This window comes from Biomphalaria glabrata, chromosome 14 (assembly GCF_947242115.1).
Source record: "Biomphalaria glabrata chromosome 14, xgBioGlab47.1, whole genome shotgun sequence".
NCBI classification, from domain to species: domain Eukaryota; kingdom Metazoa; phylum Mollusca; class Gastropoda; family Planorbidae; genus Biomphalaria; species Biomphalaria glabrata.
The window spans coordinates 17,739,167-17,847,732 of record NC_074724.1 but is presented as its reverse complement, the minus strand read 5'-3'; the positions used below and the strand labels follow the sequence as shown (position 1 = coordinate 17,847,732).

The 108,566-nt window shown below is 37.5% G+C and overlaps 5 protein-coding genes and 1 long non-coding RNA gene across 6 annotated transcripts; 3 read left to right on the top strand and 3 right to left on the bottom strand.

The window, feature by feature from the left end:
• Positions 1 to 12,852: 12,852 nt before the first annotated feature.
• Positions 12,853 to 23,360, top strand: LOC106052360 (uncharacterized). The gene is made up of 4 exons (XM_056009387.1): positions 12,853 to 13,163; positions 13,467 to 13,781; positions 17,695 to 17,814; positions 19,933 to 23,360. The coding sequence occupies exons 1-4, from the start codon at positions 13,109 to 13,111 to the stop codon at positions 20,415 to 20,417; spliced, it is 975 nt and encodes a 324-aa protein (XP_055865362.1). The 5' UTR covers positions 12,853 to 13,108; the 3' UTR covers positions 20,418 to 23,360.
• Positions 23,361 to 28,255: 4,895 nt separating this feature from the next.
• LOC106072789 (toll-like receptor 4) lies at positions 28,256 to 34,458 on the top strand. Its single transcript, XM_056011179.1, has 2 exons — positions 28,256 to 30,738; positions 33,660 to 34,458. The coding sequence occupies exons 1-2, from the start codon at positions 28,354 to 28,356 to the stop codon at positions 33,933 to 33,935; spliced, it is 2,661 nt and encodes an 886-aa protein (XP_055867154.1). The 5' UTR covers positions 28,256 to 28,353; the 3' UTR covers positions 33,936 to 34,458.
• LOC129922669 (piggyBac transposable element-derived protein 3-like) lies at positions 30,923 to 33,669 on the bottom strand. The gene is made up of 3 exons (XM_056009384.1): positions 33,473 to 33,669; positions 32,838 to 33,046; positions 30,923 to 32,735 (listed from the first exon to the last, which is right to left on the bottom strand). Coding segments are annotated over exons 1-3 (1,797 nt in total). The 5' UTR covers positions 33,475 to 33,669; the 3' UTR covers positions 30,923 to 31,149.
• A 4,574-nt stretch (positions 34,459 to 39,032) lies between the features above and the next one.
• LOC106072791 (toll-like receptor 4) lies at positions 39,033 to 42,688 on the bottom strand. The gene has a single exon (XM_013233233.2). It carries the CDS (start codon positions 41,722 to 41,724, stop codon positions 39,124 to 39,126), a length of 2,601 nt encoding a protein of 866 aa, XP_013088687.2. The 5' UTR covers positions 41,725 to 42,688; the 3' UTR covers positions 39,033 to 39,123.
• A 12,984-nt stretch (positions 42,689 to 55,672) lies between these two features.
• LOC129922671 (uncharacterized) lies at positions 55,673 to 59,879 on the top strand. The gene is made up of 2 exons (XR_008774576.1): positions 55,673 to 56,733; positions 58,631 to 59,879. It is a non-coding gene; the product is annotated as an uncharacterized LOC129922671 (long non-coding RNA).
• Positions 59,880 to 60,753: 874 nt separating this feature from the next.
• LOC129922670 (uncharacterized) lies at positions 60,754 to 71,382 on the bottom strand. The gene is made up of 7 exons (XM_056009385.1): positions 71,199 to 71,382; positions 70,067 to 70,267; positions 66,361 to 66,453; positions 65,864 to 66,184; positions 65,425 to 65,721; positions 62,388 to 62,657; positions 60,754 to 61,280 (listed from the first exon to the last, which is right to left on the bottom strand). Exons 3-7 carry the CDS (start codon positions 66,431 to 66,433, stop codon positions 61,168 to 61,170), a joined length of 1,074 nt encoding a protein of 357 aa, XP_055865360.1. The 5' UTR covers positions 66,434 to 66,453; positions 70,067 to 70,267; positions 71,199 to 71,382; the 3' UTR covers positions 60,754 to 61,167.
• Positions 71,383 to 108,566: the final 37,184 nt, after the last annotated feature.

Below are 108,566 nucleotides of genomic sequence, written 5' to 3'. Positions count from 1 at the left end.
ACCACCTTGTGTGGAATGCAAGTCACTCCTCCCCCCCCCTTTCTCCTACGTCTCTCTTTGATCTAGGAGATTACTCGAGTCCAAGCGCCTCTCGACGCTCCCATCTTAAGTCTAATTCACCCACATGTAAGATAATTCTTAGCCTAGGACATTTCCTGTTTCCGCCCACATTTTCCAGGCCTTTATATAAAGTGAATTAAATCAGGCCAGACTCTCTTTCATTTCTCATTCGAGCAGAGCTATCGAGTCTGGACTGCTTCATTTATTCTTTTACTAGAGGAATACCTGGTGGTAAGCCGAACTTAATCACAAGTTCCATCTTAATTACTTTTGTGCTATTTCCATTGGATATTATCATGTGCATTTTGCTTAGTTCATTTATATTTAATTAGTGCATTGTGTATTTCTCACTGGCGTAAGTAGAAAACATAAACATGTCCTATGTATATATTTATGTATTGCACTAATCTATTAATGCTACGTTGCTCAATTGATCGTTGATGCAACCATGTATATATTCGTACATCTTATTTTATTACCTTTATCTCGGTTGACCGCCTTGATAACTTTACTAGCGCACTAACACTGCGTCTAGAAAAGAGATATGAGTTATCTCCCCTGTATTAATTTATCTCCCCTGTAGTCATTTTACTCTAACGAGAGTTGCGCCCCTTGAACGGACACCCTCTCCATTCAAGAGCGCTCCATTGTTCTCGACCGACGGTCACATGTAAACAAACCGTCTCGGTCGCTGACCACCGCCCATTTCACCCCCCTGTCAAAAGACGCTAGCAGTGTGCTGGCGCCTGCTTGAACTGGTCGTAGTCTAGGGTGATTCAGGAGGCCCGACTGTTGACGCTGGAACTTTGGTGGCTTTAGCCTTGTCGCGATTTTGGTGTGATAACTAACATATATATAACTGAGATATGCAACTCAACACCGGAATGTAGTTAGAGACTATAACTCTAAACTGTAACTTTATTTTACACACAACACATAAACTTCCAAATGAAACGTTATATACAGGTACATCAACTACTAAAACTAAACTCAGATCTCTAATGACTATGTCTCTAATCATGAAGTCCTTCTGCTATAGTTTTCTCGTACCAGATTAGGAAACGAGCAAGAGCGGGAAATACAACCGTCCCCTCTACAAGACCCACGCCAACTACTCTCTCTTTTTCAGAGCAAAAAGAACCCTCCCACGTGGACTACACCGCAATACATTGGTTACGTCCCCTTGCATCATCAGTGACGCATCCTCAGTGGTTACGTCTACATGCACCATCAGTATCTGACCAGTGATGACCACTGCCCCTTTCCCCAGATTTCCCAGATCACCCCGCCCTCGTTGTAGCCTAGGTACTCTGGTCCCGTGACAACAAAATAAACATTAAAGCACAAAAAATATACCTATTTCCCCCTTCAAATAATAAACAAATCTATTTAAAATATATTAAAACATAAATAATGACATTAGATCTAAAATATAAATAACAGAAATCAACTTAAAACTTTACACAATAACTAAGGCCATGGTAGTGGACTGTGGTTGTTCTGCTACACACACACAAACGGTTTTGGGCTCACAGCGGTTTGTGACACCCCCCCCCTCGTTCTGTATCCACCTGTGTTGTTTATTTGAGATTATTATTTCCCCTTCTATGTACATTCTTATATTATTATTTCCCCTTTTATGTACATTTCTATATTGCTGTTATCTGCCATCTATTCTCCAAATCCCATTTGTCATCATCTCCCCTTTGTGCTCTAAAGCAATTTTACCAATCTGACGAATGCACCTCAGTCGAGGGCATCGATAAGATGCATGAGAGACATGTCCTAACTTGTCTTTATTTATCCGCAGCCTCCCTCAGGTGTCTGCCTATTTATTGGATCAACGATCTATTTACCTGCCTATTTATGTGCTGAGTGCTATTCAGCACTGCACTTTCATACTGAGATATACCCAACTATTTAATATCGAGAATCACCATCTTTGTGCTTAGTGCTATTCAGCACTGCACTAGCTCACTGACCTGCCTATGTATGTGCTTAGTGCTATTCAGCACTGCACTTGCCTACTGAGATCTACTCAACTCTACCACTTGGCGCTATCGGCATTGCCCGCCTATTCGACAGCCCACCTGTCAAGCTATTAGGTGCGACGTCCCTATAGACCCGGATCTGTGTGAGACGTCATAGCTAAGCCCACCCTCTGCAACTCACTGGACATATCCTGTCAACTACGCTGCCCACGGCAGATCTGCTCTGCCCGCAGTAACCTTGTGCCCACGGTAGCCGGCCACCCGCCCTACTGTGCCCACTACAGATATTAGAACTTGGGATTGAGACTCCACAAGAACTATATCGCCGGCGTCCCTCTATCCGCTAGAGCGCCACCTCCAGCTGCAGAACCTCAAGCCAGGACACAGCCAGCTGCGACATCAACAGGAAAACCAGCTAAGTCAGAAGACAAAGTGACATACTCTCTTATTAAATGCAAGAGTGATGATTAAATCTAGTATTATTTAGAGATAGATGCAAACCCTCCCCCTTTTTATTCTTATATGTATATTTATGTAAATAAATATTCTTCATTTTTAACTTTTGTATTTAGATTTCATTGCTTGTCTCGTTGCGTGTCTGCTTCAGATTCATTTGCTGAGAATAATCATCCCCTAGACATAAAACGCGCCAAACACACGTCACATTTCCCCATCTGTCACAGTGGGTTTCAAAATTTCAAAATCAAAACCCCCTGGTATGGGGTTTTAAACTTAAAATCCCCTGGTATGGGGTTTCAAACTCAAACCCCCTAAAAACCTCCTGGTAGGAGGTTTCCAACTCAAAACTTGAACCCCCAACCCCAACCCCTGGCTACGCCCATGATATATATGTCTTCGAGCCTTATTATATATATAATTAGGCTTATCTTCGAGTCCCAGGATAAATGAAGAATGCAGTATTTCCGGTGGCTACGTAGCCCCAGGTGTGGCCTACATGTTTTGACACAACCAGAGCAGGCATAACCATTGTCCAAAGGCAGTAGATTTAAATTTCCTTTTCGCCGTCTACATCTGTCTTCGGCAATGGATTTTCTTTTAGTCTCAAATATGATATCTATATTATAAAGTAGAATGTGAGGGGTATGTATGTATGTATGTATGTATGTATGGATGGATGGATGTTACTTATAGACATCAAAACCGCTTGACCAATCTTGATAAAACTAGGCAGGAATGTTCCTTGGGTACCAACTTAAACCTTAGTGTATGTATTGTAGCCCTAAAACTTAAGACACTCAAAAAAAAATAAAGTTGTCCGACTCTATTACAGCTATAGTATTTTATGGATCTAGGTCATGTCTACAATGTTGACATGAGAAAAGATAGAAAGGATTTAGACCTATATCTAATTTTAAGAAATACACTTTACGCACATAGTTTTTTACTTTGACACATGAAAATACAAAAGAAGATCCATTGATTTCATTATATAATTAAATTAACCTTCAATTTTGTGTTTCAAAAGCATTTTTTACATTAATTAGTTCCTTATATCTGTGATTACAGATTTCCTGACGAACATTCTTTCATTAGACAATTCCGTAATGAATCGCGTACTAAATATTAATTCGTTTAATTGTTTACTTTATAATCCCATCCCTAGATCTAAAACTCTAATTCAACTCTAAGATGATAAAACTTCTCTTCGAACAGATAATTTTATACTTTAACACATAAACATATTAATTAAAGTCCATTTATTTCATATTTTGATCAAATAAATATTCAAATTTGGTTTTCTAAAGCTACATTCACCCACGAATGCTGCGAAACCGAGTTGAGATAGGCCTAGATCTATAGGAAAGGCCCATCAGCGAAATGGCATATAAAGCGAACACCTCCCCGTAATTTTTATCCATTCTTATTTATTTCAAAAGTAACTGCAGAACTATTAAAATGGTATTACAAAGACTCCATTTTTCTACATTTCCCACATATTCACTTTCGTTTTTCCTCATAAAATAAAGCATAGCTGAAGGTCAAAGTTGACATGCATGGAAATTTCATTCTCAAAACGTTTCCGGATAAACGAGAATAGGTCCGAACTTAAGGCGATTTTAAAGTACCAATGGACATTGGCCGAAAAAAAATCGCCTATTATGCTTCTAAATAGATAAGGAAATAGTTAGCTAGAATAGCTAAGGCTATTCATTCCGTTGAAAAAAAAATATTATGGGATGTTCGCTCAAAATGACCTTTTTAACTGAAACCCTATTCAGCGAAACCCCTATTATAAGCTTAAAAAGCCATTAATAATAATTTAGTTACCGATTTAATCTGTTCTTCTTTTTGTCTTATCTATCGTTATTGTTTGTAAACTGAAATATTAAAATAATAGGCCTATTTTTAACCTTAACCCAATGTCTTCGATTTCGAAGATTAAGGATGAGTGCAGTAGCCTACATGTTTCACATGTCTACGCCCAGTTGTGACCAGCATATTTTCCCGCATTTTCTTTCCGTCTAAAATGTTTGACTCACACCTCTCTCTCCAACAGTCATATGCTGGCAGTTACTTTCCTCTATGCCAGTGAGGGTGAAATGACGCATCATTTGATCTTAACAGCGCTTAGGCCTATACGGTTTATACGGGGGGGGGGGGGGGGGGGAGGGGGACCTCTGTTTTGCCGTCCTCCTTTTTTTTAACTGGCTGGTTAACCTCTTGTTACTAATTAATGATATTAATATGTGTATAGATGTTTAAAAGAAGATCAGAATTCATTTTCACTGGGTTCCCCCACCATTCTGAGATTAGGATTTCAAAGAGTTTTCCAGGAGAAAATATTCGATTTCAGGAGCGGAAAAAAACGCTATCTATATATTTAGTAATAAATATAAGAATTACCATATAATATACATGTATAAAATTACAAGATCTCTCCTGAGCCTTTCGTCTCCATGTCCGAAACCCAAGTTGTAGATCTACCTCCCATACATCATCAATCCATCGCATTCGGGATCTGCCTTTGGGTCAATCAGCGAGCGGGGGGGGGGGGGGTCGAGTTGATGTTTATTAAATTAAGTGCACTGAACATGTGTTCTTAAAAAAATAGTCACAGTAACGAGAGTTTATGAAATGGGGAGTAAAATGACGTGGACTAGCCTATAGGGAGGAGGCGAAATAGAATTTTCTAGTTTCTTTCTTTCTCTAAAAGAAAAATATTTGATCGCAAGTTTCGTAGGCTATATAGACATCAGTTCCAAGCAGAGAAAGGAGATGTGGAGCACGAGAAAAGTGAAAACAAATTTAAGCCTAATGTCACAAGGAGGACAATAGTTATAATGTTTCATGGAAGAAGTTAGATGATAGAACTAATTGAAGCATAATTTACTATATTTTAACATGCTATTTCGCTATTTTTTACGGCCTTTCGCTCATTATGACTCCCGCGAAAATTGCGTTCGCTGATTAGGTCCGACCCCTACCGCAAGTTGACTTGAATTATAAATTTAATAGCTGATATGGAAAAAAGATTCAAATTTAGTTTTATCGCCCAATAGCTGAGGAGTCCGCAGATGTTTTCATTTTTTTAATAAGTTTAACCATTGCAGAGTTATAAATTCTAAACTAAAAACTGGCACAAAAGCGTTCGCCATTGGTCCTTTCCCATATATTCATTCATGAATCGCGTACTAAACATTATTTCGTTTAATTATTCACTTTACAATCCCATTCATTTAACAAAGCTATCGCTCTTTTCGTTTTTAATAGATAAGAATGTATCGACTTCGGGTAAACCCATTTTCGCAAAACTAATTTTATTTTCGTAGCGAAAGAGAAAAAACGTGAAAGGATCATTAGCTACGTTTAACATACATCTAAATCCAATCCACTAGATTATCCAAAAGCATTTTTTACATAAATTAGTTCCTGATATCTGTGACTACAGATTTCCTGTAGAACATTATTTCATTAGACATTACTTGCTAATGGTTACACATTAACACATCTCTCTACTGAGTCTATTCCTAGGCCTAGGTCTAAAACTTGAACTCTAAGATGATAAAACTTCTTTTCGCAAAGATAGTTTTATGCTTTAACACATAAACATACTAATTATTGTCCATTCATTTCATTTTTTAATCAAATTAGCATTAAAATTTGTTTTTCTAAAGCATTTTTAATACATTCGTTCGCTGTTCGCTAAATAAAGTTGCGTAGCCGTGTTGAGATAGGCCTATATTCATTCATGAAAAAAAGTTCACGCATGCGCAGCACAGAATGAACTCAATAGTCTATTAAAGCCAATTTTTAACTCTAGACTAGTGTAGATTTAGATCTATGTCTACCTCAAGATCTACTTTATACTCTATACACATGAACATACAAAATTTAGTCTATTCATCTCAAATTTTAATGAAATATATGTAGGCCTACAAGCAAATGTTTTAATTTAAAAAAAATGGATTTAAGCCTATTAGCTATTCTGATTTGATAGCTTCATTCACACTATTTTTACATTGACACATTCGCTTTACTTATTACATTATTATTTCGTTTAATTGTTTACAAAACACTCTCAGTGACTATATCGACAGTAATGCGCAAATAAAGACCCGCGGGTCGCGGGTAACATATTGTTACGTATTTCTGAATCTTCTGGCTAAATGTACTAGGCACACAAATAAAAGAAACACTGCAAAGAACTTGACGACTCAACTTTCAGCTTTAAATAACTTTATTGAATTATAACTATAACAATTCGTCACTGTAACAGGTAGCGTATACGTCTTACATCGACTGTATCGACTGTAACGGCTCAAGTCCACTCTCTTCTACTGTCTCGCACAGTAGAGAACAGTATCGACGACTGTACTGACCCTTTTCACATGAACATCTCTGGTTTATAAAGAGTCCCTAATCGCTTGTCTATTGTTGCAAAAACACTGCTAGTACCCTCTGGAACAACATGGGAGGAAACATCACATCCTGTTGTTGTTTATACATGTCGATTCCAGAGGATGCCTGCTGCAGTGTCATCTCGCCGAGGTCACACGTAGTGACCTCTAACTGTCACTGTTCATTTGTCACAATGCCCCCCCTTCGTAAATCTGTTCGTCCTCTGGAACAACACGTGAGGCACGTCCCATCCTGTCTTTGTTTACATGCATAGATTCCAGATAACACTCGGTGCTGTGTCATCTCGCCGGGGTCACACATAGTGACCTCTACCTGTCACTGTTCATTCGTAACACTGCCCCCTTCTTAGATCTGTTCGTCCCGAACAGATTCTATTTCACCACGGTACTGATGGAGTCGGTCAACGTGGACAACCTTCAGCTTGGACCGTGGACTTTTCTGTATCCGGTAGACCACGTCGTTTATTCTTTTTACGACACGGTATGGACCTTCCCAGTCTCTTTGGAGTTTCGGGGATCTGCCTTTTCGTCTCTGTGGGTTATAGAGCCACACTAGATCATTCTCATGGAACCCCGACGTATTGGCCCGTTTGTCATACCTCGTTTTCATCAGGTCACTGTTGGTCTTGATGTTTCTGCGGGCCAATACATGAGCATTCTCCAATCGTCTTCGGAGATTGGTGACATATTCAGTTGAAGACACTGGCGTATCTCTCGGAATCCCAAATAACAGGTCACATGGTAGACGAAGCTCACGACCAAATAACATCTTCGCTGGGGTATATCCTGTGGTGCTATGAACGGATCCTCTGTATGACATGAGGAACATGGGGATATGGCTGTCCCAGTCGTCTTGTCGGTCATCAGTAACCTTAGACAGATGTTGTTCTAGGGTTCTGTTGAATCGCTCCACCATCCCATCAGATTGCGGATGGAGAGCTGTCGTGTGAGTCTTTTCGATTCCAAGTGTCTTGCACATCTCCTGGAAAACTTTGGACTCGAAGTTCCTGCCCTGGTCAGAGTGCAACTCATTAGGTACACCAAAGCGACTGATCCAGTTATCCACGAGTGTTTCGGCCACTGTGATAGCTTCTTGATTTGGTATGGCATAAGCTTCTGGCCATTTGCTGAAATAGTCCATGACTACCAAGATGTATTTGTTTCCTTTCTTGGTTTCAGGAAATGGGCCTGCTACATCTATTGCGATCCTCTCGAATGGAACACCAACATTATACTGTTGCAAAAGACCCCTAGTTTTGCGTCGAGGGCCTTTTGCTGCCGCACATATGTCGCACCTTCGACACCATTCCTCTACATCCTCTCTATATCTGAACCAGTAAAACCGCTGACGAACCTTTTCCAGAGTCTTATTGACACCAAGATGAGATCCGCCAGCGCCATTATGCATCTCTTTCAGTACTTCAGCAACTCTCACCTTCGGTAACATCAGCTGAAGGCGATTGGATGTTCCATCAGCAGATTCCCAAACTCTTTTGATGACACCATTGACTAACGTCAGCGAGTCCCACTGAGCCCAGTACGCCTTGGTGGCTACCCCCTTCTCAGAGATGTCTTTCCAATCTGGCCGTTGTCCATCTTCTTTCCATAGAAGAATGGGAGCCAGATCTTCATCTTGCATTTAGTCCTCTCGAATCCTTTTATCACACCAGGGTCCGGAAACATCTACTCCGAGCCGAAGACAATTGACAGCTACCTCCTTTTCTTCAGCCCTCTTGCAGTGCTTACATTCTGCTTTGCAGGGTCGTCGAGACAGTGCATCAGCATTTTGGTGAATTTGCCCTTTTCGGTGCTTAGTTTCAAATTCATAGGTTTGAAGACGTTCGATCCACCTTGCCACCTGACCTTCAGGGCTCTTAAACGAAAGCAACCATTGCAGAGCTGCGTGATCTGACCTTAAGATAAATTTCTGCCCGTATAGGTACTTGTGGAAATGTTTTATTGCATCCACAGCAGCCAGCAATTCACGTCTCGTCACACAGTAGTTCCTTTCAGCTCTCGATAGGCTTCGACTGAAGTATGCGATGACTCGTTCAGTTTCGTCCACCTTTTGGGACAAGACTGCGCCTATTCCAGTGTTGCTTGCATCTGTGTCGAGTATGAATGTCTTCCCTGGAATGGGGTAGGCCAATACTGGTGATGAGGATAGTGTGTTTTTCAGCCTCTCGAAAGCTTCTTGACATTCAGATGTCCAAATAAATGGCCTCTTTTGCTCTGTCAATTGATGAAGGACCTTACAGATGTTTGAGAAATTTGGCACGAAACGTCGGTAGTATGTACAGAGTCCCAAGAAACTTCTCAGCTCATGGATATTACTTGGCGTAGGCCATCGTTTCACTGCCTCAACTTTGTCAGGGTCAGTGCTGACTCCGTCATTTGACACAATGTGACCAAGGTACTTAACGTTTTTCCTGAATAAGGAACACTTCTTTGGGCTGAGTCTCATTCCCGCACTTCTTATCCGTTGAAATACTTCCTTCAGATTTGCAAGGTGCTCTTCAAACGTTTTGCCAATGACAATAATGTCATCAAGGTAAACAAGGCATGTAGTCCAATGAAGTCCTCGTAAAACCCTCTCCATCAATCGTTCAAAGGTGGCTGGTGCGTTGCAGAGACCGAATGGCATCACAGTAAATTGCCAGAGGCCATTGCCAGCAGAGAAGGCTGTTTTCTCTCTATCATTGGGATGCATTTCAACTTGCCAATACCCACTCTTTAGGTCAAGAGTAGAAAATACCTGGGACCCTGCAAGCGTGTCCAAAGTATCGTCGATTCTAGGAAGTGGATAACTATCTTTATGTGTGACTTCATTCAGGGCTCTGTAATCTACACAAAATCGCATAGATCCATCCTTCTTCTTTACTAAGACAATAGGCGAACACCAAGGACTATTTGAGGGCTCAATGATTCCTTGCTGCGTCATGCCCTCTATCATGTCCATAGCTTCTTGTTGCTTTGCTAGCGGCAAGCGACGTGGTGGCTGTCGAATCGGTCTGGTGTTTCCAGTGTCTATTCGATGTTGTACCATGTTTGTCCGTCCGCAGTCTGTTTCATCAGATGGCAGAATATCTTCAAACTCAATGATCAACTGTTCCGCTTTGCTGAACTGCTCATCTGATAAATTCACTTTCATTTCTGTCAGGAGCTTGGTAATTTGTGGATTGAAAGGTTTGGTGGAATTAACGATCGTGATATCATTATTACAGTTTCTTATCAGGTCAAGAGTATTACATATTGCGATGGGGCTGTCTTTCTCTAGATGTCTCTCCTGTAGGCCGAGGTTCATGATTCTGACGGGCACCTTTTGATCTTTTCCGACAAGGACCAATGTTTTTCCTACTGCCATTCCGCTGTTGTCATTTTCAATGCCTTCCACTATCGCCGTCATCGTTGCAGTTTGACCATGCTCTAACTTTCCCCAGATAATTGCTTCAGACTGAGCTGGCAAACTTGTATCTTCTGTTAAAAGGATTCTTCTTATTTGACCATTCTCTTCATCTTCATCCCCGAGCAAGGGAATCTCAACATCACCACATTTCAAAGTACCACCTCCGATGTTCAGAGAGAATTCACATTTCTGCATAAAATCGAGCCCAATAATACAGTCATCCGTAATGTTAGCGATCAGAAATTCATGTATAAATGACTGATGCCCGAGCTCAAAGTTTATATTTGTCAGTCCATGTATAGGCATCATCTCTCCACTGGCCGTCTTCAAGGAGTAAGAGTTCACTCTCTTGATTTCGTTCTTTTTGACAATGTCTGGACGAATGACTGAACGTGAGGCACCAGTATCTAGAAGAAAACGGTAATTTCGAGATCCAATTCTACCATTGATGTACAGACTTTTATTCTTCCCTAACACAGCGACTGGAATTATAGTTGCAGGGGCTGTCATGTTCTTGATCGCCGATTTTTGCCCCATAAAACCGGCGAAAGTTAGTTTCCCTGGTAGACATGAGCACCTGACCTTGCATCTGCCTCCGGTCTGTGCTGATACTCTGTTTGTCGGGGAAATCTTCTCGTGCAGTTCCTTTGTAGATGGCCAGGTTCTCCACAATTCCAACAACGTACACTGGTTCTATTCTGTCCTTCTTGCTTCTTATTTGGTCTGCGTTCTTCTAGCACTTCAGTTACCCTTCTGAGAAGTTGTGTAAGATCTTCTTCTTGGACTTCCAGCATACGCCCATGATGGATATTCTTAGAGGCGTCTTTGGCGGCTTCATAGGAGAGGGCGTAGACCAGAGCTTCGCTGGATTTGCGCTTACCACTGATTCTTATTGCCTTCTTCAGTTCTGGATCTCGAATAGCATCAATGAATGCATCAGTGATAATGACGTCCAGAAAGTCTTGTGCTGCTGTTGGATATGCCAAATGAGCAAGACGTTCTATGTCCGCCTCTAGCTCTTGCAAGGTTTCACCGGAGCGTTGTTGTCGGGTTTTCAACTGAACTCTATAAACTTCTTGTAAATGTTCGTCTCCGTAACGGAGCTCCATAGCCTTAACAATGGCAGCGTAATCTTGTTGATTTGTTATTGACTGAAGCAGTTCTGCTGCCTTCCCTCTTAAAGCTAACACCAGAGCAGTCGCTTTCTCTTCTTCAGTGTTCCAGTTATTAACCTTGGCCGCTGCCTCAAACTGTCTTTTGTAAACAGTCCATGAGATGGATCCATCAAACACAGGCGGCTTTATCTTCCCAGAGATTTCGGGCACTAATGTTTTTGTTCTAGTACCCCGTTCCTTACTCAGTTGTTCTTGGACATGAGTCCTTATCTCTTCCATTTCTTTTTCCACAGTGTTGACTCTCTGGTCAATCTTCTCGTTCATAGAGCTCATCTGTTCATTTACGTTTTCATTCATGGCGTTTATTTTCTTGAGGCTCTCCTTCATTAAGTCCATCTGGCCCTGCATGTTACTCAGGATCTCTGTCATATCTGGGTTTAATTCAAATATGTATTCATCTGGATCTTGATCTTCCTCAATAAGGGCCTGTCTTAGGCGTTCTGTTAGTGTTTCTTTGTTACCATTGAGCTGCAGACCTCTCTCACGAAGTTCTTGCCTTAATTCTTTGACCAACAGCTGGTTAAGTAGTTTCCTCGAAGACATTTCAGCCAGAAAACATCCCACTTCTGACACCAATTGTTACGTATTTCTGAATCTTCTGGCTAAATGTACTAGGCACACAAATAAAAGAAACACTGCAAAGAACTTGACGACTCAACTTTCAGCTTTAAATAACTTTATTGAATTATAACTATAACAATTCGTCACTGTAACAGGTAGCGTATACGTCTTACATCGACTGTATCGACTGTAACGGCTCAAGTCCACTCTCTTCTACTGTCTCGCACAGTAGAGAACAGTATCGACGACTGTACTGACCCTTTTCACATGAACATCTCTGGTTTATAAAGAGTCCCTAATCGCTTGTCTATTGTTGCAAAAACACTGCTAGTACCCTCTGGAACAACATGGGAGGAAACATCACATCCTGTTGTTGTTTATACATGTCGATTCCAGAGGATGCCTGCTGCAGTGTCATCTCGCCGAGGTCACACGTAGTGACCTCTAACTGTCACTGTTCATTTGTCACAATGCCCCCCCTTCGTAAATCTGTTCGTCCTCTGGAACAACACGTGAGGCACGTCCCATCCTGTCTTTGTTTACATGCATAGATTCCAGATAACACTCGGTGCTGTGTCATCTCGCCGGGGTCACACATAGTGACCTCTACCTGTCACTGTTCATTCGTAACAATATGTCTAGTAAATTATAAAAATTTGAATCATGTCAATGTCTTTAATTTCTAATAAACTGACAATTGTTAAAAAGAAACAAATATAGAAAATATGTTTTGCAATAGTGAAGACCACTAGAGTTACGAAATGACGGAAACTAATGAGTCTAAATATAGAAATGGAAAGTCACAGAGTAGAACATTGTAAGAGCTGTGAAGGAATCATCCGTCAGTTTTCATTGGTCTCAGTGGTAGGACACTAACAGGCTGTAAAAACAAATGAATGACACACTTTCTTTTTTTTTGTTTTGTTTTTATTACGAGATTATAGAGACACAGTTTTCATTGCGTTTTTTTTTTAAATTAGTTCGCCAATAGTCCAAACAAAAACATTGGATGTCAGAAATAGTTTTTCTTTCATTATGTTGACAACATGGTGGATTAAAGTTGTGATATTGACAAAGTTTTACCTACTGGGTGAGTGAATAAACTTGTTGAGTTTTAGGTCTTTATATACAAACTTATGTTAATACAGTGATATCTACTGTAATGAACAACTGATTTAACTAAAATGAAGGCATTATTGTTATATATTTGCTAACATCATTTTGTTATATGGATAGAAACATTATTTTTTTTTTACTTATTTAACCTTTAGCCTCTTTTATTGGATTTTTTCATTTAAAATTTTTATTTTTATTTTCTGTGACTAATTAGCCTTCAATTAATTATAAACACTTACTTTTACATTAGTACTTTTACTTTTTTTTTTACTTTCAGCTGTCACCTCTGAGGTAATCGTCACCTGTCAGAATATAACTATTACATTTGTTGATTCAAAACTGACTAAAGACACCTCATGTTCTAGCTGCGTGACGACACAAGAGACTAGAGATTGTCTGTCTATGAGCGTGTACAGTCAGGAACAACTGATTATTAATGGAAGTGTGAATTGGACTTTCCTTGATATTGATGCTAGAAGTTCGTGTTCTGTTCACATTGCTGAAATAAGTCAACGGACATACTTCAAGACTTGTAACGTAACTTTCTATTCTAGAAGTGAAGTCAAAAGTTTCCTCTGTCAAGTCTCACAAAGTAGGTCAACATTTCCTTCTTTTAGTTTGTAATGTTTTTATTTCATTGGATTTTGTTTTTCTTTTTAAAGTACTCTTTTCTATACAAACGCTGGACAGAGGGGGGTTCACTTAAAGTTTGAAGGTATAATGACATCATCAAAGGTTGTGAGGATGCACGTATTCAAATTAAAAATTAGGAATACAAACTTGATAAAACAGAAACAAATGTGTGGCTAGATTAATGTGACGTTATCTGAATTTTTCACGAAAATTTTTTCTTTGCTATATTAAAACAAATAATTGCTGAGAAGATCAAAGCCATCACTGCAGCCTTAAATATAAACTTAACCATATTCATGTGTATAGGTATAATTAAAGTCATAATTATAATAATCAGCCATGTTTAAATATTTTATTTTGTGTCAAAGTGTAGCAATTGTCTTGTTTATTCAGACATTTATCCTATATATTGTAAAGATTAAAAACAACCTCATGTCTTCCAATATTTGTCACTTCATTGAAATAGAAATTTAAAAGTCTAAATACTCTCAAACTCAAAATGTGGTCTTACTATAACAAATATAGATGAAGAGTTGGTCGTTTGGTAAAAAAGGTTCCCCTTTGAGACCTCGCGATCTATAAGGCAGATGATGTAAAATTCATCCGTTTATGTGGCCCACGATTAACGAGGGTGTCATGTGGCCAGCACAACAACCAACGCCTTTACTTTTACCCGACTAATTTCAGGTACCCATTAGAGCTGGATGGACTCAGAGGCACCCAACGATTCAAACTTAAAATCCCACTCTTCACCAGGATTCGAACCCCCGGCTTAGAAGTCAAGCGCTTTAACTCTCAGCCACAGCGTCTCCCGGTCGTTGTGTACTTACTGAATACTTACTTGATGCTGTACATTTTGTACGCAAACTGTGCTCTCTCTTGAGCTTTATTTTTCTGAAAGAGATGAAGAGACAAGTGAATGTCTGAGTAGATAGTGTAATGTATTTAATAAAGGGTTGATCTTCCAGTACTGGAATGCCTAGATGAGCTTCCGAGCCTTAGTGACCTCAAAAAAGCAATTAACTGCATAAAAAATAGAAAATCTCCCGGGAGTGATGGTATCCCAGTGGAAGTAGTGAAAGTCAACGAATCACTCCTGCTCCCTGAACTCTATATTCTCCTCTGCCGCTGTTGGGAAACAGTTCATGTCCCACAAGACATGCGTGACGCAACTATAGTCACAATATACAAGAACAAAGGGGATCGGAGTAACTGCAACAACTACAGGGGTATCTCTCTCCTCAGTATAGTGGGCAAAATCTTTGCTAGAGTGGCACTATCCAGGCTGCAAGTGATAGCTTCTAGAGTCTACCCAGAGTCTCAGTGTGGATTCAGGAGTGGTAGATCCACTATAGACATGATATCTTCTTTACGACTAATGCAGGAGAAATTCAGAGAGAAAGACAGACCCCTTTATATTGTTTTTGTTGATCTGACTAAAGCTTTTGACATGGTCAGCAGAAGTGGCCTTTTCAAACTCCTGAGGAAAATAGGTTGCCCTCCCAAACTATTGAAGTTAATTGAGTGTTTTCACGAGGAAACTAAATGCACTGTCAAATTCAATGGAGCCCAATCAGCACCTTTTGAGGCTTGCAGTGGTGTCAAGCAGGGATGTGTGCTTGCACCTACTCTGTTTGGCATATTCTTCTCCTGTCTACTGCATTATGCGTACAGCGACATAAACGAAGGTGTGTTTCTTCATACAAGATCCTCTGGAAAACTATTTAATGTATCAAGGCTGCGGGCAAAAACCAAGGTTAGGGAGCTACTCGTCAGGGAACTCCTGTACGCACGCTGATGATGCAGCTATTGTGGCTGATTCTGATATTCAGCTACAGTCCCTGGTTGACAAACTATCTGCTGCTTGCCAGAAGTTCGGCTTAAACATCAGTCAAAGCAAGACTAAGATACTTGTCCAAAACACAAACACTGCACCTCAAGTAAGCATTAATGGCCAACCACTAGAAATTGTTGATCACTTTTGTTACCTTGGCTCCATCATATCCAACAACACTCTACTGGATAAAGACATTAACAACAGGATAGATAAGGCAATGGCCACCATGTCACGGTTGCAGAAATGAGTCCGGGACAACATATTGTTTACTAACAGTACTAAAGCCCTAGTCTACCGGACCTGTGTGTTGAGCACCTTGCTGTACGGAAGTGAAAACATGGTCAACCTACTCATGTCAGGAAAAAAAGCTGAATGTCTTCCACCTCTGATGCCTAAGGCTGATCTTTAAAATAAGGTGGCAAGATAAGATAACCAATGATCCGCTCTGTTATCAGCAGCAGATGCCTTGGCTGGTTTGGTCACGTTCGTAGAATGCCAGTAGGTCGACTTCCACAGGACATCCTGTATGGCGATCTAATAGAAGGCAGGAGAGCCGCTGGTCGCCCACTTTTACGTTATACGGATGTATGCAAACGCGACATGAAGCTCTTCAAAATTGACACTGGCAACTGGGAAGAGGTGGCACTGGACAGATCCACATGGAGAGACAGTATAAAGGAAGGGTCACAGATTGCAGATGTCATACACAACAGAAGTAGAAAGAAGGGTGAAAATGCAACGGCGCCTGATGATGCCCAACCTGCGATCGCAGCTGTGTATCAAAGATTGGCCTCTTTAGTCATACAAGGAGTTGCAAAGGGAAAAGATCGTCTCTCGAGACGTAAAAATGCCACAGAGAAAGGGTTGATCAAATATATTGGGAATTAAGATTGAACTACATTGAGTATCTTTGTGATGTTTCTTTAAAACCAACGAAAATCTTGACCAAAGAATTTATCAAGAGAAAGAGAAGGCAAAAAAAATTGAACAAGCAAAATAGTAACTCACATTTAAAAGATTAAATGAGGGAAAACTGTCATATCTTTCAATGCTGCAGGGTTTATCACCCTTTATTTTTCTATATAGATCACGGTAATTAATTAGCACCATTTTATTATCTAATTGTTATTTTTTATTTATTCATGTATTGCCTTCGATTATGAAGAATTGTGCTAAGTTTCAACTTGATACGAGTGGGAGATAAAAGTGTAAAATAATCCTCCCTGACAGACAGACAGAGTTAATATAAGCTTTGTAAAATTAAGCAAATATTTTGTCTCTCGTCTCAAAAACCTATCACTATAAGTTATCTAGATTCGGAGGGGGTCAATTTGCTCGAACGAATACAAACAAATAGACAATTATATTAAAAAAAAAAAGACTTATTTCAAATCGAGGCATGAGAGGTCCAGTGTTCGAATTAGGGTAAAAATATTGAGATTTTGAATTTTGGGATTTTCGTGTGCCCGCTGTGTCCTCCCAACTTTAATGGCTACCTAACATTGTGATGGCCACATGACATCCTTGTCAACAGTCAGACACAAAAAACAGATGATCGGAAGGTCTAAAAGTGGTGCGTTCTTTCTTCATTTCAAATCACTGTAATCCTAGTAAGTAAGTACAAGTAAAGTTCCCCTTTCAGACATTGTGGTCTATAGGGCAGATGATGTAAAGGTCATCTGTTTCTGTGGCCTACAGTTAACGAAGGTATCATGTGGCCAGCACAACGACCAACCGCCTTTACTTTTCCCCAGCTAACGTCAGGTACCCATTAGAGCTGGGTAGACTCAGAAGCTCCCAAAGATCCCGAAGTTAAAATTCCCAGTCTTCAAAAGGATTCGAACCTGGGACCTTCGATTTAGAAGCCAAGCGCCTCCACTAGCGAGAGGAATCAAATAAAAATTTCTTTATTCGATTATCTGTATCTTTTCTCAACCCATTATCATTTGAATAGTTTGTTAGTAAACAAGCAGCTGTTTTAATTAGTCAAGTGATTGCATGTTACCAAGCATAATTTCTCTTTGAATTATTTCAGTAGAATACAGACACAATAGAGAGAATGTGAGCAGGTTTCAAGTTTATATCAACACATCAGTTTGTGCCTTCAGTTTAGTCATCATCTTCTTTATTGTCTTGATACTAGCTAAGTGTTGCAGTAAGTACTCACTATCAATATTGTTATAAACCTAGTGGTGGCACAGATGGGGGTAGTGGTGTGAGTGTAGTCAGCTAACGCAAATCGCCCCAGGCCGGCGCTAGACGAGCGGTCAACCGTGACGAGTTACGACGGTCAGCCGAGTCGAGTGTCAACTACAGCACAGTTCAACGGTGTGGTTCTGTACGGAGCATTACGACGGTTCAGTGCGAGTACTGTCAAGTACAGTTGAGACGACTGGCGTCTTGATCTTGGTCTGCGATCGAGTCCGACACAACGAGCATAGTGTGTGAAGTCAGTCCTGAACTGTTGAACCCAGTGCAAGCCCGGAACGAGATGGAGAGGCCAGTGCAAGAGTTGATAAGGCGGTACGGTGTTATCGGAGAGATTTGTACATAGCACGTTTTGCCAATTGTACAGTATTGGCTGTTATTTATTCAACTATTGAAGTGTTACGTTACTTTGGAGCCCTGAATTGTCAAGTTCTTTAAGTCGGTGGTGTATGGTGCAGTTTGCAGAGAGCCTGGATAGTAAGATTCGTAACAATATTTTAAAAAAAACATTATTAATGCCTCCAATAAGTAATTAAAGCTATGGTAAAAATGTGTTACAAATCTACAACCTAAATATCAGTTTTGGGAGCTTTATTTTGTATCACAGAACAGATATATTTAAAGCCATAGGTTTGTACACAATAGGGCTGCTCATATAGTGTCACAATGTATCTTATGCTTAACGAGAACGTTAATCTATCTATCTATCTATCTATCTATCTATCTGTCTGTCATCCAGTCTTCTTCTCCCTCTGTACTGTTGTATAATGATCTTGTTCTGTTGGTTATACATTTAAACCAATGGATCGTTTTACATTTTCATTCAAAAGTCTTTAAGTATTTACACACTAAAAAATCTCTGAAATAATTAGGTCAGATATATACTTGTTAATTGTAAATTGTAAATTGCAAATATCTGATATAATTCTACACAGGGCCGCCTCAGGCCACTGCAACCTATGCAAAAGCTGTGGGCCTCGCGCTTTCATGTGCCCCGCGCTAATTCTATATGTAAATTATTAAATTATACCATTTAAACTTATAACATGATTGCTTTGACTTCTGATTTTCCAGGAGCTTCTGCAAATCTCCTGATATTGCAATATTTACGAAAAAGTCATTTATTATGGAAAACACCAATCCTATGCGCGATTAAAAAAAGGCATTATACAATACCCGTAGCTGTGTCATTCGGTAATCGAATTACTTGAGGTCAACAATTCACGAAGATAGATTGAACGATTTGGCGATTCTTGCTATTGGGTGTGATCTATATAGGAAACTGAATTCTGATGATATACAGTAGGCCTATGACTTCGCTAGGCAGGTAAAGTTAAGAGTAAAGAATGTATACAATGCAAAGACGAAATCATTTTCTAATAGAAACTCTTAATTTTACCTTATTATTCTTACCCTACACAGACTGGCCTAGCGAAAGCCGTTTCGCATAAGCCCCGCAATAGTTAGGGCAGGCCCTGACTCTACATTAAGTTAATACATTAACAAGTTTGTATATTGAAAAGTCAAAAGTTTTCTTGATTCAATTCGAACCAAGATGTATTTGTTGAAGTATCGACATTCAACATGAAATTCAAATTGTTCGTTTTACTTTGGGGACATCTAAAAAGCCTGATCACATTAGGGATTGATTCTAATTGATGTGCAAGAGAAGCAGCATAAAGTTTTGAAGAAAATAATAAAAAAAACATACACAAATCAGTTAAACTAAAACAGCTTCCATTCTAGAGCTTGCACTTTATAATTTAAATCTAACCTCTAAGTATAGTTGATTTCTGCAATCATAGAGGCTGTCGTCTCGTATTTTTTGCTCTTATCTCATGCCGTCCTGCAGGACATTTAAGTCAGGAGTTCATTCTCTGTGTATCTGAAGGAACGTCCGAGTCTCGTACAAGTCAATGTTCAATGAAATGTTTTGACTATGATTCAGGGCGAAAATATAAAATTGTGTTTGCTTGGTTTTGAACGATTAAACTATTCAACAACTTTCAAACCTTTTACAAAATGTTAACTATATGACGATATTTCCTTTACATTTTGATTTCAGACAATTGCTATAAGGCAGAGAAGAACGTGTCTGATTACGTCACAATGACAGATACTAAAGAAGAAGATGTCGAGCATGACGCTGCGGATACAGACACTTCTTGTGAGCTGAGAAACTGGGTCGTCATCTCTCCTTCAGAGACGGAAGGTGTACCTACCAATGTTTGTTATATCACTCCGGCTGACCTTGACATTTCAAGGCATCGTCTCAAACCGATTAGAAAATCCATTTTGTCAACAACCCAGAAACTGATGCAACCGTCGGCTTTAAAAAATCTCTTTCCAAAGAAAACGAATTCAGGTCCCCCAAAGCAAGAGTCTCTACCTCCTCCTCCGCCATGCCGAAAACTGTCATCAAACCCTCATTACGTGAACACAGACGACGGCTATATCAAAATGACATTACCGGCAAAGTCTGGTCAGATAGAGTCAAACAATAATGGCTATGTGTCAGCAACAAGTTCCTCAAGAAATATACATACATGAAGTCATTCAACGGAAGTCTTTCTTCCAAGTAAATAACTCCTAAACCAAGGGAGGTAATACAAGTTGTGTCTTCACTTTGAACAATATGTAACACTAAACGTAAAAAATAGATCGTAATGTCCAAGTAGTCGCTAGCATCCCTACCTAATGGACTCGAGTTTGAATCCCATTAAAAAGTTGGATTGAAAATGTGGACAATTTGTGGACATCCTGAGTCCACTTAGCTCTTTAACCGGCATGGAAACATAAGAGCCCTAGAGATGTCAAGATCTAAAAAGGAGTCTTTAACTTTGCTTACTTGTACTAAAAGAATTACGGTAAAACTACAATTTAATGGAACGTTGAATCTCTTGATTGCAATCATCGTTCTACAATGTTAAATAGGTTCAGAAGTCTTGAAGACCATAAACAATTGGTGTAAGCATTGAAGGATTTTCATAGATAGCAAAAGAAGCGGACGTCACAGACTTAACAAAAAGAGAGACAATTTTCGAAAGACGTTTTGTGAACCGAAACATTTTGTCCAAAAAAAAAGAAAATAGAAAATAGGCCAATGATGAGTCCGTGAGTTCAGTTTCCAAATTTTGCTGCTTTGTCAGAGTGTTTTAAATATAAACTAATGATCATAACACTTGATTATCTAATCTGTTGAAGACTTTATGTTGAGACAAACTCATTCAATTTGGATCTGATAAATGTTTTCGTCGCTTTAAGATGACTAAGTAGTTCATGGAGCAATGGTTTCCTGTGTGTCAGGAGGTGACTAAGACTTGAACTTTTGGTGTCATGAAACCAAGACAAAATAAAATGTAAAGTTGTGAAGACACAACCACCAAAAGAACGTGACGGACATTGAAACAGAAGTGTGTATTGAGAGTTTTAGATTGTTTCAAGATAAAACTTTTGATTTCAGTAAACAAAGAAAACAGATCTCCTTCTGAGACGAACTAAAGCAGACACGTGATTGTTTTATCAGGAAAATGATTTAGTGTTTGTGTTCCTTATATGTCTATGTAAGAGTTGGCGAGAAGTTTAAACACGCAAACATATACACCAAGAGAATAGAAAGACGAGATGAAATGACTTAAGTTACATAGATCTAGAGTTGTAGCAGGGTGTTACATAGATTTATAGCAGGGTGTTACGTGAAGCTGTGTCAGGGTGTTACATGAAGCTGTGTCAGGGTGTTACATGAAGCTGTGTCGGGGTGTTACGTGAAGCTGTGGAAGGGTGTTACATGAAGCTGTGGAAGGGTGTTACATGAAGCTGTGGAAGGGTGTTACATGAAGCCGTGTCAGGTTGTTACATGAAGCTGTGTCAGGGCGTCATGTGAAGCTGTGTCAGAGTGTCATGTGAAGCTGTGTCAGGATGTCATGTGAAGCTGTGTCAGGTTGTTACATGAAGCTGTGTCAGGGTGTTACATGCAGCTATGTCAGGTTGTTACATGACGCTGTGTCAAGGTGTTACATAAAGCTGTGTCAGGATGTCATGTGAAGCTGTGTCAGGGTGTCACGTGAAGCTGTGTCAGGGTGTTACATGAAGCTGTGTCAGTGTGTTACATGAAGCTGTGTCATGGTGTTACATAAAGCTGTGTCACGGTGTCACGTGAAGCTGTGTCAGGGTGTCACGTGAAGCTGTGTCAGGCTGTCACATGAAGCTGTGTCATGGTGTTACATAAAGCTGTGTCACGGTGTCACGTGAAGCTGTGTCAGGGTGTCACGTGAAGCTGTGTCAGGCTGTCACATGAAGCTGTGCCAGGGTGTTACATGAAGCTGTGTCAGGGTGTCACGTGAAGCTGTGTCAGGGTGTTTTATAAAGTTATATTATTGGATTATCGATTTCTGATATTGTAGAACTTAGTTTCCATGTCTCTAAATGTATCAGATAGTAAAACATCATTAGTGTCATGTTTATGTAACTTATTATCATGACTAGTTAAAAAGTAGTTCTTGTTTAGCTTCATCAATATTAACGAAATTTTTTTTGTTCTTTTGAACATGCAGGACCTTTCTTTGAATCGCAAATGTGAACCAATGCAGAGCTTTTAAATTTGTATAGAAGTGAAACTTGTTAGTCAAACCCCAAATATATTTGTAAGATTTTAGGCATATGCAGATACATTTTTGAAACCATGTCTAGTTATCTCTTTAGACACACGCTTACATACACACACACCTATGTACATTAAAGCTTGCTTTTTACTTACTTCCTGTTTCTGACTGACACTCCAACGAGATTTGAAAGCGTTCGAAACAGAAAGTGACTACTTTGACCACAAACTCAAAACATTCTTTATCTTTGTTTTAATTGTAGACCTATATTTTTCAACGTAATTATTCCAAAATAGTGCTTACACATCCTGTGCATAGTATCGACAGTAACAATCAATACCTTTTATGTACCTCCGTTATGCGTGGGGGGAGAGGGGGGGTTTTATGCCTCTTATTGGTTGTTCCGGCCTTATATCGCTTTGTTTGGTAGACATGAATATTTATTGATTCCAATATCTGCGAGTTTCAAAATGTCTACATTAATTTTAAAAAGTGCTCGAAGATCCTATGAATGTTTATTACATTTTAATTTACAAAAATTTTATAAATTCAAGTGTGAAATCTGGACTAGTTAGTACTAATACTAGTAGTAATAATGTTTGTGACCGAATTATGGCCCCTTCTCGAATCTACTGGCTCCTTAGAGGTGGATAGCCATGGAAACTCTAAAACATTGGGAAAGATGTAATTATAATATTCAGGGTTATTAAAAGGCTCTTTACCTCTATGTTTAATTGATCATCAGAGATACGAAGAGTCTGAGTTTTGAGTCACTTCATTAATAGAGTTAATGCCCTTCAACAATGGGATATTATTTGTATGTGTTCTATAATTGTTGGCTGTTGCGTTGTAAAAACAGGATGTGAGCTAATAAAATAAAAGTTCTATAATATACAGTCGTTTCTATTTATGTATTTATTAAACTACCATATTGTATTTCGATGTAGAAACAGAACTAACTCCCCTCCCACTCCATGAACTCTTGTATACAACCAAAACTGAGAGAGCAGAAACCTGGTGAATTGAGACAGCCCTTTCATCAATAACGGACTGGCGAGCTTTTCAAACTGGGAAGGACACTATTTTCTACTTCCATAACACACGCCTCTGTGTTTCAGCCATGTTTTATTTTCATATTGACCTAATTATAACTATTAATTTAATCCTGACCTTAAAGATCTCAGCTCAACATGGTACATATTCTCTGCATTTGCATCACAGAGTTTGCTAGAGGTCACAGTGACAAAAAACTTTCACGCTGTAGTCATGAACCGAGAAGTATGGCTGCCTGGTCGTGCGGTTTGCACGCTGGACTGTCGTTCGGACTTATCGATGGTCCCGGGTTCAAACCCTGCCCGCTCCCATCCCCCGCCGTCCTGCGGGAGGTTTGGACTAGGAAGTAATTATCTTCAACTCTGAAGGAACATCCGAAATAAGTAAAACATTTTACAAACAAAACATTTTTACAACAGTGTTTCTACAAGCTTTACAAAAGTTGTATTTTTACTCTGCACAAGAAACGAAATAAACTTTTCTTTAAATAGTCGTCTGTTACCACCCCAGGGCCAAGCTTCAACTGATCAAATATTTAGATTACATGCACTACAAGTCCGTCTGAATATAGAAGCAACAAAAACTTGTAAACTGAAAATTGTCTGAAAAAGAAAGTTCATTTTGAAATAATCAATGAATTAGAGTCAAGTATTCGTGATTGAACATGGCTTCAAGTATTATTGATTGAGCTTGGCTTCAAGTATTATTGATTGAACATGGCTGCAAGTAGTATTGATTGAGCTTGGCTTCAAGTAATATTGATTGAACATGGCTGCAAGTGCCTGCAAGTATTATCGATTGAACATGGCTGCAAGTATTATTGATTGAGCATGGTTGATTTATTGACAGTGTCAATTATCCTTACTTAATTGTACTGCTAACTTTTCTATTTTGCAGATATCAAGACTAGACCACAACTTGTTCTTTTGGCGGCTCGCCAATTATTTTTGTAAACATATATACACCTCTGAGAAACAGAACCTAGAGGTTCTTCATAAGTGAACACTATAGTAAGATCACGCGAAAGTATTAACATTTCACCTCAAGCCCACATTACAAAGTAATGAAGTCCGAAACAAAACAACAAGAGAACAATCGACTAGAGAATGTGAATGAAGGAAAAAAATGACAAGTAGCAAAAAGAAACAAAAAACAAATTTACAAAAACAGTTTGTTTGGAAACACAAACTCAAAATAGGCCCCCGAAGTGGTCCACCCAGGCAGGTAAAAAGGCAGGTTTAAATATTTTCAGAAAGAACATCAGGATGAAATTCTATCAAAAGGCAAATGACAGAGAAGAATGAAGAAAGATTGTTGACAGATCTTGTGTGGTCCAGCAGACCAAAGGATAGGCGAAAGTGAAGGAGAAGTTCAATGTGAACGTGGCCTAACTGATGTCATGTAATCGATCTAATTGTTTTATCAAGGGTCAATCTCTTATTCAAAGTCTCAAGAAAAAAACATTTCCTTTAAAAAAAATCCCTTTAGTGCAGTGTTTCATGTAGATTGCCCCGCGCAGCAGTTCATTGGATAATATGAAATACTAGTTATAAATTGTTGCTTTAGAATACGTTCCACTTGCTGAAAAAAAAGGTGTATTTTTATGAAAAAACTGCTAGCATAGTTGATTTTAAAAATTAGAGTTTTCGCTTTCAGAAAAGAAAAAAAGTAGCCGTTGCATCAAAACTTTGAATAGTCTAAAATATTATAATGTCTGATTTTCACAATCTTTTTTAGTTTACGAGATCTAAACGGGACGGACGGACGGCGGACACACAGACCACACAAAAGTAATAGCGTCTATTCGCCTTTCGGGGCCGCTAAAAAAAATGGAACTTGCAATTGATACTAGATCGCAATGTCGTGCCCCAGAGGTAAACTGATGAACTATAAAGACTTGGACATCACGCTGTTACCACTTAGGGCAGTGCAATGTTACCGATGAAATACATTACAGAAGTGAACTCCTAAGGAAAGGTTTTAGCGAGTGAGCCAGAGTTAGCTTTCATAGTCATCGAGTCGTTCAACGTCCATCCTTTATCCCTTTCTAAAGACTCAAAATAAAAATTGGATGTCACTTACGTTTTGGATTTGTCTTTTAGACTAAATGTTATCACCTAAAACTTCATTGCTTTTGATGTAGTGCAACAAAGGGAAATAATACGTTACATTGACCTATACAATAGTTTTACTGAACACTAATGGACATTTACACCCACAGAAAATTACCACATGCTAACTGATAAAGTTTATCTCATGTTGACATTTTATTTGTGTATATGTATTTCAAAGTTCCACTACATGAGTTCCAATGGTAAGCAATTTATTTTTATCAAAGAAAGTTGTTCTCCCCCCCCCCCCCATATTATGGGTTACCTAAGAAATCAATAAACTTGAGACCCTATTGATAAAACAACTCTAGATTTCATTCAACGTTACGTGAACAAGACCTTACAGAAGTCTGAAACCAGAATGTATTGTAATGTATTTGTAACACAAGTAATAACAGGCACGACAGACCGAAGGTAATGTGACAAGAATTTCAATTGATATTTTCTATATAATATAGTGACATAATGAATAGTTGAATGTTTTCTAAAGTATTACAAATGAAACGTTCTAAGTTGACATTTCAAAATTCTCTCTTTATTTATATGGGAGATTTTTTTAATACATGGAGTTAAAACTATAAATAGATAGCCTGTTAGTGCAACCGGTGTTCAAAATAGAGAAAGTATTGAGAATCTGTTAAAAAATGGATTTATATGATACATTTTGTGCCTTTTTTATCACTGCAGAACCAAATTTAGCACAAAATAATTTCAATACGATTACATTATAATAAATAAATTATTGCTTTTATATTTGCTGCTTTCATGTTTAAAACATGCTCAGAGCGCTATGGTCCAATCTCATTTGTCGCCCAGTGGGGGGAGGGGGTATCTGGGAGTAGGTTTTCCTTGTTGCCTTTAGGCGCTCAGTAAACACAACTCTGCTCGAGTCGGGTGTCGAACCTCGAGCCCCTCTCATAGGGAGCCAAGCCAAGCCAAGTTCAAGTGTACTTAGCCTCTTAACCACGCTTGCCACGAATGAAGAATAAGTATTGATGTTCAATTTAGAGTCTTGACATTCTTTGGTTCACTTTGAAAACTTACAAAAATGTCAATAAATGAATTTAAAATAATTTCTACTTTAGCCTACGAGTTCTAGGGGAAAATGTCATAAACATGAAACCCAATAATCTGTTCATGGTAACAACTTGAATGAAGAGATGATGAGAGAAAAAGAAGAGAAAGCGATGTGAAGAAAGTCAGTGGCGATATAATGGAATCAACAGAAAATTAAAAAAAGTTTGAGAGTGATGTTGAAATAAAAAGTTTAAATTAAACAATTTCAAGGACACCATGTTGAAAGATCGTTGTTGTAATTGAATGCTCACAAATATCTTTGTGCTCCATTGAAAAGAACTTTGGAATTGAAATATTCATCTCTAATAGTGCGCAAAGTTTATTATAGGGCCTATTATATTAGTTCGCTTATCAACGCTTCTATTTAAAAACACCAACATTGAGATAATGTTTTAGTCGCGGAAAATGGAAGTAATAACAAAGTCGCAAACAGTTCTGATGTGAACTTGTGTAACGTCCCAGTGTGTGTTAGAGATGTAACTAGCAATCAAGTGTCAACTAGAGGCAGGACCCAAGTTTGAAGAGCTTATAACTCCACGCAAGGAATGGTATGCTATCCCGGCCGTCCACCTGGTCATGACTTTTGATCAAACCCAGTGAGTGCAGTCTGTCCAGTGTGTGCAGTAATTTTAACTCTTTCTCTCCTATTTGACGATACTATTTATATAAACATTTTATTTGTGTCATATACAAATAGAATGCATTCCTCTTCAATTCTATACCAAAATAAAATATTTTCTGATAACAACACACAGGGACGTGAATTACAAATGAACATAATGAATAAATCCGTCGGATCATGGAAAATAATTATGGAGAGAAATAGTTTATCATCCTCAAACTCCATTTGGGTGAGGGCTTGAGAAGCTCAAACTCTCTCTTGCAAAAGCCCTGGACAGAAACCCTGCTGTCTTGCGTAGCGCATACATGTCTCTATACAGGTCAAGAATTTTTGGTTTCCCTGACCTGTTTAGACGGAGATCAGCAAGTCTGGGGCAGTCAAACAGTATATGAGGCACGGTTTCCTCTTCTTTCACGCAGCGGGGGCACCGTGAATTGAAATTTGGCCTGTCCTGCACTGTGCTATAATAGCTTGCTCAGGCCTGGACAGCCTCCACCACGGGGATGTGCGCCTCATGCGCTCCCAGACTCCACGGGCTTTTTGGGACTTGTCCCAGCACTCAAACCACTTTTCCATTTCTGTTTTTGAATTATAGCCAGGGCATGATGAAAACTTACAACCTGTTCGGTGGGTGGAATATGCTCTCAGTGGTGGGCCAATGAGTCTGCAATAGTGTTGCCAGCCACACCTATGCCTCACTCTACTTTCGTGGATTCAACCCATACGAGAGAGAGGCAAAGAGTTAAACTCGGTAGTCGTTTTCGATGTGCCCATTTACATCGTACAATTATTTCTCTAGACACTGCTAAGAGAAGGTCGGGAAAATACTATGATCACTCTTTTTTTACTTTGTTATTTAGACGAGGCGTGATTATTCTGCTATACCTCTCTATATAAATAGAATAAACTTATTGCAGTGCGGGTTGTGCCTAAATACTTTCCTATATCAACTGTTTGTCCTAGAAAAATCTCACAAATAAAGTTTCTTTTATTTTCTCTTGTTCACAGTTTTTTCCACAACAATGACATTATTAAAAGTATTCATTATTTTATTGAGTTTCACTTTGACCTGTTGCTTTCTAAGACACTGTACTGTGTTAGCACAAGGTCAGAAGAACAAGTCCCATACAGCCAAAAATCCTTGTGATGTCATGGACTATAGTGACGTCACGGGCATTGAGACAATAGTGAACTGTTCAATGCGATCTCTGCAATTTATTTCAAAGTCTTGGTTTCTCGAGAACACAAGTGAGCTAATGCTACAAAATAATCTGTTGACTTTTGTGCCTAATAGCACACTGAACAGTTTGTCTAAACTTAAACAATTAAGTCTCCAGGACAACTTGCTGTCTTACATACAGCCAAAAGCTTTTGAAGGTCTTGTCAGTTTACAATATCTCAATCTAGAGAACAATCGTTTGAACTTGTTCAGTTTACCTGTTGATGTCTTTAGTGATTTAATTAGTTTAACTGAGTTACGCATCATTCAACCGACTGAAAATGTTCAAAGAGTATACAACGTAAGCAATCATTCAAGACAGACAACTACAGCGAGTTTTCCGGACGGAATGTTTACAGCGTTAAACAACTTGACAAATCTTTCAGCAAGTGTATTTGGACAGGTCTTATATTTCAACAAAGATTTTATCGACCTTAAGAAACTAACGGGATTGGAAATAACCGGAAATGTGAAAATCATCAATGAATTCAGTTTTGAGAATATTAAAACAATTCAAAATTTATCTCTGTTTCAGTTTAATGATATAGCAAATATGAGTGACTTAGTTTTAGGATCATTTTCAAATCTTAGTTACGTGACGTACAATCTAATCCATACAGGTCTACACGCAGCCCTGGATACATTACGTCCTCTAGTTAATAGCAATGTTAGACTTATCAAATTTGAGCAAGTCCAGAAAGTCCCTGGCCTAAAATATGTCTCTCTTCTAACCAGAGACGGATTCCTTGATGTCACCAGCACGAGATATTTGAGGCAAATATGTGTAGAAGAACTGCAATTGAATCGCAATAGTATTTTTGTCATTGATTTTGGAACGTTTAGTGGTGAGACATTCAATCGATGTTTAAAATCTATATACTTAATTAATAATCCTTTAATTGGGACAATAATGGCTTTTACAGAAGGATTAACATTACATAATTTAAACAAATTTGTAATCACAGGATCATTTGTAAGGGAAAATGGATTAGATGATGGTGATTCTCAAATATCAAAGTATAGATTATATAGTTCATCAAAGAATGAGTTGGATATGAACAATAACTTGAGTACCTCTCTAGGAAACTTGGATAATGTCAAGGAAACTACTGTTCAGATTTCTAAGTCTATTGAATACGTCGATGTCTCGTCAGTCTTCGGAGAAAGTCACTTAAACAAACGAGTGACAATCCGTGGAGGTGAAAATGTAAAGTTTGTTCGTCTGGTTGATGACGGCATCAAATTTGTGGAGTTTCCAATTGAAGGTCTACCTAACATCCAGGTATTTGTACTTTCCTTCAATAAAATGTACATTTTAGAGCCAGACTTTTTCAACGCCTATCCAAGTCTTGTGACACTCAGGATTGACAGTTGTAGACTTGTCAGTTCTTTTGTGTCACAATACAGTGCCAGAATGTTTCGTAATTTGACTCGGTTACAAAACTTAGATTTGTCTTACAACTCCTTGGAGATTTTAGAACCAAAAACATTTGCAGTGAATCCTCTCCTTGTAACGTTAAATATTTCAGGAAATCGCTTCAAGCAAATTCCATTTGACTTAGTCTTAACACCCAAGCTGCAACTTCTGGACGTTAGAGAAAATGTGCTAACGTCAATATCTCAGGAAGACAGAAACTTGATAGAAGGACATAAGGAAAGACTTGGCAAGTTTCAACTACTTCTGGCAGGGAATATTTTCTCGTGTGGATGTGAGAATCTTCAGTTCCTGCAATGGCTACACTTCACTGATGTTGAATTGGACAATAACAAAAACTTCACGTGCATAAGTAGGACAGGGGTTCTAAGCTCTACACTGGCTTATCTTGACCATGCCGGACTGTGGCGGGAATGCTGGGGTCAGGTTTGCTTTAACGTTTCACTTGGGTTACTTTGTTTTACTCTAATCGGATTTGTTTTAGTCTTTGTTTGGTCCAGAAATAAAATACTGATACAGTCTCGACTTCTGCAAATATTCACAGGATTAAAGTTCAATACATTAGCGGATTATAAATATGGAGCATTTATTGGATATTCAGATATTGATTATCACTTTGCTTGTTTCCCACTCCGACAATATATTGAAAATGACCTTGGTCTGGTGACCTTTCTTCAGGACCGTGACCTTTCACCTTCACTTGCATATGCTGACGGCATAATGGAGGCCATCAACTCAAGTTGGCGAATAATTCTATTAACCCATTAACAGCCAAAACTTTATTATTGGTGTAAACATATTCATTTTAGTGTTTATCAATCTCTATTGGTCTAACTAAGACATTGCAAAAAAAATTTTTGAAAAATTCCACCTAGTATAGATTTTACAAGACGTACACTGCCAGTGTACATAGCAGGAAGTGGCCCCGTGAGGAATATTATATAACTTTTTTTTTTTTTTTTTTTTTTGCTATTTATATTTAAAGTAAATTATTTGTAACATTTAAAAACAAAAATTAATAAAAAAATATGTTCATTTAAAGTTAAATTTTAATTTTTATTAACAAAAATTATATGAAGATTCAGTAGAAAAAACATTTTTTTTTTTTTTTTTAGAAAGTACATTTTTGTACAAAGAAAACAATGAAACCAAAACCAGAATTATTTACATTGTATGGCCATGAAAAAGATTAAAACATTTAAAATGTAGCCCAACAGGGCACACTGAGCATCCTTTATTGCATGTCTTTTTGCAAATCGCACATCGTCTGGTTGTGCTGAGGTCAATTCTCATATGTTTGGCTTCCCACAACCTCATTTCCAATGGCACTCTTTTGCAAATTGTAGACTTTGAAGGAGTGGTGCTTCTACTTTTTTGGGTGTCCCACTGCAGAAACCAAGAGTTCACAACATGTCTTCTGAAAGCCAACAAGTCCAGAGGCTGTGATGTGAACAACTCAGACTGACGATAAAGTAGCCAAGCATTTTGTACACATAAATCGATTGGCCAGGCAAAAAAGGGCCACCACCACTTTTTGGTTCTGATAGAGATCCTGTATTTGGCTACATTTTGGTCAGCTCTATCAACTCCTCCCATATTTTGGTTGTAAAGTGAAATGATGTTTGGCTGTGTAACCTGAATAAATTTTTTTTCCTTTTTTGACCATCGCTGAACTGCTTTCAATGGCATGTCACCAGCAAAGTTGGAAGCAATAGAAACCACACTGTTGTCATTCCACTGTAAAATAATTAAATTGCTATGTTTATCAGATCTGTAGTCATAAAATCCTCTTTCTTTTTTCTTCATTTCAGTCCCAGGCAACAGTGGACATTGTTCAAGCCTGTTGGCTCTGATAGTGCCTGTAGCTCCAATTCCCTTTTCTGATAATCTGTCCATCAGTGCTAGAGTTGTGAAGTAATTATCAAAATATAGTCTGTAGGGTTTTGGAGGAAGGCAGGCTATAAGATTCAGCACAACGCCAGGGCCTAGCCCAAGTTCATGTCTATCGATTGTTGCTGAGGCACCAACATAAGGATCAAACTGAGCGACATAGCCTGATGGGGTGGCTAAACTCCATACTTTGTAGCCAAACCTTACAGGTTTATTTTTTATAAATTGCTTGGCAGAATGTCTGCCGAAATATGGTACCATGGTCTCATCGATGCTTAGATTTTGAACTGATGAGAAATTTCTTAAGCACCTTTCATTTATAAGATTTAAATATTGCCTCACTTTGCTTAGCTTGTCTGTTGAATCCAGATTGTTGTTGTCTGAAAGATGAATGTATCTCAAGAGTTCATTGAATCTGTTTCGGCTCATGGCATTATAAACTGCCTTAATACCACAATCCTCACTGCGTTCCCAGTACATCTCTCGTCTGGGAAAAATAGAATAGCCTGACAACAAAAGAGTAGCTATACAGGCTTTAATTTCGGAGGCACTCGTTGAAAACTGGTGTTTTCCTTTAATCTCTCTGGCATACTTTTCAGTATTCAAAACTATGAAATCTAACATTTCTGAGTCAAAGAACTGTTCAAAAAAATGCACGGGTGTGAGATAATCCACCTCATGTTCTTCGTTGGCTCTAACGCCATCACACCACGGCATTTGTTCAATTCCGTCCACCTGCGATTTAATCCATAGCCTCTTCTTTCTTTCGATTTTCCTTTTTCTACTTGCAGAAGTTTGAGGCATACTTGGTTCATCATTACCAATGATGTTATCTGCAGCTCCATCTTCAGATGTCGTACCTAAAAAAATATAATTAAAAAAATAATTAAATAAGTTATCAACATTAAACTATCAAATAAAAAAAAGAATGAAGTTGAAGTGCATATTTTAATTAAGCTTACTTTGTAAACCATGCAAGATAAACTCTGCCTGACTATTCAGTTGAGAAGGGCACAAGTTATCTGGCTGGCCACCATCCTCATCTCCACTGTCTTCGTCTGAATTTTGGCCATCGTCGGGAGGCATAATGAATACATCAGCAGAAATAAAATCAAGGTCCTCATCCTCAATCATGCTGATTACTTCATGAGCTGTAAAGGCTCTTTTAGACCTAAAAAAAATATTTTAAGTTAAAATTAATCATAATCATAATGTATGTAGTCTAGATCTAGACCACTAGATCTAGATCAATTATTGTAAATAAATATTATAAAATTGCAAAATAAATTGATTAAAACCTTCTAGGCATTAAGTAAAGAGCAAATAAATATATAAATATACAGATGTATACATTTATTTTTATCTAGATCTACATCTACATTTGTAATACTATGTTTGTTATTGAAGTGGTGGTCTGAATCGTACAGTGGCATATCCTGCTATGTACACTCACAGTGTACGTAACAAAAAAATTAATTAAAAAAAAAGTAAACGACAAATATTAAATCTATTATTTTTTTATGAAAATAGGATAGCAAATGTATATAAATAAAGTATCTTTATTTGTTTTATATCACAGAATTATGTAAATACTTACATTTTTAAGAAGGTAATTGTTTTTTTCAATTTTTTGCAATGTGGTCACTTTGAAAAGCGATAAAATAATAATAAATGGCTGCAAGAAGTAAAGAGCAGTTTAAAAATGTATAAAAATATGTACCTGAACAGAAACGAAACAAAAAGTTAAAAAAACTCTCTTCCTTAATTTAATATATTTTTTTTAGAAACGTACACTCCCAGTGTACAAAGTAGGATATGGGTTAATCAACGAAAACTTTGTTATCCAAAATGAATGGTTTTTATTTACCGTAAGGTCAGCTATCTATGCTATGAGTCCAGCTAATCCAAATCGAGTGGTCATTTTGGTAGACGCGAAGTCCATGCATCATCTACCTACGGAAATACTCAATTCAGTTCCTGAGGACAGCATCATACAGATCTCGAGATGGGAGATGGACTACAACCTAAGACAATCTTTAAAGACAAGATTAGTACAATAGACGTTGTGCATGGGTTCATTAGGTGATCTATTTATAGAACTCATTAACCAGTTATTGTCTTCACCCTCACCTCAGCACCGGTCAATATGGTGAAGTATTTGTGTGAACTATAAACGTATTTATACCACGTACACATGTCTCAACAAGAGAAATTATGCTGCATGTTTACATTGGCTGGTTATAGAGCAGTGATTCTCAAAACATTATCGGCCTGACCATGTCACTAGCGACGTCTGTCCAAGAACAAAAAAATACTCGAGTCAAAAGGAACCGAGACTTCGATGTTTCATTGTGCACTTTGGTCTGAAAGGACTAGATTGAACAGCGTCACGGCGGGAGATGATGGAACAGACTACATCGTAAACTTAATAAAACTTTATTTGTTCTGTCCTTAGAGTAAATCGAAAGTAAGGTCACATAATCCAGTTCACAGTTTTGAGGGAACTTTGAAGTTTATTGCCTCCCTTCAACTCCCCATTCCATTGAAAAATATTTTAGCATTTCGTAGAACAATGGAAAACATGGGAAACAGGTGCGCAATAGTATGAACCAGCCAGCATTAAAACCTATATGAATCTATCTATCTATCTATCTATCTTCTATCTATCTATCTATCTATCTATTTATCTATCTATCTCACGTGCATCTATCTATCTATCTATCTATCTATCTATCTATCTATCTATCTATCTATCTATCTATCTATCTGTCTATCTATCTATCTATCTATCTATCTATCTATCTCACGTGCATCTATCTATCTATCTATCTATCTATCTGTCTATCTATCTATCTATCTATCTATCTATCTATCTATCTATCTATCTATCTATCTATCTCACGTGCATCTATCTATCTATCTATCTATCTATCTATCTATCTATCTATCTATCTATCTATCTCACGTGCATCTATCTATCTATCTATCTATCTATCTATCTATCTATCTATCTATCTATCTATCTGTCTGTCTATCTATCTATCTATCTATCTATCTATCTATCTATCTATCTCACGTGCATCTATCTATTTATCTATCTATCTATCTCACGTGCATCTATCTATCTATCTATCTATATATCTATCTATCTCACGTGCATCTATCTATCTATCTATCTATCTATCTATCTATCTATCTATCTATCTATCTATCTGTCTATCTATCTATCTATCTATCTATCTATCTATCTATCTATCTATCTCACGTGCATCTATCTATCTATCTATCTATCTATCTATCTATCTATCTATCTATCTATCTATCTGTCTATCTATCTATCTATCTATCTATCTATCTATCTATCTATCTATCTATCTATCTCACGTGCATCTATCTATTTATCTATCTATCTATCTCACGTGCATCTATCTATCTATCTATCTATCTATCTATCTATCTATCTCACGTACATCTATCTATCTATCTATCTATCTATCTGTCTATCTATCTATCTATCTATCTATCTCACGTGCATCTATCTATCTATCTATCTATCTATCTATCTATCTATCTATCTATCTATCTATCTGTCTATCTATCAATCTGCCTATCTATCTATCTATCTATCTATCTATCTATCTATCTATCTATCTCACGTGCATCTATCTATCTATCTATCTATCTTTCTATTTATCTATCTATCTATCTATCTATCTGCCTATCTATCTATCTTCTATCTATCTATCTATCTGCCTATCTATAAAGCCCAAGAAAATAACAATTCTTATAGAGAGCATATGATCAATGTAAATAAAAAATTCTAGTGTGTTAACGCAGTCACTGACTTCTAGTCCAAACGAACTGATAAGCCGACAAGCATGAATATTGTTGACCATTGTACTCGAGCAACGAGAAAACAAGACAGGGGGGGGGGGGAGAGCGGCGAGATAAATGAGAGGCAGGGAAACACTTTATACATGTGTAGGTGTTTTTGGATGGAGACGTTAGAGAGATAGTTTGTACAGAGTTTTCAACATGTAGTTTTTTAACTTTTTAGCTTTATGATCAATATAAACATACGAAATATTAAAACACTGTGTGTGAATATTTGCATCTATATTGTTATTGTTACAGTGGTTACGCTGAAGTGATTAATTGTAGTCAAACTGAGTTTCAAATTGACTGAAGCAATAAAAATTATATTACCTTATGTAAGTATAAGCATTCAATAAAATGCCACATGGTACATCTAGAATTCCAGAGCTACCTGACATGTTTTGTTTATACACTACCTTTTTTCAGGTATGACAAGTTCTATGGACACATCAAGGGATTATTTTCAAATTTTTATTCAATACTCAACACTGCATTCAATGTTATATACATCACTTACAGACTTTCATGTGTATACACCACTTACAGACTTTCATGTATATACATCACTTACAGACTTTCATGTATATACATCACTTACAGACTTTCATGTATATACATCACTTACAGACTTTCATGTATATACATCACTTACAGACTTTCATGTATATACATCACTTACAGACTTTCATGTATATACACCACTTACAGACTTTCATGTATATACACAACTCACAGACTTTCATGTATATACACCACTGACAGACTTTCATGTATATACATAACTTACAGACTTTCATGTATATACATCACTTACAGACTTTCATGTATATACACCACTTACAGACTTTCATGTATATACATCACTTACAGACGTTCATGTATATACATCACTTACAGACTTTCATGTATATACATCACTTACAGACTTTCATGTATATACATCACTTACAGACTTTCATGTATATACATCACTTACAGACTTTCATGTATATACACCACTTACAGACTTTCATGTATATACATCACTTACAGACTTTCATGTATATACATCACTGACAGACTTTCATGTGTATACACCACTTACAGACTTTCATGTATATACATCACTTACAGACTTTCATGTATATACATCACTTACAGACTTTCATGTATATACATCACTTACAGACTTTCATGTATATACACCACTTACAGACTTTCATGTGTATACATCACTTTCAGACTTTCATGTATATACATCACTTACAGACTTTCATGTATATACATCACTTACAGACTTTCATGTATATACATCACTTTCAGACTTTCATGTATATACATCGCTTACAGACTTTCATGTATATACATCACTTACAGACTTTCATGTATATACATCACTTACAGACTTTCATGTATATACATCACTTACAGACTTTCATGTATATACATCACTGACAGACTTTCATGTATATACACCACTTACAGACTTTCATGTATATACATCACTTACAGACTTTCATGTATATACATCACTTACATACTTTCATGTATATACATCACTTACAGACTTTCATGTATATACATCACTTACAGACTTTCATGTGTATACACCACTTACAGACTTTCATGTGTATACATCACTTTCAGACTTTCATGTATATACATCACTTACAGACTTTCATGTATATACATCACTTACAGACTTTCATGTATATACATCACTTACAGACTTTCATGTATATACATCACTTACAGACTTTCATGTATATACATCACTTACAGACTTTCATGTATATACATCACTTACAGACTTTCATGTATATACATCACTTACAGACTTTCATGTATATACATCACTTACAGACTTTCATGTATATACATCACTTACAGACTTTCATGTGTATACACCACTTACAGACTTTCATGTGTATACATCACTTTCAGACTTTCATGTATATACATCACTTACAGACTTTCATGTATATACATCACTTACAGACTTTCATGTATATACATCACTTACAGACTTTCATGTGTATACATCACTGGCTTCTTGGTATATCCGGTGTAGAGTGCAATGGAAGGGTTGAAAAGTTTTAAGATTTTTTTAAATTGAATTTAATGCGTATTTTTTGAATAGCTCTATTCAACTTGTAACTTCGTGGACATTTTTTGGTGGGAATGACCTTCTGAGGGGGACCTTCCTGGGCACGGATCTAAAAAAAAACGTACCTAACAATTTTCCTAGAACTTTGACAGTTGATATCTTTGTGAAAAGAATTACTAGCTAGATGGTTACACAGGGAAAACTCTAGTTTGACTGTTGTAATTTTTTAAATTATAAAAAGAAATAAATTTTAGTTTGACTAGAAAACAAGAAAATATTCAGAAACATTTTGTGCACAGCCTTCGAAGATCTAAAGGCCTATCATTAGCATCTAATGAAATCTAGTAGAGTTATTCATTCGCTTAACTTAAATTTTTTCACCGGGAAGGGGGCAGAACTTTTTTTATCTCACCTTTATTAGTGATTAAGAGAAAAACCATAGATCTATAAATTGTCTAAAGGAAGTCTTGTGTGTGTGTTGTATTGAAATATTTTGTTCTTCTGTTTTTCTTGTTTATAACAGAATCAAATGCTATTAGCGCTGTTAGAGAAATGAACTAAAAACCACTAAATTAACAGTAACTCTGTGACTTCAGAAGTAGTAATAAAGAAGAGGTTGATGCATTCGTCATTTGACGTTATAGCAGCGAGATGTCGAGTTGAAGAACTACCAAATTGATGAAATGATGTAGATTTGTATTTCAAATAAATATTATTTCAAACCTAGTTCTATTTCTTTCCAAGTCACTATCTCGTGATTATCACATTGTGCATCACGTGACTACTTCTAAATAGAAATACATAGAGCTATGCAATTTGAAATGGGGAATGATTGTATTAGATTGGTGTTAATGTGTTACTGGAAGAGCAGATAACACTTTTAACAAAATAGATGAGCAATTTGTTGTACTAGCAGTACAAGGGGCACGTAATTCAAGTAGACTGAACATAAAGCTCCTGGAGACACAAGAAACAAATAAGGGGAATTTGAGTAGAGCATTTGGGTTTGTATTCAGTACCTGTTTTTTTGTGTGTGTATATTTATATTACAATTTTTAAAAATACAGGATTAGAGTACTTCAAATTGTAAGAAAAATCATACAAAATCAAAGACAAAAATATAATGATGTAGGATGTATCTTTATAAAAATATAAATATGTAGGATGTATATTTATAAAAATATACGGATGTAGGATGTATCTTTTATAATAAAAAAACCTAGACTTCATGCATTACAAAAAAAAAAAAATAATGAGAAACTATTAGATTTCCCCTAGTCAATAATTCATTCTTTTAACCTTGTTCTTAACCCTTGCTGTAGTTTGTAAGTCATCTTCCATTCAGTGACAACAAAAACATTATCTTCAGGCACTGAACTGAGTAACTCACTTGGTAGTCTAGGGAGGCAACATTCTTCGACCAGAATGACCACTCGGAGAGGATTGGCTGGACTAACAGAGAACACAGCTGACCGCACCATAAATAGAAACCAATCGTTGTTATTAACAAAACTTTTATTAACAACTAAAACAATTCTCCAGCTAGAATCCATGGCTGCCATTATTCCTTCAGCCATAGCAATGGAAGGTAATAGATCTCGATCACCAACAAAAGTACTTAGCTTGAGATCATCTTCAATAAACTTTCTTAAAGTCAAACAAGCGAATTGATAATCGAAGTCAGAATAGCCGATAAAAACACTATACTGATAATCCACTGGTCTCTTGAGTTTAAATTCCGTGAAGAGTTGAAGAACCCCAGAAATAATTAAGGTTTTATTTTTAGTCACCATAAATACAAATACAAATCCAATATTTACAAATGCAAACATTCCAAGTGCGATATTAAAATAAAACTGTCCCCAGCACTCTCTCCACAGCACTTCGATGTTCTTGTAGGCTGATGTAGAACTTAAAATCCCTTGGTTATTGATACATGTATAGTTTCTGTTCTCGTCCAGACGAACGTCTGTCAGGTGAAGCCATTGTAGAAACTGAATCTGTTCACAGCCACATGACAATACATTGCCAGAGATCAGAAGCTGAACTTCTCCCAGTCTGTGCTGTAACTCATCTAACAAGGCCATGTCTTTAGAACTTAGAGTATCTAATGAGTTCTGTCTCATATCTAGCTTGTTCAAGCCAAGTGTTTGACTTAAGTCAAATGGAATAGTTCTAAATCGATTAAAAGCAAGATTGAGTGACCTGAGATTGAGATTAGCAGAGAATGTATTGGGCAACAGAATGTCAATTGCATTGTACGACAGATCCAATTGTTTTAATTTCACAAGATTTCTAAAAAGGCTGTAACTATGTTGAGACATGAACTCACTGTCCAGTTCACAGTGGTCCAGTACAAGCACTTCTACTTCAGGGAAACTGTCAAAGAACTTTACAGGCAGCACGGACAATGTGTTAAAGGAAAGATAGACAGTTTTCACATGGCTAAGTCCTTCTAAGGAATACTGAACATTCTGTATAGCGCAGTCCATCAAACGAAGTTCTTGTACATTTTCCCCGCCATGAACTTCAATGGGAACATCCCAATTGATTTCACCAAACAAACTTCCAAACTCTAAGTATTCTATTGAACGAGATATAAATAACTTGACTGCGTATGTTCTAGAATTATTCGTTTTTACATGGCTACGTTGTCCGAGCTTATCAGTGAGTGTGACGTACTGAGACTCCAATTGTTGTAATGTAGATCTACCTGCCCAGCCTTGAGCCTTGTTCCTAAAACTTGTTATTACCAAGACTTGTAAAGACTTCAGTAAGATGACGTCTAGAAGTGCCTGTAATGTCCCTTGTATTGGATTGAACGTCACATAAACACGTTTTAAACAGCGATCTAAAGTTTGGCTACTGAACGCACCTTTCAAAATAATGAATATATTGTTGCTTTGTAGGTGTAACTCCTCTATACAAATGTCTCGTAGATATTTAGTACTTTCTTCATCTAAGATTCCATCTTGACTTGTTATAGACAAATACTTTAAATTTGGTATAAGTGGAACTGTGGACAGTTTCAATAACTGCATGCTTGAGTTTACTAAGGGACGCAACAAATGTAAAGAGTTACGTACCCCTAGTCTCACTTCATTTAATGTAAATTGCTCAAGATGAACAAAAGATCCTAGAACTGAAGAACTGACATTTTGAATGTATCCAAAATTATTCCAAGATAAATCTGTCACCGTCTTCACGTTTTCAAAGCTGGTTTCTGTGATTGTCTTCAACTTTCCAGACAATTGAAGTTTTGTTAATGGGAGATTTTGAAATTCTGGATTGAAGTAGAGAACATCATCGTGCACATCGACAGACAAAGTTCTGAGATGAATTAAGTGACCAAACATTTGGTCTGGGAAACTTCCAGTGCTTGCATTGAGGACTGTGTTCAGCCTTTTTATGTTGTAGACAGAATTAGTTGTATCTTGAGCAAGTCTTAACTCGGTTAAATTGACCAGGTCACTGAAGATCTGCACAGGTAAACTAAACAGATTCAAACGATTGTTCTCCAGATTTAAATATTGTAAACTGTGAAGTCTGTCAAAGGATTTAGGTTCTATATACGTCAACATGTTGTCTTGAAGACTTAAACTTGATAACCTGTACAAGTTGTTGAGAGTGTTGTTAGGTATAACTGTCAATAAATTACTTTGTAACATTAGTACACTTGTGTTCTCAGGAAACCAAGACTTGATAAAGAACTGAAGGGAACGACTTGAACAGTTCACTACAACATTAACCAAATCTAACGTGACGTCACACGGGTTTCCATTTCTCTGTTTTAGTTCTGTCACAGTCCAAGAAGTGTTCTCATCAACAAGAGTTCCACAAGTGTACAGCGGAAAGTTTGTTAACAGAAGTAGAATCAGTAGATTCATGTTTCTTGTCCACAGAACACTTTCTTTTGACTGAACTCATTAACTCTCATTGAATAGCTTAATGAGTACGTAACACTAATAACAAGATGATCCAATTGTGATCCACTGAACACTTGAATCCTTTCTGGACTAGTGAAAGTCTTCGGAACCAAAGGACGCATGGTTCATGTAAGAGGTAGCATACAACTACAAACGCAAGAATGTAATATTCTTTTGTGTAAAGAGCTTGAAGGTATTTCCTAGCAATAAAGGCAACGAAGTTTTATACAACTTTTTAAAATCAATACATTTTATTGTGTACTTATGAATCATTGAAAGTTTATTACCCAACAGCAACGGATCTCAATATGTGAATACACTGACACATTAGGGAATTAGTACAAGGAGATTCCCATAAACAGTTTAAACTTTTAACAAAATAAAATGTTAGAATTCTTAAACAATGTTGACAAAACACATGATATAACTGCAATTACGTAACTCAAATACAAGCTGTCTGGAAAGTAGAGATATATAATGCAAACTTCGAACAGGAAGCGAACCCTGGTCTTTGAAATCTCTCCCATCCGACAGATTAAACAATAGATGAAATGAACAAAGAGATAAATTTAAATGACAACAAAACGAAAAAAAACATTTTTTTCTTGGAAGATTCATTGATAACAGTTGAGGACCCGGCAGAAAGTTTGTTGAAGAACTCAATGGGTTATCTTTAGTGCCTCTTGACCTTTTAGTCGTGGTATTAAGTAGTAACTAAAGTTCCCCTTTCAGATCTTGTGGTCTATCGGGCAGAAGATGTAAAAGTCATCTGTTTCTGTGGCATAAGGTTAACGAGGGTGTCATGTGGCCAGCACTTTACTTTTCCCCAACTAATGTCAGGTTCACATTATAGGTGGGTGGACTCCAAAAAGAGTCCAAGGATCCCGCGATTAAAAAATCCAATCTTTACCAGGATTTGAGCCCTGGTTCCCGGTTCAGAAGTCAAGGGCTTTACTGCTCAACCACCTCCTTTAGTCTTGATATTGGCTACAATAAAATACACTAAATTTCCTAGTTTTATTACTATCATAAAAACATAAAGAAAAATAATTGCAAGTTATTTCTTTAATTTTTTTCCATTGCAATTAACATTTTTACATTAGCAAGTCTTACAATGAAAAGTGAACTTTTATATAAAGCATAAAAAACTTGCATATCTTGCTCAGATGATTATGTGAATTAGGCTACTCATCAGAGTAACTTACCGATATAGAGTTTCCTGAGATGCTTTTCAAAAGCACAGAAATTTGCCGATACAACAAACGTAATGCGCTAGATAGACATTAAAAAATCTACGCATTTAAAAATATTTGAACAAGATGGCAAGGTTTGTAATAATTAAAAACAAGAACAACATTTTTTTAAAACAATTTTTTAAACAGATAATAACTCCATTATACATCATAGAATTTAAAAAAAATATTTAAAATATTAATTAAAACAATTTTTTTTTGTTCAAGTCAGGTATCGAACTCACATTTTATAACATAATTATTGAGTAATTATTTATTTGTAATCTATATTGGATATACCTAAAAATATAAGCAAATCTTAGATTATTTATTTATTTATTTTAATACTTTAAAAAATTACAACCGTCAAACCAGAGTTTTCTTTGTCTGGACAAAGAGCAAGCAATTCTTTTCTCTTCGATATACATCAACTGTTGATTGTTTACAAAAATGGTTAGAACCGGTTTTAATTGTTCAGCTTTTTGACAGATAAATACGTAATATACTGTGAGCACTTCTGTTTTAGTTATGTGTATCCCTGTGGAGCAGGTCTCGCCACATCACTCTACTCATTTTATATCAGCGTTCTTCATCTGCCATTTCATATCTTGAGCTTCACTATTGACCTACCTTACCAAGCGCAATAATTAGCCAAGATTTATATATCACTATCCACGATCCTTATGGTTTTCACTAGGGTCTAACGTGACGACTAATAGATGCCTTAGACAAGACAATAAAACTAAACAGGCCGAGTTGCGATAGGACAAATCATATACTGACCATATTGCTACATAACTTACTATAATATATCTTTTATTATTTGCTTTTTTAGTATCTAGACGTGTTCGCATTTTATTGACTGGACTCTATTGGTCATACAAATGTTTGGACACGGCTAGCTGAGTGTTAATGCGCTATGCTTCCGAAGCGATGTGTCCCAGGTTTGAATCGTGGTGAAGACTTGACTTATTGAACTCGGGATATTTAGGGCTCCTCTGAGTGCACACAGCTCTAATGGAGGTACCCAACATTAGAAAAGTAAAGGTGGTTGATCGTTGTGCTGGCAACATTACACCCTCACTAACCTTGGGATACAGAAACATATTATTTTTAATCACCCGCCCTCATAGATCTCAAGGTCAGAAAAGGGAACTTTCATTACTATAAAAATATTCAAATGATTGTATATGTCTTTGAACAGAGAAATTGATGTTATCTTATCTTATCTTACAAATGCACGGTCCACTGCAATATTTGTAAAGCTCAAGACGTGTAAAAAGAAAGGCATGAGGACTACGCTTGGATGTGAACTGTAGAACTAGAGAGAAGGATCATTGCAATGGAATCGAGAGGTTATAGAAAGATTCTAGGTATCTACTAAAAATGAAGAGATTTTAAACAAGATAACAATGGCCAGTGGGATCCGGGATGACATGCTCACCACTGTTTAATAAAAAAAAGCAAACTTTAGTTGTATATGACAAGGTCTTTAGGGCTTGCAATGACGTTCCTGTAAGCAATACTATGACAAAGAAGAAAAGACTGACAGAGAAAGCGATGGGAAGACAAACCCCCAAAAAGGGCATACCTGTCAATGGAAGAGACTCTTGTGAGAAGAATGGAGAAAGACGGTCGACATATCATGTGCAGAGGTGAAGGGGAAGTCATACAGTAGAAGTATTAAAACATCTTGAAGTAAAAGATCAATTAAAAAGGGTTGGCAGTATTCCGAAACAAATTTTTCTCTTATTAAAAGAGTATAGCTTAGCTCTTATTAAAAGAGTATAGCTTAGCTCTTATTAAAAGAGTATAGCTTAGCTCTTATTAAAAGAGTATAGCTTAGCTCTTATTAAAAGAGTATAGCTTAGCTCTTATTAAAAGAGTATAGCTTAGCTCTTATTAAAAGAGTATAGCTTAGCTATTATTAAAAGAGTATAGCTTAGCTATTATTAAAAGAGTATAGCTTAGCTATTATTAAAAGAGTATAGCTTAGCTATTATTAAAAGAGTATAGCTTACTTTTCTATTTTGGATTGTCGCTAAAATTTGTTGAATACTTCGATTTATGAATCTGCGGTCAGCAACTCCTGAAGCTTCTGAGTTCAGCTACAAGACAGCATATGTTTTGATTTTGAGTTTAGTTAATCAAAAGTTGGTAGCAGTATTGGCGTGAGAGGTTCTGACGATCATTTATAAAACATAAAACGTTTAATACTAAACATTTATTGTATATTTTATACTATATTTTTCCTTCCACAAAATATAGTTTTAACGATTCGAGAAACGCATGTTGCGAACTATGTATGGCTGCTTGGTCGTGTGATATGTGGTCTGGACATGTCTTGATGGTCCCGGGTTTGAACCCTGCCACCGCTATCCCCCGCCATCCAGTGGGAGGTTTGGACTAGGTTGTAATAATCTTTACGTTTCAGGGAACATCAGAAACTTGTAAAACTTACTAAAAAATATGAAAGTTAAATTCCTACCTGAAACCATGATATCGATATGTATCCCCCACTCTCATAAATTAAAGGAACGCACAGAATGACATTCATCAATTTTCTTTATTTTTTTTTTAGTTGGAAGTTAAATAAACAAAATAAATCTAAAAACATGAAATCGCATTGAACCATTGATAAACAAAATATTTGTATTCGCAAAGATTCATTATTATTAGTTTAGAACTGTTATAAATTTAATAACGATGTCTGATAAAAACCAAAACTAATTACTGTGTTAGTAGTGTGACCAAAGTTTGAACATGCTCTTAGTAATTAGGGCACAGTCGTCAGCTAATAGCATGTCCCTAATTATTGCTGATTTTGTTTTTGATTGTGCTTTGAGCCAGATCGAGTTGAATAGGCTACCATCAAATCTATTTATCTCTTTATCCCGTTATTATCTCAATTCGTGAATACATCTGTCAGCAGAACAGAGAACATGATACTGGACAGTGTAGGTGCTAGGACACAGTCTTGTTTTACCCCATGGATATGAATTTTTGTGGACATCCATACTCCTATGTTTGGAGTTGACGAGGTATCATCAGAAACACAAAACTAGGGGTCTATTCTGCTGTCATTCTCACTACATTGCTCCATGCCTCAGAAACGTGGACAATTTACAGAAAAAAATTGAACCACTTTCACATGACATGTCTAAGAAAAATATTGAATGGCAAGAAAAAATACCAGATACTGAAGTCTATCGAAGAGCGGGTCTGCAAAACATTCACACATCTGAAGAATGGAAGACCGCCGCATCCCTAAACGAATCATGTATGGTCAATTAAGGGAAAGAAAGCGTTCACATAATATACAAATAAAACGCTTTAGGGACACCCTCAAAGCTTTACTGAAAGCCTTCAGCATTGAACCAGCCACCTGGGAGATGGAAGCACATGACAGAGCATCATGGTGTCGCACTATGAAAACTGGCGCACAAATTGCAGAGGACAAGAATACAGCGCTGGCAGAAGAAAAGCGTCAGAGAAAAAAGAAGCAAGGACAATGACACTAGCTTCAGCTGTAATAACCTGCCAAGTGGGCAGCCAAACATTCCAGTCTCACATAGGTCTCACCAGCCACATGAAAAGGCACAAAACCCCTGTGCAAAGCCCTCAGCCCCCCTGGATGACAAAGATGGTCATCATCAAATCACGATGGACGAACTATATATATATATTTATATAGAGAGAGAGGAAACCAAAAGTCATAGAAATTTGTATTAGTCTAAATATGACACATTTTAAGAAAACGTGTCGAAGAAAGTAAAGAAGATATTTAACAACAATTTGGTGTTGTAAATTATTAGCTGTACCGTGGTGTAACACAAATATCAATAGATTGGGTTTGTCGGCATAAATGATTCAAATGGAATAATTCTAATTCTAAAATATTTTCACATTAAGAAAGATATAACAATACAAACATTTATGTATCCCATTATTCTAGGCCTTCTAGAAGAGAGCTACTGTCAACAAGCGGCTTTCGAACGAGACCTCTGAAGGTTTCTTACAAAGGCCCGCGGGATACACATTGTAGAACCAAAGAAAACCACTGCCATGGACAGACGTAGATGGCGAAAAGAGAACCAAACTTGGTTATTTCTGCTCTAGCTATGGCAATATATGTAGGTCATAGTTGGAACTGAATAGCCATGTAAAATATTGTACTTTTAATAAATCTTCGGACTCGAAAGACAAGTCATATTATTATTGATCAATATAAAAAGCTTTGGTTTACCACGTGTATAATGTAAAATTTTAGGTTCAAGAAACTAATTTTTTACCACTTTTTCCTCAGACCAGTGTTATTAAACCGATTATTTCAGCGATCAAAATTATCAGCTCTAGAGGTCTTAACCACAAGCAGTTCCTATAAGTACCTGAAGATTTGATCTAAAGGAAGAAATTATGTTCCTTGAAGGGCATTGACAGTGACTTTGTTACTAATATTTCTAATAAAAGAGTGGAAGACAGACTTCATGATTTTCATCAGAAGTACTACAATGGATTGCTTGCACATAAAATGTATGTGCATCTTTTCAAACAAAGCTTTTCCATTTCTCCAGGCAAGCAAATGAAAACAGATTTTGTTATTTTCCACTTGCAGAAAGGTGAATTTATTTCTAGAAAAATGCTTGAAAGTACCTGAGTTATGTGGATTCCACGATTTTAGAATTTGAAATCAAATTCGCTTAGTTTCTTGAACCTAAAAATGAACATTATACACGCAATACGCCAAACATCAAGAGCTTGGAACCAACACCCTCAGCTCACTCTTGAGTGCTGAAGCTAATTCAGCTCCAGAGGACATAAACTTCCAAAAAATTATGACCTGAAAAAGAAGTTCCAGTTAGTTCTTCCGAGGGAATTTTATGGGTGCCAGAAGCTGTATTTACAAACTAAAGTTTCGCATTATTTGGGTCAACATACATTTGTGAATATGCTTTCTTTTTGGTTTCGGAACATTATGCACGATTGTAAACAGTTAAATACTTCACATTAAATACAACTTTACAACTGGATTGCTGTGATATAAAAAGACAGTGACTAAAGTTGGATAAATATTCATAAAATCATTTTTAAAAATTACTAACACTTGTTTTAATTCCTCATTCGGTAGTGTGAAAAATGTTTTTAAATACATATTATATATATGTACTTGTGGTGCGTGCCCCTCCTCCATTTCTTTTTTTTTTTTCAATGCGGCCCTCGATGGAAAATGTTGACCACCCCTGTTGTAGATGTAGACCTTTATACTATATCTGTTACATGCTTTTATATTATTCATTTAAAAAAAAATATTTGTTAAGTCCACTCTAATCCTCTTTACTAAAACTTGAATAGCAATATTTAAAACCACATTTTCTTCTCTTTTCTTAGTGTACATAGGTCCTGTAGTGGTCACAGTCAGCTAATGTTCAAGTCACTATACACTTCCTGGTAGACGCTCTTTTATCAGCCTAGTGTCAAACTATTTTACACACCATAGAACCAGTTACCTCCTCATTGACTGCCTTCAAAGGTCCCATACACACGCTAAATATAGCGATATGAGACCTGTGTATGTGTCCTGTGGGCCTGTGCTGCGGTATCTGGAAATTTAGGCACCGGATAATTAGGCACCGGATATTTAGGCACCGGAAATTTGTTATTTTTTCCACACATTCTCACGATTGTCATTTGTTTTCCTCGTTTTGTCAGTTTTTCTTTTATATCATGAAAATTCAGTTAGAATCGTTATGGTTGCTATTTTTTTTATAACGTCACCGATAGCCCATAGCCTAAGGATAACATATACGTTAACATTTTAAAACTACTTTCAAAATTAAGGTCGCTAATTAAAGAGTGCCTAATTATCCGGTGCCTAATTTTCCGCCTTGTCAAAAAGTGCCTAATTATCCGGTGCCTAAATTTCCGGGTGCCTAATTATCCGGGTGCCTAAATATCCGGGTGCCTAAATATCCGGGTGCCTAAATTTCCGGGTGCCTAAATATCCGGTGCCTAAATTTCCTAAATTCCTGTGCTGCACTTAGTTTTCGAAAGCATAAAGGTTATTGAGTTTCTATTCATGAAATTCTGTTTAGCAGTTACAATATATAAGACAACTAGATAAATACAAAGTTGGTTTTGTTTTGTAAACGAAGCTGTAGAGAAAATACAAAGACAATGACAAATCAAGATAGCAGAATCATACACACACACACAGTAGTCCAAATAAATAGGCCTGCAATATGTTAGACCGCCGGGGCTTACATTTATAAAGTAGATATATTTCGTTTTTTTTTTCATGTATAAGACAAACATTTTATGCGTAGATTAGAGGCAATAACCACCAGGTTATCTATCAAGGCTGCTAAAGCTCGAATCCTTAGTCTTGTGTTTGCTGAGCACTGGCAGCACGGAAGTCTTCTTCTAAATATAACTCCCCCCCCCCACACTGCTCCACAAAAGAGATGGGATCATAGCACTCTGAGCATTGTAGAATCATGAAAGTTGCGGTATAAAAAAGCAATTTAAAATAATATAAAAACAGAAGAAATAAGAAAGTAAAGAAACACTTACACAAAACAAATGCTTTGAAGTTCTATTTTAAAGAATATATTTTTCTTAGTAAAAGGGCAATGACTATAAAATGTATAAAAATTTCCAAAAAATATTTATAAAAGTAATTTATTTGATACAAAATTAGGCTAACACTTTTATATCGGCACATGCAATTATAAAGTTATGGTGATGGCTCAAAGACTATTCTAACTAAACAATAAAGAGCAACAAAGTTTTAACCAACAATTTATCACTAATTAGTCAACGTCTTGCAATTTGTATCAAATGGAAAAAAATACATCTACGGTATCTCTGCACTGTAACAGTTGCTTCTCATTTACCGCTCATGTTATTTGTTAGCTTGTGAATAATGCTGAAAATGTTTATATGTACTGAAATTATAGAAATAATAAAATCAATTACCTTTTATAAAGTGAAGAAATGTTTCTAAACCAATAAATGTTTAAAAGTAGATTTAGGAAAAATACAAAAATTCGTTTTTACATCGACAGTACGTCTACCTATATAATGTCTACCAATATCTACATCGAACTATTTGAATTGATATTTATCCTTATCATTATTGAATCAATTTCACAGCAAACAACTAAGACTTCTTGAGCGCTTTCACAAAGATGCTTGTGCTCCATCATGGAAATACGGTGGCAAGACTGCACTATAAACAACGATGTCTTTGCGAACGCCGGTATAAACGGTATAGAGGAAAATCTTATGGTCGGACAGTTATGCCGGTCATAACGTATGCCAAAATTAGTCTTATTTGGTGAGCTAAATGGTGGTCGACGTTACAGAGGTGCCCCGCGGAAACGCTCCAAAGACCAGCTTAAAAGCCAACTTGCTTTAACTGACCAAGAAGAGAGCAGAGCCGGCCTTAGGCCACTGAAACCTATGCGACCGCAATGGGCCACGCACTTTCATAGGTCCCACGCTAATCCTAGTTGTAAATTATAAAATTAATAAACCATTTTAGAACTTATATCAGATTTTCCAGTACCTCCTGATTTACCAGTAGCTCTTGGAAATCTCCTGACATTGTAAAATATACGAAAAAGTCATGGAAATCTCAGGAAATTTTTAAAATCTTCTGAAAACTAATAAAACTTTTCTGAAATATAGACGAAATAGTCATTTTGGGGTGTCATTCAATATGGAAAAACCAGTCCTACGCGCGATTAAAAAAAAAAACGGCATTATACAATACCCGTGAGTGTGGAATCAGGTGAAAGAATCTTCTCGTGCCTCAAACTAATGAAGAATTACTTGATTTCAACAATTCTCGAAGATAATTCTTGCTACTGAACGTGATCTATGTTGGAAACATAATTTTTATGATATACAGTATAACTTCTAAAACAAACTCTTAAGTTTCACTTTTTATCCGTATCACTACCCATACTTGGTCCTGCGCAATTCGTTTCACATAGGGCCCCTCAAGGGTTAATTCCGGCCCTGGAAGAGAGCACCAGGTTGCATGCGGTTTCAGAACGATACAGCTGGAGGTCACTCACAAAAGGTCGCGGGATTTTGTTTTGATTAAAAAACAAAATCCTTGTAATCAAAACTAAATTCCAATAAGGATCAATAAAACAGTCTAAATAGTAGTCAAGGTTTTGACGGTCTTTTCAGATGTTATCAATTTCTTCATATGGAGAGTCTCTTTTTTCTGGTTCTGGAAAATGGAAGAAAAACAATATTTCAAGTGTACTAAATTAATATTATTGATTGTAAATGTCATTTAAAAAAATATATTGTTACCTATTAATACAAAAGTTTTTTGCACTGGCTGGTTGAATTTGACATCAACTGTATTACAGTAAGGAGAAGAGTTTTCTTGTTTGACTTCGTCTTGTACTACTGGAACAATCAAATAATTCTAGAGTTTGTAACATAATACAAATACGTGTCTTTTGATATTTTTTTAATTATAAAAACTGAATCAATTGCTTTATAAAGACTAATCTCATTCAGTTAGCTATGATAAACTAGAAATATTAGTTCACCTTTCACGTTCAGATATTTTGCACTTGTGTTCAATGACTCACTAGTAGATACGTTCGTATTTGTAAAAGTAGATTCATAATGATGTCTGTCTTGTAATTGTTCTGACACTAAGATAAAGAAAAAAAAGTTTCAAATAGGTTACTCATATAATAATGCGGTGAAAATACAAAGTATAATATAGCAGCAAATCAACTAAAATAATATTGTATTTAAATACATTAACATTTAATTTAGAATATTTTACAAATTTAAAAAAAAAAAGACTATCTCCTAAAAACAACTTGTAGAGCAATTATTTTTCTCTAAATACTACTGAATGTTAAATTTTAAAACATTGAAACAAATTTACTGCAATAAAGCTTATCACAGCTAAAAAGAAATAAAAAGAACTGAATTTCATATGTACAGTTTTAAAAGAAGAAAAAAACTCTTTTTGTGAAGCAGAATTTAAGTCAAGATTTTGGACCGTGATATTTCCAAAATGATATTTGTTTTGGTTAGAGTGAATGAAGAAATAAACAGAATGAAGAAGTACATTTGCCTGCTAGTGGAAGTAAGGAAGAAACACAATTATTGAGGAAATTGTAGAACATTCAGTTAGAATACCTAATATAACGTAATGAGCACTGAACCAAGTCTGATTCAATATTCTCTATCTGAAACAATGTGGACTCCTCACAACCATCACTTTTTTTTTCTTTTATTAGTTTTTTTTATATTTAAATATCTGTCTCTCTATGACATTTAGCATCACAAAAGACGTTCTTTTAATATTTCAATGGCTAGTGTGACTCAAGAGGTCAATCTTTAAGGGTATATCCGAATAGTTTGAAATGAATTCGTTGCTTTACATCAATGTGATTGAAAGGTTAACATAGATACAAATAAAACAGCAAAATTTTCATTTCATATTTTTAATTATTATTTTACTTAAAAACAAATAAATAAATTGAAATCCTTAAGCAATGTAAACACACGACGTAATGCAATTAGAAACTGCTAACATTAGAGAAAAGAATTCTTCAAACATAACTCCATGGAATAGTGTGTTAGTCATTTTAGATTACAACCAATAGTGTCAATTTCAGTGATTTGATGTAAGAAAAAAGATTATTTAAACTTTCTTTTTCGATTATTTTGTTAGTGGTATTTTAGTATCAGTAAATTTTGTTCAATGTATTGTTTACAAAAATGAATCTAAAAAAATCTAATTCATTTTAAATTTTTGTTTTAAAGATCTATTGTTAAGCTTAGCAATTTAACAATGAAACTTGTTGAGAGAACATACAAAGCATCAAATGCTCTTGAAACATGAGTAAAAACTATACGTATTTAAACGATTTTTAATAATGTAAAAAAGTAACAAATACTATTAAAACAAAGCAAATAAAAGTACTTCAATTAGTACACAATTGGGGAAATAATGTCAGTGTACTATAACTAACAAAAACAATGTGAAGTAACTTAAAGCTGAAAACTTTTAAATTAGATTTTAAAAACTTACTTGAAAGTTCAGAATATGTGTGTGCTTCTCTGTAAAGAAAATTGAAATATTGAACACTGTTTTTTCGATAAATATAAAGTCAAATGCAATATAATTCATGTGTATTTGTACAATTCTTCTATCTAGCTTGCAAATTTATGGGCAGAAACTTACTGGGTTAACACTGATTTCGAAAACGGCTCTTACGTTTTCCTAGAAATTTGACAATTTAAATATGTATTTTTGGAAAAAAAGATAGGTTTGACTTTTAGAATTTTTCAAAATAAAATTATCTTAAAATTAAATTTGGTCTACTTTGATCAAATGTCCGTGTGATTTTCGGCAGGCATGTAGTAAAAAAATAAATAAATAGATTTGCGCTACTTGTTATGTAGAAATCCTTAGCTAGACTGCTAGGATAAATTTTTTAAAATACTTATACACTTTTCAATACACAATATCCATTTTATATCCTTGAACAAGATCCTTCAATAATATATCTATATTTCCCTTTTTTTTACTTAATTATACATTAATGTTAGAGTAAAATAATTGCTCTTACAGAAAAGTAATTAGCTTTATAAAGGAGAAATTTAAAAAAGAAACTTTCTTTAAATATTAAAACAGAATAAATTATCAGTTACAAGAAATGCAATATTACATACTTAGGTGATTGGTCCAATTGTTTTTTCCTACATATTATTTCTAAAAAAAAAGATGTATAATTAGTTGTATTTAGTCAAAATTTGTGAAAATTTTGAATTAAAATATTCTATTAAATATTCTGTAAATAATTTAAATATTTTACTATAAATATCTAATTTAAATTTCTTACCATATTTTCTAGTAATAACAACAGCCACAATAATTATGACCACCAGCACACAAGCAGCAATACTTCCACCCACAATAGCAGCAACATTGTTTGTTGTAGACTTATCCATTGGGTCTTCAAGCGCTAAGAGTGCAATAGAAAAAGGATTGCTGAAGAAATACATTTTGTTGTTTATCGATAACAAAACTCCTCACTAAATGGAAAAGTAAACAAGGTTACAATAATCCGTTTGTGTAGAAAGCACTAATTTGAAATCGGCCCCCGAAGTGTTTTTCCCTCAAGTAAAAAGAGAGGTTTCAATATTTTCAGAAAGAATATCCGAGACTAAGAACTACAAACTATCAACAACTACAACCCTACCTCCGTCGTTGAAACAAAAAGAAAAGACGTGCTCCTGTCGAAAGTGTTACCGATAATGTTGTAATTGTTAGTTCGACTAACGACTTAATTCGGATTAATTAAATTAACTTAATTACATTGTTACTATCCATAGGTATTAAATGAAATGATAGTTATGAAGATATAGTTAAATGTGAACTGATGTTATTGAACATTATGTAATTGATGTAATTGTTTTGTAAAGGTCCAATCTCTCATTTAAAGCCTTAACTAAGAAAGTTTTGTGTTTTGCTTAGTATTCTTACCACTATAGTAGGCGTTGCACTTAACGTGTAGAATATAAACACTACTTATTGATTGTTGTTTTCTATTATATTAGACTCATATTAAATGGATTTTAAAAAATCTTTTTCAAAGAAAGTAAAAATGTTATTTAAAATGTAAGTAACTAATATGGCAGAAAGTGCCAAACTTTAGTAATACAAATTTTGTAAAAACATGTTTTTGACATAAAATTAAACAGATTAAAACAGTTTGCATGAATGTGTTAAAATAAGCTAAATTATTGTTTTTCTTACTACTAAGTCTTCCGTGTTTTTTTTTTTTACTATTAATAGTTGCTTAGTTAATTTTTTAAATTAAATATTTCGCTATCAGAAAAAAAGGTAGCCGCAGACTCAGAACTTTAGAAGATCTAAAATATCATGATATCGGATTCTACATATCTTTTCTAGTTTATGAGATCTAAACGGAACGGAAGGATGAACGGACGAACAGACAGACCAAACAATACTAACAGCTGCTATTTTACTTTCGTAGGCCACTTAAAATGAAAATGTATACATTGTAGCTGATATCAAGGTGACGATCTGAGACAACATTAACTTATCGGCATATGCACTATAATAAGTAACCCATAAAAGTAACCCATAATAACATATGTATTTACATTCATTTGTAACCTTTACATGTCAACATCGAGGACGTTTTTAATGTTGTTATCTTTGAAATGACCTCCTTTAGTAGAAATCAACTTGTAGTTGTAAAGTCCAATTAAGGTTGGGGCTCTTGGTAAGATGAGCGATGGTAAAGGTTGAAACATCAACTACACAACAGTTCTCAGTTCTTCTGATGGGCTCAAATAAAGTTTCGGATCATTAGCGCCGCATTGTTTACCACGGTCTAGTAATTTGTGCTGTGTATGTTACATCTGAAGTGCTAAAATTCATTAATGTCTTGATTACCTAAGTATTGTGCACATTAGCTATGAAAATCCATTAATGTGTGAACAATTCTTTTTTTTTCTTAATTCACAATAGCAAAATAATGTGTACATTACCTAGAAAAAGTGTACATTACCTAGAAAAAGTGTACATTACCTAGATACAGTGTACATTACCTATATAAAGTATACATTACCTAGATAAAGTGTACATTACTGTCGGTGCGTAGATTATGGCATTCTAGCACCAATGTGTATTAAGTGCACTATTTTTGAACGCACTTTCTTTTTGTTGCCATGCTTGTAAGTTAATGGAGTGTTTTTGTTCTGCTGGTGTAACGTTTGTTGAGATTCTTCTGTGTTCCCCTGTTTAGGGTGAGTATCTAAGGCATAACTGCGTTTCGCAGTTGTTTCGATGCCATAGTGATAGTCTACTAGACCTTTCTAGTTTGTCTTTACTTTGTCTTTACAGGGAGTTAGCTTGGGATTGGAAGTCTACGCTGGTGACTAAAGACAGCAGTGTCAGAGTGTGTTGTGTTTCGAACATTAATGTGTACGTTGTGGGACAGCAAGGGGTAGAATTATTATTTAATTAATAAATTCACAGTATTAAAATGTTCAATGTCATTACTCCATTAGTTTGTCATCATACTTATATTTATATCATTAAATATTTACATTGTTACCAGTGAGTCATTTATTTATTGTAAGCACGAAGGTGCCTGGTTAAATGTCAGGGGCCCGGGCAAACGAGCTAAGGCCTTAACATAACCCTGACAGTTGGGGGCTCGAGTCCGGCTGTGACTACCAGTCACAGAACTATAATTTCAATCATTATATAAGTTTTAGTTACTTGATTATGTAGCAGCAGTGTCTACAATCTAATAATTGTTTACATAGTATTGCATCACAATCTACTGTACTAATATTGAATTATGTACCATTGGCAACGATGTATATCGAAAGTAGCAGATAAATACAATAAATACATCCTTTGTGATATAAGTGATATAACACTATAACTATACTGTACTATATACTATATAACTATTGTATTGCAAGATTGAAACGCATTTGTATTTTCTTGTTTTCTATATTGTGCTTCACCTTCGAACGAGTGTCTTCTCGCTCCCGGCAACAAGCGAACGTGAGTGTAAAGTGGCTGTTGGTAACTACTGAAGTCTGAGGCTACTAGTATTGTGGTGGATTGTCCTGTGGCAACTATATTTCGACGCTGTGGCCTGAGTGAGGCACTTTCCTCCGACGTGGGATACTGCACAGATAGGTTTCTTTCTTTGCCATTGAACCGCAGGCTCTAGGCTTTAGTTGATCTCTTGTACAATTAGTAGAATTTTTTTGGTTCCCATATTGTATATAATTTAAATATAATACAGCCAAGTAGTGTACATTGTATTTACCATGGAAACTAGGTTGACAATTACTGCCCAGTTTATAAGTGATGGTCGTTCTCTGGGGTACGAAGGTGAAAGGTTAGAGAGGTATGTGGCTGAGCAGAAAGAAGACTATGAAAAAGCCAAGAAAGAGGACTTTGAACGAGAAAAGGCTAGATTTGAGAGAGAGGAAAGATTGAAGGCAGAGGAGAAGGTCAGATTTGAACGTGAGGAGAAGGCCAAGCGTGAGGAACACGAGAGGTGGAAAGAAAGAGATGCCAGGGAGGAACTTAAGAGGAAAGAGGAGATGGAACTAGAAAGAATGAAGGAAAAGTCAGCAACAGCGGCTGGGACGGCAACACAGGCAGAGGTGCGGCCTAGAAATGTTTTAGATAAACTTGACAAGAGCTTCCAGGGAATGAAGGAAGACGATGACCTGATGGCATATTTAACACACTTTGAGGCCGTCGCAACAAGATGCAAGATCGATAGAAAGGAATGGTCATTGCTCTTGTCCTATAAACTAACTACCTTTCTAAGAAACTGTATGCTGCGGGACAGTCTGTTTTTGAATGAAAATTATGAGGAAGTGAGGGCTGTATTACTGCGACATGCGGATATAAACGCGGAAACCTGCCGCAAGAGGTTCCACCGGGTAAAACCACGACAGAACGATTTTAGGGGTTTTGTCACAGAGCTGCGAAACGCGTTGGACAATTGGTTGAAAATGGCTGAAGTAGGCAAGACTGTGGAAGAAGTGAAAGAGTTGCTGGTAAAAGATAGGATACTTGAGAATGTGTCAGGAGATGTGTACAAGCAACTGATAATAAGTAAGAAAGGCACCGTTGATGATATGATTGATGTTATTGAAGGTTTTAAGGTTGCTAGTGCGGGTGTGTCGCTTGCTAAGGAAGACAAAGTGTATGTTGCGGCAGCGTGTAGTGAGCCTGTGATGAATCGGAGTCCTGGGGGCAAAAGGATGGAGATCGCTTGCTTCAGTTGTGGTGAAAGGGTTCCAGAGACTTACCCGATTAATTCAACTGATAGGGAAGACGATTGTAATACTGTGGTCAGAGCACATGAGCAGAGGCCAAGTGATAGATGACTAGAGGGCCGTCGCGAGTCCAAGAGTCGTCGTGACTATAAGCTGATTCCGGATCGTTACACAGTGACAGTTAGAAATTTACCATATAATGTTAACTGGCAGAAGTTAAAGGATAGGTTTAGAGATGTTGGTTTGGTGGGATTTGTGGAGGTTTTGATGGCGAATGGGAAGTCAATGGGTGTAGGTCATGTTAGGCTCAGGAATCTGGCAGACGTTGCGAGAGCAGTTAAATATTTGGACAAGTCCAAATTTGGAGGTAGGAATATTGTGGTTGTCCCTCATCGTATAAGCACGCGGGGATAACGTGATGATAACTAGGGTACTCTGGTAAATCCATATTGGGTTGTTTAAATAGCGAGACCTATGGATGAATGGTGTTGATATATTTAGATGTTGATGTAGTCAATATTCCATTCCACTTATATCTTTTTATATACTTAAAGTAAGTTGAGTATATACTTTGTTATTTAAAGTATCGGAACCATATCTGTTAGTTATGGGAGTAAAAGTTTATTGGTGGATACGTGGATTTAGTTTTTCCTTTTAAGGCATTCTTACGTCGTTTAAAATCCATGAGAGTAGACTGGAGCTGTGAGTGTGCGAAGGCATTGAAGAGAGTGCAGGCCTGTCTATGTAAGTATCCTATTCTTCGTTTGCCTGATTTTTCTCTACCGTTCTATCTCCAGACTGATGCCTCAGACAAAGGGATCTCTGGCATTCTAAGCCAGTGTGTGAATGGTATGTTGCATCCTATAAAATTTGTGAGCCGTAAGTTGTTGCCTCGGGAGCAGAAGTATTCTATCATTGAACGGGAAGGATTGGCCATTGTATATGCAATAAAAAAATTGGACAGGTATCTGGCCGGAAAAAAATTTCATCTCCAGACTGACCACAAGGCTTTATCTTACCTTGGGAGCACTAACTTTACCAATGCACGTATTACAAGATGGGCGCTGATGTTGCAGGATTATTCCTTTGATGTTGTTCATGTCAAAGGGGAGGACAATCTGCTTGCTGATCTGTGTTCAAGATTTATAGACTTTCAAATACGCAGCTACATGAGCTACATACTTATGTATTGTTTTTATACATGTCTTATGCATTTTATGGTTCCAATGTATACATTGTTGTTTGAAAATGTTTGCACTTTATGTTAGATGATATTATGTTGCATTTAGTATTATTGACATTAATTTGCTGATTATGCATTTTAAATTTGATTGGTTGGTAGATTGTGATTTTGTGAATGGTTCATAGTGTCATGTGGATACTTTGGTAAAAAGTGTCATTGGTAATTTTTCTTCTAAGTTGTTATGTTTGGAAGAGTGATGTTAATGCGGATGAATGTTCCCTAGCTGGATGTGCTTACCTTGTAGTTGCAATGATATCTTCTTACTTTTCTTTCAGTTTGAGGTACGGAAACTGGTCCATACTTTGTAAGAACCAGTTTGGGGGGGAGAGGGGGAATGTCGGTGCGTAGATTATGGCATTCTAGCACCAATGTGTATTAAGTGCACTATTTTTGAACGCACTTTCTTTTTGTTGCCATGCTTGTAAGTTAATGGAGTGTTTTTGTTCTGCTGGTGTAACGTTTGTTGAGATTCTTCTGTGTTCCCCTGTTTAGGGTGAGTATCTAAGGCATAACTGCGTTTCGCAGTTGTTTCGATGCCATAGTGATAGTCTACTAGACCTTTCTAGTTTGTCTTTACTTTGTCTTTACAGGGAGTTAGCTTGGGATTGGAAGTCTACGCTGGTGACTAAAGACAGCAGTGTCAGAGTGTGTTGTGTTTCGAACATTAATGTGTACGTTGTGGGACAGCAAGGGGTAGAATTATTATTTAATTAATAAATTCACAGTATTAAAATGTTCAATGTCATTACTCCATTAGTTTGTCATCATACTTATATTTATATCATTAAATATTTACATTGTTACCAGTGAGTCATTTATTTATTGTAAGCACGAAGGTGCCTGGTTAAATGTCAGGGGCCCGGGCAAACGAGCTAAGGCCTTAACATAACCCTGACAATTACCTAGATAAAGTTTACATTACCTAGATAAAGTGTACATTACCTAGATAAAGTGTACATTACCTAGATAAAGTGTACATTACCTAGATAAAGTGTACATTACCTAGATAAAGTGTACATTACCTAATAGGTTCACGTTAAAGTAATAAAAAATATGATAAATAAATACATAACCCTAATCTAACCTGACACTAATACTAATCCCTAATCCTAACCATAAATCCCAAGCCTAACTCTAAACTAACCTTAGTCTCAACAGTCCGGATGTCGTTAATGTGCACGCTATCCACACATCTTTTTTTTTTTTCTTAAACCCCAACGTAGCTTTTAAAGGTAAAATAAAATCTATTTAAAATATACTATCGGTCCTACTGTCGTAGTAAGTTATGGCGCTGAGATTATATTTTTGTATTGTAATAAACTTGGTGGTGGCACAGATGGGGGTAGTAGTGTGTGTAGACAGCCGACACAAATCGCCACAGGCCAGCGCAAGACAAGCGGTCAACCGTGACGAGTTACGACGGTCAGCCAAGACAGCTCGGGAAGGATCGGTGTTGTGAGTAGAGCTCAGGAGCGTCACGAGGGATGTATTCATGTGATCGACCAGACGTTATGTCCGGTTCTGGAAGGCCATTAGGGACCCTATATAAAGAGCGGAGTAGTCACAGTCAAGATGACTCAGCAGAGTCCAGTTCATTACAGACGGCTTGGTTCAGGTGCGGACTAAAGAGGCCAAACCTTAATAACAGGCCCCGTTGCATTTTCACCATTCTTTCTACTACTGTTGTGTATGGTTTCTGCAATCCGGGACCATGCCTTTATGCTCGCTCTCCATGTGGATCTATCCTTTGCCACTATTTTCCAGCTTCTAGTGTCAATTTTGATGAGCTTCATGGTTGACTTAACAAATACACAATAATTCAATATCATAAATTGACTATTAAATGCTTCAACTTACTACTTACTAAAAAGACATAATCCTTAAGTCATAAATATATTTTCAGAAAATACCTTCATAAATAGAAAATGTGAACATCAAACTCTGTGCTCCGCTTTGAAATATTACAAGAGTATAATTATCAAAGTCTGAAGATGTCAGGCTGAAAATCTTTAGTTCTACACTCACATAAGGTGGTTCCAGTGATGACTTCGTTACAACTACATTGTTGGATTCTGTATTAGATTTTAAAATTTATAAATTATCTGGCTCTGGGTATCCATAAACAGTCAAATTGTAGAAAAAAAAATTCCCATTTTGTAGACTAAAACTCTTTAAAATTTCATGTGTTTCAAACTTTAAAGGACCTGAAAATGTGAATTAATGATTTAGAAGGCATTATGAAATAGAAATAATTTGAAAATCGTGACACAAATCGTTAGAATAATAGAATATGTAATAAACTTGTACATTTTGGACTAAATTAAAAAAAACAACAACATTTAAATTATTAAACCTACAATTTTTAAGATAAGTTTCTTATATTGCATATCATTGATATATCAAAAATATTATTTTATACGATAATTAATAAAAGAAAAAAAACTAATTTGTTGACAGTCATGTGTTCATGCTTTGATAAAACATAACTCATTGTCAATATCGTATGGAGAAACTATATGTAAATATTTTAAATAACCTTTCTTATGTTACACGGGGATATGACGAATATAAAAAACAACTTTTGAATTAGGCATTTCATTTATGAAGTAAAAATACTAGTTAGTTATTTTGAAGTAACACTTTTAGCAGCACTTGTTAATTTTCAGTGTTTCTTCATTATTATTTTTCTCAAACAGCAATTCTTAATCGATGAAACACAATTTTCGTTCATAAAAGACAGATCTATATTTATTTACGGGACAAAAAAAAATACTGCTTGCCAAAGGTTTATTTTTGTACTCGTCCTCTGCTCTAGTTTGTAGCATTTCTATTTGTAATGATTAAGCTCCCACTTTCCTGATGATCTGTGGTGGCATATCATGTTAAGTCCATTACGAGTACGAGTATTCGTCACCTTTATTGGAATATTTGTCTATAGATTTAGTATCCAGATCAATAACTCACTCGATTTCTGATGAAATCATTCTTTTTATGTCTGTATCAATTTTCACTCTTTATTCTATACTTCGGAAAGTGAGAAGCGTGGTTGAGAGGTTAAGTACGCTTGAACCTGGCTTGGCTACCTATGTCGGGGGTTCCAGGTTCCAGCGGCTTAAGGCAGCACGGAAAACCTTCTCCAAGATACCCCTCCCCCGACACCACCGGTTCACAAATGAGATTGGATCATATCGGTCCGAGCATGCTATAAGCATGAAAGTAGCGCTATATAAAAGCTATAATAATAATAATTATTATTATCATTATTATTATTACCTATAATATTGATATTATAAAGTACAATATTTACTTACAAGTAACATATACAGTAACTTGTTTAAATTCTTTATTGTTAAAATCTATTCCATTGTTGGCTTGACAAAGATAATTCCCTGCATCTTTACAAGACATTGATTTATTAAAGAACAGAAAATATCCACTGGAGTTGTAAGCAATAGTTTCACTTCCTTTAGAGATAGAAATATTTGGTGCTGGGTGACCGTCTGCTGCACAAAACATTGGTGCAAAGTTTCCCTTGTCTATAACTGTGTTGAGAACAGTGAACGATGTAACTGAAGATTTGTCTGAAACGATGTGTGCATCTCATTACATGCTTGAAAACAAATATATACAAAACTGAAATAGGAAACTTGATAGATTTGTAATATTTCTAAAATCTTATCGATACATATAGAGACCTCCAGACCTATAAATATATATTAGGCCTACACCTAGACTGGACACGTTGATCTCTAAACGATAAACAAAAATGGCATTGTTTTGTAAAGAAGTAATAGAGGAAAAGTATTTTCTAAAACCTAACCTTTCTAACATATAATATGCACAATGTAAATTATAATGCAATTTTTATATCCAGAATCTACATTTTGAAAGGTCTAGGTAACCATTATATTGAAATGTAGGCTACAATCTAAAATCATATGATGATTAACATCAAGAGGTTTGAATTATTTAGATCTCGGATTGTCGGAATATTATCTCAAAGGAAACAAAAAAAGAAATGGTTTTATATCGTAGTTTTGTGTGAATATATAAATTTGTGTCAGAATATTTTCCTTGTGACTAGATTTTTATTAAACGTAGAATTATACCCGATTGCCTGCGTAGCTACTTCATGTGTATAGATTTGTACTTGGTCTCTGATTAAACTATACGTTCAATAAGAAGCTATCTACATTATACTAGCAAAGTCAAAAGGTAGCAGTCCTGAAGTTTATTTATACAATAGAATTAAAACTAAGAACAGAGTTTGTGTCCACTCCAGCCATAGCAGCTGGCATATATAACATGATCACAAGATTATTAGCACAGCAAAGTGATGGCTATTATTATAAATGAAAATATTACGAATATCAAACAGAAATCATAGGACAATATCCTCAAACATCAAATATACAGAACGATAGATTACAAATCCTCTTCAAGTATACGTTCACTCAATACCAAAAGTCTTCTCATGAAGCTAGAACATTTGACTGTTCAGGCGTCTTCGTAAATTTTCATGAGTAAAACTCTCATGCAGGGCCGGTCTTAGGCCACTGCAACCTATACGGTCGTAGTGGGCCCCGATCTTTCATGGGCCTCGCGCTAATTCTAGGTGTAATTATTAAATTGCAAAATATATACGAAAAATTCCTGGAAATCTATTGAATTTATTAAAATCTCCTGAAAACTGTCATTTGTGTGTTTTCATTGCGGAAAACGCCAATCCTACGCGCGATAAAACAAAAAAGGTACTGTCAGTTTTCATGTAATAAAATGTAATAATCGGGCGAATATTTACTTAAATCGAAAGTTCTAATACTTTATTTACTTTTATAGTCACTGGTATATAAATATGCCATAGGTTGGAAGGGTTATAAAGTAATGTTAATTTGATCGCAATTTCGTATATAGTAAAGAATGAATAAAATTCAAAGTCGAATTTATTTTCTAATACAAAATCTTAATTTTCACTTATTATCCTTATTCCCCCAGAGACTAGGCCCCGCGCTGTTTCGCATAGGGCCACGCATTTATTTGGACTGGCCCTGATCTCATGTCATAAAGGCAGCACGTTTTATTTAAAATCCGCCAAAAGGGATTGCATTATTTCTAAACTTTGAAAACTAAAGATCATTACTTTTTTCTTGAACAGAAAATAGCGATTGTCCAAAATTAAGGACAAATTCCCTGACAGTTTGAAAAAGAGTTACGTACATAAAGATCTGATATGAATTTTTCTTTGTTTTCTAGTCTATGTATAAAATATATTGTTGTAAACCTGGTGGTGGCACAGATGGGGGTAGTGGTGTGTGTGTAGTCAGCCGACGCAAATCGCCCCAGGCCAGCGCTAGACGAGCGGTCAACCGTGACCAGTTACGACGGTCAGCCGAGACGAGTGTCAACACGGCGGTTCGGGAAGGATCGACGGCGGTTCGGGAAGGATCGACGTCGTGAACAGAGCTCAGGAGCGTCACGAGAGTTGTAGTCATCTGACCACCTGGAAACGTCGAGCGGCGTTCTGTCCGGTTCGAGAAGGCCAGTAGGGACCCTATATAAGAGCGGAGGTGTCGCAGTCAAGACGGTCGAGAAAAGGGGCTCATTACAGCAAGGTTCACGGCAGGGGTTCAGAGCCCGGTTCACTACAGTCCGGTCGACTACAGCACAGTTCAGCGGTGTGGTTCTGTACGGAGCATTACGACGGTTCAGTGCGGAGTACTGTCAAGTACAGTTGAGACGGCTGGCGTCTTGATCTTGGTCTGCGATCGAGTCCGACACAACGAGCCTAGTGTGTGAAGTCAGTCCTGAACTATTGAACCCAATGCAAGCCCGGAACGAGACGGAGAGGCCAGTGCAAGAGTTGATACGGCGGTACGGTTGATACGGAGAGATATTTGTACAGTGTAGGTGTTGCCAATTGTACAGTATTGGCTGTTATTTACTGACATTAAACTATTACGTTATTTTGGAGCCCTGAGTTGTCAAGTTCTTTAAGTTGGTGTCGTGTGGTGCAGTTTGCAGAGAGCCTGGATAGTGAGGTTCGTAACAATATATATATAGGTCTGTGATAGAAACATAAAAATATATTTTAAAGCTGATCATATTTGTTTTAATTTGTATATGTGTCATTTATTTTTTTCCTAAATAAGACATTTTTCTATTTTCCAGACTTAGATTTAATAATCCGATAGAATGTCTGGGCACTTTGCCAGTAATATTTTTACTAAATGTATGTCCTATTTTAAGTTGGAATTTTGAATACTACATCAACTTTATTAATATTTATATTTCATTTATACTTGAATTAAGTAGTTAATTTTTATTGGAAACTTTTGATAATAAACTCACACAAAATATTTAGTTGTAAAGTGCTTGTATTGTTTTCATAACATCCAGTAATATGTTGAGCTGTACATGTGCAGTTCTGTCCAGTCATTGTTCTTGTAAATATTACAGGAGATGTAAGGATGTTTCCAGATTGAGTTAATTCTTTGATGTTCCCACATGAGACTGTAATGTTACTCACAGAAGGTATTCCTCCAAGTGCTGTACATACCACAGTATAGACTTTATTCTCCTGTAGTCCCATTTGATCTTCTACACTAGTGCTTTTGAATTGTAGAATTGGTGAAGATTTTGGTGGTGCTATAAATTGACAGGATAAATTAAGAGACACATTTTTTCATTAAATAATTGAAAAACTGTTTAAAAAAAAATATATATATATATATAATTAAATAACTTTTACTATGTACATTAAGATGTTTTAACAAAACAATCATATTACCAATGACTTGTAAAACTGGTATATAACTGCATGTGGCGTAAACATCATTAAAGTGTAAATTCTGCACTAGACATCCAATAGAATAAGTCCCAGCTTCCGTTACGTTAAACTCATTTCTAACTTGATACATAGTAGACATATTTTGACTGTTCAAAACATTTGAGTAAATTGAGTTGATGTTAAGTTTTCCTTTGATTCCTGGTATAGCATCTGTTTGATTGACCTGACAAATAACTGTCCAATTTATTTTTGTATTTTTACACATTTTCCAAACTGTTTGTGTTGTATCTTTTAGTTCTACTGAACATGCCGTTGGCCCCTCTGAAATGACATGTTTACAAAAAATAAATTTTTAATTTAATTTATCAATATTTAAAACAATTATATACTTGAAACATTTTTTAAATAGAAAAATATTTTTAATTGTGTGTCGCAATAATATTTCAGTATCTCCTTTAACATTGTTTGAACAGGTAAAAATTTAAATCATGACCTACTGGCATACATCACTACATAGGAAATAGAAGATTCATCATTCAATAAATGTGTTGAGCGTGTACAGGTGAACATTCTCTCTTGACTGAATGGTTCTGTAGACAGACACACATTTTTTTTTAAAGTATAAAAAAACGTTGTTAATTATTAATTTAGTTTGTAAAAACATATTTTGCATTTATTACTGTTTATATCCATTTATTTAAAAAAAAGCTAGTTCAGAAACAATCTTAACGACTGTGTAGTTTGTTATAAAATACATTTTATCATATTAAAATTATATATACTGTAATATTTTGTTAGTGTTCATTGACCAAAATTTTAATTATTGTGTTTTATAAGGCCATATTGAGTGGAAATATGATGATATAATGTATATTCAATAATAAGTACACATTTACGAAATGTCTATGAAATTAGCAAGCAACAAAAAAATAATAATTGTAGTTCTTTTTAAATTGTATGAATCACTCACTACATTGGAAGTTCAAGAAAACCACTGGACCAGGCCTTAAGTAATATCTTAAAGAAAGAAGAAAAAGCTCCAACAGTCAACTGTCAGATCTTTGACACTCCCTTCACTCTACATGAGCTCAATACTGCCCTAAAAAGTCTCAAGTCAAAAAAATCTCCTGGACCCGGTAAAAAAACAAATGAAATGAACCGGGGACTAGGACCACAGGCCCAAAACTGTTTACTTAACTTTATCAACCATACATGGAAAACTGGAGACATACCACAGGAATGGAGAACCGCAAACATAATACCCATCTGAAAGAAAAATAAACCACCTGGAGACCCTAAAAGTTATAGACCAATATCTCTAACATCCGACAATGGCAAAATGGCAGAAAAAATGATCAATAACCGACTTTATTGGTGGCTAGAAAGTATTTGCTCACTACACAATCCACAAGCTGGCTTCAGGAAAGCAATTAAAACAGAAGACCACCTCTTTCGTTTTATCCAGGACACAGTAGAAAGGTTTCATGAAAACAAGCACACTACAGCAGTATTTATAGATTTTTTGAAGATGAGAAAAATGGGCATCCATGGAAGAATGTACAGCTGGATCAGAGCTTTTCTAAAAAACAGAACCATCTAAACCCGATTCGAAGGTGCCATCTCTAGTAAAAAAAAAAGTTTGGAAGAAGGACTACCACAAGGTTCAGCCCTTAGCTGCACTCTCTTTCTAATCTTCATGAACGACCTCCCGGACCTCATTTCTGGCAATAAGGCACTTTATGCAGACGACCTTTTAATTTGGACTACAGAGAAATTTCCAGTGCTGACTAGAGCCAAACTAAATAGAGCCCTCACAACTATCTCCACGTTTTCAAAATTATGGAAAATGGAAATAAACAAAGAAAAGTCAGTTTATTCAATCTTTAGCCACAGCAACAAAACAGCCAAAAAGAAACTACATCCTAAAAATAGACTCACAACCAATAAATAAAATTAGACCAAAGACTGTCTCTAAAACACTTTATTGCAGATTTAAAAGAAAAGGCATCACAAAGATTAAACATTATAAAACACCTAGCAGGAACATCCTGGGAAGCTGAAAAGAAAACCATAAGACAGTTAGACACTGGATACGTCAGATCTGTAATGGATAACTGTCTCTCCATACAAGTAGCTGCCAACAAAACCTATCAATCATCATTAGTCACAATCCAAAACCAAGCTTTGCGTCTAATTAGTGGAGGTATGAGAACTACTCCCACAGCAGCCTGTGAAATAGACTCCAATATTGAACCTCTTAAGTTAAGGCGCAACAGAGCAGCATTAGAAGCTATTGAGAGATACAGAAGGTTGGAGAAAAGAGAAATTGGAAAAACAACCAAAAAAAACAAAGAGCTCTGATCCAACTTACTGACGAACTAGCCCTAAAACACCACCTACCCAATAACAGAGAAAAAAATACCAGATTTTCAAACATAACGCCTGGACTAAACTACAAACAACCAACTATTAAAACACATTTACAAAATAACAATAACAAAAGAATCAAATCCACTGGAGCTCAAAGTAGGCACGTTCGAAACAATTGAAAGCTACCCAAAAACGGCTATCCATATATATACCGACGGATCGGCCTTCAAAGCCACCATCAATGCTGGTCTTGGTGCCTTCCTGGTCTTCCCTAAAAATAAACACTTTGAAATAACTGCACCCTGCTCAAACTTCCAAGCCGAAATTGAGGCACTTACCATAGCACTCCAGACAGGGGAAAGCAAATTATATGAAGGAGTGCAATCACCATCAGATATTGTTGTCTTTACAGACTCCCAATCCACTCTTCAAGCACTTAACAGTAGCACCTCAAACAGCCCAAGAGAGTTGACAACACTAATTGTGATAATCCATCAGATGATCTCAAAATTAAATATCAATATCACACTACAGTGGATCCCTAGACACATTGGCATCATGGGAAATAAAAAGGCAGATAAGCTATCAAAGGCAGGTTCATCTATGGAACAACCAGATAGACCTGTTAACTACCTCACACTAAGGTCAATGTTTGTCAACAATCACAAATAGGAGTGGCTCAACCAATGGGCATCAGAAAACACAGGCAGAGCCATTTACAAAGAAATGAACATACCTAACAAACTGGACAGTATTAGCTTCCTCCCCCGCAAAGAGCAATCTACAATCTTCCAACTAAGGACAGGACACACACCTCTATTAAATTACCATCTGAACAAAATAAACTCCACACAACTCCCTCTTTGCAGACATTGCGCCCACCCTTATGAAATCGTAAACCATATCCTCTTTGAATGCCCCTTCCTAACCCTCCTTAGGCAGACCCACTACAGCCCAACATAACCAATACCCTGTACGGCAGTGCTGAACAACTGAAGAAAACAGCACACTATTTTTTCCTTGGCACAGTCTGCTTCAGAGCTCACAGCTCAGCAGCAATAAAACTGGCTAGAAGAAGATTTTCATTTATAGTTTTTTCTTTTATAATACTGTTACTATTTTTTTTAAAAATCTATTTCTATTACTCCAAGAAAAGTTTGATTGATATAATAATTTTTATTTATCTAATTTTATAATTTAATTAACTTTCCTAGGCCCTAAAGAAGGGCTACAAGGATAGACCATCTACAGAACGTCAGGTGAACACAATTTCTTTATGACATCATGTGTAACTCTAGCAAATGACCTGCTGATTACTTAGAAAAAACGCAAAGTAAAAACTTTATGGCCATATCACAAGGTTCCTAGGGCTCAAAAAGACATTCCTTCAGTGAACAGAACCAGGAAAATAGGCAGAGAAAACGATAGGAAGACAAGATCGAGGGATGCCATTGAATGAATTCAACGCAAAAGGCAGTGGAATGGAGAAAGACGGTTGACAGATCATGTAGTGTTAAACAGTTTAAGGAATGGGTGAAGCAAGAAAATGAATCCAGACAAAGAGGTTCGGAGATTTTACTTGATGGAATTGAAATGTTTCAAAAAGGAAAACAACTTTACATTACTGATTTTCTTCGTCTGTGAGAAAACAAAGTTTCCTCTAAAATATATTATCAATGTATATATATATCAAAACAGAAGATATACTTAATTAATAATCAATTTAAATGAAACTTAAAAAAAAACAACTAGTGTTCAAAGTAACCATACAAAAATAGCGTACGTAAAAAATGTTCTTACATGTTTTAAATTTAGGCAAAACCAACAACTTACCAATTGTTAAAGCTGTTGCTGTACTATTTAGATATGTTCTTTCATTTAAATGACTTCCGTTCGACCATTCTAAAGATGCAGGAGGATACCCAATGTTATCTAAATAACACACACATATAGCAGTAGCTCCTGGTCTTATGTAACCGTCTATAATGTTTGGACCATTAAAACATTCTTTAGAAAGAAATATGTTGGATACATCTGTAAGAAACACAAGCAGAAAGATGTCATTAATACCAAGAAAAATAGTTAAAAGAGTCTAAATCTTTTCAACTTATTCCATTTTTAATCTTTTAGGTCAGTGGTTAACTTTTTAGTCTTGTAGACCCCTGTCCATGTATTCTTGTTTGTGCTAGACCCCTTGCTTTACTTGTATTGCATTTTTGCAAATTCATTAACATTAAAAATAACTAATTTAATTTAAAATTTAAACCAATTAAAACAACAATAAATATGTATTACGTGAATCACCAAACACACTGGAAATGTTTTTTTTTGCAGGTTCATCATCCGTTCCTAAGGATATTATGTTTTATTTATGAATGTGTTGTTCTATGAAGAAGTCCTTGAAACATTAAATATGAATTAATTTGCCTTAAGTACCATTACCATTTTTCGCGAAGAGTTTCTCGTGTATTTCTTTCACGTGTGGCTCAAATATTGGGTCCTGTTTTCACCAACAGGAGAAGGGTGTAAGGCGAGTAACTGGCGCCTTAACCAGTAAACTTTGGGCAGAAAGAACTCATTAGCCTTAGTTGCAACCCACCTAGTAGAAGGAAAACTGAATACAAGCCTCTGCTACCTTGCAACTAAATCCAAACATGGGAAAGTTTTCGTGAGTCAACTCAGAGGGAAAAAAAAGTTTTCAGCACAAAGCGTAACATACTGTCAGAGCCTTCGACGCCAAGCTGATTCCAAATGTATATGTTGTTTGCAAAGAATTACATAAGAACCTTTTAATGTTATAACTTATACCACCGATGTGTCATTGAACTGTATTGTTGCTTAAAGAAATTCTTTTATTATAATCAGATGTAGGTTTGTGTAAAACAGTTTTTTAAAACTACTTTGACAGCTGGTAAAATCATGGTCTATATAGACCAGTTTGGGAATCAGTGATTTAGATACTCACTAAAATGAAATGTTGTCGTTAGACCAGTAGCTAAATGTATAGCTCTAGTAACATTGGGGTAGAAGTAAACATTTAATGAATTATTTCCAGCTTGAAAGTTTTGTAACGCTGATGTCCAGGTACAGTTTGACTGATAATACTCCACATTGTCTGAATAGTTGGCGTGACTGTAAGAGATTTGTCCAGGTACCTAGAAGATAGTTTATAAACAAACAAAAAATTATTGAACTAAAAAGAGAGGTAATAAGTAAAATAAAATACCACGTTGAGAAAACATTATTGTGTTTATTCCTTCATTGGATAACAATTTAAATTAAGAATAATGAGATCCTTTTTTTAAAGATATGACAATGTACAAATAGTATTTCTTAAAGTGTGAAAAATGTACTAAGTATATTGTCCATATATTTTAGCATTAAAGATCATTCTTTATAGACAACTATGACAAGTATAAAGGTGTAAAGCATATACCTGAACCTAACACTGACATATATTTTAGCATGTTAGAAAGGTTCGTTTGTAATCTACTCGGTTCGCTACATTGAACTGAAATAGTGAATATCAAGTGCTAGACTAAAGTTCCAACTCCGCTAAGAGTCTTCACTAAGTGACTGGACATTAGGCCAAATACTGAATTCTATTTTCTTACAAAACGTCTTGCCAGCCTTCAAATAAAGATGGGTTTTGCTCAGTAATGTCTTGAATACATAGTCCAATGAGACGACTCTAGTAGTGTACATGTCTCTGAACTTTAATGAGCGAAGTTGTCAAATTATAATGAGGATTTTTTAAAATTTAGTGTCTGCGTGAAAATTTGAATACAACTCCTCTGTATCGCTAATCAATAAATAAGTTATGATAATTAAAATAAAGGGATCATAGGCTTTCCATTCTACATGGTTGTTCTCTCTATCTTGCTTGTGTAATTCAAAAGAATGCGATAAATTAACAACAAATTAGCCTGTAGCTGTTGAAAGGAGAACATATTTGTTATTGTTACAATATCTCAGTGTCTGCATTCAAGATTTTTATTTCAAAATGTTGACATATGAACACTAAGCGCAACAAGACAGCGTAGTTTTAACAAAGCATAAGGAGTATATTAGATAGAGCTATAAATCTCCATAAGCCCTTAAGTCAAGGGATCCTCCTTAATCCTTTTATCTGTCAGTAAATTAATTTAGTAAATAAAGAGTTAAAGCTAGGTGCTTTATGGTCAAGAGTTTGGACAACACGTAATGAAAGATCACGTTTTTATTTTTGCAAGTCGGAGGAACTAGAGTTACCCTACGTAATTTAACAGGCGAAAAAAAAGAGGAGGAGAACAAGTAGTAATAACCCGTCACTAAATAGCAGGACCGGACTTGAACATTGTGGCCAAGAAATCATGGAAAGAGAACAAGTAATCTATTCTGTATTCACCCGTCACAAAATAACAGGGCCGGACTTAACCATTGTGGAGCCCTATGCGAAACGGATTTCGCGGGGCCAAGTTTGGTTAGGGATACGGATAATAAGTGAAAATTAAGAGTTTGTATTACAAAATAAATTCGTTTTCGCATTTTATTCATTCTTTACTACGTACAGAATGACTTTACAAGCCTTGCGTGTAGAGAAGCCATACAGTATATGATAAAAATTATATTTCCTACATGGATCACGCTCAATAGCAAGAATTACCAAATGTTCCAATGTATCTACGAGAATTGTTGACCTCAAATAATTCTTATTTGTTTGAGGTACGAGAAGTTTCTTTCACCAGATTCCACAATTACGGGTATGCCGTTTTTTTAATCTCGCGCGGGATTGGCATTTATCATCTTCAATGACACCCCAAAAGGACAATTTTTGTCTATATATTTCCGGAGATTTCTATTAGTTTTCAAAAGATTTTTAATAATTTCCGGAGATTTCTAGGATTTTTCTTATATTTGGCAATTTTAGGAGATTTCTAGGAGCTCCTGGTAAATCAGGCGGCTGTGGGAAATCTGTTATAAGTTATAAAATGGTTTAAGTTAATAATTTATACACCTAGAATTAGCGCTTGTCCTATGAAAGTGCGGGGCCCAGTGCGGTTGCATAGGTTGCTGTGGCCTAAGGCCGGACCTGCAAAATAGCGGCGTATGCTACGCCGCAGGTCGACTAGTATTATTTTAAAAGCAAATATTTTATAAAGGAAAGAATCGCAAAATTACTGTAATGTAACTCGATCATTCAAGATATAATCACTTTTCTTGCTATATATTCTCCTTATTTCTTAATTTTATTCGTAAAACATGAAATTTTGAAGAATTATAAAAAATTGAAAGATCTAGAATATCAAGATATTAGATTTTCAATGTTTGTTTTTTTTTTTAGCTTCTGTGGGTGGACGGACAGATAACAAAAACTAATATCGCTTTTCCCCAATATAAAATCGAGAAAAGACTTTGAACGCGTGAAAATTGAAGCCGATCGCGTGAGTGTTGATCCTCACCAGTATCTTCGATAGAATATTTTGCTGGTTTTACTTTTAAATTATAGACAACTATTTTTTCAATATAAATTTCAAATATTGTCAAGTCGTGCACGCCATTACTTTAAAAGTGCCAGTTTGTTCAGAAGTTGTGATTATTACAAAATTACATGAAAAGTTCTATTTTACAAAGAAAGTTCGTTTCATTTACTGTTTATTTCATGTAGCGATAAAAAACAGCAACTAGTTCAGAAAACGATGCATCTGTTTGTTCATACTTTGGTTTAAAATGTCTTTAAAAACCAACACTCAACAGTTGCCACATATATGTGTTATTGAAATGTATTTATGTAAGAAGAACAATGTTAAGCATTTGTTCATTAATATGAAACATCTGATAGTTACTTAAAAGAAATCTTATAAGCATTGATTGTCATGACAGTATTTCTAAATGGATACCGGGCGCCACAAAACCAGGAGCTTCGGGCAGATGGAGCTCGTCAGCCTAATAAGGCAATTCATCTAGGAGCAGGGTTTTCTGACTTCAAACCTCCACTGCATTGCGGTATTAAGGCTTCAGGAGACAACCTCGAGGAAAAATCAGGAGTGAACCCCTTAGGCTTTGGGAGTATCAGCTACGAAATTCCCTCCGGCAGTTTCTGCAACTGAGTTGGTCCAAATGTATTCCTTTGAATCAGACCAGCAAGGTCGATAGAGGAATCATGACACATGGGCCACCCATAACCTCTTTATCCAAGGCCCAGGAATGCGCCCGGAGAGGAAACTCTTGTGCTGCTGCAAAGCAAATAAAACAACACGGAAGACAAAAGTTACGGGTTATAAGTCCAACTTGATTGGCGTAATGTTGATTGATTGATTGATTTTTGATTTGAGGCACATCGGCTAAATTTAGGCCATGTCGTGCCTGCAGTCCCCTAAGGATCCCTCTCTCTCTAAACAACAAGGGCCAGATTCTATACAGTCATATCATTAAAATCAAGGTCTATTCACACTTAAAATAGTAAAGGTAGTAAAAATTTAAATATTTGGTAAAAATCTAATGTAAATAGTGCATGTTCACAAATTCATAAATCAGATCTTCGAAGATAGCCCCACTTCCCGGATAAAGCCCAGTACCTTCCCAGGGTCGACATTATCAAATAGTGTATTTAAATTAGTGACTCTAAAATATTTCGCCCTGACATCCTGGTATCTGGGGCAATCAACGAGGATATGTTCCACGGTGAGGCGAGAGTCACAGTACTCACAAAGTGGGGGCTCCTCTCTCTTCAGTACAAAAGAGTGCGTGATGTAGGTGTGGCCAATCCTAAGTCTGGACATGGTCGTGCTACCACGCCTTGTCAGACCCTTAGATGTGGGCCGCCACCTGACATCCGCCACAATCTGCCTGAGTTTACTGTGAGTCTCAGCCTCCCATCGGTTCTGCCACTCTCCATAGGTGGCAGAGGCAATAATTTGTCTCAAGTCCGAATAGGGAATTTGGGTTCCTGACACCGCATGATTTAGGGCTCTCTTTGCTTCTCTGTCTGCGGCTTCGTTTCCCTCAATGCCAACATGGGAGGGGACCCAGATGAAGGTGACATCCCTACGGTCGGCTGTTATTTGGTCCAACAGCTTCAGGCTCTTATGTACCAATGGGATGTCAGTCTTCATCCGCCCCAAAGCTTGCAATGCAGATTTGGAGTCGGAGCAGATTATAAATTTCCTCCTTTCTGATGCTTTTACGGCCATAAGTGCAAGCAATATTTCGTGCAATTCGGCCGTAAAGATGGAGCAGCCATCGGGGAGTCTACGGGAGATTGTTTTGTTCCGAAAGGAGCAGGCACACGCGACCTTTCCCTCCATTTTGGATCCGTCTGTGTAGATGGTGCCACAATCTCCGTAGCTCTCCTGCAGTTCCCTAAAGTGGACTTGTAGTATGCTTGGGTCTGTATTTTCTTTTTTGAAATTGAGGAGGGATAAAATTAATTTGGGTTTATTCATTAGCCAAGGAGGGTTCTGAGGGGTTTCTATTTTAGAGATTTGGTCAATGGGTGGGGTTAAATTTTGGATGGGTTCTCTCATTCGAAGGCCCAACGGCTGTATGACGTTAGGCCTTCGATTGTATAATTCTACCTCTGTGGGGTTAAATATGGAGTCAAAAGCAGGGTTCGTGGGGTTGGATTTTAGCTTGACTATATACTGCATTGCAAGCTTTTTCATTCTTATATCCATGGGGAGTTCTCCAGCCTCCACATGGAGACTTGGGATTGGTGATGTACGAGACAGAGACGCAGGGCAGCATTTTGTATTGGTTCCAGTATTTTTAGGTACGACTTCCTTGCTGCTCCATATATTATGGATCCGTAGTCTAGCTTGGATCGAATTAGTCTCCGATAGAGCAGCAGCAAGGTATCTCTGTCAGCTCCCCAGTCCGTATGGCTGAGTACTCTTAGTATGTTTAATGACTTTTGGCATTTCTTCTTAAGTTCCTTAATGTGGGGGAGAAAATTAAATTTGGAATCTAAGGTGAGGCCTAAAAATTTTGTAGTTTTCACGACAGGGATCTTCTTTTTGTGTATAAATAGTTCAGGGTCTGGGTGGAGTCCCCTTAGATTACAAAAATGCATACTAACTGTTTTGGAGTCTGAGAATTTGAAACCATTATAGTTTGCCCAACCCTGAATTTTGTTTAAACATAACTGTAATTTTCTTTCTAAGGTGTTCATGTTTTTCCCATAAGTGAGAATGACAAAGTCATCAACATATAAAGAGCACTCTATGCCAGGGGACAGTGCATTTATGATGCTATTTATTTTAATGTTGAACAGGGTGACTGACAGAATGCTGCCCTGGGGTACACCCATTTCCTGGTCATGAGTGTCAGAAGCGGAGTTGCCCACTCGAACCTGAAATTTTCGATCTTTCAGGAATTCCTCCACAAAACGATGGAGGTGTCCTTTAAGCCCCATAAGCTCCAGGTCAGGTAGAATGCCATGTTTCCAGGTTGTGTCATAGGCCTTTTCTATATCGAAGAATACAGCTACTACATGTTCTCTTCTGAGTAATGCATTTCTAATATAAGCTTCCAGCCTTACCAGGTGGTCAGTTGTTGTCCGCCCCTGCCGGAATCCGCACTGGTAGTTTGAGATCACTTTATTCCTTTCCAGGTACCAGACCTGCCTACTGTTAATCATTCTTTCCATGGTTTTGCAGATGCAGCTTGTTAGTGCTATTGGTCGATAGTTAGCTGGGTCAGAGCCATCTCTTCCCGGTTTAGGTATCGGTATAACTGTGGCTTTCTTCCAGCTGTTTGGGAAAGCGCCTGTTTGCCACACACAGTTATAGACCCCTAGCAGGACTGCCAATGAGGGTTCGGGAACGTGCTTGAGGAACTGGTAATGGATTTCGTCTTCTCCAGGCGCTGTGTCATGTGACTTGTCCAGCGATTCCCTCAGTTCCTCAAGCGAGAACGGTTTGTTGTAGTCTTCATTGTTCTCTGACCTGAAATCAATGGGGTGTCTTTCCTCCCTGGTTTTGACTTTTTGGATCTCTGGCGTGTAGTGTGCAGTGGATGATTTTTCTGCTATTGAGGATGCAAGGCAGTCAGCTATTTCTCTGGGGGACGTGACAGTTCGTCCTTGGTTTTTCAAATGCTTTATTGCATTTGATTATTTCCCTTTGATTCGCCTTACTGCCTTCCAAACCGCTCTAGCAGAAGTTTTGAAACCCAGACTGCCGACAAAACTTCTCCAGGAATTCCTTTTGGCTGACCGTATGGTTTGTCTAGCCTTTGCTCTAGCTATCCTGAATAGCTTTAGGTTTTCCTGGGAAGGATTCTTTATAAATGCAGCCAGTCGTTTTTTCCTATCGCCAATAGCACTTTTGCAAGCTGTATCAAACCATGGTTTGCTAGGTCGTTTTGGGTTTGCAGAGGTTAGGGGTACAACTTTCCTGGCTATACTTAGTAGCTTGCTAGCAAATGTATCAGCTGGGTTCTGTTCATCGAGGATATTTTCTGTGATATCCTCGGAGCATCTTTTTTGGAATTGTTCCCAATCGGCCTTATTCAGTTTCCACCGCTGAGGTCGTCCTAATGAAGGGCGATTGTTAGTAATGATGATTGGGAAGTGATCACTTCCCCGTAGATCATTGCTAACTGACCATTTAAAGTCGTCCAGAAGTCCGGGGACGCATATGGTGAGGTCAATGCATGTGAGTGATCCAGTTCCTGGGTTTAAGTAGGTCGGTGATGCATCATTAAGTATGCATAAATCATGTTGGAGGAAGATATCCTCCAGCATACGACCTCTTGTGTCGGTATTGTTGGATCCCCACATGGTGTTATGGGCATTGAAATCCCCAAGGATTAAATAAGGCCGGGGGGGTTGTTTCAATAGGTCCTCCATGTCTGTTCGGTTTAATGGAGCGCCTGGTGGTAGATACAGGCTGCAGCAAGTGATAACCTTGTGATGGGTTATCCTAGCTGCTACGGCCTGTAGTGTGGTCTGTAGTTCTACCCTCTCATGGGGGATGCTATCCTTCACAAGGATACAGACTCCACCTGATGCTCTCTCTGCATCCTCAACATTCTTGCTGTAAGCACGGTAGCTTCGGAAGCTGATGCAATCTTTCAGAAATGTTTCCTGTAAGCAGACAGCTACAGGAGTCTCAGAGTCCATCAGTAGCTGCATTTCCTTGTAATTGGCCTTGAGGCCTCTATAATTCCACTGTACAATTCTGGAATCCATGGCTTATTCTAGATGACCTACTTGGAGCTATTTGGCCTTGGGAGGCCCCCGGAGGGGGTTCCCTTTATTCTAGTGACCTTGGTATTTATATTCTTGGGTTTGGATGGAGAGGAGGACAACCCCTTTTGGGGGAAGTCTTTCTCTCTGGAGAGAGGAAATCCCTCTGGTTAGAGCGGAGGTTATTTCCTCCTCTCTCACCTCGGGCATCCTCTCCGCTTTGATTTCTCCCCTTAGGGAGTTGGTCAACCTCTAACTCGGTAGAGGTTGGGTTGTCTGGCTGGGTTCTCTGAGGAGAACCTGTGTCAGACATGATGTCTCCGGGTTCTCCCGGAGTATTGGTTTTGACATGCTGCTCAGTCTCCATGCTCTCATCAGCGAGCACAGAGAACCTGTTCTTTAGCATGACAACAGGGCTTTCTTGTTTCTTCAGATGTGTGTTCTTTGGAGGTGTTTTCTTCTGAGTTGGAGGAGGAGGAGGGGGTGGTGGGGTCAATGTGTCCGTCTGTGTGGCTATGGATCTTCCTATCTTAGCAACAGCCTGGGCGTAGGTCTTTGTCAAGCCGAATTGGCCCTTTGGTAGGGCCAGTACAGCCGATTTCGCCTGGCTAAAGGTACATCCGTTTCTTGCCTTGTACTCCTGCACGGCAACCTCCTGTTTCCACACAGGGCAGTCCTTGGAGTAGGCTGAGTGGCCAGCTTGACAGTTTGGGCATTTGAACTGGGCTGTGCAGCCCTTGTCCTCATGACCCTCTCCAGCACATCTGGCACACACAGTGTTCCTCTTGCAGACTGCCGCGCCGTGTCCATAACCCTGGCACTTGAAGCACCTCATGGGGTTAGGTATGTAGGGCCTCACTGGAACTCGTAGGTATCCTGCCTTCACATACTCTGGCGGTGTCCTAGTTCCGAATGTGAGGATAATAGTGGCTGTTTTGACCTCCTCACCCTCCCTGCGCCTGGTAATGCGCCGGGCATGGGTGACTCCTTCAATGCCCTCCACTATTTCCTTCTCGGAACATTCCAGTAGGTCCCTAGAGCTGATTACACCTCTGCTGGTGTTCAGACTCTTGTGTGGCATGACTTCCACTTGGAGATCACAGAGTCTTCGGCATCTTAAAAGCCCATCAGAGTGTGTCTTGCTGTCTACTTCTACAAGGAGTTCCATTGATTTGTGTAGCTTAGACACACTCTTGGGCTCTCCCACTACTGACTTGAGTCCCTTATAGATAATAAAAGGGCTCAACTTTGTCAGGCTTTTTCCCTCCTCTGTGCACCTGACCACCAGAAATGATGGCCAGGTGGCACAGCTTTTTGGGACCTCCTCTTTTTTATCATCGATTCGACGTTTCTTGCAGTTTTGTGTGTGTTTTTTTTTGTCCATATATATTTTTGTTAATTCGGCACCTGTGCTCCCCACCCGCCATCGAGTCTATCAAGGGGACGGGCCATTCGGATGTCCAGAATGAGCCCGCCAGGGCTACACAGGTGCTATACTCAGTCAGCTGCTACATCGGACATGTGTCTGATACAGCAGCTCCCTGATTGACCCTACAGCCACCGCCCTCCAGCATAGGTCGACGACCTATGCTGGTAGCTCGGCATGACCAGCCGGTTGACCCAGAGCGGGCCATCTGGGTCTCAAGTCTAGGGGAACTTGGAGCCAAAGTATTGTGTTGTTGTGGTTTATCCTCAGATAGCCACCACTCAAACACCAGGATCTCTTTATCCCCCTTACCCGTCGCAGTCCACGGCAAACGGACTGGTCTAGGACGTATTGAGAATTTAAAGTTAAGGAGACAGTGTGATGATCAATGAAGGCAGACTTAGGAAAAGAGGAGGCAGATACAATGATAGAAAAGAAGTAGGGCACTTTTGAGCTCCAAAAGTGCTAAGGAAAGAGGAGCGCAGTTTAACGTCATGTCTCGGGACGATTTGGCGTAATGTATGGACGCCACGGGTTGTCTCTGACGGTGGGAGAGGTCTTCGCGCCTCACTGATCAGCTACCGCCCGCCTCAAGCTGGGCAGCCCCCAGACAGTTAAGTGCTGATCCGACACAGCTTGCCTGCTCTAATGGGTGCTTAGATCTTAGTTTAAAATGACAAGTAGGCTGTAAACTTGCACCAAGCAACAAGAGAAGAAAAATTGAAAAAGAAAAATCCTATCATGCGACTGGCCACATGGAACGTCAGGACAATGTGTCCTGGTCTCACAAATGACCTACGGCAGGTTGACGATGCAAGGAAGACGGAAATCTTAAACAACGAGCTAAAACAGACTACGCATTGACATTGCAGCTCTCCAAGAAACCCGACTGGTCAAATAAGGCTCCGCGAGGCTGATTACACTTTCTTTTGGAAAGGAAAAGCTCAGGATGAGACGCGAATGCATGTAGGCTTTGCTGTCAAGAACAGTCTACTTCCCACAATAGTCCCTCAAGTTGGTGGCTCGGAAAGGCTACTAAGCATAGGTATGATGACCACATCTAGAAAAGTTACCCTAATTATTGCCTATGCCCCTACACTATGTTAACTCCAAGAGGACAAAGACAAGTTCGACGAAGACAAAAAGAACGTCATTGTGACTATTCCTCAAAAAGAGCATATGGTCATTCTACGTGACTTCAATGCAAGAGTAGGAGCAGACCACACTACCTGGCCAGACTGCCTTGGACTTTTTTGTATCAGCAGGATGAATGAGAATGGACAAAGACTTCTTGAATTCTGCGCATACCATAAGCTCTGCATTACGAACACATACTACAGGACAAAACCAATACATTTTGTCTCATGGAGGCATCGAAGGTCTGGACACTGGCACCAGCTGGATATGATACTGATACGGAAAAGGGACATTGGAAACATACTGCTGACACGTAGCTTTCAAAGTGCGGAGTGGAGTGTGATACTGATCACACTTTAGTGTCCTGCCGGACAAGACTGCTGCCTACTAAGATCCACCCATGACAGGGAAAAAAAAGCACGCCTGAATACTGTAAACACAAAGAATGCTGATCTTTGTATCGAATTCACAAAGAAATTAGAGTAAGCTTTCAAAAACTTCTCAGTGACTGAGATAGAAAAAACCTGAACGTTCATAAGTTATGCTATGTGCCAAACATCATCGCTGGTCTTTGGGAACAAAACAAAGAAAAATGAAGACTGATTTGAAGCAAGTCTGCAAGAAATGGAAACTGCCACCAGACACAAGAGAGCTGCCATGCTAAACTACAAGAATGAGCCCACCCTTAGCAACTTACAAGCGCTCAGATCAACTCGAAACGATGCCCAAAGAATAGCAAGACAGTGCGCAAACAAATACTGGCAGGACCTATGTGAAAACATCCAATCCTGTGCTGACTGTGATAACATCATAAGACTATACGAGGGAATGAAACAATCCTTTGGACCTCACATCAGCAAGTGTGCCCCACTTAAGTCAAAAGATGGCTCAATCATTAGAGATCGTGCACTGCAAATGGAGCGATGGGTAGAGAATTATGCAGAACATTACCGGATTGAAAAAGTCATCTCGACAACTGCTTTGTCTAACTTCCCACCACTTTCAGTTTTGAGCGAATTTAGACGAAACACCCTCTGTAAAGGAACTGAGCATAGCTATTGACATGTTTGCACACGGGAAAGCACCCGGAGGAGATGGTATTCCTGCTAAAGTAATTCAGGCTGGAAAACATGCCCTAATCAAGCCACTCCATGAACTGCTAAGTTTGTGCTGGGAGCAAGGAATGGTCCCCCAGGAATTGAAGGATGCCAACATAGTAAAAATTTACAAAAATAAAGACGACCGCTCCGATTGTAACAGTTATAGAGGCATTTCTCTTCTTAGCATAGTTGGGAAGGATTATGGTAGAGAAATACTGAAGGGGCTTCAGATCTTGGCAAAACAAGTATACCCAGAATCGCAGTATGGCTTTAGGGCAGGTAGATCAATAACAGATATGATCTTCTCCATGCGGCATCTACAGGAAAAAGCAGAGAACAAAGGCAAAACCTTTTTATAGCTTTTATTTACTTGACCAAAGCGTTTGACCTTGTCAGAAGAACCGGCTTGTTTGCCGTATTGGAGAGAATCGGTTGTCCAAACAAGCTATGAAAACTATTGTCAGCTTTTCATGAAAATATGCAGGGCACCGTACAGTTTGACAGTTCCGCCTCTAGGCCATTCTCCATCAATAGCGGTGTAAAACAAGGATGTGTTCTGGCTCCAACACTATTCGGTATCTTTTTCTCAGTTGTACTCTCAGCGCTTTAAAATCCCTGGAAGATGGAATATATATCCACAGTAGATCTGATGGAAAGCTATTTAACCTGGCACGCCTTAAAGCCAAAACAAAGAGAAGGCATATCTTGATAAGGGAACTGCTGTTCGCCGACGATGCCACACTCATATCTCATTCACAAGAAGGATTGTAGAGGCTTGTGAATGCTCTGGCAGCTGCTTGTCAAGAGTTTGGCCTTACAATTAGCCTCTCCAAGACTGAAATCATGGCACAAGATGTTGCAGAAATACCAGCGATACACATTGGAAATCACACACTTACGGTGGTGCAGTAATTCACATACTTGGGATCAACAATAGCCAGCAACCTAGATTTAGACACTGAGCTGACAAAATGAATAGGGAAGGCTTCTGCAGCAATGGCAAAATTCTCCAAGCGTGTGTGGGAAATAACAAAGTGACTACGGCTACAAAAATCCCAGTCTACAATGCCTGCGTTCTGAGCACACTTCTTTATGGCAGTGAAAGCTGGGCAACTGACATGCGTCAAGAACACAGATTAAATAGCTTCCACCTAAGATGCCTGCGGCGCATAATGTGCATCTGCTGTAAGGATCGTGTCACCAACCAGGAAGTTTTGACACGGGCCAACATACACAGCATCAACAGAGAAGACTACGCTTGCTCGTCATGTCACTCGCATGCCAGATGGAAGAATCCCTAAAGACATCCTATACGCTGAGATTGCAGAGGGAGTCAGAGCCAAGGGCCGCCCAAGACTAACCTACAGAGATGTCTGCAAGAGAGACATGAGTACCATGGGCATCGACCAAACTATGTGGGAGGAGATAGCTCAAGACCGGACACCATGGAGACAGACTGTACGTGCTGGTACGAACTTTGCTGAATACAAAAGAAATGAAGCTGCGTCATCCAAGAGAAAGAAAAAGAAAGATTCCGTCAGCTAGCCATAGGACAGATCAATACAAATGCACGCACTGTGGAAAAATCTGCCGATCCAGATTTGGCTTGACCAGCCACTCCAGATTCTTCCCCGTCTCAAGACGTAATTAGCTAATAACTTATCTGGGCGTATCCATTGTCTTCCGAGAAAGAAGGAGCCATATATATTTTTTAAAACTGAATTTAATAATTATATTATTATACTATTACATCAAAAAAAAAGCTTAAGCATCGCAAAGTATTTTTTAAAATGATTAGTCTTATCATACTAGTTGATAGATAGATAGATAGATAGATAGATAGATAGATAGATAGATAGATAGATAGACAGATAGATAGATAGACAGATAGATAGGTAGACAGATAGACAGATAGACAGATAGATAGACAGATAGATAGATAGATAGATAGATAGATAGATAGATAGATAGATAGATAGATAGATAGATAGACAGATTGATAGATTGATAAATAAATAGATAGATAGATAAATAGATAGATAGGTAGACAGATAGACATATAGACCGATAGATCGATAGATAGATAAAAAGATAGATAGATAGATAGATAGATAGATAGATAGATAGATAGATAGATAGATAGATAGATAGATAGATAGATAGATAGATAGACAGATTGATTGATTGATAAATAAAAAGATAGATAGATAGATAGATAGATAGATAGATAGATAGATAGATAGATAGATAGATAGATAGATAGATTGATAGATAAATAGATAGATAGATAGATAGATAGATAGATAGATAGATAGATAGATAGATAGATAGATAGATAGATAGATAGATAGATAGATTGATAGATAGATAGAAGATAGATAGATAGATAGATAGATAGATAGACAGACAGATAGATAGATAGATAGATAGATAGATAGATAGATAGATAGATAGATAGATAGATAGATAGATAGATAGATAGGTAGATAGATAGATAGATAGATAGATAGATAGATAGTTAGATAGTTACATAGATAGATAGATAGATAGATAGATAGATAGATAGATAGATAGATAGATAGATAGATAGATAGGTAGGTAGATAGATAGATAGATAGATAGATAGATAGATAGATAGATCTTATCTTATCTTATCTTATCTTATCTTATCTTATATAATACAGACGTTACTTCAAAAAAGAAGATGATTACGTCCTACGCGTCATGCATTTAGTCATGCATATTAACCAATGACTTAAATTCTGCCAAGTCACTGGTTTTCCTGGCTAGCTCAGGCAACCCATTCCATGCTCTAATAGCACTAGGGAAGAAGGAGTATTTGTACAAATTTGTCCTAGCATATGGGACGAGGAATGTGCCTTTCTCTTTGTGTCTTTCAGAGTATTTTATTAAATTTTGTTTTTCTATTTGAAGATTATGGTTCAGTGTTTTATGTATTATTGCTACTTTACTTTTGAGCCTTCTGTCCTGAAGGCTTTCTAAATTTAGTGATTTTACTAAAGGTGTTACTCTAGTCAAATGTGAATATTCGTTTGTTATGAATCGCACTGCTCTATTTTGTGTCTGTTCTAGTTTCTTAATGTTTTCTTGAGTTGAGGGGTCCCAAACAGAGGATGCATATTCTATTATTGGCCTAACCAAGGTTAAATAACATTTTAGTTTTATGTTCTTATTTGATTTATAGAAATTTCTTTTAATAAATCCTAATGCTTTGTTTGATTTTTTTGTAGTTTCATCAATATGTGGATTCCATGACAGTTTTTCATTTATTATAACACCTAGTTATTTTGCGTTTTTAGTCTGTGTTACTGGTTTGCCATGAATAAGATAAGTGGAATTAATTTCTTTTAGTTTTTTTGTTACTCTTAACAACTGACATTTTTCTGGGTGGAAAGACATGCTCCAATTTGATTCCCATTTCTGTAATTCATCTAATTCTCTTTGTAAAATATCTGTGTCCTGTGTTGTTTTTATTGTTCTATATATTATGCAATCGTCTGCAAATAATGACTTTTGTTCCTGAACTAATTCGATTTGGTAAATCATTTATGTAAATTAAAAATAGTAGTGGACCCAAAACTGTTCCTTGAGGTACACCTGAGTTTACTGTTATCGGTGTTGATTTAGAGCCATTTATTATTACAGTTTGTTCTCTCCCTATCAGAAAATCTTTAATCCACTGATGCAGTGGACCATTAATGCCGAAATATTTTATTTTTTTAAGCAAACTATGGTGGTGGACTTTGTCAAAAGGCTTAGAAAAATCTAGTAAGATAGCATCTATTTGTTCACTATTATCTAAACCTTTTGAAAAATCATCAATTAGTCCTATCAGTTGTGTTTCACATGATCTATATTTCCTAAAGCCATGTTGGTATGGTGTGAGGACATTATGTTTGTCTAAGTGGTTTATGATGTTGCTACATATTATGTGTTCTAGGATTTTACATGTGATGCTGGTAAGTGATACTGGTCTGTAGTTTCCTGGGTCAGATTTTTCTCCTTTTTTAAATAGGGGGGTGACATTAGCTTCTTTCCAGTCCTTTGGTACTCTGCCCTGATTAAGTGAAGCCTGAAAGAGTATTTTGAACACTGGGGCTAGCTCATTGCTTAGTTCTTTGAGTAATCTAGCTGGAATACCATCAGGTCCAGAAGCTTTATTTGGTTTGGTGTTGGCTAATAATTTTTGAATTCCATTTTCTTGTACTACTATATCTTCTATGTTGTTTACTCGGCTGAGAATGCTGATGCAAAGTATTTGTTTAGATTGTTTGCTTTAGTTTCATTATCATTATGTATTATGTTATGTTCATCTTTTAATGGCGCTATGCCTGTTGTTTCCATTTTCTTAGACTTAATGTATGACCATAGGTTTTTGTTGTTATCTCTAGATATTACATTGTTTATATATTCACTCTGCAGCTGTCTGCTTACTTTTTGGGTTAAGTGTTTAATTTTATATACTTTTTGTAAACTCTTTCTGCATTAGTTTCTTTAAATTTTCTATATAGGTTTTCCTTCTGTTTACAAAGCTTCTTTAGTCTATTATTAAACCAGCATTTATTTATTTTGTTTGATGTGTATTTAGTTGGTATATGATTTTCTATAATGCTTTTAAGATGGTTTTTAATGAAATTCCAGAGGTCATCGACTGGTTGGTTAATGTCTTTTTCTAATAAGAATGTTTGTTTAAAGTTTAATGCAGCTTGGTGTAGTTGTGTCAGGTTACATTTATTCCAGAGTAAGATTTTTCTTTTGGGTTTTGTATTGGCTACTGCTTTTATCTGACTGTGTATTTTTATGATCTCATGGTCTGATAGACCAGGGATAATTTCATAATCAACTACTAATCCAGGTCTGTTGGTTAAGAAGAGATCTAATGTGTTGTTTAATCTAGTTGGCTTTTTAATGATTTGATCTAAACTTAGGTTGTGTAAAGTTTCTATGAAAAGCTCATTTATGTCCTTAAGGTTTTGGTTTTTATCTATGGTTAGTGTTTTACAATTTATATCAGGTAGGTTGAAATCACCCATAATCCAAAAAACTGCATTTTTATTTGTCTCTTTAAGTGTAGTAATGTGATTACATAGTTCCTGCATGTATTCTAAACTAGAATTTGGTGGTCTGTAAATGTTGCCTTTTATTAGGGATGTTGAGGTGGTATTAATTTTACAAAATGTTGATTCTACATTTTTTGAGTTAGGTAAGGTAATTTCTTCTGCTATAAGAGTGTTTTTTATTGCTAAAAGAACTCCTCCATGATTATTAGCCCTATCTTTTCAAAAAATTTCATAATTACTATTGAAAATTTCTGCATTATAAATTTAAGGATGTAGCCAAGTTTCTGTTCCTGCAATTATGTCTGGTTTCTCACATTCTAATAAAATTTCTAAGTCTGCTGTTTTGTTTCTAATGTTTTGAAAATTTATTATTAAGGTTTTAAGGTATTTTGGTATTACTTCTTTAGTAGGTTTGTTTAATGAGGCTGTTGTATTAATTTTAGTAGATTTAGGTTTAACAGGAGTGGATCTGGCTAGTGGTTGGTGAGTTTGGTTTGGGATGGTGTTTAGGATGTTGTATGGGTTAGAAGTTTCTGCATCAAAGGAATCAAACAGTCCTGATGTAAACTGAGGTAACCCACACGGTACACAGTGCCATGATGCGTCTTTGTTGCCTAAGGCATAATACACAGGTGTATTCATATGGAGACATGATGCATGGTACCATTCATCGCAGGTGTCACATTGAATGGCTTTCTCTTTCAGGGTGCATATTTTTTTGCAGATGTTGCATCTATCTTTAGATCTAGGCCCTGGATTTGACTCTAAATTTAGAATTTAGTTGTCTTCTGTGCCAAACCCACCACAGAAACTTGGTAGCACGAGTGGGGCCAGGAAGAGAGACTACACTGTGGGATCAGAAGACGTCTAAGAATCTTCTTCCTGACAACCGAAACTAAGAAAGTGACAACCAGACGTAGATGTCTGCCATTAACAGTTAGTTTTTTTCCCGTTTCTGTACTTTCAAATATTTTCTATTTTTGTTTTCTTTTTTTTTGTTTCAGGGTAGTTAGGTTTAGTTTTAGTTAGTTTTTAAGGTAATTTGGTTATATTTTCTTAATTGTGATTTTACTTAGCTTGAAAATTGTTTCTGTTGAGATAGATTTAGTTATTAGGTTACTATTATTGTTAGAGTTTCTTAAGACCTGCAGCCAGATGGAGAGAATATGGTGGAACCTAGTTCAGTGAAGGGGAGAGACGTGGGTCCCACGTGCAGTGGAGGAAAGCCGGAGGGAATGGAACGTGTCACTAAGGGGATGTTGACTCTACTACAAGCTGAACTTGAGGCATTGAAGCTGGCCTGTCAGCGCCCTCACTACATTATAGAACCTGCTAGAAAAATGAGACAGTTCAGCGGGGATGGCAGAAATGTTGAGGTTTCAATTGAGGATTTCGTCAGAGAAATAAGAGATCTATGGGAGCTCCGGCCTTACCTCTCGCCTCAAGAGAAGACTGCAACCAGCCTTGAGAACATAAGTGGTCCAGCTAGAGTAGATGTAGATCTTCAGCCACCTCATATCAGAAGTGATCCAGAAGCTCTGCTCGATGCACTTATCTCTGCCTTTGAAGTAGTTATACCAGTGCGAGAGGCAGAGATTACATTTCTGATGTCGCAGCAAAGAAGAAGTGAGTCACTGCTCGAATTCTCTCACCAACTATTTAAGGAGTTCACAACGGCCATCAGGCAAGAACAAAGAGAAGGAATAGATTGCTTCAAGGAGGAAAGATTGAGGGACCAATATGCCTATGGAGTCAGAGATCCAGAACTTCTCAGAGAGCTGTTTAGGTTCATAGCGCAACATCCCCAGATGATAAGTTTTCAAACTCTACGAAACTATGCATTTAAGTTGGAGAACCAGAGCAAAGATGCAGCTCGAGCCCAAGAGCAGAGGTCTGAGGTTCTCTTAGCAAAATTGGCCAAGTTAGAGAAGCAACTTGAAGAGATAAAGGGGTCAGGCTATAACATTCTGCTAAGTTCAACTAACGCTAACCCACTTTCTAGTCAACCACATAGTCAACGCAGACCAACACAAAGACACACGAAACATAGCAACCAAATCAGAATTCGACCAACAGCACCGCCTGGTCTTGTGTGGTCAAGGACGAAGAGAGGATTCTTCCCATACACTGATGATGGATCACCAGTCTTCACCCAGTGCTGGGAAGTTGGACATGTAAGGCGTCACTGTCAGCAATCACCACAACTCACAGCTGAGGTTCAATCTGTGTGCAATAGTGAACCCATTGTTTCACAGCCAACCCACCAAGTAAAATAACGAACCAGTGAGCAACAAGCTGTTGCAATGTACAATACAAATGCAAGTCACTCAATTCAAACATCGAGAAATAGAAACTTTAACTCTGGGCAGCCAAACAAGAACAGGCATAACAGAGTCCGGAGGCCAGATAGACAAAAAAAGAAACTACAAGCATTTTAACCAGCCACAAAGACGATTTCGCTCACTGCTCCCTATCACACTTTCTACAGCTTCCCAGTCATTATGTTTAGAGAAAGACAGACCACTCTGTATGACCGATGGAACCAGCAGGTTACAAACTGGAAAGATGCTTGTCGTTCCAGAAGACACTGACAAGAAACAGTTGTTTCAGTTTTCAGAAACCTACTAGGCTGAACGCCCCGGGACGGTCGTTTCAAGCTAGGGGCTCTGTAGTGGAGTGAATATCTTTTCAGAAAACACCGGCCACCCCGATATCCACGTAACCCTTCACCCTAGATGGCACCTTGTTTCCGTGCATGACAAGGCAGACCAACGTGGGCACTGTCCATTCGACCGGCATCTGTTGTCGCTGTAGTGTCCGTATGTTACTGGACCTACGTCGTCTCCACTCCCTGTTTGTGTCTGGTTCTACACCATATGGCTGCAGGTAATTGCATTTTACTTTTTTATGTTATATTGTAATTTTATTTAGTAGTCTACGTAGATTATCGCTACCCCCGGATTTCGTCCATATTGTTGGACTATGGTTATTTTTAGGAAACCAGTATGTAAATGTTTCCATTTGTTGAATTGTGTACCTTTAGTATACCACACGAATTAGATCATATATAGAATGTTAAATGTCCATCCTGTTAATCTAATTCTACAACCAGTGTTTAGATACTGGCTTTTAAGAAACAGTATATTTGTGAGTGTATAGATTTGTTATATTTAATTATAGTTTTTGTAAGGATAGGAAAGAGCGAAACTTTTCAAACAATGTATATTAGTTTTATGTAGAACAACTAGTTGATTTATTTTTAGAGAACTACGTTGTCATTTATTTTTATAATGTTTGGTGGTGTTCCATATCTCTTTTGTGTTTGTAAAAGAGATGATATAAGATTTTCTTTTTGTTTTTCGTTAGATCTAGTATTTAGGCCTATTAATTATGTTTAGTTTATGTTTATTTGTAATTATGTTTTATGTTTGCCTTTGGCAGGTTTTTAATGTGTAATAGACAGTTTGGAATCGTCCTACGAGTTCCTTTCATCATTTAGAATTTAGTTGTCTTCTGTGCCAAAACCACCACACTAAGGAAGAAGCCTTGTCGATGTTGTCCCCATCTAATAAAACCGGGAATTTCCGTGGAGTTTTTTTTTTCCAATTGGCGAATCTCATGCCCTACGCCATCCATACCGACATTAACATCAACATTATGTAGGTTCAGAAGGGTCGCATCGGAGTCGTATGTTCTTAGGAATGTTAGGGGCCTTAAAGGTGTCTGTGAGGTCAGTTGTTATAATCCCCTCGGTTGTTATAACAATGGGGTATATTGTTATTTTGGACAATATCCATTGACGCTTAATCTCCAAGCCTAGGTTCCCATATTTTCTTTGTTTTTCTCTCAGTTTTTCTTAAATTATGAGACAGTGGTACGGCGATGCAGAAGATGGTAGCGGTTTTTTCATTTTTTTTTATTTATTTTTTTTTATTGTTTTTTTCTTTATTATTATTATAATTATAATTATTATTAGTATTATTATTATTGGGTTAAAAACGAACCAGGGTCGACCTACGTTAATGAAAAACTAAATTTCATTGGGGTCTTTTTAAAAGATACATTTTCTGGTGACGTGCAAGTCTGCAACAGTTAAAGCGCAATGAAAGGCAACGAAAAACTTCTTTGGATGTTAAGGGCCTTGAAAGTGTCTGCGAGGTCAATAGTTTTATTCCCTCAGTTGATATACCAACAACAAGATATTCTATTATTAATGGATAAATGAAAATAATATTCATTTTAACATCCTGAAAAGTGTCCACTAGATACTTTTCTAACAATGTATCTGGTTTGAAATAGTACTTATCTCTGTGTATTGTCAATAATCTTCTTTGGTACATTCAGAGCATCTAAGATGACTGCGTGGTCAGCTGTTTCCACTACTTGGGCTAATACCATTATTAAATATATCTTTATTTTAGTCAACTTCCACTGTCACTTATCTTTAACAGTAACCTGTTTTTTTATATCAACTCACCGTCTGGTAAAAATTATTGTACATGTTATTTTCCAACATCACTTCTAAGATAAAGTTGAAACTTTGAACAATTAATCAATAAAAGCATTAACCAATAAGTTAATTACTGATTTGTTACTTATTTTGTATGATACCAAACATAGGAAATAAATCTTTCAGTATTCAAAGATCTAGCTACATTTAAAAATGCATCTTTTACTTACCTGCATGTAAAAAAATCCATAAAAATGTCCAAACGCTAATACCAATCTTTAGATTCATGATATTCCTGTTATAAATGACAACATTACTTTCATAATGATCAATACTCACTTATTTGTAACATTATTTTGTCTCATTACGGTGTAATATAATCTATAACATTATCATCATTGGCCTCCTTCAGTCGTAGACGACTATGGTTCATCTCAGAGCACACTTCCTCGTGTGGCTGTAGAGCCCTATTTTGGAGAGACACTCCCGTCCACAGATAACGCAGGTTTAGGTGGCTTTTGCTTCGGTGGTAGAGGAGCTGGCCGTTTTTCGGATTGTGCGTTTTTCTTCCTGAGCTGAGACCCATGTACTTTCACTGTCCATAGCTTTCTTGGTCACTGTCTCTCTCCACCTGTTGCGGTCTAGAGCTATGTTTTCCAATAGTCAGTATTGATATTCACCGATTTGAGGTCACGTTTTATTACATCTATGTAACGGAGGTGGGGGCGACCAGTTTTTCTTGTGCCAGTCGCGAGTTGACCATAGAGGATGACTTTCAGGATGCGCTTGTCCTCTATCCGGCGAACATGTCCAAGCCAGCCTAAACGGCGTTGTCTGAGGGCTGTAAAGATGCTGGGAATACCTGATCGCGCAAGGATCTCAGTATTGCACACTTTTTATTTCCATGTAATTTTCAAGATCCTAAGGAGACATCGCAAATGGAACTAGTTAGTTTTCTCTCTTGCTTTGCGTAGGTGGTCCATGATTCACTGCCATACCGCAGTGTACTCATAACGCATGCATTGTAGACTTCCATTTTGGTCACAGTAGTTAGCTTACGGTTTTCCCAAACTCTTGGTCTGAGTCTAGCAAATGTCAAGGCAGCATTCCCTATGCTTTTTTTCATCTCCTCTTCTAGAAACAGGTCATTTGTAATTGTGGATCCCAGATAGTGTGACAAGTCAAAAGCTTGCCGTCAGAGTCACTCAAACTTATCACAGCATTAATTATTATTATTTATTATTTATTCATTTTTATTTTAATTATTTCCCCTTTCTATCCCTCAATTTCTTCCCTCGCCCCCACCTTTTCCTCTGCTCACTAGACTGAGTCCACCACCTTTTCGGCTTTTCATTTATCTGCCCTTAATCGGGGAAAGATAAACGCACAATCTCTTTAGTCTTGCCTGACGGCCGCAGTTGACACCACCTGGGGTGGAATACAAACCAATCTTCCCCTCCTCCTTTTCTTCCAAGTCTCTCTTTGATCTAGGAGATCACCCGGACCAACACGCCTATTGACCTTTCCAAGGTGCGACTCCAACCTCGAGTCAAATTCACCCACGTGTAAGATAATTCTTAGCCTAGGACGTTTCCTGTTTCCGCCCATATCTCCCGCCTATATAAGGTGGAATAAGGCGAAATAGACTCTCTCTCATTTCTCATTCTATCTGAGCAATCGAGTCTGAACTAATTCATTTATTCTTACTCCTAGAGGAATACATGGTGGTAAGCCGAACTTAATCACAAGTTCCATCTTAATTAGTCTGTGTATATTTCTCACTGGATATTATCATGTGTATTTTATTACTTCATTTATATGTAATTAGTGCATTATGTATTTCATACTGTCGTAAGTAGAAAACATAAGACATGGCATATGTATTATATATGTATTGCATTAATCTATTAATGCTAGGCTGCTAAATTGATCGTTGATACAACCATGTATATATTTGTACATCTTATTTTATTTCCTTTATCTCGGCTGACCGCCTTATTAATTTTACTAGCGCACTAATACTGCGTTTAGAAAAGAGATATGAATTATCTCCCCCTTTAGTCATTTTACTCTAACGAGAGTTGCACCCCTTGAACGGACACCCTCTCCATTCAAGCGCGCTCCATTGTTCTCGGCCGACGGTCGTATGTTTACAAACCGTCATGGTCGCTGACCATCGCCCATCCCCCCCCTTTTTGTCTTTCCACTTGTGTTGTTTATTTGGGATTATTATTTCCCCTTTTTATGTACATTTTTATACTGCTACTATCAGCCATCTAGTTTCCAAATCCCATTGGTCATCATCTCCCCATTGTGCTCTAAAGCAATTTTACCAATCTGATGAATGCACCTCGGTCAAGGGCATCGATAAGATGCAAGAGAGACATGTCCTAACGTGTCTTTATTTATCCGCAGCCTCCCTCACGTGTCTGCCTATGTGCTTAGTGCTATTCAGCACTGCACTTGCCTACTGAGATCTACCCAACTATTTGTTTGGATCACCTGCCTATTTACCTGCCTATTCATTTGGCATTATCTGCCTATTTATCGGATCACTTGCCCACTTGCCATTGAGTATCATCTACTGCCTACGTGGATCTACTCAACTCTACTACTCGGCGCTATCGGCTCTACTTACCCGCCTATTCGACAGCCCACCTGTCAACTTATTAGGAGCGACGTCCCTATAGACCCAGATCTATGCGAGACGTCATAGCTACGCCGAACCCTGTTAGCTACGCTGCCCACGGCAGATCCGCTCTGCCCGCAGTACACTCGTGCCCACGGTAGCCGGCCAACCGCCCTACTGTGCCCACTACAGATATCAGAACTTTGGATTGAGACTCCACAAGAACTGAATCACCGGCGTCCCTCTAACCGCTAGAGCGCCACCTCCAGCTGCAGAACCTCAAGCTAGGACACAGCCAGCTGCGACATCAACAGGACAACCAGCTAAGTTCAGAAGACAAAGTGACATATTCTCTTATTAAGTGCAAGTGATGATTAGATATAGTTTTGATTAACAGATAGATGCAACCCCCCCCCCCTTTTTATTATTCTTCTATGTAAATATTTATGTAAATAAATATTCTTCATTTTTAACTTTGTATCTTTCTTTCATTGCTTGTCTCGTTGCGTGCCTGCTCCCGATTTATATGCTGACGGGTTGGTGTGTGATAATTTCAAAAATAATCATCCCCTAGACATTAAACCAGCCTAATACACGTCACTTTTCCCAACCTGTCACAGATAGCAGAATTCGTTTACGGCGTCCAGCTTGTTATCGTCTATGAGGATGGAGGGTGTTGCTGTAGCAGGTGGTCCCATAACATTTGTTTTCTTCGTGCTAATAGTCAAGCCATATTATTTACAGGCCTGAGAGAAGCGGGACATTAGTGACTGAAGTTCCGCTTGCGTGTGTGCCACTACCGCTGCGTCATCCGCGAATAGCATATCTTTTACGAGGGTGGCTCTGATTTTAGTTTTGGCCCTCAGTCTGGCAATATTTAGGAGTTTGCCATCAAATCTGGAATGGAGATAGATGCCTTCAGAGGATTTGTCAAACGCGTTGTGGATTAGCAGTGAAAATAGTATTCCAAAGAGGGTTGGGGCCAGGACACATCCTTGTTTAACTCCGCTGTTTATATATACTGAAACTTTCAGAGATGGCACCGTTGAATTGCACTGTACCCATCATATTTTGGTGGAAAGATATGATTACATTTAGTAGCTTGGGTGGACAGCCTATTATCTGTAAAAATTTTAAAGAGGCCATCTCTGCTAACTAGATCGAAGGCCTTTGTCGGGTCAATAAACGCAATGTACAAAGGCATTCTTTGTTCTCTGCACTTTTCCTGGAGTTGGCGGATGGAGAAAATCGTGTCAATCGTGGATCTCCCTGAGCGAAAGCCGCATTGTGATTCTGGATAAACCCGATCAGCGAGTTTTTGTAGCCTGAGAAGTATCAATCGAGCAAAGACTTTGCCTACAATACTTAAGAGGGAGATTCCCCTCTATTTGTTGCAGTCGCTTCTGTCACCTTTTTTCTTATACAGTGTAACGATTTTAGCATCCCGCAGGTCTTGTGGCACAGCACCTTCTTGCCAACACACCTTCTTGCCAACATTTGCAAAGCAGTTCGTGTAGAGGTTGGATTAGAGTAGTTTTGCATTGTTTTAGAAGATCTGGGGGGATACCATTGCATCCGGGTGCTTTGCGGGCAGCAATGTTGTCTATGGCTTTGTTGAACTCTGAAAGGGTGGGTGTTTCATCTAGCTCGTTCATTGTGGGTAATTGTATGATGGCCTTAAGGGCTGAGTCAGAGACTGAGCTTGTTGTGGCTTGGAGCTCAGAGTAATGTTCAACCCATCTGTGCACTTGTTGGCACTTGTCTGTGATAATTTCCCCAGTGGTTGATTTCAGAGGTGCTGTCTTGTTTTGGGAGGGTCCGAGAGCCTTTTTGATTCCTTCGTACATTCCTCTTATGTTGCCTACTTGGGCTGCAAGCTGAATATTCTCACTGAGCTCTACCCAGTATTCATTGGCAAAGATCCTTGCTGTCCTCTGTGCATTGGCTCTAGCTTCTTTCAGGTTTAGCAGGTTGCGTTGGGTAGGTTTTGCCTTGTAAGTAGCAAGTGCATCTCTCTTTGCTCTGATGACAGGTGCTAAAATAACTGCTTTAGAGTCGAACCAATCATTTTTTTTTGTAATTTTTCTTCCAAAGATTTCCAGGGAAGTCTTTTGTATGGTGGACTTGAGGTGTTCCCATTTTTCTGTTGCTGTATTTTCAGAGATATTTTTATAACCGTGTTCAAAATATTTCGCAAACTGTATCTGGAGATCAGGGTGACACATCTCGCTTACATCCGATTGGGGTTTTCCAATCTGCTTGGTATGGTGGATTTTTTGGGGGAGAAGATTGATCTTACAATATACCAAAGGGTGATCTTGACGCAGTCTACACAGTGGTAGGACCTGGTAAGCTTGACAAATTTTAAGCTCTTTTGTCTTACCATGATTAGGTCTAGTTGCTGCCAGTGTTTGGAGCGAGGGTGCCGGCAAGATACTCTGTGCTGCGGTTTAGTATTGAAATATGTATTAGTGGCGCAGAGGGAGTGTAGTGAGCAAACCTCGAGGAGCCTTTGTCCATTTTCATTTACTTTTCCGACACCGAAACGCCCAAATACAGCTGTCTCATGCAGAGTTGTCAGATCCAACGCGTGCATTGAGGTCGCCGAAGATGATAACCTGTTTCGTCGTTGGGAACTCGCTAAGAGCAGACAAAAGGTTGTCATAAAACATATCTTTGACCTCTGGTGTGGAACTCAGAGTAGGAGCGTAGGCACATATCAAAGTCACATGTCCAATAGATGTGTTAAGGCGTAGTGATAGGAGTCTTTCTGAACCGTTGAACTTTAGCTCTACTGTGTTCAGCAGTGTGTTCTTAACTGCAAAACCAACGCCATGTTCCCTTATTTCACTTTCGGCTTTACCTTGCCAGAAGAAGGAGCAGTCTTTTTCTTTGATTGAACCAGAGTCAGCTAAACGAGTTTCCTAAAGGGCGGCAATGTCTACTTTGAGCCTAGACAGTTTATTATTGCAGATTTTCTGACATCTTCTATGTCTGGTAGTTTTTCATTAAGTCCAGTTTGTAGAGTACGCACATTCCACGTGCCCAGTTTAAGAGTGGAGCTCCTTTTTTTTTTCTTCATGTCGACTGGTACATTGGCTTTGTGCCTGCTTTTCAGATTTAGTCCTATCCTCGTGTACCCAAACGAGGAAGACAGGCATGACGGGACAGCACCTTTTTTGCTGGGGGCTGCCCAGCTTGAGGCGGGCGGTAGCTGTCCATTGGAATCCTAGGATCCCTCCCACCGACGAAAGTGGCCCCTGGCGCCCTGCTCTACTTCAACTGAGCATTTGAGCTTATAACCGATGACTGTAACTTCCCGTATTTGGCCGACGCCAAAGGTGAAGCTGGAGTGTCCTCTCAAGTTTTTTAGGGTTAGGGCTTTGAATAAGTGAGATGAAACCCTGGGCATTGTTTATGGTCGGAACTATGTCGCACAGTTCCCCCCTCTCCGCGCAGCTGATGTGACCAAAGGAACGGAGTATCCAATACAGTTTGGGATCAGTAGCGCCGTAGGATCTGCCAGGCTGTAGCACGGTGTGCCACAGTCTGCCTAAGGGTCACCAGCTCCTGACTTTTCCTCGGGGTTGTCTCCCGAAGCCTTTCCCGTGTTTGGGTATAGCCGCAGGGCAGCGGGGGTTTGGATTCAGAGTTTTCCTTCTCCTAGATGGGTAGCCAGCCAAGGCCAACGAGCCCTCCTGCCCGAAGCTTACTGGTTTAGGCGCCAGTTGCTCGCCTTTGCCCCTTCTCCTGTCTGTGGTAACGGTTCCGTCAGGCTCAGTAACTGAGCCACACTTGAAGGCCAGGAGTTGGACTGGTTGTCAGAGGCTATTTGAGACGCATGCCATTGGAAGCACTTTATAGGTAATGATGGTCTAAAGACCATTACCGCTTTCGGCGTTAACAACCTTGCGGTTGTTATAGATTAATCATATTCAGGGAGGTATTCATAATTAGATATTTGTTTCAAAATCTTTTTTATACTGTTATAAGCCTTGATGGTGGCACAGATGGGGGTAGTGGTGTGTGTGTAGTCAGCCGACGCAAATCGCCCCAATCCAGCGCTAGACGAGCGGTCAACCGTGACGAGCCGAGATGAGTCTCAACACGACGGTTGGGAAAGGATCGCCGTCGTGAACAGAGCACAGGAGCGTCACGAGGGATGTAGTCATGTGACTAAGATAGAAACGTCGAGCGATGTTCCATCCGGTTCTAGAAGGCCATTAGGGACCTTATATAAAGAGCGGAGGTGTCGCAGTCAAGACGGTTCACGACAGAAGGTTCACTACAGGGGTTCAGAACACTGTCGACTACAGAACAGTTCAACGTTGTGATTCTGTACGGAGCATTACGATGGTTCAGTGCGGAGTACTGTCAAGTACAGCTGAGACGACTGGCGTCTTGATCTTGGTCTGCGATCGAGTCCGACACAACGAGCCTAGTGTGTGAAGTCAGTCCTGAACTGTTGAACCCAGTGCAAGCCCGGAACGAGACGGAGAGGCCAGTGCAAGAGTTGATACGGCGGTACGGTGTTATCGGAGAGATATTTGTACGGTGTACGTGTTGCCAATTGTACAGTATTGGCTGTTATTTATTCATTATTAAAGCTGTAGTTACTTTGGAGCCCTGAGTTATCAAGTTCTTTAAGTTGGTGGTGTAAGGTGCAGTTTGCAGAGAGCCTGGATAGTGAGATTCGCAACAATACTTTACAGTTATGGATATCTAATTAGTCGAGATACACTTTTAAAGATCTTGTTTGAAACAAAGTGACATGTCGTTTGAAAGAAATTAATGTTAATCTGTTAATCTGAAAGTTATATAATAGATCAAGCTAAACACTATAATAATACAAGATTACAAAGAGAGTTTGTGTTACACAAACTCAGAGGCGGCCCCCGTCGAAGTCGGATCCCTGTCGGATCTGCATATTCGCAAATAATATTCAAGAGGTGATTTAATTTTGATGTAAAATGTTTTACACGTTTCGGATGTTCCTTCAGAGTTGAAGATAATTACTTCCTAGTCCAAACCTCCCGCAGGACGACGGGGGATGGGAGCGGGCAGGGTTCGAACCCTGGGCCATCCATAAATCTGAACGACAGTCCAGCGCGCAAACCGCACGACCAGGCAGCCATCCGATGGTCAAAAGTAATAATGTTTCAAAGATTCATTTGCCGTAAATTTAAATTTAAATTTAATAAAAGAAATAGTAGATTATTTTTAGGATATTAAAACATTACAATATTGATCAAAACGTTTGGAAATGAAAATCTACACTTTTTTTTTACACTTTAAGTTTAGAAATTGAAATTCTACATCTTAATCTAGTCTATTTTAGTCTAAACTAGATCTAGAAATTCTAGATCTAGACTCTAAAATAATTTTAATTAGAATATAAATCCAGATCTAGATATACTGTAATAAAAATCTAGATCTAGTTTAAAAAATCTAGATTAGATCTAAATCAAGATATCATTCTTTTTTTAAACGCGAGTCACATAACAAGGCTTAATAAACATTACTATACCGAGTTCTTTTTTCATTTCATTTGAAGAATTAATTCCATATAACGTCAAAGGAAAAAAAAACACTACGTCACACGGCCTAGCTAGAATAAAAATCGCCTTCATCATTACGAGCCTTTTATCGAGTGTTCATAGACATTGGTGCACCGAGTGCGTTCTTTTAGCATTTCATTTAAAGAATTCATTCCATATGACGTCAAAGGAAAAAAAAAACACTACGTGACAAGGCCTAGCTAGAATAAAAATCACCTTTATCAACACGAGCCATTTCTCGAGTGTTCATAGACATTGGTGCACCGAGTGCGTTCTTTTAGCTTTTCATTTAAAGAATTCATTCCATGTGACGTCAAAGGAAAAAAAACACTACGTCACACGGCTTAGTTAGACTAAAATATGTTTTCATTAATACAAGCAATTTTTTCGAGGGTTAATAGACATTGGTGCACCGAGTGCGTTCTTTTAACATTACATTTAAAGAGTCCATTCATATGACGTCAAAGAAAAAAAATTCCATTACCTCACAATAGGCTAGTACCGGTACCATAAAAAAAAAATGTCTTTATTTACACGAGATATTTAACGAGGGTTCATAGACATTGGTGCACTGAGTTCTAATAGATATTATTTAAAAAGCATCAAAGCCACATTGTTTTTGCGTTTTGTCTGTAAGTCGGTCTGTCCGTTATCTTGATATAAAAAAAAAACAACTAAAAGTTATTAAAAATTGATTAACCTTTATTTTACGTTTCAAAACATCGCAATAATTTTTAGGTATGAACACAATTGAAAAGTTTATATAATAGATTGTTCCGGATGTTTGTATAAATAGTAAAAGAAAAAGAGAATTTCAGATAAATGTAATACCGTTAATTAAATTTTTTGGATGGTCTCGTATAAAAATTAGATGTACTACAGCCACGTGGAGAGATTTTCATACCTTACTTTGGTGTTTGGATTCTGTTTTCCTTAAAAATCGGAACATAATATTAACGATAATTAGATTTTTTAATGTTTTAGGTAGAAAGTTAAATGTACTGTAAGAGAGTAGTGAGTTAAAATATTTTTCATAAAAATCCGTAAAAACATTAATTTCGTAAATGAGAAGATTATTTGTTTATTAATTAGAAGAGGGAGTTCAAACAATTATTTGGCGTTAGTAGATTTTTAAATAAATTCGGAAATTTCTGGCGACGATTTGTAAGAAACAAAATCCGGAACTTTCTTTATCGATTACAAAACTTCTATGTTATGTTTTACAAGAAAATTAAATGTCTAAAAAGTAATTTTCAGTAATCAATTCTAGTAAATTACTTTTTTTAAAAGCCTTATGCGATTTCAAACAATCATTAGGCATAATTCATGTTTTATAAAACAATATCCGGAACATTTTTACACTTAATGAAATATAAGTCAGTATAGAGATTATGATTTAGCATTAATATGCTATTTACATAAAAAACGGAACAACATATGTGTTTTTGCAACGTTTAAGCATGGAAATTGAATGTAATATAAGTTAGAAGAGCAAACAAACATTTGTTGGCGTTGATTAGTTTTGCACAAAAAAATCCGGAACAATCAATTTTAGATACTTAAAACTATTGAGATGTTATGGGAGGAACATTAAAGGGTAAATCAGATTTTCAATAGCTTTTAGAGTTCTAGTTTTTTAAATCTAATCGTGACGGACAGACCGACCAAACAGACAAAACGCACAAAAATAAGCTTCTTTTATTCGGATGGGGGCACTAAACAAAAAATAAATAAAATCTGATTTTTAAAAAAAGTTTAAGGAATTGGTTTAGCACCTGATCATGTTGCGACGTTACGCTACTGCACCAAAATCGCTGCATAAAAAGTCCATTTAAAAAAATGTGCGTGATATTTACATACAAAGTGCATTATTAGCCTTTATAAACAAACAGAAATGTTTTCTTTTAATTTTAGCAGCTAGTTGACCAGAAAAAACGTCTTTAACTATTATTTGTATTTGTTGTAAACATTTCCTGTACATTTTAAAAATATATTTGATTTAGTGATACTGAAAATACACAAAAATTGTCCATCTTTGTTAGCATATTGTAACATTGCCTCCCTTACATTTACGCAATTGTTTTAGAATTGGTGTATTTTTATGAAAAAATCGCTTGCATAATTAATTTTATAAATTAGCCGTTGCACCTAAACTTTTCAAGCCGGATTTAATGATGAAATAATATTTTTCATATCTCTTCTAGTTTTCGAGATCTGAGTGTGACAGACGGACAGACGGACAGACGGACATTTTGCACAAACCTAATAGCGGCTTTTTCCGCTTACGGGGGCCGCTAAAAATGGCTCCTTCTGTCTCAGAAGACAATGGATGCGCCCAGATGAGTCACTGGCTTTGGTTAAGTCTTGAGATGGGGCAGAATTTGGAGTGGCTGATCAAGCCAATTCTGGATCGGTAGAGTTTGCCACAGTTCGTGCATGTTTATGCATGTATCCTAGAGCTAGCTGACAGGGCAGCTTTCTTTTACTTTCTCTTGGCTGATGCAGCTTCATTTCTTTTGCACTTGGCGAAGTTCGCACCAGCAAGTACAGTCTGTCTCCATGCTCTCCGTTCTTGGGCTATCTCCTCCTACATACTTTGGTCGATGCCCGTGTCTCGCTTGCAGACATCTCTGTAGGTTAGTCTTGGCGGCCCTTGACTCTGACTCCCTCTGCAAGCACAGCGTATAGGATGTCTTTTGGTAATTCTTCAATCTGGCATGCAATCGACCTGACCGGGCCAGCGTAGTCTTCTCTGTTAAATGAGAGCATAGATGGTGTGCATGTTGGCCCGTTTCAAACCTATCTGGTTGGTGACACGATCCCTCCAGGAGATGCACATTATACGTCGCAGGCAGCGTAGGTCAGCGGTTCTCAACCTTTTAAGCTCGGCGACCCCTTTTTACAATCCCCCACTCAGCCGCGACCCCCCCTCCCGCACACACACACACAGCAATAGAGAAATAGACAAAAACAATAAACTTTTTGGATGGTCTTTGGCGACCCCTGGCAAATCGTCAATCGACCCCCAAGGGGTCGCGACCCACAGGTGAGAACCCCTGGCGTAGTTGAAGCTTTTTAATCTGTGTTGTTGACGCATATAAGTTGCCCCGCTCTCACGGCAATAAAAATATTGTTTTGACTCTACATTTCACACTGTCATTTGGCGCAACATTGTGTACCAGAGGACACGATAGAGAACAGAGGAAGGAAGATGGCCGATGATTAGCGATGTAAACAAGAAGGCATGAGATGTGATTCTAAGTGTGGCTCTAGATGTAGTTTATAATTGATTATTAAACGTTCTGTTTTATATCACTTTCGTTGAGGTTAATTGCTAAGTTATAGCAATTGATGTCAGAAGTGGGATCCTCAACGAAAGGGGAGAAGAAGGTCTAGATCTATGTATAGGACATTGAACGATTCCGTTTTCTGGTAAATCAACATAAGTTTCGGTTTTAGTTGATTAACGTTTGAATACTGGATGGCGTCTAAGAAAACACTTATTCAACTGTCATTACAGGAACTTAGACATGAACTCAGAGGTAGAGAGCTGAAGGTGAGCGGCAACAAGGAGGCACTTATGGAGCGTCTTAGGCAAAGCATGATAGAGGAAGAACAGGACCCGGAGACCTATGAGTTTGAAATAGAACCGACTATGATGGAGCTTTGGAACATGATACAAGACCAAGGCAAAACAAATACTGACATAGGGAACTCAATGAAAGAAGACATGAAATCATTAAAGGATGAACTTAAAAAAGAAATGGGTAAGGAACTGGGCTCTATAAAATCATTTGTGACCGAATTAAAAAATGGCATAGACAGTTTCAAACAACAATTAAGAAATGAGGTCGCTGAATTAAGGTCCCAAATGGTGGAATATATTAATTCTAAAATTCAACGATTACGAAATGAAATGAAGGCGGAGCTGGAAAAGAAACAAGATGCGGGGGCCACTGTGACTGTGACACCACCGCTGTTTGACGGCTCTGTGTCTTGGTCGGCGTATCGATTACAATTCGAGGCGGCGGCGCAAGTCAACAGATGGATTACCAAGGCAGATAGGGCAACTGGTCTCATGTTGGCACTCAGAGGCAAGGCAGCCGAATTGTTACAGACTATGACGGATCGGACAGACTACGATGCCAAGGTCAAAACAATGGAACTACGAAACAGAAATGAAAACCTGCAGGAAGTTTTCAGGATGCAATTAAAGAATCGACAATAGAAAAACGGAGAGACATTACAGGAATTAGCAGCAGACGTAGAACGTCTCGCCCGTCTTGCTTACCCATCGGCAACACAGGAACTTCTGAATGTTCTGGTCACAGATGCTTTCATAGATGGAGTGCGAGATTCGGAACTTAAGAAAGCCATCCGAATAAGCGGAAAACGGAAAATTAACGAAGCTCTCATCTATGCCCTGTCTTTCTTATCTTCTTATCTTATATAATACAGACGTTACTTCAAAAAAGAAGATGATTACGTCCTACGCGTCATGCATTTAGTCATGCATATTAACCAATGACTTAAATTCTGCCAAGTCACTGGTTTTCCTGGCTAGCTCAGGCAACCCATTCCATGCTCTAATAGCACTAGGGAAGAAGGAGTATTTGTACAAATTTGTCCTAGCATATGGGACGAGGAATGTGCCTTTCTCTTTGTGTCTTTCAGAGTATTTTATTAAATTTTGTTTTTCTATTTGAAGATTATGGTTCAGTGTTTTATGTATTATTGCTACTTTACTTTTGAGCCTTCTGTCCTGAAGGCTTTCTAAATTTAGTGATTTTACTAAAGGTGTTACTCTAGTCAAATGTGAATATTCGTTTGTTATGAATCGCACTGCTCTATTTTGTGTCTGTTCTAGTTTCTTAATGTTTTCTTGAGTTGAGGGGTCCCAAACAGAGGATGCATATTCTATTATTGGCCTAACCAAGGTTAAATAACATTTTAGTTTTATTTTCTTATTTGATTTATAGACATTTCTTTTAATAAATCCTAATGCTTTGTTTGATTTTTTTGTAGTTTCATCAATATGTGGATTCAATGACAGTTTTTCATTTATTATAACACCTAGGTATTTTGCGTTTTTAGTCTGTGTTACTGGTTTGCCATGAATAAGATAAGTGGAATTAATTTGTTTTAGTTTTTTTGTTACTCTTAACAACTGACATTTTTCTGGGTGGAAAGACATACTCCAATTTGATTCCCATTTCTGTAATTCATCTAATTCTCTTTGTAAAATATCTGTGTCCTGTGTTGTTTTTATTGTTCTATATATTATGCAATCGTCTGCAAATAATCTGACTTTTGTTCCTGAAGTAATGCAATTTGGTAAATCATTTATGTAAATTAAAAATAGTTGTGGACCCAAGACTGTTCCTTGAGTTGATTTAGAGCCTTTATTCTTACAGTTTGTTCTCTCCCTATCAGAAAGTCTTTAATCCACTGATGCAGTGGACCATTAATGCCGAAATATTTTAATTTTTTAAGCAAACTATGGTGGTGAACTTTGTCAAAAGCCTTAGAAAAATCTAGTAAGATAGCATCTATTTGTTCACTATTATCTAAACCTTTTGAAAAATCATCAATTAGTCCTATTAGTTGTGTTTCACATGATCTATATTTCCTAAAGCCATGTTGGTATGGTGTGAGGACATTATGTTTGTCTAAGTGGTTTATGATGTTGCTACATATTATGTGTTCTAGGATTTTACATGTGATGCTGGTAAGTGATACTGGTCTGTAGTTTCCTGGGTCAGATTTTTCTCCTTTTTTAAATAGGGGGGTGACATTAGCTTCTTTCCAGTCCTTTGGTACTCTGCCCTGATTAAGTGAAGCCTGAAAGAGTATTTTGAACACTGGTCCAGAAGCTTTATTTGGTTTGGTGTTGGCTAATAGCTTTTGAATTCCATTTTCTTGTACTACTATATCTTCTATGTTGTCTACTTGGTTCAAATTCAGTAATATGTCTTTGTCTCCTGGGGCTGAGAATGCTGATGCAAAGTATTTGTTTAGAATGTTTGCTTTAGTTTCATTATCATTATGTATTATGTTACGTTTATCTTTTAATGGCGCTACGCCTGTTGTTTCCATTTTCTTAGACTTAATGTATGACCATAGGTTTTTTGTTGTTGTCTTTAGATATTACATTGTTTATGTATTCACTCTGCAGCTGTCTGCTTACTTTTTGGGTTAAGTGTTTAATTTTTATATACTTTTTGTAAACTCTTTCTGCATTAGTTTCTTTAAATTTTCTATATAGGTTTTCCTTCTGTTTACAAAGCTTCTTTAGTCTATTATTAAACCAGCATTTATTTATTTTGTTTGATGTGTATTTAGTTGGTATTTGATTTTCTATAATGCTTTTAAGATGGTTTTTAATGAAATTCCAGAGGTCATCGACTGGTTGGTTAATGTCTTTTTCTAATAAGAATGTTTGTTGAAAGTTTAATGCAGCTTGGTGTAGTTGTGTTAGGTTACATTTATTCCAGAGTAAGATTTTTCTTTTGGGTTTTATATTGGCTACTGCTTTTATCTGACTGTGTATTTTTATGATCTCATGGTCTGATAGACCAGGGATAATATCATAATCAACTACTAATGTCCTACGAGGCGGCCGAAGTTTCAGCGAGGAACATACACTATTGTCGGACGTTAAATGTGGCGGAAGAGGAGGATCTGCCGAGGCCGATCCGAAGAATGGTGGAAAAGGCTTTAAATGAACGGGAACATTATCAGACCTCAAGGCGTAGTAAAAAGACTTTTCGTTGTTGGAATTGTAACACTCCAGGTCAATTACGGAGGAATTGTAACATGTTGTTCCAAGGCCAAGGCTGTGCATCGGAACGTCAACCGCTACGATTCTACGGGCTTAGGGAGCAAGAACTGGCAACCCAGAAAATCGAAACTCCAAGGATAAAGCCTCCTTTCAGAGTGTTAGAACAAAGCAGAACCTTGAGAGTGCAGGGAAAGATTGGCGCTGGTTATTATAGGTTCCTCTTGGACACAGGGGCTACGCGGTCGATAGTTGGACCCAGTCTGATTGGTGATCGGGAAATAATACGAGTGAATGGCTACACTCTTAAAACGGCAGGTGGCGAACTGTTACCTATATTAGGACAGGTACGGCTTAATTTTGAAATAGGAAGTCAACCATTTAGTCATGATTTTCTGATCGCCAATGTTGTTGACGATTGCATCCTGGGTCTGGATTTTATGCAGGAATTCGGTTTATCTCTAAACATTGGAAGTGGAACTGTACAATATGGACACATAGAGTTCCCATTGCTGGATGATGGTGTGGAAGGCATTCAGGTGAAACGAATCGAACATACGACCATACCAAAATGGTCTAATCTGTCAGTAAACAGGTTTCATAAAAGGGACAAACTGAAGTGGAACAAACTGGAAGGCCAGCTACATCCTAGAAGAGCGGAGATTGAAACATCAACCAATCATTGTTGTGGCTATTCGGGTAGTTACAATGAAAGTGTTGGTGGTGGCAGCGCCGTCGATAATCATAGAGACAAATCAGATGAGTCTAGCTTTCAAGATAAAGGAAGTGGCAACCTTTTCAACGATAAGCGCGGACCCGAAACGAAAACGCTAGATGAAGAAACTAGAGGAGTGACCTATAGGCAGAGTGAAACTATTGCTTTCGATGTCCTTGATATGAGTGCTTCAATGGGCATGACCAAATCAGACAACGTTGGGTCTGTGTCCAATACTCCTGTTTGGCTACCAGTACTAACTGCAGACAGAAATTTAATAAGAACTGTACGTGCGGCACCTCAAATGAACAATGCTAATACCAGAAAAACCATCAACAGGTCTGGACTTGACAAACGTGTGTACGTCTGCCTTCCCCCAAGCAGAGTAAAAGATGAATCGATTTCAGCGGAAACTGGACACTGATAATGTGGTTAATGGACATGTGTAGAAAGGCATACCTTCTGGAGATGGCTTAAATGACAGTGTGTTTAAGACCTGGCCTCCAGTGGGACAATAACTTTCTTGCCAGAACTTCATCTGCACTGACAATTCTTCAGCCCTGTCGAAAATCTGGTTATGTCCCTAACCCGGGACGAACATAACTAAGGAGGGGGCAGTGTTATGACTCTACATTGCGCACTGTCATTTGGCGCGACATTGTGTACCAGAGGATACGATAGAGAAGAGAGGAAGGAAGATGGCCGATGATTAGCGATGTAAACAAGAAGGCCTGAGATGTGATTCTAAGTTTGGCTCTAGTTGTAGTTAATAATTGATTATTAAACGTTCTGTTTTAAATCACATTCGTTGAGGTTAATTGCTAAGTTATAGCAATATAATATCTGTAAAGCTATAAAATGTCGTGAAGACTCAATTTGTTTTATATAATGTAGATAAAATGTTAAAAGTCGATCTGGATAGGCTGATTCAAAATAATGTAGACATGATTACATATATATAAATATATATAAATATAAATATATATATATATACATATATATATATATATATATATATATATATATATATATATATATATATATATATTGTTATAAACCTGGTGGTGGCACAGATGGGGGTAGTGGTGTGTGTGTAGTCAGCCGACGCAAATCGCCCCAGGCCAGCGCTAGACGAGCGGTCAAGCGTGACGAGCTACGACGGTCAGCCGAGTCGAGTGTCAACAGGACAGTTCGGGAAAGATCGAGGTCGTGAACGAGAGCTCAGGAGCGTCACGAGAGTTGTAGTCATCTGACCACCTAGAAACGTCGAGCGGCGTTCTGTCCTGTTCGA

What these genes read in the sequence shown, in the direction of transcription:
- LOC106052360 (XM_056009387.1), top strand. Translation starts at nt 13,109, where the DNA reads ATGTTGACAACATGGTGGATTAAAGTTGTGATATTGACAAAGTTTTAC. An exon ending in GACAAAGTTTTACCTACTGG is followed by an intron (nt 13,164 to 13,466) that starts GTGAGTGAATAA and finishes TTTTACTTTCAG; the next exon opens with CTGTCACCTCTGAGGTAATC. An exon ending in GATACTAGCTAAGTGTTGCA is followed by an intron (nt 17,815 to 19,932) that starts GTAAGTACTCAC and finishes TTTTGATTTCAG; the next exon opens with ACAATTGCTATAAGGCAGAG.
- LOC106072789 (XM_056011179.1), top strand. Translation starts at nt 28,354, where the DNA reads ATGACATTATTAAAAGTATTCATTATTTTATTGAGTTTCACTTTGACC. An exon ending in ACTCAAGTTGGCGAATAATT is followed by an intron (nt 30,739 to 33,659) that starts CTATTAACCCAT and finishes TATTTTTTTTAG; the next exon opens with AAACGTACACTCCCAGTGTA.
- LOC106072791 (XM_013233233.2), bottom strand. Translation starts at nt 41,724, where the DNA reads ATGAATCTACTGATTCTACTTCTGTTAACAAACTTTCCGCTGTACACT.
- LOC129922669 (XM_056009384.1), bottom strand. An exon ending in TATCTTGCATGGTTTACAAA is followed by an intron (nt 32,736 to 32,837) that starts GTAAGCTTAATT and finishes ATATTTTTTTAG; the next exon opens with GTACGACATCTGAAGATGGA.
- LOC129922670 (XM_056009385.1), bottom strand. Translation starts at nt 66,433, where the DNA reads ATGTTCACCTGTACACGCTCAACACATTTATTGAATGATGAATCTTCT. An exon ending in ACCAGTTTTACAAGTCATTG is followed by an intron (nt 65,722 to 65,863) that starts GTAATATGATTG and finishes GTCAATTTATAG; the next exon opens with CACCACCAAAATCTTCACCA. An exon ending in AGTTACTGTATATGTTACTT is followed by an intron (nt 61,281 to 62,387) that starts GTAAGTAAATAT and finishes TCACATTTTCAG; the next exon opens with GTCCTTTAAAGTTTGAAACA.